This window comes from Aethalodelphis obliquidens, unplaced genomic scaffold (assembly GCF_003676395.1).
Source record: "Aethalodelphis obliquidens isolate GAN/ISIS:26980383/991018 unplaced genomic scaffold, ASM367639v1 scaffold70, whole genome shotgun sequence".
NCBI classification, from domain to species: domain Eukaryota; kingdom Metazoa; phylum Chordata; class Mammalia; order Artiodactyla; family Delphinidae; genus Aethalodelphis; species Aethalodelphis obliquidens.
In genome coordinates, this window is record NW_020838014.1 from 5,978,162 (window position 1) to 6,116,792 (window position 138,631).

The window sequence follows — 138,631 nt, forward strand, 5'->3', positions numbered from 1 at the left end:
TATGGAAGAATTTGGCTTACAATGTAAACCAAACTGTAAAATGCTATGTTTAGCAGGTACTCCTTGAACCTTAAAAAGGGCATATTTAGGGAAAAAGTAGATGATTTTCTATCACAGACCAAAAATAAAAAGTAAGAGACAGCATAGGCTGGAACTAGCTTCAGAAGAAGTTCAGGGACGTTCAGAGGTGGCTTTTAATGACAGGCAGGAACTGGTAGAGAACTCACTGATGAAACACACTGAATATTTTCGATTCTGCTAAAGTGATGTGAAATGCACCTTTCTTCTGATTCCTAGCCTGACAAGAGCCACATGCTGATGTGGTGCCCAGGTCTGTGCAGGTGTTTTACCTGAGAGTAGCTTCTTGGGGAGACAGTGAGCATTCATCAGTGCTCACTCTCTCTCTCTGTGTGTAGAGGCCCATCTGTCAGGAAGGGCAGGACCAGCTCTGGCCATGTAGGCTTCATGGCTCATTTTAGTTATTCTAGGTGACTCAGTCTCCCCCCATCACAGAAGACTCACCAAACTCCTCGGCAAGACTGCCTCATCACCTCAGAGCCTTCTCTCAGGCTTCCTTGCCTTGTTGGCTTAGCTGCTACCTTCAGGTCTAGTATTTGGTCACTAATGAGGCAACTTGGGACCTGAAACCCAATCCTCACTTATATTCACCTTTCCTGGAAAAAAGCAAATTATTAAAAGAGTTAATGTTGTGAAGCAAGGCTGCTCACCGAAGGAAAGATCATTTGGCTGTTCACAAAAAAGCTTTATATAGGGATCCACTTGACTCATGTCCTTCCTTCTCCTATGACTCATCAAATCATTCCCAAATCCTGACTGAACAAGATGTAAAGTGGTTTATGCATGTGAAAACTGAGGGTTAGAAGAGCGAAGTGGCTCTAAACCCAGAACCGCACTGCTCGTGAGCATCAGTCAGGATTTGAATCCAGCCTTTTGACACCGATTCCACTGCCCTCTCAATTACTCCTTAGTTGCCACTCCTGGCTGGTGGCTTCTGTGGGTACTAATTTATTCAATGAATATCTGTTGAGACACTGTTCTACCACTGAGTGCAACATGAAGTGTCTTGGAGAACACACTGCAGTAAGACCCAGACACAGGAGGGAGGCTGGAGGAGACTGGGAAGGGGGAATGACAGTGAATGGGTATAGGGTTTCCTGTTAGGATGTTGAAGATGTTCTAAAAAGTAGGTAATGGTGATGGTTGTGCAACTCTGAATGTACTAAAAACCACTAACTGTACACTTTAAATAGCTGAATTTTATGATACGTGAATTATATCATTAAAGCTACTAAAAGAAGGAAAGAGAAAATAAACATACCAAAAAAGGATATACTCCATAAGATTAGAATAGAAATAGAAGTCTTTATATATTCAAAAAGAATATAATGTAGGATTATATTATAATTAGATTTTGGTACATGTTACAATAAATCATAAACATAAAAATAAAATTAAAAAACCCTAGATGCAGAGTGGTCTTACACTGTGTCACTTCACTACTGTGACTAAAATATGGGATTTTTGCCTCTTCCCTGCTTCTTGTGCAATTCCAATGGGGGTTAGGTAAGGTTCAAAACTGGATTTGCTAAGACAGCACACCAACAAGATGGATTTAGCAAGAAAGTGTTAGCAGCTCTTAGTTCTGGCCTGTACTAAGTGCTGTACAAAGAAAACAACATGCAGCATTTTGGACTTCACTTGTCAAATGTTAAGGTTGATTTCTCTATGAATTGGAAATCCAGGTCTAAATGTCGAGAGGCATATACAAATTTAGACTTAGATATTTCTATTTGAGAAAATGTGAGTGGTTCTTGGGTTGCTCCTTTCCTTGAGTGAAAGCCATAATAACTAAAGTCTTTCAATTTAGTTTCCAATTCTGAAGAATTTGATGAGCTAAAGTAAGCCACCCATAACATCAGTAAACATACCTTAATTAAACTGAAATTTTAAAATTGTAATTTAAGAGAAAGAGGAAAAAGTCAAATAAGGTGATATTAGGAACTGACTTTAAAAGATGCTTTTAAGTCCCAGATTGTCTTCTTATGGCGGTATATATTCAGCCCTATCTCTGATAACTTTCTATGCTAATCATGTATGATTAAGAGAAACAGTATTAAAAAGATAAACCCAAGGCATGAAAGATCTAGATATGCTTTCTAAATCATTACATAAGGCAAAACTTAACTTTAATGTGCACATATTATACTTACTAAATGAGGCACAAAGATTATACTACCAAAACACATTTCCAAAAGGTTGAAAACCAAGTTATTTTCTGGTTGAACAAAATTATTTGATATACAAATACTTGTGTTTCCTATTTCAATTAATCTAAGGTTACTATAAATGTTATGACTGAAGTCCCTTAGGAATTTAGTATCTCTCAAGGTTTGGCATATTAGTAGATCATTTCTGTGTATACTTTAAAGTTTATACCTTGATAATTCATTGATTGAAATCATGGCTGCTGTCTATGTTAGGACTTACTAGGCCAAACACCATTTGCTGACTCTGGAAATTTTTTTTTTTTTCTGTGCTTACTCATTTCTAAGGAACACTAAACCATATGAATAAGAAACTATTTCAAAGGGCTTAAGTCCTTAGTGTGACATCAATAAGGGTTGAAAGAGGATGAGTTCAAATCGTTCCAGTTTAAAGAGCTGTCTCCCCTTTATTTTAAAAAATACTTAGCGTAAGAAAATAGCCAATGCTTGCTGTCAGGTGTTACTTAACATTTGTGTACATTATCTCTAGAGAGTACCCCGATATCCAAGAAGTGAAGGGACAGAGAGATTGAGCAATCTGGCTAAGTCATACTAGTAAGTGCCGGAGCCAGGATTACAACAGTGTCTCTCAAAATTAACATAGATGCCAATCACCTGGGGGAACCTTGATAAAATGTACAGTCTGATTCCATAGTTCTGGGGTGAGGCCTGAGAGTCTGCATTTCTAACAGGTCAATACTCTTGATCCACAGATTTGAAGTAGTAAGATATTAGTACAAGATTCAGTAAAGGGCATCTGGATCCCCCCATTCTGTCTGCTCTAGAGCATATGCACATTTGGTGATAGAGGTTCTGGATACTAGGAGCTTCAGTTTACAGATATGTTCTAAGCTATGCCATGGGATTTTGTTCCAGGCAAAGTCGTGATCATGTGCCAATGCCCTTCTCTAACATTTGACATATCTCTAGTGGAGCATTTCTTTCATCACAGAGTAACTGACTTCTATTTGGCTGGAATATATATATATATATATATATATTTAAATTGGAGTATAGTTGCTTTACAATGTTGTGTTAGTTTCTGCTGTACAACGAAGCTAATCAGCTATATGTATACATATATCCCCTCCCTCGTGAGCCTCCCTCCTCCCCCCCGCCCATTCCCACCCATCTAGCATGTAGTAGACTGCCTGGATTATTGCCAAAAGCTGGGCACCAAATTCCTATCCTTCTCTTCCTGGGCGCACAGTTAGTCTACATTCCCTACCTCCTGACCTTGCAGTCAGGTGTAGCTGATGACTGAGTTCTAAATAGTGGAATATGAATGGAAGTGATATGTGTCACCTCCAGGTCTGGCATAAAAAAATCTTGTGGGCAAGTCCTCTGGGTTCTTTCCCATCTGCCAGCTTGAAGTGGAAAAGCGTGTATCCTTCACATGTTGAAGATGATGGAGCCGTCTCTGAACCAGGACTTGGAGAAGAGTGCTCGCTCACCAGTAATATCTGTTCAGGCTTCAGGTGAGAATTAAATTTCTATTGTGTTTAAGCCATTATGCATGTTCAGTGTATTTGTTACAGCAGCTAGCACTGCTTTAACATACAGATCCTTAGTAACTGTTTACTAAGTGAGTGGAAGAAGTATAGTATTTCTCTGTATTGTGGTCTTGCTCATTGATTCAGGAACAAATAAAGGAGAGGATTTCTATGCTATAAAACTAAATGTCAGAAAATGGGTTCATAGATAAGACTTTCTCCCGCAAGAGCCTCTGTAATTTTAACGTAGAGCTTATCTTGGCATGCTTTTGGCACTTGATACGGTAGCAATGCCAAAGTCTGTGCAGTTTTCCAGGTGGTGTAAGATCATCATATTCAGATCAGCATTTTCTCAGTGTGATTTGATTTCCAAAGAGGTGGTTTTAAATGCTGCTTTCTTGTTCAACTTTGCTGGAAGGAGGAATTTTTATTCAAGAGGTGGATAGTGAATGGGAGTGAATGGATGGTTGGGTAAAAACTAAAACCTCACACCTGTAACTTCAAATGAACATTTACCTCCCACCCCCAAATATTTTCACAGTCCCTGATGATGACTGGTAACCTCTGCTGTTAATTCCTGAACTTGGTCCTCCCCTGGAACTTGGCTAAGCCAAGTGCAACACAAATAAAAAATAAATGATGAAAAAAATAAACCCTACTTTGGAAGACATAAGAGGGAATGTGAAAGTTGAGCAACTGTGCAAACGTAATTAAACCAAAGGGCTCTAGCTACAGATGGCAAGGTCATCCTCAAAGTACCTACAATCCCCATGATCTGGCTATGAGTCCAAGCTGTCTTAACCTGCCTGGGCCTCCATTTCTTCATCAGTAAAATGACAGGGTTCAGTGGTTCTCCACTGTTGGGGAACCAATGCCCCCTTTCATAATAAATTTTAACACCTACTTTACTATAAGAAATAAAATTCATAGAAAACATAACCCACCTTATTTAAAAAAAAATGATGTTATAATTAATAATTAGCATTTCAAAATGAAAATGCCAGACACATCTGAACTAGAAGACATAATTAAACAGTCAAATTCTTTATATACCTACTTATAAAGAATAAATTTGGATTTTAAAGAAGCAAAAAAACAGAGGGCATTATATCCAAATAATAAAAGAAAAGTTAACCAGTCTTAAAATGAATAAGAGAAAGAGGAAAATAACTTGAACTGAAGTAGGGCTCACAACCCAAATCAAATAACAGACTGCTACAATGGAGAAAGTCAGGTAGAACTGGGCCGTATCTATTCTGTGAAGCCAGAAAAATTTTCTTACGCTGTGATATGGGATGGGCAGTGAAGTAACACAGAAAACATATCTTTTATCTTGATAACTCACATGTATGGAGAGCCATGCATTCATTGAACTTTAAAGATCTTGCTGGGGCTTCCCTGGTGGCACAGTAGTTAAGAATCAGCTTGCCAATGCAGGGGACATGGGTTCGAGCCCTTGTCCGGGAAGATCCCACATGCCACAGAGCAACTAAGCCTGAGCGCCACAACTACTGAGCTTGCACTCTGGAGCCTGTGAGCCACAACTACTGAAGCCTGCACGTTTAGAGCTCACGCTCTGCAACAAGAGAAGCCACCGCAATGAGAAGCCCGTGGACCAAAATGAAGAGTAGCCCCCGCTCACCGCAACTAGAGAAAGCCCATGTGCTGCAACAAAGACCCAACGCAGCCAAAAATAAATAAATACAATAAATAAATTTATTGCTGATGGCAGAAAGAGGCTCGAGTGGAAAAAGAATCAATAATTTCCACAACATAGATTATCATCATGCTTCTATATAAGATGGCATAAAGGGAAGTATTTTTACAACAGATTTTAATAAAATTCAATGACAGCCTCACATTTCATGTGTCTCCACTAGTCTAACAATTTCTGCAAATATTTTAGTAAGTAGGGAAAGAATTTTAATTTGCTACATACTATCTTTGTTAATAAATGAGTTCCTCTTACAACTCCCTCCTGGTATTTTCTCCCAACACCTAATTAGAAAAAAGCTAAACAATAAAATAAAAATTTAAAAAACCCAGCCAACATGTATGCATGTTCATTTTTCAAGTCCAGATTTTTTTTTTAACAGGAAACTAGGAAATGATAGACTTACTAGAAACTATTTTAAAGGACAGTTAGAACAATTTTTAAAAATGTTTCACATGTGAAAATTAAGTTGCATATTATTTCTCAGACTATCAAGGAATACCAGGATAATACTGGTGGGGGGAAAATTATTTTTCTGCAAAAAAGCTATACTGAGATTCAGTGAGAATCTCATGCTACCATTAGTTATAGATCTTAAATGTGCAAGAGAACAATAATGCACAAGTGGAGCCTAATGGTCCTAGTATCTCTTCACTGGACCGCAACCTAGCATGACAGCCTTTAAAAGAAATCTACATTTATTCTGTGTCAATTGATTATCAGCACCTCACACAATCGTTAAAAGGAAACTTAGTCATTTCCCCTCCAGGGAAACATCATTAATTTTATAACAAAAAGTTTGAGAAAATACAATTTAACATTAAATAACTTTTAAAATAAGCAACTTAAGTTGATGTTCTATATTAGATTTTTTTTTAAGGGCATGAGCTTTGGAGTCAGACTTGGATTTGAACCCCAATCCTATAACTCAATATATAAGATAACATATATAAAGAGTTTAGCAAAGTTGAAGGCATAGAGTAAGTCCTCAAACGGTAGTTATTATTATTTCTAATCAAAGCTATGGTAGCTACCATTTATAAACACTTACTATGCATGCTTTACTAACATGACTGCATTTATTTCTCTTAACTATTCAATGAGTATTATTATCCTTGAATAATACCTGAAAACAGTGAGGTTCAGAAAATGTTGAGGAACATGCCTGAACCCAGGTGTGTCAGAAGCCAAAGGACCAATGCTATTAAACACCATGAAAAATCCTTGTTGGGAGGGAGAGAGAGAGAGAGAAGGAGAAAGGGGAATTAAGAGCCTGTGTATGCGTTTGCGGGCTGGGAGATCCATGAGTTTACTATGAGAATTAGACATTTTTCATGTTGATGAAAATTCTAAAAAATTAATATTCACGTTCTGAATTATCTGGATAACTACCTTAAAACCAAATATTGCCAGAATGTTTCAGTGACTAGGTTTGCATTTGTCTTTACTTGAAAGTTAAAGCTGGGTTCTGCTTTAGTTGTGGAAAGCTTATGGAGAACAGAGGATAACTTAATATGAGGGAAATGATGCATTCAAGCTAGATGAAGACCAAATAACATCACTATGTGCTAAATGAATGGAAGTAATAGTTTGAACAGAGAAAAAGAGTGGGAGAACTGAGTCACCACATAGCACATGGTAGTAGTTGCATGCTAAACACAGAAGAACCTGTATTACAGTACTCAGTACCATAATCATGTTGCTGCTTCGTTTTGGCAAAACATCATCATCCATCATACTTAGTTACTGTTATTCTAAACTGTATTAGTTTTATAGTTTTGCTTGTGTCTGATCTGTAAACTTCTTTCGGTTTTATAGTTGTGCGAGAGCTATAAGCATAAGGCATTTACATGTAGCTTTATGTTCACATATAGTTAGGTAACATTATAATGAACAAAACCCGAGGAGCTAAGAGAATTTTTCCATATTAAAAGGGGATGTGCATTATTCAAGTCTGAGAAACACTGGTCTATACCGCACCGCTTGTATGTTTGGGCTTCAGCAGCACTTAACCTCTATCACCACCTATCTCACAGCATTTCTAAGAGGATTAAATGAGATGAGGTATGTGTGAGTGCTTGGCCCACAGAAGGAATTACACAGAGAGTTCTGTCTGCTTTACTGGAAACAAGGAAAATATGGAAGCTAAATATGGTCTAGGCTCTTTTACTCTAAGTGTGGTCTTGGAACCAAGAGTATTGATACTACCTAAGAGCTTGTTAGAAATGGAGAATTGGGGACTTCCCTGGAAGTCCAGTGCTTAAGACTCCACGCTTCCAATGCAGGGGGAGTGGGTTCGATCCCTGGTCAGGGAACTAAGGTCCCACATGCCTTGCAGCATGGCCCCCACCCCCGCAACAGAAAAGAAAGAAACAGAGTCCCAGGCTCCACCCCAACCTACTGTATCAGAATCTGCATTTTAACATATTCCCAGCTGATTTAATATATGCACATTAAAGTTTAAGAAGCACTAGTCTAGGTCTCCATAGAGATAGATGGTTGACAATAAAATTCACTGCATTTTGAACTGCTCTGTAGGCTGATTTTGGTGATTAGAGAAATGCCGGGTATAAATAGCCAAAAAAGACTGTCCTATCCTGGGGTTCAGTATAAACATTACCATTTTACTAACTTTTTTTTTTTTTTTTTCGGTATGCGGGCCTCTCACTGTTGTGGCCTCTCCCGTTGCGGAGCACAGGCTCCGGACGCACAGGCTCAGCGGCCATGGCTCACGGGCCCAGCCGCTCCGTGGCATGTGGGATCTACCCGGACCTGCGCACAAACCCGTGTCCCCTGCATCGGCAGGCGGACTCTCAACCACTGCGCCACCAGGGAAGCCCTTTAACCGGTTCTTAATGGCCGTATGTGTAATCGGGTGGGACTCTCTTTAAAAGGGATCTAACTTCTAATTCAGAAAGAACAAAGTATATTTTTAAGTGCAAAATATTCATAAAAACTTTCTGAATTTTGAATAAACAAGTTTTAAGATCACATCAATCAAAACTCTGTTAGGTCTCCTTTGCCCAATAGCAATTAAAATAATTTACATATGTTAAGCTCTTATTTAAATATTTTGGCCCACAACATCTGGTTTGCCAAAGTCTTGGCTCAGTTTATGACGATTGTGTGCTTACACTAACAAAACACATTACCAAAAAAAAAGTATGACTGTGTATACAAAATGTATTAATGTTAACTGTTCAACAAAAATAGTAGATCACATTCACCACTCATGATTTTGTCAGTGTAATTCCCCTAGAGAATATCTCTGCTTTTCTTCTTGAACTCAGAGGCCCTAAACATTTAAGTCATGTTGCATTTACTTACAAAGATTTAAAGATACTGTTCGTGGGAGCACAGAAAACAAAGTTAACAACTAATATCCAAGAGAGCCACTAATATTTAAAATGACCTTGATATCATCTGTTCAAGGGTGATTTTGGTAGAATCAAAGCTTAAACTAGGCTATTTATTGTTTTATGTTCTCTATTTATGGGCCATTTAAACCACATTCAAAGAATGTAAAGCAAAGCAGATTATTGTGTATAAATATAAATATGTATGTAAATATGTACACATATACGTATATATGGTTAGACCTACTAGGCAATCCTAGGCAATCTGGGTTTATCATACGATTTAGATTACAGGTAGAACTCTCCTCTACCCTTCACGGTCTCAGGAAATAGCAAACCAAGAGTCCATCCCATAGCATGAAGTATATTAGCGCCAGTACCGGTGAAACACTCTAGTGCATGTTGATTATGGTGACCATAACTTAAGAGAACCACAATCTGAAACTCACTGGCTAACTCCAATTTTAGAGGTCTACATGCTATCTTGCAGTCCTTTCGGTCCTTATTATAGTCAATCCCTGTTCCTAGATCCATACAATTCTTCTCTTTCCAGTACTTCAAATACCAATCATTTCTGTTCATATATTAAGCAATTTAAACTCTATATACATACATACACAATGTACCAGGGGAAACACAAAGAGTGATTTTTAGCTCCTAACTACACTTTCTTGCTTTCCTATGAACTGCAAAGAAAAGGTTAAACCATTACCTACAGTTTGAATTTATTAAACAGTATCTAGGCAAACAGAAGACAGGCAGAAATAGGCAAGCCACGTTTTTCTAATACAGTGATTACGCTCATCTCTCTCTAGAAATGGGAGATATTTTAATCATTTTAAATTTCAGATATTTGATCAAAAATCTACATCTATTTATGCTACCAAAAATACTTTAAAAATCCTGTTAATCAGTCTCAAACTACGGCAGATGGATTACTTTGCAAAAAATAAATATAATAGAGCACCAGCCGATGAAATAAGATATATATTAAAGAAAAGAAAATCTTTAAAATATGAACCTCTTGGTCTCTAAGGTTTAAGAGTCTAATAAATACTGAGTTTTTTTCAAGAGGTCATTTTTGCTATCAAGAAATAATGAAATAAATATAGATTAATTAAGAATCCAAATATATGCTGAAGCAAGAAACATACTTGTTTTATAATTCATATTATGTCTTGCAAGAACTAATTAATGAATTAAATCAATATTTTGTAAGTAGTTTCTTCCTCAATTCAACTAGCATTTGGCATGACCAAAGTTTAACTAAATTAAGGACTTGAGGGTGCTTTGAATTAACATCGGATGCTAGTGGTCATCTCCACCCCTTTATCCTCCCTCTAATGTGTCCTTGAGGGTGGCATGTGTTACCCAGGCTATCCAACCTTCTGACAAAGGCATATATATAGTGAACATTACTTTATCATTTCAATATCAAGGTCACTATGTTCCCCTCCTAGGATTTAGTACGTTGAAAGACCTTCATTACATAACACTTCAGACAGCTATAAAAGCATGAACTTGGTACCATACCAAATTCAGTTTCACTGAGCAGAGCAACCTTATCTTTAGTCACCATTAAATTATAAAATGCAGTTGATATGTACATAGTCCCATACTACCTTTACACCCTAGGACAGCAATTGAACATTCTTGCTTGTGTTACTAATCATTAATATACTGCTGTGAGTATACCAAAGGGACATCCTTTCAAAATTATTGCCTATAAGAAATTGTAAAATTTGCTCCCTTTCAAATAGTAAAGTAGCTTGCACCCTCTATTATCTATAGAGGAAATGATTCAGGCCAGATGCCAACGTGAGGTAGCCAAGTCCAGCTTTAACAGAGAAAAGATGGCATATTTCTACAACTGCTCCTAGTGAAATGACACCTCATATATGATCTAACAATGGACTGGAGAAGATGAAGCTAATTTTTCAGATTTCTAAAGGCCAAGGCTCAAGGGATGAAAGGAGTACTGTTTGAGATGAAGCTTAATACCAGACATTTGACTGGCTGTCTAGACCTGATGACCTAGGGAACATAACAGGAAGTCCTTAACAAGTAAGTGTATGTAAGGAACAAGTGGTTCTGATTTCTGGCACAAAGTAAAGCAAATGTGCCCATTACATGCAAAAGATAAGACTGCTTATCTGAGAAATGTAAAGCCCCTTCTTGTTTATACGGGAAGATAGAGGATGGGGTTAACACAACTATGGGGGGGTTCTCTGGCATAAATGAAGAAATATATTTCTTTTATCTCCACTGAAGAATTAATCTGGACATAGGGGAGTGGGACCCTTGGAAGCACCAATCCTGAGCACATTAGAACAGAAGAGTTCTACTTTTTCTTCTCCGAACTGCCAGTGTACATGATGGGGTGAGGGAGATGGGGAGTGAATGTAGGAATCAAAAGGAATATGAAGAAACCCTGATGGAAATGATAATGGTTTGACCTTAATTCAAGAAGTAATGTTTTCAGGCTCTGGACACGCAGGCTCAGCGGCCATGGCTCACGGGCCCAGCCGCTCCGCGGCACGTGGGAGCTTCCCGGACCAGGGCACGAACCCGTGTCCCCTGCATCGGCAGGGACTCTCAACCACTGCGCCACCAGGGAAGCCCAAGAAGTAATATTTAAAATGGCTAACATATGTCTCTTGTTGAAGTGTAGCACTTGAAGAGAAGTAGGACAGAAGACATTCTGGACAAAGTAGGAAGGAGGTCCTCAGGGTTGGCATTTTGCACTAACAGCTGTTGTCCCAAGAAAAGGGAAATCACTCAAAAGGTGCCAAAGACAAGAGGAGTGCCTTGTTGCACTCCCTCAAGGATATCTGTTATCATTTAAAAACTAACTAAAGACACCCCACCACACAAACTCTCCTAGCATTTTTCATCCAAAGACGTCAAAAGCCCTTTCTAAATGTTACCTCATGATACCTCTGTGAGGTAGGCAGCATAATTCTAATTTTTATTCAAGCTAAGGCACAAATAGAGCCTGAGTTGCAAAAGTGGCCTGGAATTTTGTTCACTGCAACACACTTCCTTCATTTTGATGTAGGCAACTCAAGACACACTGCTAGGAAATGTCCTTAGAGAAAGTAGACCTAAGAGCCAAACAAAATCATTCATGACTCTGGGAAAGCGGCACTCTAACACTCACTGATGGTGTCTTAGGAGATGCCCTGCACTTAAGAGTACTAATATGTGCAGTCCTGTTGAATATGGAGACCAAACCATCTATGATGATAGGAAAAAGGCTGAAGAAACAGTCTTCTTGTTTTCCCCCACTGTTGAGACCAGAACAGTGACAATCTTAAAACATACCATCTAAGGAACTTTAGTCCTTAAGTCTCGGTCTTCACTGGTGCGGTAAAATTCTAAGACTTATATTTTGCTGATGATTTTGATGTTTTTTATCAGATACATTTCTACGTCCTTGATCCCAGACAATTCTCTTTTAGCATAACTGAATTATCTGTATAAAACGTAATGCCAGGGTCTGAAGCAAACAATACATCCAGTCAGCATACATTGGTTCTATATATTTTGAGAAACACTTGAGTACACAAAGAAAGCGTGCAATGTTAAAGAGATGATGTGAACAATATTGTGGCTTGTCTAATGGAGAATCCAGTGTCCTTTCAGGAAACTGAAGATACTCAAAAGTTGCTCCCCAATTTCTATTAACAACCCTCGAAAAGTGAACATTTTCATTTGATACAAATATACAAATTTAAAATAAGTGCACAGTTCAGAATGGCCTACCATTTTCAGATTGCTTATGTGTCAGAAAATATACAGTCGATAAAAAAATACCAGAGAGGTGGGGACAAAAGGCTCTCTGGAGCTGTACAGCAAAAATGAATATCACTTCAGTAGGTAGTGATCTCTGGAGAAAGTGGTGTCCTTAGAAACCAGTAGCACTGAAAGATAGCAGGTCACAAATCTGGTGATGGGGGATAAGACGTATAATAAGGCCCATTTTCCTGCAGAAAGAAAAAAAGACAAGAACATTAAATAATAAGATCAATGTAATTGGGAATGTAAAAGAAAGGGATTTAGAGCCAATGATCTAACGTATAGAAAATGTCTAGCACATGCCTGGCCCTGAGCAGGCCCTCAAGCCAACAGAGCCATTCCACTGGAGTCAGTCAGAGTTGGTATAATGTAGGCAGAGGTAATCAGGATGATGAGATTTAAAAATATTACCATTTATTGAACATTCTATATGCCAGACACTTAACCAGCACTTTTCTTTCATTATCCTTTTATAACCTCACAACATAATGCCATAAAGTAGGTAACATCCTCATTTTACAGAACAGGAAACTAAGGATCACACAGATGGCATCACTCACCTTAGGTCACCAAGCCGGCAACCAGGAGAGCCTGAATTTTAAATCCATGTCTATCCAAATCTAAAGCCCAGATTCTTTTTTTTTTTTTAAACATCTTTATTGGAGTGTAATTGCTTTACAATGGTGCGTTAGTTTCTGCTTTATAACAAAGTGAATTTTTTGTTAGGCTGTGTTGTCTTGCTGTGTGCCGAATCTTTGAGTTATGAAACAAAAATCATCATCAAGGAATTTAATAACTACAACTGTGTTGGCAGAAATGAGTCTCTCCATGACATGCCTGAGTGGCGAGGCTTTTAACAATGACAGTTTTTAGGGCGTTCAAGATCAAGGTGGAGAATTGAATGCTAGAACTTTAATGTCAAACGTAGAAAGCAATAAATCAGTGTAAGGAAATTTTTTGACCTTATTTTGGCTAACTTTATCTTATAAAAATCAAGACAGTTAGCTTTATGGTAGATAGACCAAAATTACATTTATGAGACTTAAGATTCATTTCTTATTATTTAGGAAAGTATTTCTTTGACAAGTAACTTATTTTCCAGTAAACCATAAACAAAAAATGCTTAACATTAATGTAAGATAATAGTTAGATATGGAGAATGAAAGGTGGGAAGAAAACAGCATTGCTTTATGGCATATTTACATTATAGTTATGGAGCATTAAATCCATCCAGTCTTGAACATAATAGGCAGTTAAATGTTATTTGAGTGACTAAGTGAATCAAAAGCTCTGCCATTCTTCAGAGCAGATGCTCTGGAGGAGAAATTGATCCTGGGACCATAACCAGGAAAACAAGAGAATATCTAGGAAAACTTACTTTCTTCTATTTTTCTTTTCTTTCTTTTTTTTTTTTTTTTAACTTTCTGATTATACATCTGACCAGGTTAAAAAAAATTCAGTAGAAACAAATCTAAAGATTGGCTACATTTTAGGATACTTCACTAAAATTAATGAAAAATTTTGTTTTGTATTTTAGAATTTCCTACCAGGATCCGTTAAACTAATCACTCCAGTATCCTCAACAGGCATAGAAGCCATGCTTAAGAAACATGCCTGAAGACAGAAATCTATCCTGCAGTTCAACTGAAAAGAAATGGTTCACGATCCATCTTTAAGATTTCTCCATTCCATTCCACTACGGTATTTTTCTAGGCTTCCTGTATCTACATTAAATTGTGATAAAGTAAGAAGGGAAAATCTAATTCTTAATGCTATGAAATAAAGCTTTTATATTAGTCTCACACTGTGGAAGAGACTGCCGAGCAGTCGAATACTTTCTCTATTTCTGGAAACAATCACAGAATTTTGAAGAATCGTTACCAGTAAATCTCTACACTCTCTTCTTTGACTATAAGAGTGCTGACTAGCTCCCTTTCTGAAATGGTCTCAGTACCATTTTGATCCAGATAGACAAAAATTACCTTCTAATTACCGCCAAAGGTTCCTTTTAATCCTATAAAATTTATGTCACTAAGTCACAAAAGACCCAGAAAAATAGAAGCTCACTGCCGACAACCAACCACGTCATACCTTCACCAAGTAAAGGACTATGGGCAAAGCACACTTGAATACGATAATAAAACTGAACGACTCTACACTCGTTTCCTTTTCTCTAATCATATTTTTAATTCTTTCTAGCAAAGGAAAACTTCTTTACAAGGTACTATCCAACCACCTTCTAGCCTTTCACCTCAGTGTCCCGTGGGGCACCTCAAACCTAGTGTGTCACAAACTGAACAGACCACCTGTCTGTTTTCTCCAAGCACCCCCAGTGCTCTTCCTCTAAATTGCCTCTCTGGGATGGTGGCGACACCATTCTCCAAGTCTCCCAAAGCAGAAACTTTGTTAGTCACCTCAGGCTTCTTTCCTCCTTCATTCCTCCCAATGGCTGGCTGCTCAGTCACCATAATGCTGTGGATTCTAGTCCCTAAAACGTCTACTTCTAACTATCTCTAAGATCTTCAAACCCTTGCCATTACCACTACCACTGCCTGGCTCTGGTCTCTCATTTCTCCTTTGGCTTCCTCTGACAGCCTCTTATTTGTCTCCTTGCCTCCAGTTTTACCCGTCTGGTCCCTCTCTACACTGTGTCTTTAGCCATCTTTCTAAACAGGAACACAATGGCAGTTCTCCCTTGCTCAACACTCCCCACCAACTACGAAGGAGCCAAAGTACCGCAGCATAATGTGCAAAGCTGCAGTGTATTTAGGGATCTGCCCTCTGCCTGCCCCTTCCACATCATCTCCTGACTCCTTCTTCTGTTTCTTTCCTCTTTTTATTCCTCTCTTTGGCCTTTATATATAGATGGCCTGATATCTCAGTTTTAGAAAGCTCCAAGACAGGTACAGAAAGATGATCCAGTGGCCTAAGTGTTAGATTGTAGGTTATTTTATTTCATTTTGATTAATCACATTATTAATTAGGCCTGTATTTAATATATAAAATATTAAAAAAAACACTAAAAACACACACACACAGAACAAAAAAACAAAACCAAGCTTGAGTGCGGTGTTGATATTTAATGAAAGCCTGCTTTGTAGGCCCTTAAGTATATAGAAAACGTGTTGGCTTAAAAACTGCTCTTTTGGGGCTTCCCTGGTGGCGCAGTGGTTGAGAGTCCGCCTGCCGATGCAGGGGATACGGGTTCGTGCCCCGGTCCGGAAAGATCCCACATGCCGCGGAGCGGCTGGGCCCGTGAGCCATGGCCGCTGAGCCTGTGCAGCCTGTGCTCCGCCAACGGGAGCCTGTGCTCCGCAACGGGAAAGGCCACAACAGTGAGAGGCCCGAGTACCGCAAAAAAAAAAACAACAAAGAAAACCCACAAAAAAACCTGCTCTTTTGGATTGTCTAACCAATACATCCTAACTTACATATTTCTACACCAGAAAATAAATGGTAAATCTGGACATTAGCTTTGAATCATCATTCCAAATTTTTGGTAGCAAAATGTCTTTCAGTGCCTTTCACATTTCCAGCTATCCATTTTTGTTTAAATATTAAGAAGAGTGATATATAGTTCAAAAAAATAATAAGGCAATTTTCTGCTCTAGCAACCTGCAAGAAATAAAACTGGACGCTCTTTTTTCTGCCTCCCATATATTCAACAAACTTTGTATTTATGATCCAGCGACTCCAATTACAAATCCTCTTTGTGCAAAAGCAAAACATGACATTTTGTTAGCCATTAGAACACATTAAATACTTTGCTCTTCACATAAGAAATCATAACTGTAGCAGAAATCATAACTGAAGTTGTAAAAACGTTAGAGAGAAAATGTCTTGTAGGATATTTACTGTACATACGTTGTACAATAATTAAGAATAATTCATTTTAAGCTTAATATAACCTGCAAATATATTCTCTGATTCATGCATAAAAATATGCAATCAGCAATAATTAAATAAGGCAATTGATAACCTTTGGGCCAAGTGTGTTACTTACTTCTCCGTTTTTAACTACTAAAGTGATAGCGTGAATAAGTACAATGGAATAGAGCTTTGATGAAATTCTAGAGTAGTCCTTTCTTAGTGTTTGATAGATTCATAAATGTATCTGTAAGAAATAATGTATTGGTTGTCACTTATACAAACTTTTAGCAAAATGAAACTTCTCATAGGGTAAAGACTAGGATAGGCGACCCGGCTTACAATTAACGCTGAAAATGTCGGACACCAACAGATTCTTCTGGCTCTATTTATGTAGATGAAAAGCCATTCAGTCTTAACAAAATTAGGGAGAGGTGTGTCTCAAAGGTGATGGAAAACTGACAGTACAAGCAAGGATTGGCTATAAACCTACAGCAGAAATATTTCCCATTGAAAAGTTTACTGGGGGAAAGGCGCCCCCCTTAGAACCAAGCATTTTCCTAAAGTTACCATAGGAAAAGAATGTCAAACGATACTATCAAGTTTATTCAAACACATTAATTGCATTATCATCTTACAATGAAAAGATGATGTGCTCAGACGCACTTGCACTATAAAATAGTTAAGATAATACACCAGGTAAGGGAGAATTCCTGGTACTTCTTACCCTGGCATCATATTCAAGGACAAAAGGAGGAAAGTCGATCTGTTCTGGGGAGATGGCAGAAAACAGCTGGTGGAGGCTGTCCACATGGTGGATTTTGTCCTTCAGTCCTGAGACAGAAAAGGTGGTAAAAAACCATGTTGATACCTGATTAATAGAAGAAAAAAAAAATTTAAGCCGGTGGCCTGAATTGGAAATATACACGATTTTGAAAATTTATGCTAGATAAAAACTATTTTGAAATTGAAATTGATATCAAAAAAATCTTGTAATAAGCAGTGTTTTTCAAGGTGCAGGTTGTAGTGCATCAGTGGATTATGCAATCAGTTTAGTGGATTGTGAACAGTATTAAAAACAACGAACAGAAACATGCTAGAGCAACAATGACTAGGGAATGTGGCAAGATGAGCTTTGTCTCATGAAGCTTCAGTTTCTCTTACATGTCTATGTGCTCCAGTGCATGTCATGTGTTGGGATGTAACATAATATGCTTCTTACTGTGGGCTGTGGTCAAAACCACTGCATTATCTGATGGAAGAACTGATTCACTGGTACTCTGAAAATGGTTAACATCTCCAAATCTCATCAACTCTTTTCATTACTTCAAATGAGACTGAAAATTTTTGCCAAGTTTTGAGACATTTATTTTTCTGTTGACACTTGGCATGCAGTCTCTTTCTCAGTCAAAGTGAATCTTCTGTAGACGTGGAGCCACCTTTGCTCATTTCACTTCATGACACTGCAATCTTTCTATAAAAGCTAGTCTGCAAAATTTGTTGGTTCCAAAAAAAGAGAATTCTTGATAGCAAACTATACTGGCATTCTAGCTAAACAATAGCTAGAATTTACAAATTCTTGTTCATCTATCCAAACTGGCAATCATAATTAGTCATGTTTACCAACGGCTTATACAACAGTTCTATGAGGTAGGTACAATGTTACTGCTATCCTCATTTTATTTACAGAAGAAGGTAACATATGCATGTGAATTCTCAGTGCACGGGCATAGTACATTCCAGTATATAACTGGGTACATTATAAATACAGTACATGCCACTTTGGGCACTTGCCAATTGTTTTTTAAATTTCTCTTTGACACCCTATCACGTTTTCCAGTGGTTGCTCCAAACCTTTCACATATTCCTGGTCCCTAATACAACATACTGTCTTCATACCTACTTATGAGAAAAGGCATGGAATAACAGAGACAACACTACACTTATCTCCATCAGAATCTTATCCAAATTTCCAAGACTCGGTAGAGACTCATCTCTACCATTATTTCTCCCTTACAGCTCCAAACAGATTATCCCCTCTACTGAATTCACATAACCTTATGTTTAAATCTCATTTATAGCACTTATCTTACTTCATAGGAATATAAGTAGTTTCTTATATTCACTTCTATAATTTCCCTAGTACTTGGCAGACATTCATAGAATGGTCTAAAGTTTTAGAAGGTACAGACAGACCATGCATTCTCAAGTATTTGAAAAAGAATGAATGAATGAAGATAAGGCCTATTTCATACTGAGTTTCATGGCCTGGCTCACTAATCTATTTCGGCTATACTACCAATGACAGTTATAAGGCCTCAGATATTAACACTACCCTCTGTAACCTCTCATCTTACCAAGCTTATTTGGAGGGTGGTGGAGGGGGCGGGAGGTACTCGGCCTTTCTAGAACCAAGTGAGTTAATTTAAATCAGATTAGATTGTCAGTTACACTCCAATCCCCAGTTTTTTACATCAGTTTTTTTTTGTTTTGTTTTCAAAGCACATGCTGTTATATACCTAATTGATACAAACTTCTGCAAACTAGATTAGGGGCTCTACAACCAGTTAGCTGATAAACTAGTAAGAGCTACGGAGAGACCATGGAGATTTTAGAGATTCTAGGAAGAGGTTAAGAAAATAGATTGTAGAGTCAGAACGGAGAAGAACCTTGCGGATGTGTCAGGAGATACTGTGCAAGGAGTTACACATTGACTGGGAATCTACTATGTGCTAAGCATTGGACACGGCTGTAGGTGATACAGGGTAACAGTGACCTGGCCATTCCTCTAATGGGGGCTTAGACTCTAGAAAAGGAGCCAGCTTATAAGTATAACAACTTCCTAAGGCAAAAAGTACTAAATCAATGAATGGCCCAAAGAAACACATGAATACCTATCACAGGCAAGGAGCTGTGCTACGTGGAAAAAGGTATAAAATTACGGAACTAGAAGGGACTACACAGGGTATCTGTGTTCCACTGTCTCTTACCTCAGGACCTTTTTACATGCTGCTCGTTTAGTCCTGAAACCCTTTTCCTCAATTCTTTGCCTGGCTAAGAACTGTCCTTCAGAGTTCAGGTCAGAACTCACCTCTGTGAGGAAGCTTTCACTGAGTACCTACACTCCAGCCAAAGCTGGAGAAGCAGCTTCCCTCTAAGTGTTCCAACAACACCGTGCTTACTCATATTACTACATAACTGACACTCTTTGTGGCAGTAGCTGATTCTCTCAATAGACTAAATTCCCCCGTCTGGGGATTCTCTTCAATACCATATTTATAGGGATTTATAGGGTCTAAGTAATGCTCAACATGAAAAGTAAGCAATTCAATATGTGTTGAGAGAATTAACAAATACTTTCTGGACTTACTACTTTAGTACTATTTAGGGATGGTCGAATGTTCCTTCATTCTACAAAAACAAGTTGTACTTCAATCTGGGCCTCAGTCTCTTCATCTACAAAACGAGCAAGTTGGACTTCAATGATTTTTAAAGTCCCTCTTAGTTATACAGTTCTATGAAAGGACTCTTGACTATGCTGCATGTACTGACACGGTGAGCTGGTGGTGGTAAATTCAAAGAGAAGGCTGGGTTGGGGAAGAATGGGCAGTGATCTTAGGCACACACTCTTTGAAAGACAAACACATTTCTCTGTTGCATTTTCTCCCATTACCTCCTTTACATTCTTTAGGTATTAGCAAGAGAAAATTACTCAAAGTAGACAGAAGTGGAAACCCAGTTACAAGTTTTCCATTCAGGGAGACCCAAGAGCATTGTCTTCAGTTTTTTTCATTTTATTTTTATGTAGCTCAGCTTTTAATTTTCAATTATTTACAACATAAGTCATAGATATACATTTATTTAGGTAAACTTGCTTTACTCAGTATCTACTATTTTAAAAAACTGAATTAAAAATTTGAAAAAAAGGCTGCTATGATATTCTGTGAATGCTAGAAACTCTTTCATCCAATTATTCACAAATGCACAGCCAGGAACATGGGATCACAAGACAACGTAAACTAGGAAAAGATTGTTCACACATGTATGCACTTAAGTCATCTACTAGAGCCAGAATCAACAGTGGGTTTAAATACTATTAGTTCACGTTCTATTACTGAACTTCAAGAAAGAAAAAGAGTAGTGATTTATATGAGCAGTCAACTTACCACGTTGGGTGGAGTGCCCTGGAAAAGATCTGAGAAGTATGGAAATCAGGACAGTGATTCTATTGTTTTGTTATCCCTTGATTTCATCTCATTATTTTATAATTACAACCCCTCCATTTACAGTTTTCGATTTAGTATAAAATAATGGTGGATTTCATTACACGTGGGTTTTATTTTCTCAATCCTTCATCATTTTCTCCATCCCCAAATATTATGAAAGGTAACATAATGGCTTTCACTTCATACATCTGCTCTTCAGTCTCTGCCTACCCGCCATTTGCACTGACTTCTACCTGAAGCAATTCCAATGGTGTGGCAACCAACGCTAGTGGCTCTAACACTGAAATTTCTGGTAATGTCTATCCATTGGTGTCCAAGTGGGGGAAAGACAGCTATTCACTGACTCTTGTGTGGGCAAGGAGGGGTTAAAGTCAGATCTTAGCAAACAGTGGCTATGTATTCTCGTAAGTCTGGTACAGAGTAACACTCTTTGGATAAGTCTGAATTTGTGACAAAAGTTAAAGAAGTTTTTTTTCCATTAAAAAATTATGAAGATTCATAATTTGGATGAAAATTCCAACATTCACTAAAGTTGAAAGAATTTTACAGGGAACACTGGTACAGAAATCATTCAGACGATCATTAACATTTTCCTTAAGTTTTCTTCATCACACATCTATCTGTTCCTCTATGCATCTATTAACCCATCTTACTTTTTTGCTGCACCTCAAAGTAAACTGCAGACATCAGTAAACGTTCCCCAAATACAGCATTCATATCTTTAACTAGAGTTCAGTGTTCGTTCAGTTTGCTATAAAATTTACATTCGATGAAATACACAGATTTTAAGTGTACTTTTGCTGGTTAGACAGATGTACACACTTGTATTAGTAAAACTCCTATTGAGATACAAAACATTTTCATCACCCCAGAAAGTTCCCTCACGCCCCTCTTCCCAGAGGCAAACACTGTTTTGATTTTTTTTCTACCAAGCATTAGTTTTGCCTGCTCTAGAATCTCATATAAGTGGAATTATACAGTATGACTCTTTTATGTAAGGCTTCCTTCACTCAGCATTAACGTTTTTAAGATTCCTTCATGCTGTTGTGTATATCAGTAGTATCGATGTTCTCTTTTATTGCCAAGAAATATTCCATTACAAGTATACAGCAGAGTTTAATTATTCATAATCCTATTGATGGACACCTTGGCTGGCAGTCACTGGCTGCTATGATTAATGCTGCAGTGAACATTCCTGTAGAAGTCTTTCTATGCACATATATTTCATTTCACTTGGGTAAATACCTAGTATTGGAATTGCTCGGTCACAGACTAGGTATATATTGAGTTTATAAGAAACTGTCGTAACTTTTTTCAAAGTGGTCGCAGAAATTCACATTCTGACTTATACTGTAGGAGAATTCCAGTTACTCCACATCATTGGTAATATCTGGTATCGTCAGTTTTTTAAACTTTGGCCATTCTGGTGGCAGTGCAGTGACATCTCATGCAGTTTAAAAAAAAAGTTTTATTAAGATATACCCAACTTACAATAAACTGCACACATTTAAAGGATAAAATTTGTTAAGTTGTGACATTATGTATACACCCATTATACCATCATCACAATCAAGAAGATGAACACTGGGAGCTCCCCAGTGGCCCAGTGGTTCAGCTTCCGGGCTTTCACTGCTGTGGCCCGGATTCAACCCCTGCTTGGGGAACTGAGATCCCGCAAGCCACGCGGCGCAGCCAATGACAACAGCAACGACAAAAAGAAAAGAAAGAAAATGAACATACCCATCACTCCTACAGGTTCTCAGGGTCCTCTGTAACTCCTCCCTCCCGCCCCTCCTCTGTTACCACTGCTCTACTTTCTGTAGAAAAATTATACATTAGTTCATATTCCCTAGAATTTTATATGAAGGGAATTTCATAGTATGGACACTCGTCTGGTATGTACATGCTTCTTTTATTCAGCGTAAATATGTTGAGATTCATTTGTTTTGTTGCATATATCAACAGTTCATTCTTTTTTTTATTGCTGAGTAGTATTCTATTGTATGGATATACCACAGTTTGGTTATCAGTCCTCTCAGTGATGAGTATATGGGTTGTTTCTAATTTGGGGCTATAACAAAAGTGCTATGAGCATTTGTATACAGGCAATGGATATGCTTTCATTTGTTTTGGGTAAGTATCTATGAGTGGAATGGCTGGATCACACAGTAGGTGTATGTTTAACTCTTTAAATGAGCTGCTAAATTGTGTTCCAAACTTTCTATACCATTTAACGTTCTGATCAGCACTATTTGGGAGTTCCAGTTCTTCCACATTCTCACCAACATTTGATACACAGTCTTTTAAATTTTAGCCATTCTAATAGGAACGTAATATCTTGTTTTGGTTTCATTTGTACTTTCCTAATAAGTAATTGTGAACATCTTTTCATTTGCTTATTTATCATCGTATATTTTCTTTGGTGAAGTGTTTTGCACAAATCATTTTTTCCATTTCTAAATTGTTTCCTTATTATTAAGTTTTGAGATTTCTTTATATATTCTAAAGATAAGTCCTTTATCAGATAAATGTTTTATTTACAAAGATTTTCTCTCAGGCTGTGGTTGTGTGGTTGATCTTTTCATTCTCTTAGCTACCTTTAAAAGAGCAGAAGTTTTAAATTCTAATAAAGTTCAATTTCTTTTATGGATTGTGCTTTTGGTGTTGTATCTAAGAAATATTCGCTTTACACTCAAGGTCACACAAAGCTTTTTCACCTATACTTCCTTCTAGAAGTTTAAAAAGTTTTGTTTTACATTTGTGTGATACAAGATATAGATCAAAGTTCATTTTTTTTTGGCATATGGATATCTAATTGGTCCAATATTGTTTGTTGAACAGACTAACCTTTTTCCACTGATCTGACTTTGCACTTTTGTAAAAAAATCAGTCATCCATAAATACGTAAATCTATTTCTGGATTCTTAATTGTGCTCCATTGATGTCTTTGTCTATCTTCATGCCAATACCTCACTGTCTTGAGTACTGTAGCTTTAGAATAAGCATTGAAAGCAGGCAGTGTTGGTCCTCTAACTTTGTTCTTCTTTTCCAAAGTTGTTTTGGCTATTTTAGATTCTGTGCATTTTAATTGAATTTCTACAGAAAAAACCTTGTTGAAATTTTGACTGGGACTGAATTGAATCTATAGCTTTAGAAAGAATTGACAATTTAACAGTATTCAGTTTTCTAATCCATAAATACAGTATATGTCTTCATTTATTTAGGTCTCCTTTAATTTCTCTCATTAATGTTTTGCAGTATACATAACTTGTGCAGTGTATTATACAAGTTTTTCATATCTTTTGTCATATTTATCCCTAAGTACTTGGTATTTTTGATGCTAGTTAAAATTATATTGCTTTTTAAATCTCAATTTGTTTCTTGCTAATATATATAATAGATTTTTGAATATTGATCTTAAACCCTGAAACCGTGCTAAAAGTTACTCATCAGTTCTAGTAGCATTTCTGAGGATATCATAGGGTTTTCTATATAGATAATCATGTCATCTATTAATGACAATCAAGACAGCATTATTTACTCCTTTCTAAATCTATATGCATTTTGTTGCTTTTTCTTGCCATATTACACTAGCTAAAACCTCCAGTACAATACTGAATACAAGTGGGGATAGCAGACATTCTTGCAAAGACATACTAAAAACCGACATACTCTTCTGTTTGTCTCCATTAAAGAAAAAATTTCAGTAGCTACTGGATGAATACAAAAATAAATGGATGATGAGATTTTGGGAAATAGTCAAGCACTTCTTATGTGCTATAGAAAGAAAAAATTAGCCACCTGCTGAGCATAACAAAGTTAACTTTTCCAATAAGGAGAAAGGTTAGGAAGGTTAATAATATATTATCTGATAAGACCATGTAATCAGAACTCAACTGAAAGAAGAGTAGGAAAGACAAAGTGATTTAATTGACTGTTTACACATTTTACTTTTTTTTTTTAAGCCTTGCCAAGCAGTGTTCCCATAAGCATAGCACTTTCTACTGTGCTGTTCTAACACTGAGGGACCAAAAAGAAATTTGCAATTTTTAAAAGAATTATTAAAATACTTCATGCAAAACTTAAAGATGGTATTTCAATGACAGACAACAATTCTGTAAACAGTGACAAATCCCAAAGTGGAAAATATTCTCACTGAAGCCTTCACTCATCTTAGTTATGAAATTTAATAAGGACTTTTCACTACTTATCTTACTTAATTTCTCCATAGTGCTTTAAAATAACTATTTCTACCATCTCTGATGCTTTTCCCATCCACTGGCTTCCACAGCATTAGCCAATCTCAGTTCTCCTGCTGCTTTTTGATTATTTCTTCTTGATCTCCTTCCCTGATCCCAGGGGTCTTTCTTTAGCTGTCTAAGTCTATGATTTTATTCATTAACACTTTTAAAGAGTTAAAGCTCTATTTACTTGATGATGTTCTCAAATTTACATCCCAATCCATGGTCCCTACATCTGATGACACCTGGGAGTCATGGATGACACAGTCCTTTCTCTCACCCGTACTCATTTAATAAATCACTAAATCCTGGGATTTCACACCCAAATAATAAGTCATCTTTTCTCCAAACCACACTGATATATTCAGATTCTTATTTTTTTCTTTGCCTAGACCAGGGGTTGGCAAACTTTTGCAAAAGCCCCTATAGTAAATAGGAAATACTTTTGGCTTCTTATATTAATATTATAAGAAAATTTCACTAGGCAGGCCTGAAGGCACCTGGAACAGTGCTATACTGGAGGCAGGACAACGTGAATACTGATTAGGTTGTTGCTGCATCCTTTGAGGTAAGAGATGATGGTGGGATGAACTAAAGTAGAGGCAGTGGGACTAAAGACACAGGCATAGAATTGGACAATAGTAAGCACACAGAAGTGATGCAATATGATGAGAATGAGGTAAGGCAAGTACCCAAGGATGCCTCCCTTGTTTCTGACTTAGGCATCTGGGTAGACAGTGGTCTCATTTACAAAGATAGGGAATACAAAAAGCAGTTTGGGAGGGAGTGGGAGATGACGACATGAGTAGTTCTGTTTTCAGAAGGTTGAACTTCAGGGGCCTGTAAAACATCTAAGTGAAGATATTTGATCAGAAGTTCAACAAGCAGGTCTAAGCACAGGAATGATGATGATGGCTAACATTTACTGAGTGTTTATTGTATGCCAGATAATGTTTTAAGCGTTTTACATGTATTAACTAACTTCATCCTTCTGACAACTACACAAGGTAGGTACTACTATTATCCCCACTTTACAGAAGATGAAATTAAAGCACATAGAGGTTACATAACTTGCCTGAGAAAACAAGTTGGTAACTGGTAGAGCTGGGATTAGAACCTACATTACCTGAATCTCAAATCCATGCTTTCACAAACATTAGACTTTACTGCCTCTCCAGACATATACTTGGGAATTGCATATATTTTGGAGGGTTGTTGAAAACACAGGAATGAAAAAAAAGAAGTACAGAATGAAAGAAGTCAGAGGATTTGGGGACACTAACACTCAAACAATGAGCAGAGAAAGAGGGAACCGCAAAGGAGACTGAGAAGGAGTGGCTAGAAGTAGAAGAAAAACTAGGCAGGGTAAGTTTCAAAGAAGCCAAGACAAAGTGTTTCAAGGGAGAAGTGACAACTGTGCTTAAGCGTATAGGGAAAGAGAAATTACTGGTGTTTTTAGCCTGAGCAGCTTTAGTTGCCATAGTGGGATCTGAACCAGACTGGAGTAATTTCAGGTGTATGACAAATGGAGATGGTGAGCAGAGATTACACTAAAAAATTTTGGTTGTAAAGGGGAAGAGAGATAAGTGGAGGCTTTAGAATGTTTAAAAATTGATGAGTTAGATCCAGAAAAATGGGAGATAAGAAAGAGGATAATTGCTGAAGAGAGGTTCCTGAGGACAGGGAAAATATTCAATATATGTGTAGAGAAGAGTGTAGGCTCTGGAATTCAAATGCCTAGATTCAAATCCAGCCTTTGCTACTTTACAGTTGCTTAGTTTGCAAAAGTTACTTAATCTCTCTAAGCATCCATCATTTTCCTATCCAGTGGGAATAATACTACTATCTACTTCATAGATATAAGGCTTAAACAAGATAACTCATGAGAAGAACTGGCACACAGTAAGTGCTTAGTAAACATTAGCTATTATCACTATGGGATCCAGAGCACAGGTAGAGGGACTCCCCTTCATTAAGAAGGAACACACTTCTGTGACAGAATAAACAGTGGCAATGATAGGAGGAGACGGCACGTAAGTTTGGGGTGGGAGGGAGAAGACAGGGAGCTCCTCAGTGATGTGTTCTATGTTCTCAGTTAAGAATGAGGCAGGGCCATCTGTTGCAGTGAGGAGCTGCTGGTAGGACAGAGCTTGAGGGGAGCACACAGCCATGCTGGGACACTGTTCAGTGAAGCATCAAAGGACCACTAGCAGTGAATGCCCTGCGAGTCTGCTGAGAAGCCCAAATTCACATGGCTCTGTGATTTCTCCACCACTGCTCAGCAACCCAGATACGGGAGTGAAGAAAGCAGAATGATGGAATAGCTCAAGATCAGGTTTGGATGGGCAAGTGTGATGCAAGGCTAAGAGGTCACAGGTTATTTTAGACATAGGTTATTTATTGACAAGAGTGGCTGAAGTGATGGAACATGAGTTTTAGGCTGGATAGGGAAGAAAAATAAAGATTAAAAAAAAAAAAGAAGGTATTTTCAGAAAAAGTAAAAGGACCAAAGGACTAGATATCTTGATGAAATCAAGATGCAGGATTAGATATTAGGGATATAATTATGAGCTATATATGATATGAGCTATAAAAGACAGCTATATAATAACTCTCAGAGATCTGGCAGGCTAACACATAAGGTAGAAAATTAAACTAGTAATTAAAATTAAAAACAACAATGAAGGAAGACTAGAAAATCTTAAGGAAGTACAATGCAGGAGTACCTACTAGTGGCAGGATTGATCAGAGAGGTTTTTTTACAGAAAGTAATTGTTGACCTGAGCTCTGAAGGATAAATAGGAGTTAGCCAGGAGCAAGGGCAGAAAAAAGCCCAGATTAACAAAGAGCATGAAGAGGCAAGGACTGAGGGACTAAAGGCCTGTAAAGGTCGCCTACAAAGATACTGGAGTTACATGGGACCAAAATAGGACCACAACTCAAGATCACTTAAAAAGGAAGGGTAAACAAAGAAATTAGCAGTCACAACGGTGATAGCAAGAAGATGATGAAATATATCTTAATATGCATGTAGTGCACTTAAATTCAAGATTTAGCTAAAAAGAAAAATACCGTACCTTTGAACGAAATGTTGGATGAACAAAATAAACAGCCTTCAAATTCCTCTTGTACCTGATTCAAAATCAAAAAGAGAGTCAGTATAAGCCATGTCTAAAACCAGTCACCATTATGAACAATTAACTCTTTTTCCAGGTGTTTAAAAGCAGGAAAAAGTTTACATATGAATTTACTTTGATACAAAATAAACTGGAGTTAAGGAGGGCCTATTATTAAAATATCCAATCTAAGTAAAATAAAAATCTTAGTTACATGAACTATCCGTTCACAAAATACACAACGATGTTTGCTATTGCTTAATACTCGGAAAGAAAAAGGCTGCTTTCCCCCTTCATAATTTGAGAAGATAACTAACTTGACATCAACAACATCGTAGAGTTTCTTCAGGAAGTCAGAGTCCAGGTGATTGTATTCGCTGGTCAGCGTGTGAAAATATACTAATACGTATTCCTTCACAGCAATGTGATCCATTACATGGATAAAATATAAGAGAGCCTAGAAGAAAAATAAAGATAACAATCATTTTGTACAGTAGTCTATTTCACAGATGCCAAGAGAGAAAAAACCCAGAAGATTAATCTGCACCCCAGGCACTGCAGAGAGACATCTCAGACTAACGAGTACCTCTTTAAAAAGATCTTCAGGGGAAGTGTCTCACGCCAGTGTTTAGTAGTGCACATAATACTACAGTATGGTCCCTTTCTGTCTTGTTCTAAGTGGTGGAGGAGAATCACCAGTCTCCGTCCTTTCAAACAACTCTTCACATACTCAAAACAGCTCTTCAGTCAACTACCAGGTTTTCTCTCTCTGGAATAACGGTATCAAAACCATTAGAGGGAGAATTTCTAGACTTTTAATCATTCTTGAAGGTTCTACCTGCATTCAGTGAAAGTCTTTGCAGTCTCCACTGAGAAACGGACTAATGGCTCTCACGTAACCAAGAATTACTATAAAAGGACATTAGAAGTGATGCCTCACATGGCTCACTTTGAGGGCTAATTTTGTTAGCATCTTTGACGTTGAACTGAATGAGGAAAATGAGAACAGGTTTAGTGAGCAGACGGCAGTGGGCTGGGCAGCACTTCCCTGCTCTGCCTCAAACTTAATGTGACCTGAATCAGTTAGAGGAATATGCCATTACAAGAAGGATGAAATTTAAGAGAAACATTAAACACAAAGCAGAGACACGATATGGGCAGGGCCAGCATGACCCAGTGGTGTAGCTACAAACCATGACAAAGAGGAAGCTAAGAGGTAACAACTGAAGATTATTATCAAACAGGTTATTTCTCCATTCCTCCTCAGGGGAGTCCTTGGCATTAACTTGAATGGACTAACATGGATTAGTTAGCATGGGTCCAACTGCTACCAGAGCAGACAGAGGAGGGCACTAAGGAAACACAGTACCTTTCCAGTTGCTACCTGGTTTGGACTTCACAATATATACGAAATGATACACCACGAACATCCAGAACACCATGTTAAGTACACACCAGAATCAAAGGCAGGGGTTTACGCTTTTATTGGTATCAATCACATTATTAATGCTGAGAATGAATGTCATACTGATTATCAGTTGTTTTTTCCCCTGTGTGTATGTGTGTATTTTTATTATTATTTCTGCTCTTGCCTGACTGCTTCTGGTCCTCTTTCTATCCACTCACCACCTCAAGGCAAGGCAATCAAGATATCCATTTTCAGCTTCAAATTCCCCATCTTTAGCTTGAATCTTTTTCATTATAAAGAAGTACAGCCATATGACAGAAAAATGTAGAAAACAAATTCTCCCTAAAACTATGAAATCCATTTTGAGATACTGATATGCATAAACTCGCACCATGCCCCCCTCCCCCACAAAAAGGTCAATGTACATACAAGCTGTTGTTTCTTCTCCTACTGATATTATACCATAAACATTTCTCTATAGTACTTGCCTCTATAACCATAATTTTTCAGGGTCACAAAACATTCCATTTGTGGATGCATAATAATTACCTGTTAGGAATTTAAGTTATAATTTTGGGCCACAAATGAGCCTGTGAATAACATGCCCAATCCAGGGCTTCCACAGTTTTTTTTACCCAAACACCAGCGACCAGGAGTTTAAGGGCTTAGCCAGATAAAATTATCCCCTTTTGCACAACTGTGTTTTATCTTAAAATTGTATTTAATTTTTACACTTTTGAGTACATTTTTTTTTTTTACTATGGTTAAGAATTATTTATTAAAGCGATTCTCCTTCTTTGCAGTCTGTGTCTATTACAATTGTTCTAGGAAGATCTACATATTTATCCCATGGATTCAGTTGTCCCTTGCCCAAGTATTCCAATTTGGGCAATTTCTGGGCCTATAGCTACTTTCAAACCTAGGATTATTTCCTTAGTACAAATTCTCAGAAATGGGATTAATGGGTCAGTGGGTGTGACCACTTTGACAGTTTCAATTCATCTTTGGTAACAATGATTATTATTTAAAAGTAATGGCTAATTTTGATGACAGTCCCAGCTGGACCATGAAGGGACAAGAAAACTCCCCCGCCTGACATGGAGGAGGAAATGACAACAGAAGCGTGATGTCTACTCAGAATGAGGAAGAAGGTGGTCTTCTCCCCCTCACCACTTTTCCTTTGATTATAAAACTGTAGCCCACTAAGGTCTCGGGGTGCAGCACCTTCTCGCCCACCCGCCTGTAAGCCTCACAAGTGTCCTATTCTAATAAATCACTTCTTATCTATCAAAAAAAAAACAAAAAAAGTAAAAGTAATGGCTAGTTTTGAAGGTGAAAAAAGAGATCTCATTTTAATTCACTTTTTTTTTTTTTTTTTTACTACTAATCAGGTTGAACACTTTGTTTACCAGTAATACCATTTCTTCTGCTATGAATCATCTATTTCTGTCCTTTACCTCCAAAAGAAGGGATTACGAAATTATGACATCTTGGGTTAACTACTTCTTCTCTTCAGAGAGATAAAAGAGTTAATGTTTCTTGTTTCAAGAAAAGCAGAATTTGATTATTAGTACAGTTATAATACAGAATGAGTCCAACCAAAAACTTGCCAGTTACATCATATCCAAAACAAAGCAGCTGCATTTTTGGAGATCACAGTATGGCAATTCAGTATTTCCGTTTCTCCCAGAGCGCAAAACCAAACCCCTTACTGAAATGCTATGTGCCAACTTGCAGAATCAGGGCTGCTACTCTATCACAGATACACAATTCTGTCTCATATTCTAAGCCTTGATTCCAAATTCATGTCCTACTTATTTTTTAAATCAACATATTTATAAAACAAAGCTTTTTAATGGCTTACCTTGTCCATATCTATTAATGTTACAGGAATGTTTCTTCCAACTACCACCATTACTGTGCGACCACAGTTATCAACACCTACAAACAGGAAATGTAATCAGCACCCAGAAACTTTATTCCAAGAATATTATCTGTCCTGGGCTCTGACCTTATAAAAATATTCTACACAAATGTGAAAGACTGAAAACCAGGAACATAAGTTTTTCAGATTTCATCTTCAGATTTCTTTTAGTATGTGGAAAACATCACCTTTCTTTTCTTTTTTTTCCCAGCTTCATGAAGTTTTGATGACTGCCCTTACTTTTAAGATAAGCCCTCTTACAGGTTTTAAATCAGGGACAGCCAAAGGTAAGGTTGAGGGTAAAGATTTTTTTATAAATAGCTTTTTGTTTAAGCATACTACAACTTTTAATAACATCAGTGATCCAGGAAAAACTAAATGGAACTCAAATCTGAAAATTAACGAGTACTGCCTGGAAAAGAAATATAAAGGGGGAATCTGATAACTTTTACTGTCTCCGTTATTTATTTATGTAAGGTTTGAATTTTGTACAGCAGGATTATGGTACTTTTAAAAGTAGAAAAAAAATTAAAAGATAGGAAAAAGGACACTGAGAAGAAATGAAGTTGGCCAATGTAGAATTACTAGCTGAAAATCTTATAGGTTGAGATGCTATTTTGAAGATCTTGATGATGAGCAAAAACTATCTTCCATTGTACAAAAAAAATTTATTCAGAGATAAAATGGACAAAATCAGAGAAAAGTGAAGTCTCTAATAACATGCTAAGTAAGGTTCTTAATCAGTAAAAGAATAAGTTACCATATCCTTAAGCTCACCTGTTTGGTATAAGGCTTTTAGAGAAGCAATATCAGATAGATCCTCAGATCTTGCTTGACACAACCAGCGATTATAACTAGAGAAATAAAGGATATAATTATTGTAATAAACAGTTGTAAATTTATAAATGAGACCTGTTTTTATCTGTCTGTGTTCTTAAAGAATAATGTTTTATTATAATGAGAAAGGAGTTAAAGAGGCTGTTACACCATGCAGAATCTCTACTCTGTTATTGATTAAAAAAAAAAAAATGAGTTACTGAGAAAGGAAGGTATTCACACTAGATGATTTTTAAAAATCCTTTACGAGCAAATGAAGACTACTCATATAATTGGCTAAGATACCAAGTATTCTAACATTGTTTTTAAATACTATTATCTTCCCCTACTAAAAAAAAAAAAAAAAGCAAAGAAGGCCTAAAGCAATAGCAGTTCTCCGCAACAGATGTTCACTAATCCAACAAAGACTTATTGAGTGGTTACTACACAAGAGGTATTGAGAATTCTCTAGTGAACAGACGTGGTCAGACCCTCAAGAAGTTTACTTTTCAGAAGAAAACCAGGTAGTGTTGTACATGTTATGTTGGACTACAAAGAAAGTAGGTAATTTTTTCTGGGAAGTCCAGGCTTATTTAATGACTGGCTAATCAAAGTAGCTGTGCTGATACTCTATATACCAGATCATAAAGATGGCAGTTTGGCTTTGGCTAAGAGGATACTGAAACTGGAAGAAACGTAAAGATCTCCAAGAGTGGAAGCGATCTGAAAAAGGTCAAATTAATCTTAGAGTTACCAGTTAATGGTAGAGTTGAATTTGAAGTTGCACTCAAGTCTCCAGTTTGCTGGAAAGGTCAGTACTTTTTCTACTATTTCATACTTACTGTCTTAAAATTCAAAGTGCCACTTACTTAATTGTGAAAAAAGCTTTCAAGGTACCTAAATGCATGAAAAGCAACTCTGAAGCATCTAGGTCACATATGGCAACATCCCACAACATGAAAACAAACAAACAAACAAACTAAACTAAACCAGAAGAGAGGATACTTGGGTCCTCACGCTGTCACTTTCTATGCAATCTCAGTAAAGTAGTTTCACCCCTACGGACCACAGTTTCCTCATTTGCAAAACGGTGTTTATGTAGGATACCTTTCAGCTATGAAGTACAATCACACAACTAAGGATATTTAATAGGAAGTCTATTACATACGGATTGTAATCAACAAGTGATATGCCTGCTAGTTTCACAGAAATTGTTATTGTTTGTGAAAACAATACTTAGTATTGCATAGTTCTATAGTCTATGTTTTTAAATTTAGAAACATGCCCACCTGTGCAAATTGAATTCAAAGACAATAACTTTTAATTTTAGTTTAAGATATAATTTGCAAGTCAAGAAAGGATCTGTGTTTATTGTAGTTCTCCCTATTCATATGTACTATTCCATATTTTCATAAAGAGCTATTTCCGAGGTTATTTACACTAACTCCCCTATTGTCCTGCTTTCTAATTGTTTTATGATTAAGCCATCTCCACACATCAAGACTAAACAGAATAATATGTCTTAAAAGTCTTATGAGCACCACAGGTCATGGCACAGAACATGTAACAGGAATTCAGTAAATACCTGTTATTTTCTATACTCTCTGTGTATTCATTAGCTCATTTTCAAAGATTTATTGCATAAATGCAATGCCTGCATCATAGCAAGGACTCAAATCTTTGTTGAATAAAAATGAGTATTATTCAAGGTATTTTGGAGGCCTGAGAAGAATAATAAAAGGCCCTTGGCTTCAGAGTTGAGGTTGAATATATGAGATAGACATATTACAAAGACAACTAACATTGTAATAAGACCCAGTGAGATAAGCAATACAGCAGACATCTGAATACTGTATCAATCAAGTATGTACGCTGAGGTGGGGACTGGCAGGGGTAGGAGTGGGGGCTGGGGGTGGAGTGAGCGGAAGTGGAGGCAAGGTCCAGGCCTGTTATAGAACTAACTTCTCCCTTCTTTATATCACAAAGATCAGCACAAGGCTTTACCCACTCACTGCAATATTTGCTTCTACTCTGTTGGACCTCAAGATAGGGACTATGTCTTAGTTGTCTCTATATTTCTAGCAAATTTCTAGGGTAGTTCCTGACACTCAGTAACTATGTATTCAATGAACTGTGAAGAAAAAAAAAATTTTAAACTGGAACTCAGATGTACAAAATAGAATTAATTAACAGAAGCTTTTCCTGACTTGATGCAACTATCCCACACTGGACTTAGTTAAAATCCTTGTTATACGCTCTTATTGCACCCTGTAATTTAAATACATTTTTCATACAATAATTAGTTTAACATTTCTCTCCTTTGCAAGACCCTAGGCTCAATGAGGCCTGGGGCTGTATGTGCCTTGCGTGACACTTTATTATGTTTCTAGCTTGGCACGTTAGTAAGCGCTCAATAAATATTTAATAATGAATGAGATAAAGTTTTTACTGTGAGAAATGACATAAGAGTTATAGGCAACTGGATCTTAAGCCAACCAAGGAACACTAATGAAAAAGAAGAAAGTTCTTGTGAAATAATTTTAAGAGTGATATGCCCAAACTCTGTCACAACTGGATGGAAGACCTGGAAATATTAATCAAGACCTAGACAACATGTCTAATTATTTTAGATGTTCAAGCGAATTATTACACAGAGACAAGGCAATGCTATGAAAGGAATGATCTAACCCTACAGCCGATCCATGTGACCATTGGTTTTGTTACTGAAGGAAGAATTGAAGGCTTTCAAAAAGATAATTCTAACTAAAGATCTACTTACTTCCTAAGAGATTTAAAAAAATTTATCATTTGTTCAACTTGATCAACAAACATAACAGAAACCAAACTCAACCTGTGTAAATAAAATCCTGATTTAGAAAGAGTAAGAGAAATAAAAATTTTAAACTACAGTCTTAAACATGTAGCCATGGCAGAGTATGTAAACAGATGACCTACAGCTCAGTTATATAGTAAATTCCTAAACAATTAGTCATCAATTCTCAAACTTTTGAGTCTCAGGACCCTTTCATATTTATGTCAGTTACACCTACCAATATTTACCATTTTAGAAATAAAAAGAGAGATTTATAAAAAATATTTATTAATTCAAAAATAATAAAAACCTATTATGTGAACACAAATAACTTTTTATTTTTAAATAAGCTATATTTAGGGAGAAGAGTTACACTCTTACATTTTTGCAAATCTCTTTAATTTATGCTAGATTCTTACATCTGCTTCTGCATTTAACCTACTGCAATATCACACATTAAGCACTCTCTGGAAAACTCTATGGAACACTACAAGAATGAGAATGAAAAGAGCAAATAATTCTTAGTAAGATTATAAAAAGAGTTTTGCCCTCATGGGCTCCCTGAAAGGGTCTAGGTTTCCTGGGTCACACTTCTGAGCTGCTGACAAGACCTCATCTTGAATTATCACAGACATGGGGCACATGAATAGGAAATCTGAAAATCTTTTGACTCAGATGTAACTTATCACTCAAGGGAAGTGAGTGGCAGGGGTACCACGCCTTTGTTTCTTGGTTCAAGCTCTGGGAACCATAGGCTGTGCTCTTCCCCAAGCCTGTAGCTATGTGTTAATTGGATGTGCACAACAACCTCAGCGCCGCACAGAACACACCATGACATGTGAGGGTAGTGTGGCTCACTCATGAATTTCTAGACTAGAGAGACTACTTTCTTTATCTGTATATTTCAGTTCTAGAATATTATCTTGTACAGAGTAAATATCCAATGTTTCCTGAACCGACTGGAAACTGTCAACTATGTGACTAACTTGAATCTCAAGATCATGGCCTTCTACCAAAAAGAAGGACAATGCTTTACATGCTGTATTCATATTCCTTCCTAGAACCTACCCCTTTGCTGATGACCCCTTTCCAGAAAGCATGGACTCAGTAAATACAGATTCATTTTAAACTGGCTTGAACTAGTCATTATTAAGTGAAACAAATCTCATTAAATAGAGCAATACAGACAGGCAAGTATCCAGTCCAGACAAAAACAAATGCCACTTTATCTGTATCACTCATGCAAAAATTAAAAAGGTGTGTGTGTGTGTGTGTGTGTGTGTGTGTGTGTGTGAGAGAGAGAGAGAGAGAGACAGACAGACAGACAGACAGAGACACAGACAGAGAGAGACAGAGAGAGGGAAAAGAGAGAGGAGAGAATAGGGTAACTGATTTGAGAAAGGTGGTAACAAAGCAGTTCTCTGTATATGAAAACAAAGTGTGTCTGGTCCCTTCCCAGCTTCTCTGAAGCTGGTCTGTGTAGGTGCCTGGAGATGGTAGTAGAGAAGGGAGATGAGCTGCAGTTGCCATCTTGAAGGCTCATCTTCAATTAGCTGTAACTCTGGTCAAATCACTCTTGGTGATCAATTCACCCTTCTGTAAATTAGAGGGATCAGACCAGATCAGGTACAAAATCATCTAAGAAATCATCTAAGAAACCTTAGAAGGATGATTCCTGAGGCCTTCCCACAGAGGTTCTGATTCAGGAAGTTTGGTGTGGGGCCTATGAATTTTTAGCAAGCACCCCTGGTAATTCTAATGCTTATACACTTTATACTACATTTCAGAAAACTGCATCAGATAATTACCAAAACTCCTTTCAACTATAATGTACTGCTGAGAGACCACAGACCAGTGCTTCTCAAAGTGTGGTGCATAGTCCCAATACTTTTTCAAGGGGTTTTACAAGGTCAAAACTATTTTCATAATAACACCAAAACATTTGTTTTTTCACTGTGTTGACATCTGCACTGATGGTGCAAAAGCAACTGTTGGATAAAACTACTGCTGCTTTAGCATGAATTCAGGTGGAAGCACCAGATTGTACTAGTAGTCGTTGTGTTCTTAATTGCCAAAATACTCACAGGAAAAAAAAAGCCAGTTTCATTTAAGAATGTCTTTGATGAGGAAGAAAAAATTATTAATTTTATTCATTAACCCTTGGAAATACATCTTTTTAATATTAATGTGTCACAAAATGGGAAGAACACACAAAGCATTTCTGCAGACCAAAGCATGAGGTTGTCCTGAAGAAAAGATCTAGTTGTTTGACTTGCAAGCTGAACCAGTTGCTTTATTTCATGGAACACCATTTTTCTTCAACTAATGACTGGCAGACACACTGTGGTTATTTAACATGAGTATTTGGCAGATGTTTTGTCAAAAATGAATAAAGTGACCCTGCCATTTCAAGAAAAGAAACCAACAGTATTTGTTACCACTGATAAAATTCAAGCTTTAAAATACAAATATAATGTTAGAAAATTTGTATCCACCACCAGAAGCTAACAGTTTCTAATACTTAAGGACTTTTCTGATGAGCTCAGTGGTGATATTATCAAATATAAGTTTTTGATATTGTGTAATGTAATGTGTCAATATTTGGAACAACTGAATAATTACGTGAGTCAATATTTTCCAAAAGACCAACACATCACATTGTAAATTCATGCTCTAAATTCCTATTATAAAATCTACTCAAAGTGCAGGATAAAACAACACATTTTAAAACAAACAAAAATCCATAAATATGGTTTGAGATTCCATATTACAACATTATGAAACTACCATTTATTGAGTTATGGTGTACTATCAAAGAATATTCCCAACTATTTGAAAAGGCTATTAAAATACACCTTTTTCCAACTACGTATTTGAATGAGGTCAAATTTTCTTCATATACTTCACCCAAAACAAAGTATTGAATGCTGATATGAGAATCCAGCTGTCTTCTATTAAGTCAAACATTAAAATATCTGCAAAAACGTAAAACACTGCATTTCTCACTAACTTAAAAAATAGTTATTTTTCATAAAAACATAATGGGTTATTTTTAAATGAATTAACAAATAATTTATCATATGATAAATATTAGTGGGTATAAGCCAGGTAAAAACAAAAGCTCTTTGGGGTCCTCAATAATTTTTAAGCATGCAAAGGGGACCTGAGACCAAACAGTTTGAGAACCACTGCCCTAGTCCAAAAAACAGGTACCCAAATCTAGTTGTGCATGAATCATGATGTGAAAAAGTTTTAAAATATATATAGAGGCCAAATCCCAGTCATGTGAGGGAAAGCCCAGTCACTGTATTTAAAGAAAAATGTTTGCCAGATGATTCGTACACATGGCCAAGTTTAGAAACCACTGAAACTGTCGTTCGATTGTGCTTGCCTTTAGAAAAGCTGTTCGTTGGTGCCCCCTAGTGACTAATTAGCTTTTGTTCATGAAAATAAAAGGAGAACTGGACTTCCCTGGTGGTGCAGTGGTTAAAAACCCACCTGCCAACGCAAGGGACATGGGTTCGAGCCCTGGTCTGGGAAGATGCCCACGTGCCACAGAGCAACTAAGCCCGTGCACCACAACTACTGAGCCTGCGTTCTAGAGCCCGTGAGCCACAACTACTGAGCCCGTGTGACACAACTACTGAAGCCTACATGCCTAGAGCCTGTGCTCTGCAGCAAGAGAAACCACTGCAATGAGAAGCCTGTGCATTGCAACGAAGAGTAGCCCCTGCTTGCTGCAACTAGAGAAACGCCCGTGTGCAGCAACAAAGACCCAATGCAGCCAAAAATTAATAAATAAATTTATTTTTTTTTAAAAAAGGGAGAATAAAGTGAAGACCAGGAACTCAGGAAAAACAAAATTCTAATTCTATAAGGGACTCCGGAGATCGTCTAGTCTGACTCCCACTTTATACATGGAGACTAACAACAACCACACATCATTACAGTATAGTGTGATAAGTGCTAGGCTATCCTTTGTTTAAGTATAGGATGTAAAAAAAAAGGAAAAAAAAAAGCATACAGAGGAGGCATTGATTCCAGACTTCTATTCTGTCTATTCCAACTTATCTCCAGGGAGATAAGTTTCTAGAGGCAATCACTTCTGAGCTGAAACCTGGAGAATGAGCAGGAATTGAAGAACGAGAGTATTCCAGTCCAAAGGGATGGCAAGTACCAAAGCTCAAAGGTAAAATAGACCATAATTTGCTCAGTATTGAAGAGAACAGCAGTGACCAATTTTAAGAGCTTGCTAAGTACCAGGTACTGTGCTAAGCTCATTACATTATCTAATTTAACACTCACAACAACCCTATGAGATGTTATCTCCTCAACTAACCCTATAAGATAATGAATATTAATCAATTATGGTGTATGATTTTTCCTTTCCTTTAACATTTTTTGAAAAGCAGCTAGCTTTCCAAGGACTGTTTGTTAATCCTTGGACAAGCTTACCCAGAAGTACAAAAGCTGCTTTTCTTTATGTTTCAAAAAGGAGTTATTCAGAATTGCTTTAGAAAACACCTGAAAGAAATGGAATGGCTTTATAAGGTCCCTGGGATAAATCAGGGGGAAATAAAGCTCTTTTAACGTTAATACAACCATAGATTATGCTTTAATTATAAATATAGTAATGTTAAGTAAAAACTTTGTGACTTGGTTTTTCCCTTCCCCTATTTTCTGCTTTTAGAATATAATCTCACCCAAAGACACTACAATCGCAGGAGAAAGAGTAGGAGCTCTGAAATCAGAGATGCATCTGAACACTGACTTCATCACATACTAACAGTGTCCACTGATATTAACTTTGAATTTCTGCATCTACAAAGTGGGGACATATCTTTCTTAGTGGATTGCCATGAAGAATAAATGAGACCATGTTACGTGTAGATCATTTAGCAGAGGTAGGCCCTTTCTTGTTTCTCATGTCCTTATGTGTCTGTCAGTCCAAAGGGGTTTGCCTTACTTTCTTTGATGCTGCTTCTGCAGGGCTGCCTCTGATAACTGTCCTTGAAGGATCAGTCTTCTTTGCTTATCAATATCTCCTTCCATTCGAGCAAAAGCATGAGAGCCAATGAAAGAGAGATCAACTCCCAAGCCTTCATCCTCCTCTTCTTGGTTGTCTGCAACAAAAATACTATCAATAGAGATGGCAAAACTTGACAGTAAATGCTACAAACAGACTGTGAATGCTGCTACAGGGATGAGTGCACAGAAACTCAAAAAAACAGGGTTAAGGTTATTTTTTGAGAATGAAACTGAAATCAGATTCAGGCGTTTGAAGAACTGAAATAATGAAAGAAACCACCTGTCCATGTGGGATGGAAGTTTTAGGAACACATGAAATCAAATCAAGGGGACCTAGGTGTAACCTTAGGAAGAGAAGAGTAGAACGTAATAATAAACAAAAAGATAGAAGCAATTATACTGTATGTGGGTTTAAAGATGAACTGTAGCACAACACCTAACCAAAGGGAAATAGAAAGAAAAAGTGTTTGGGGTCATTTATCCAGAATTGTTTAAGAAGGGAGCACTTGACTGGCTGGTACATAATCTTCAGTCCTTTTGTCAGGGAACCCCTGAAGGAAGATGGATGGACCAGGATTTCAGGGTGTGATCCGCATTCACTAAGATATGTTTTGACTAGCGGTCTGATTTTCTACACTGGTCATGCCTACATAATCATTCTGGTACATACGAGTTACAGTTCTCACTACAAATTAATGTTACCTTTCTGATTTATCCATATGATCATTTTACGTTTGGCTAGCAGCCAGTCCCTTGGGAATGGATCATCTCTTAACGTGTTCCCCACTGCCTCACTAGATCTGTTTTAAAAAAATTCTTTTTTAAAGAAAGAAAAGCAAACAAACAAAATCCTTGGACCATGGCAGGGGAGCTTCCCAAGGCAATGCCACCACCTGAGGCCGTTCAGCTGGGACCTCCTCACGTCTATACCACTGCTCCTCAAACTGTGACAGGCAAGGGCTGAGTGTGCCTTTATTAAAAAAAATACCCATGAATGAATCTTCTCTCAATCCCTCAGGTAAGGCTGATTTTACATCTATTTTAACAGATTCTATATTCTAACTGAAAATAGTTATGAACACTAGAGCCTATGAGGTAACAATATTTTCTGAGATATGGATGCAAATCGAGCAGTCTTTGAGGATGGGGGACAGAAGGGAACCTTTTGGCTAATGACTGCCCGATTTTGCTTTTTATTACCCCTTGTCATATAAAACACATTTTACGCATTTAAGAAAAATTATATTCTATTGTGGTAGTCACAATTATGAGGATTTCCAAATGATGCTGGGCACATTTCAAGGCTGTACTCTATTGGTGGCTCCCTAAAAGTACATGAGTACCCCTCCAGGAAAGCTTGGTTCACAGACATTTTCTGATAAAAATACTGGTGATAAAAAAGACATGAGTAGCCTTCTATAGATTTTAACTTGATGCTCATTTAAAAGTGTTCACAGCAGGAATCTCACAGTAATTCTTAAACTGCTGAATTTTGAGATCAAGTTCCAGCCATGAAGCTTGTGAGGCATGTCTCCAATAACACGTATCCAAGAAGATCAGTACAAGCTGTCATACAGAACAGCTTCAGAGGAGCTCCCATCCTACCCTGCTCTACTATCACTTCAATCTACAGGGGTATGTAACCTAAAGAAACAAAACAAAACAGCATTCTTGTTTCAGTATTTAATGTTAGGTATGGCTTTCAGAGGACACAGTTGAAAATTTTAGATGATAATATACTTGACTGCTTCCTCAACAGTGTCCTGCATGAAACTATAAACTTCGTGAGGGTAAAAATGTTGTCATATCCACCTCTGAATCTCTACTGCCTAACACAGACTTGACATTATATATATATATATATAATACATATATATATTTTTTACATTTAAAGAGTAAACCTCAACAAGAATAAGACTCTAAAAACGCCTAAGTTGGTCTTGATCTTAGTGTCCCACTAATAGCCTCCCAAGGGTCAGGCTGAACTTCCTACTTCTTCGGTGGCTGATGTTTACCAGAGCCTTTGCTTCCTTAAGAGGGAAAGTAAGAAAAGGAGAACTCACCCTCCGGGGCACCAGGTTTTTCACTTATTCTTATCTGCCGTTCGGGTACCACAGGCTCCCCTTCTGCGTTTCCAATATCTGCAGGTAGGTATGGCAATGAGCAACTCTCCTCCTTTAATGACCTTGGGAAGTACAGAGGTAGCAGCTTTCGGTAAGTAGCCTGTGTGAGAAAAGCCAAACACTGTGTGAAAACTAACGAAGTAACGAAGCAGGCACCAGCAGTGCTTAGTGTTGTTCCTTACACCGTGAAGACAGCCTTCATCACGGAGAAAGGCCACACCACTTCTAAGCTCAGACTGTACGCTGCCTGGGACCCTCAATCAGTTCTTGTGTTAAGGATCAGGGTTTGTTAGTCACTCAAGTTGAGCATGATTCCCATCCTGGCAGTTCCAGGTCACTGAACCCGGAATGAAAAGTTCTGTGACCCCTGTCCCCAGCCCCTCCTTCACCTCACTAGTGTCTGATATTCAGCTCAGACACCACTTCCCTAATCCTCAGTGTGCCATCAGGGTCCACTGGACCCACGTTTAGTTTTTGAGATTTTTTTTTTTAACAGTTCTAACTCTTTGTGAAGGATTGCTATTTCATGACTTCCATTCTTTCTTAGCGATTTCTCAAAGAATAAAGATATATCTCACTTAAAAAAAGAGAATAAAACTCATTCTATCTTATAATTTCCATATGGGTTGGTCCATTGGACTCATTCCTAAATCCATGATACATTATAGATACTTAGTGCTCTTATTTTTCCTATATCTTGAAGCATTTTGCTTTTTCATCATCCTAGAATTATTTTATCATTATTCATCAATTATCCCCAACTATACCAGAAAAGACTACAATAGAATAATAAGAAACCAAAAGAACGATGGAATTGCCTAGAAGGGCAGAGAAATCATTATCTGTCAGTTTTCCCATTATGTCACCTGCAATACTTCATCATCTTTCATGTAAATAAGTATATTATATGAGGTACATAAGAAGACTGGATTGTAAGTCAACTGTACTCAATTAAAAAAAAAGACTAGACACAACATCTTTGCAGCCTTTTTAAAAAACAGATATAATTCACGTACCATAAAATTCACGTTTTAAAGTATACGATTCACTGGTTTTTAGTATATTCACGAAGTTGTGTAATCATCACCACTATCTAATTCCAGAACATTTCATCATCTCAAATAGAAAATCTAAGCTCATTAGCTGGGTCATTCTCCATCCCTCCTTCCCCAAGCCCCTGACAACCACTAACATTCCTGTCTGTATAGATTTACCTATTCCAGACATTTCATTAAAATGGAATACAGTATATGGTTCTTGTGTCTGGCTTTCTTCACCTAGCATAATGTTTCTAAGGTTCACCCATGCTACAGGATATATCAGTACTTCATTCTTTTTACAGGTTAATATTCCATTGTATGTATATACCATATTTTGTTTGTCCATCTATCAGTAAGTCAGACATTTAGGTTGTTTCCACATTTTGGCTGCTATGAATAATGCTGATATGAATATTTGTGTACAAGTTTTTGTGTGGACGTATGTTTTCAATTCTATTCTGCATATACCTAAGACTGGAATTTCTTTTTAACTTTTTTAGGAACTGCCAGGCTGTTTTCCAAAGCAGCTGCACAATTTTACGTTCTCACTAGCTATGTATGAGGGCTCCAATTTCTCCACATCCTAACTCTTGTTATTGTCTGCCTTTGTAATTAAAGTCACACTAGTGAGTGTGAAGTGGTACCTCACTGTGATTTTGATTTATATTCCCTTATTGGTTAATGTTATAGAACATCTTCCCATGTGCTTGTCTATTCAAAACTTTTGCCCATTTTTTAAGATTTTATTTTTTTCATAGCAGTTTAAGGCTCACAACAAAATTGGGAAGAAGGTAGAGAGATTTCCCATATCCCTTCAGCCCTCACACATACAGTCTCCCTCATTATCACCAACTCCCACCAGAGTGGTACATTTGTTATAACTGATGAACCTACACTAACACGTCTAATCACCCATAGTTTATATTAGGGTTCACTCTTGGTGTTGTACATTCTACAGGTTTGCACAAATGTATAATGACTTGTATCCATCATTATAGTACCATAAAGAGTATTTTCACTGCCCTAAAAATCCTCTGTGCTCTATTCATCCCTCCCCCATCCTCTGGCAACCACTGACCTTTTTACTGTCTTGGTAGTATTGCCTTTTCTGGAACATCAGATGGTTGGAATCATATAGTATGCAGCCTTTTCAGATAGGCATCTTTTTTTTTTTTTTTAATAAATTTATTTATTTATTTATTTTTGGCTGCATTGGGTCTTTGTTGCTACACGCGGGCTTCCTCTAGTTGTGGCGAGTGGGGACTACTCTTTGTTGCAGTGTGTGGGCTTCTCATTGCAGTGGTTTCTCTTGTTGTGGAGCACGGGCTTCTTGGCACGCGGGCTTCAGTAATTGTGGCATGTGGGCTCTAGGTGCGCGGGCTTCAGTAGTTGTGGCACACGGGCTTAGTTGCTCCGCGGCATGTGGGATCTTCCCAGACCAGGGCTCGAACCCGTGTCCCCTACATTGGTAGGTGGATTCTTAACCACTGCACCACCAGGGAAGTCCCAGCTAGGCTTCTTTCACTTAGTAATATGCACTTAAGGTCCCTCCATATCTTTTTATAGCTTGATAGTTCATTTCTTCTTAGTGTTGAATAATATTCCATTGTCTGGATGTATTACAGTTTATTTACCCATTCACCTACCAACATATTGGTGCTTACAAGTTTTGGCAAATATTAATAAAGTTGCTATAAACATCCTTTGTAGTTTTTTGTGAGGACATAAATTTTCAACTCCTTTGGGTAAATACCAACTTTTGTCCATTTTAAAATTGGGTGATTTGTCTTTTTACTGTTGAATTATAAGAGTGACCAATTTACCTATTTTTATTTTGGATGCTTGTGTCTTTGACATCACATCATATCTAAGAAACCACTGCCTAAGCCAAGGTCATGAAGATTTATACCTATGTTTTCTTCTAACAGTTTTATAGTTTTAGGTCTCATACTTAGTCCCTAGATACATTTTGAGCTAATTTCCTTTATATGGGTGAAGTAGGGGTTCAACTTCATTCTTTTGCATGTGGATAACCAGTTGCTCCAATACCATTTGTTTATCAGACTATTTATTCTTTCTTCATTGAATTGTCTTGGCAGCCATGTCAAAATTCTATTACACTGATCTATATGTTTATTCTTAGGTCAGTACAACATAGTCTTACTTACTGTGCTTGGAGTAAGTTTCAAAATAAGTTAAGTGTGAATCCTTCAACTTTGTTCTTTTTTTCCAAGGTTGTTTTGACTATCCTGGGTCCCTTGCATATCCATGTGAAATTCAGAATCAACTTGTCAATTTCTACAAAAAACTCAGTTGGGATTTTGATAGGGATTTTGCTGAATCTGTAGAACAATTTGGGGAATACTGCCATCTTAACAATATTGTCTTCCAATCCATAAACAGGATATCTTTCTATTTATTAAGGTCTTTTAAATTTTTCTTCAAATATATTTTGCAGTTTTCAATGTATAAGCCTTACACTTCTTTTGTTAAGTTTAGTCTTAAATATTTGATTCTTCTTAATGCTACTGTAAATGCAACTGTTTTCTTAATTTCATTTTTGGATTATTCTTTGCTAGTGTGTAGAAACACTATTTTTTATATTGATCTTATGTCCTGTAACCCTGCTGAGCTCCATTACTTCTAATAGCTTTTTTGTGGACGTCTTAGGATTTTTTTATATACAAAAACATAGCTAACATTCCTGGGATAAATTCCACTTGGTGATGTTATATTACATAATCCTTTTATATGTTGCTGGATTCAGTTGGCTAATATTTTGTTAAGAATTTTTTCACCTCTATTCTTATGTGTAGTCTGTAATCTGTTTTTAACTTTCATTGGAAAGATTTGAGAATTCAGACTTTTTCATTTTCAGCCCAAAATAGCAAAGAGAACTGAACAAAGATGACGTTTCAGAATTATTAAAGGAATCAAAGGTGAATGTAAAGACACAGACAGCAGCATTTCATTTAAAGATGAGGTTAAGATTGATCATATGAAGTGAATCTCAGACACTGAGTCTTCCGATGACAATATCCTAGATTAATCTTCTCAAATTCAAGAACCTATGAGTCAACAACATATTTCCATGGGCAAAGTAGAAATATGGCATTCTCATTCAGTGAGTCACTATAGGAAGAACTTGACCATACAGGATTTTGTGATAAGAACATTTTACTAGAAAGATGTGACAGTATTCTTTCATCTTTTACGATGTTTGTGCAACAAAATTTACTTGATATAAAAAGGTTGGTTACATTTCAATTCTTACTGAAATACCTTATCAAATTGTTTTTTATTATCCCTTTATTATTCAATAAATTATTCTTAAAACGACTTTTTAAAAAAAAGTCCATTGGACCTAGATGATAAACATTAATGACTATTTTTTTCAGGTATACTGCAGGTGAAGAATTTTTCTCTGTTCCCCTGGGTCTGGCTTAGGTGCCCTGATAGACTGCCACAGCACTGTGATGTACACTCCCAGCACAGCACTTGCCACACTTCAGGGTGGTCTTTGTTTATCTGGCTATCTAACTATTAGTCTACAAACTCCCTGAGAACAGGGTATCTTATCTTGGTCCCTTACTTGGTAACCTATTCTATGACATGGTCAAATCTCTAGCCCAGACTTCACTCCTCAGCTTCAGACTGACAAGCACAATGGCCTGCTGATCATCAGTTGAATACACTGACCCCCTAGGATTCAACATGTTCAAAATAGAACGTGTCTTCAATCCCTTCTCCTCTCTGAAACTTTCCCCCCTTTCTACCTGCTATCTCACTGGTGGCATCATTATCCAGTCATCCAAGCCAGAAACCTAGGAGTCATCCTTAACTTCCCTCTCTCTTTTCCCCTACATATGTGTGACCTCCAACTCCAGTTGAATTTGTTTAATATTTTTTTAAATTTCAACACCTCCAGTGCCCTTGTTCAGGCCTGATCATTTCTCACTTGGAATATTACAACTGCTTATTATCTCTTCTTGTCACTTGTCTTTCTCCTTCAAAATCATCCTCCACATAGCTAATACAGAAGTTAGACCACATCATTCGTCTGCTTGGAGCTCTTCTATGTTCTCCCATTGTATGACTGATAAAGTATGAGATACCAGGCCTTGAGTGATCTTGCACCTGCCTAACTTTCATTTTTGCCACTCCTAGCCTCACATTTTACGCAATACACTACACCCTTTCTGCTATTTCTTACTTATATGCCTGTGCTTATGCTTGTATGACTACTGTTATTTGCCCTTCCTTTGGAAAATTTTAGTTACCTTTTACAATGATTTCAACTTACATATCACCATCTATGGAAAGCATTTCCTAACCCCATGCCAGGCTGGAGCTGTGTGCTCCTGTCCTTCCCATACCTCCATTAATGCACTTACCACAATGACCATAACTTATCTGACTTGTCTGTCCCCACCAACAGACAGCGGGTTCCTTGAGGACAACGACCATGACTCATCCACTGGTGTATTCCCAGAACCCAGTGGAGTAAACCTGATATATCTTAGAATTCAATAATAGGTCACTGAGAGAATGAATGAATAGGTAAACCAGGTGAAACAAGAAGAGATAGCAAACATGGTAAATGTGTCTTACTTCAGCAAATTCAAAATGGTTTATATCTCATATATGTACCTACATATACTTTGAATGGCTATTTCACATGTATTAATTCATTTATCACAAAACTCCTGATATAAGTACTGTTAGTATTCATTTTTTATCAAAGCACAGAGAGGACACAAAACTTGCCCAAGGACACAAAACTCAGAAGTAATACAAGCTGAATGGGACAGAGCACACTAAAGCTAAATAAAGCTTAATAAGATTTAAAAAAGAACTTATTTCCTAAAATGGCTCTAAATTAAATTGTAACATACTAAACCTAACCACACATAACAAACCATAAACCTCACAACTTACTCAATACTAGCCACTAGGCTAGGCTGTCACCTGTTTCCAGGTCACAGAGATAACACGGCTTTTCCAGCAGTGGTGGTTTTCCAGTTATGCTGACCAGGCACCCAGTGCTTAGGTCATAAGGCGATGCCTTGAGCTGTCTTGAGAGCTAATATAGTGAGTAAATCAGAACAACTCCACCTTATAAGATTTTACTGCGTGATAACAGTTTACCAGTGAAAAACATGGATAAGATGCTCCTCTTGACTTGCTTTTAGTCTCCAGTATAGTCTTTTTCAACAAATGATGGTAAGCCCCACTACCGAACATGTGCACAGATAATTAGGATTTCCCTGCTGGCAATTCAGTTAACAGATAATGAAGAGACAGCGGCAAACACTTACAAGTGAAAATAAGATTTAAACAATGCAAGATAATTAGCAAAATACCTCTTCAAGTTCAGAGACAGCAAATACTACTTTTTCAATAGTCTCTCCGTGAATTTCGAGGAATCTCCTTACCGTGCCTAAGGAAAAGAATAGAAAGATTAATTCAATAAATAAGAAATTAATTGTGAAGAAAAATCAAACCCTTCAAAGTTTTATTTCTGTAAGGGATCACTCCTCGTGTCATTCAGGTCTGTGCTCAGTGACACCTTATCAGTAAAGCCTCCCCAGATCACCTTATTTAAAAACTCTTCCCTGATTTGCTTTCCTACAGAGCAACTATTCTGGACATTTCGTGGTTTCCTGTTTATTGTATATCCTCCCCACCCTCCCTGCCCCATCCATTAGACGAAAGCGCCACAACAGCAAGAGCTTTATTTTATTTACTGCTTTATTGCCAGTAAATAGTGCCTGGCGATAGAAGATGCTGACTCCAGACAATTCTCCCTTATCCAGTATATTCCTTTTATTCTCTGGGGCCTCACTCTCTGACCAGAATGGTCTAGCACAAGTGCCTTTCCATTAATCAGTTACAGTATGAGAAGTCCTCCTCAGCTCTTTATCCCTGTCAATATCCTATTGAACCAAAACTGAATTATTTTTTCTTAATTTCTATCTTATCCTTTCTCTATAAACTTCTTTTTTTTTTTTTTTTTTGCGGTACGCGGGCTTCTCGCTGTTGTGGCCTCTCCCGTTGCGGAGCACAGGCTCTGGATGCGCAGGCCTAGCGGCCATGGCTCACGGGCCCAGCCGCTCCGCGGCATGTGGGATCTTCCCGGACCAGGGCACGAACCTGTGTCCCCTGCATCGGCAGGCGGACTCTCAACCACTGCGTCACCAGGGAAGCCCTATAAACTTCTTAATAATGAGACCTAGTGGCCTTTTCTCAGTCCCTAATTTACCTGCAATCTCTCTCTAGATGCCCACACCCCACCTTTTAAAAATATTGTCCTCTCCAAGTTCTGTCCTCCATATTTTTAATTTTCTTGGTATATATATTTTCTTGAGCTCACTAATTTGATTGCTAGATAATACTCCACATGCTGATGGCTCCCAAATCTTTATACTCTGTTTTCTGAACAAAAGACCTGAAATTTCCTACAGCCTGCTGGGCATATCTGCCCAGATAACTGAGACCTCAAACTCAGCATGTCCAAACCTGATCCCAACAGGTCCAAACCTGACTTCCATCTCTCCTCAACACCTGCTCCTTTACCTGTACTCCTTATTTCAGTTACACAGCAACAACCAACCACTCACCTAAGCTAGAATCCTGAATTCTTCTGACACTTCTTCCTTCATCCTGCATTTTCAATGTGTTATCATGTGTTTTAAATTCTATTGCTAATATTTTTAACAGCCATTCCTTTTCTCTTCCAGCTGCTCTCAGGCTCTCAATGATAACAAAGACGTTGGCAATAAGTTTTCAACTGTTCTCTTGTTTCTCTTTCCAAGCCTACATATTCACTGTTGCCTGAGTTATCTTATGTTACCTTCCTTACTATTTCTGATGGCTGTGCACTGCTTATATGTTAAGATCCAAAGTCCCCATGGCATGGCTCTCCACACCCTGACAATTAACCACCCCTCCACCCCTGCCCTTTAGTCCTATTTCCAGCTATTTTTCCCACCTATCTTATGCTTTAGCCATTGGCTTCTTTGCTGTACTTCGAATATGCCACTTACCCTACCTCTGCCTGCATGGTTGCCTTTGACTAGAATACCTTTCATCCACCATGACCCTCTCTTAGTGAACTCCTACTCATTTTTCATGGCCCAGTCAAAAGCCATCTCCTTTGTATAGAACTCCATCCTTCTGTGCGCTCCTCCTGTAATCTTTTAAACAGCCCTCTATTTGTGAACTTTGCATAGCATTTTATATCTAGACTGTGAGCTTTCTGAAGGCCAAGTAAACTTAACATTAATACTGCTAGGGCCTTGGGACTGCCCTCGTGGTCCAATGGTTAGAATGTTGCCTTCCAACGCAGTGCAGGTTTGATCTCTGGTCGGGGAGCTAGGATCCCACATGCCTCAGGGCCAAAAAACCAAAACATAAAACAGAAGCAATACTGTAACAAATTCGATGAGGACTTTAAAAATGGTCCACATTAAAAAAAAAAAAATCTTTAAAATAAAATATATATATTACTAGGGCCTAGTACACCTTAGGAATATGGCAAGCAATCATTCAAAAGTAGTAACTGAATGAACATTTTATGACTCTGATTATCAACCTATTGCTTGCCTTGTTCACTACTGTGTCTTGAGAGCCTAAACAGAGGAGACCCATTTGTTGAAGGACTGAACAAATCTTCCTAATTCTCTTTCTGTCAGGTGACAAATTTTTTCATTTCTCCCTCTATTCTGCTTTAATAATTTTTAAAAAATGAAATAAAAAAAAACCGATTTTCTTCCATCTTATTTACTTTGACACCAAGTTTTAATGTTTACACAAAATAGTTTCCCAGCGTATAACTGGGGCATTTCCTTTGGAAGACAATGTACGATGCCAACTAGTAACCAAGCTGAATTCCCTCAGCAGCACAGTTCACTCAGAAAAGTAATTCTGCAAAAAGGAGAAAAAAAAAAAGTGATATCATGGCTATAAGGTTTTGGTACTGTGCACTATTCTTTGCAACCAACTAGGATGCCATGTGCCTAACTTGTAGTAAAAACTCTGTAACTGGTGAGAATGACATGTGTGACATTAAAATTTCCAAACTGAAAACACAATAAGAACACCACCATTGCCTTTTTTCTCACCACTGTATCCTCTTCTATACAGCATAGGACCTAGCATATAGTAGTCACTCAGAGTTCTGTTGAATGAATAAATAACATGATAAATTTATCTAAATGTAGATGTTTCTTTAAGTTTCTTCTGGAGAAGAACTGAACTGCACATGAACTAAGAAAAAAAAGATAAATAACTTAGTATATCTATCATGAAGATATTACTTAGATTTCAAATGAAATAAATTTCAATAATAGTTTAATAAGTAAGAAAGTTTTTGGAACTAAGGACTTAAGAGTTACAGCCTCAGATTTGTTCTTGGCCCATATATGCTACAAAAGCCTAAAAGCCATTTATTTCCCAGATGCTTAGAAAGTATGTGAGCAAAGGGCACAACTGTTTGTGTGTGTGTGTATTTTTTAACGAGATGTTATAGTTCTGCTATTAGATTTAAGGTGTAATAAGTCAAGCAGGTCTTATAACATACAAGTTAACCTGCTTATCTTAAAGCTTTACATTTCCTTTGTGCTAATTAAATTTCTAGAAATTGCTTCATCAAAGTCCCTTATACCTACTTTTTTTCTTTGTAATTTGAGGAGAATTTAATTGAGGGACCATTTACAAAAGCACATGCTGGGTTTCTGGTTGACAATTTCAAGGTAGGAAGAGTAGGCTGGCTTTCTACCCTGTGACAGGCAGAATTCTAAGATGACATCCAAAGAGTCACAACCTGGTTGAATCTCCTGCCCTTGAATGTGGCAGGACCCAGCAGAAGTGAAAAATGTCACTCCTGTGGTTGAGTTACATGGTGTGAGGCACTGGCTGGCTGATGGAAGAAGAGGTTCTCCTGCTGCCCTAGAGGAAGTGGGCTGCCCTGTTGGGAAAGGGTCACGTAGCAGGGAACTTCAGGTGGCCTCTAAGCGCTGTGAGTGGCCCTCAGCTGACAGGCAGCAAGAAAGCAGGGACCTCCAGTCCCACAACTGCAAGAAACTGAATTCTGCCAATAACAACATGAACTTAGAAGTACCCCCCAAGCTCCAGAGATGAACTGTCCGGCCCACACCTAAGTTGCTGCCATGGGAGACCCCGAGCAGAAGCGTCAGCCGAGCCAGACTCCTGACTCATAGGAACTATGGCCTTATACCTACTTTTGATCTTTATCTGCTGTTACAACAATTACTGCTCAAAGTTGACTCCTCTGTGGTACTGTATCAAGTGACTTATCTGAGGGCCACAGAGCCAGAGTTAGACTGGTAGAACTGGGACCAAAAACCAGTCTTCTTGACTACCTTTTCAGAGCCTTTGCTACAAAATGATGGTGTCTCTTTAAATTCTAATCCATATAATTACTTTAATAAAAAATGGAGACATAAAAGGCCTATCTCAAGCTATGAGATATGGGGCACAGGCTAAACGAAAACAGAGAAAGTTAAGACCTGCCAAGAGCCTTGCCAAGGAGAATTATATAAAGGTAGGAACTTTGCTTTGGTAAGGCACCATTCAGAATACATGCAGGCTAGCTGTAACAGTAGTTTCCCACCAAAGCAGTCCTAACTCAAGCATAATGAATTATCTAGTACAACACATAGGTTACTAGACTTGGGAGTCAGAAGGCCTGTATATATGTTCCAAGTCTGCATAACCCTAAGAAAATGATAAATTTCTGAGCCTCTTTATTTGTAAAACAAATACCTAAAACACTACACTACCTAAAACACAAGGTTGTTGAAGAAGTGAAATGGAATTTCTTTTATCCCTTTTTTAATACATATTTCTTCAGCAAGGACCATATGTAAAGCATTCCTGACATATGAAAGCGTTAGAAATACAGAGATGAAAAGATCTCTGGGACATCCCCGGTGGCGCAGTGGTTAAGAATCCACCTGCCAATGCAGGGGACACGGGTTCGAGCCCTGGTCCAGGAAGATCCCACATGCCGCGGAACAACTAAGCCCATGTGCCACAACTGCTGAGCCTGCGCTCTAGAGCCTGCAAGTCACAACAACTGAGCCTGCGTGCCACAACTACTGAAGCCTGCGCACCTGAAACCCATGCTCTGCAGCAAGAGAAGCCACCACAATAAGAAGCCCATGCACCACAACGAGGAGTGGTCCTTGCTTGCTGCAACTACAGAAAGTTTGCGCGCAGCAACGAAGACCCAACGCAGCCAAAAATAAATAATAAAATAAATAAATTAAAAACAAAACACCTTTCTATTTCAGATAGTCCTATCTCAAAGGGGAACAAATCTTCCTTGTCACTTGGACTTAGACCTGTCTTCTACAGTTGGAGATCTTGTTTACAATCCTTACAAGGATCTGTGAACTTCCTGAAATAGCATGTAAATTCCCTCTGTATGTGCATTCCTCTGGGAAAAGGGTCCACAGCTTTGTTTCATCAGATGCTCAGTGTAGTTTATGATGAATTCCAAAGAAGTCATAATAGTTAAGAACTACTGCTCTAAAAATACAGCATGGAATAAGTCCACATGAGACGACTCCATATATTTGGGCACCATATATGCTAAAAGCGTGTTCTTCTTTAGGAGAAACACCACTAATGTTTCAAACTGTTTGCCCTGCAGTTTGTCAGTCTCATGAGATATGACAGCCAGAACTAGATGCAAAATTCTAGGTGTGGTCTGAAGCTGTATACAATACAGTGAGATCAGGGACTCCCTCGAGCTAAGCATCATATTTTTATATTACATATACAACATTCTGGCTCATAATGATTGAGCCCAGTCTTTTAAAAATCTAAATGCAGGGTTTTATATTCAAATAGCACACATGAAAGCTACTGCTTAAACTGATAGTGCTGTATCAATCTGATATTACAAAATCTGTTTTGACTTCATTGTTGCTGCCTGCTAAGATTATTCTGAATTACGATTCAAATACCCAATGCATTGGCCATACTTCTCAGTGGTATAATTTTCAAACTTAATAGGCAAATTTTCTAAGCCTTTATTCAGATGGATAAAAATGTCAAACCTAGAAAGTAAACTGAGAGCTCTGCAACTTGTCAACACAAACTTCCCGCCAGAGTGCCACAATCAGTTAACCAACAAATCTTCTTTGGCTGCAACTATTTAACTAGTGATAAAAAACTTTTTTTAAATTTAATTTATGTACAGTACCCCCAACCTTACTTACGAAGTGCTATGTGTGTTGCATCCTCTAAAGGGTAACCTCGTTTTGCAGAATTGATGACACAGAATCCAACAGAAGACATGGACTGCTCTCTGCAATCAAACAGAAAACACAAAAACTATACTCTAAGCATTCATAATAAATAATAAAAAATGCAGCTTAACGTCTCCTTCCCTGTACCTTCAATGAATCTACTGTAATATTTAACCCAACTGCACTATGTAAAAATTATATTAATAAATAATTTAACTGCACCATTTGAGGGAAATATATTCCGAGTAAAATGGGAACTAAGTAAAATGGGAATGGGTTAAATTCTCAAGTCACCCAAATGTATTCCTCTTACTCTGCCACGTTTGAGAAGATTATTAATTCTATCTTCAGGGTCCTCTTAAATTATTTAAGTCCCTCAAAATTTGACTTTCATAGCTAGGTTTCATTTTAAAACCAGGGCCTTTACCAATGTATGGCATGCTATGTCTAGGAACTGAGTTAGCCATACTTTGCCAGCTGAAGTACGTTTCTGTAGCAGCTGTATAGGGAACTCTCAGCGGCTGTGCGATAGCGGCTCTTGTACTTAGGTCCCACTGTGTGAATGATGAACCGGGCAGCTAGATTAAATCCTTTTGTCAATTTTGCTTCACCTGTCCGGCAACCTGGGAACAAGGGAGAATATATAAGTCATGGAGTTGTTAGAAAAAAAAAACCCAGCAAACTAACAGAACAATGCATGAAACAGAGAAAGTATTACGAACTTTGAGAAATTCCAGTTAAAAATATGGCTTGAATACAAACATTTGTCTCTGATCCCAAAAAAGCAATACAACAGGTATAAAAAGAGAGACAAAGAGGATGGGAGAGAACATGAAGCAGAAAAGCATCATTAAAATTTTGGAAGGAATAAAGTCAGTGGACTAGAAGCAACTGATTTAGCAAAGCAGAGAAACATAATTGCTTGCAGAAATGGGGTGACCAACATGAAGCAAGCTGGTCTGTTCTGAAAGGCAGTGTTGGATTGAAGACAGACTGCTTTGATTCAAATCCTGAATCCACCATGTTCCTGCTGTGACCCTTTGGACAAGCGCTTGGCCTCTCCATGCCTCAATTTCCTATATAAGGGGGATACTAGTAGTACTTACTTCACAGGATTAAATGAGTTAATATATGCAAAGTGCATTCATGCATTAGCTATTATTGTTGTTGTTATTACTACAGACCACTAAAAAGGCTCAGAAACTGGAGGTCCTAAGAACTTCTGAAGGCTATGATGTGAAGTGGGACTAAAAAGAGGAGGCTGAGTTAAAAGTTTGCATAAAAACATTCAAATCTGCAACAACCCCTCCCCCAGCCAGCACAGCAAGGCGATGATTCCTTTATCACCACAGCAACAGGAAGGTTTATTCTTGGGAGATGCTGCACTAGAGCTTCTGGACTCTAAGAACCCCAGGCACAGCTGAAAGAGGGGATTTGATTAAACTGTTATACTCAACAGTAATGGCTCTAGATCTCTGCTCCTAACTGGCTTCCAAAACAGACATCCACGATTATACCCCTGGAAGATTCCCTTCCAGGAGACTAAGAGGCTCAAACCAAAGGACCTACAGATTCTGATAAATGAGGGATGTTCTCCCAATGAAACAGCAGGGCTCCTGCTCATCATCTGCTTCAAGATCCACCAAGCCCATGCACACAAAGCTTCCCAGTACCTTCTCAATTCCTCTCTCTTGAATATGCTAACACTCGAGGATCACCAGGAAGTGAGGAAAGCCTCTCAGAAATGGGGTGTGTGGGGGGGCACAAATGCTAAAAAAAAATAGGCAATTTAGGGAAGGAAACTTAAAAAACAAGCCAAAAAACTCCCAACACTATAATTAATACTCTCAGAGAGGTGAGAGAAGACATAGTATGTCTGAAACATAACCAGAATGTTATGAAAAACAGAATATTCAGAGAAGAGGAAAAAGCACTTATCTAATTATTATAGCCAAGTGAAAAATATGACAGCAGAAATAAAAAGTTCAATAGATGGGTTAAAGCTAAAGTTGAGGAAATCTTCCAGAAAATAAACAGATGGAAAATAAGAGGTAACAGATATAAAACCTGGAGGATGAAATGGGAGGTACAGCATCCAATAAAGTTTCTTCAAAGACAGAACAGAGAATACAGAGGGAAGGAAATTATTAAAAAAATAAAACAAGAAATTTCCCATAATGGAAAGATATGAGTTTCTAGACTCAAAGAGCCCATGGAATAACCAAACCAGACCAAGCCACATCACTTAAATTACTTAAATCACTTAAATTTCAATTAAAAAAAATCAGAAATAAAGATGAGATCATAAAGTTTCCAGAAAAGAAACCAGTAACATATGAAGAATCAGGAGTAATAACATGAGATTTTTCAAGAGCAATAATGAAAATAGAAAACAATGGAGCAATGCCTTCAAAAATCTGGAAAATAATTTCTAACGTAGAATTTTATTTCCACCCAAACTATAATTTAGGACTATAAATTGTTGCTAAAACCATTATGTGAATGTACAATGAGGAACTAGATACTCATAGAGCCTAAACACCATCTTACTGATTACCTTTCAGCCCCAAAGGATAAAATATAACTGTACAAATGGAAGGATCAAACTGTCATCACTCTAATCTGGAGAGCCTCTTAATAACGGTCCACTAACAGGTCAATCAGATTTCATGTATCTTCTAATATGAGACAATATTAAGTACACAACACAACATCACCTATGAAATATTTTAGCCAAACTTGATTCCATTAGATATAACTTCCAGTTTAGAGGAAATACAAGGGATAAAGCAATAAACTAAATGGTACCTCAGGTGAATCAGATATATCCAGAAGGTGGGATATCTTGAAAAACATCTTGGCCTAATTCACTCAAACAAGTCATATTTCCCTCAAATCTTCTTTTCTCTATGCTAATCCTAGCTCTTTTAACTATTCCTTCAAATAATATGGTTTCCACAATGTCTACTATGCTAATCATTTTCTTTTAGGTATATCCCAGTTTATCACTCTTAAAAAGTAATAACAAAAATAAGATGAAAACTATGCAGCATGGGGTCCTAACAGGACAGAATAAATAACAGCCTCTCTTGACTTTGATGCTGTACTTTTCCCCTCAGCTTTACTGAGGCATAATTGACATATAACATTGTGTAATTATTGTGGTAACCATTTCACAATATATACATATATCAAATGACCATGTTTAAGGTGTACAACATGGTCATTTGATATATATATGTACTGTGAAATGATTACCACAATAAGGTCAGTTAACGCATCTATCACCTCAAATAACTACTTTTCTTTACAGAGAGAACACTTCAGATCTACTCTCTTAACAACCTTCAAGTATGTAATAGTGTTATTAATTATAATCACCAAGCTGTACAACTTTAGTATTTATATTATAGCCTGAAGTTTGTTCCTTTGACCAACATCTCATTTCCCCCACCCCTGTCAACCACAATTCTATTCTCTGTTTCTATGACTTCAGCTTTTTCAGATTCCATATATAAATGAGATCATTCAATATGCCTTTATTTCACTTGGCATAATACCATCAAAGTCATGCATATTGTTGCAAATGGCAGGATTTCCTTTTTTATGGCTGAAAAATATTCCACTGTGTATACTATATATTATATAATATGTACACACACATAGTTTATACATACACACACCACCACCACTACAGTTTCTTTATTCACTCATCCATCAATGGACACTTAGGTTGTTTCCATGTCTTGGCTATCATAAATAATGCTGCAATGAACACTGGGGTGCAGATACCTCTTTGAGATAATGATTTCATTTTCTCTGGATTTACACCCAAAAGTGGAATTTCTGGACAATACAGTAATTCCATTTAAATTCTTTTGAGGAACCTCCATATTGTTTTCCATAACAGCTATCCCAATTCACATACTTACCATGAGTGCACAACGGTTCCCTTTTCTCCACATCCTTAACAGCATGTTATCTCATTTTTAAAATAATAGCCATTCTAACAGGTGTGTGGTGTATTTCACTGTGGTTTTTTTTTTTTTTTTTTTTTTTTTTTTGCAGTACGTGGGCCTCTCACTGTTGTGGCCTCTCCTGTTGCGGAGCACAGGCTCCGGACGTGCAGGCTCAGCAGCCATGGCTCATGGGCCGCTCTGCGGCATGTGGGATCTTCCCGGACTGGGGCACGAACCTGTGTCCCCTGCATCAGCAGGCGGATGCTCAACCACTGTGCTGCTAGGGAAGCCCTTCACTGTGGTTTTTATTGAGCACCTTTGTATGCACCTATTGGCCATCTGTGTCTTATTTGGGAAAATGCCTCTTCTTGTGCTGTACAGAAGCTTTTTAGTTTGATGTAGTCCCATTTGTTACTGTTCTGATTATTATAGCCTTGTAGTATAGTTGGAAATCAGGAAGTGTGTTGCTTCTGGCTTTGCTCCTCTTTCTCAAGATTGTTTTGCCTATTTGGGGTCTTCTGTGGTCCCATACAAATTTTAGGATTCTTTTATCTATTTCTGTGAAAAATACCATTGGAGTTTTGATAGGGATTGCACTGAATCTATAGATGGTTTTGAGTAGTACAGATATTTTAACAATATTAATTCTTTCAATCAATGAACACAGGCTATCTTTCCATTTATGTCTTATGTCTTCTTCAATTTCTTTCATCAATGTTTTATAGTTCTCAGTGTACCGATCTCTTACCTATTCACTAAATTTATTAGTAAGAATTTTATTCTTTTTGATGCTACTGTAAAATGGGATTTTTTTCAGAATTTCATTTTCAGGTGGTTCATTGTTACTGTATAGAAATGCAACTGATTTTTGCATGTTGATTTTGTATCCTGCAACTTTACTGGATTTACTAGTTCTAACAGTTGTTTTTTTTTTTTTTTGCAGTACGCAGGCCTCTCACTGCTGTGGCCTCTCCCATTGTGGAGCACAGGCTCCGGATGCACAGGCTCAGCGGCCATGGCTCACGGGCCTAGCCACTCCGCGCCATGTGGAATCCTCCCTGACCGGGGCATGAACCCATGTCCCCTGCATCGGCAGGCGGACTCTCAACCACTGCGCCACCAGGGAAGCCCCTTCTAACAGTTTTTTGGTGGAGTCTTTACAATTTTCTCTAAATAAGATCATGTTACCTTCAAACAGTAATAATTTTACTTCTTTTCTGATTTGGATGCCTTTTGTTTCATTTTCTTGCCTAATTGCTCTGGATATGTTGAAGTATGTTCCCTCTACATTGAACATGTTTAGAATTTTTATCAAGAAAAAGGTGATGAATTTTGTCAAACATTTTTTCTTCATCTATTGAGAGGATTATATAATTTTCACTCTTCATTCCATTAATGTGGTGTATCACATTTATTGATTTGTGTACGTTGAACCATCCTTTCATCCCAAGGATAAATCCCACTTGATCACAGTGTGTGATTCTTTTAAAGTGCTGCTGTATTGTTTGCTACTATTTCGTTGAGAATTTTTGCATCTATATTCATCAGAGATATAGGCCTGTAGTTTTCTTTTCTTGCAGTGTCCTTTTTTTTCTTAGAATTAGAAAAACTTTATTATGCAATCATACATCAATTTTTTTGTATTTAATGAACCAATAAAAATCCTCTGTAAAATTATAACTACTAATGATTCCTTTAATAGGAACGTTATTTTAGAATTAATTTTTATTTTTTTAATATCTTTATCGGAGTATAGTTGCTTTACAATGTTATGTTAGTTTCTGTTGCACAACAAAGTGAATCAGCTATAAGTATACATATATCCCCACATCCCCTCCCTCCTCAGCCTCCCTCCCACCCTCCCTATCCCACTCCTCTACGTCGTCACAAAGCATCGAACTGATCTCCCTGTGCTATGCAGCTGCTTCCCAACAGCCATCCATTTTACATTTGGTAGTGTATATATGTCAGTGCAACTCTCTCACTTCATCCCAGTTTCCCCTTACCCCCGTGTCCTCAAGTCCATTCTCTACGTCTGGTCCTTTATTCCTGTCCTGCCACTAGGTTCATCGGTACCGTTTTTTAGATTCCATATATGTGTGTTAGCATACACTATTTGTTTTTCTTTTTCTGAGTTACTTCACTCTGTATGACAGACTCTAGGTCCATCCACCTCACTACAAATAATTCAATTCATTCCTTTTTATGGCTGAGTAATATTCCATTGTATACATGTGACACATCTTCTTTATCCATTCATCTGTCGATGGACACAAAGGTTGCTTCCATGTCCTGGCTATTGTAAACAGAGCTGCAGTGAACATTGGGATACATGTCTCTTTTTGAATTATGGTTTTCTCAGGGTATATGCCCAATAGTGGGATTGCTGGGTCATATGGTAGTACTTATTTTAGTTTTTTAAGGAAAACTATACTCCATACTGTTCTCCATAGTGGCTGTATCAATTTACATTCCCGTCAACAGTGCAAGAGGGTTTCCTTTCTCCATACCTTCTCCAGCATTTATTGTTTGTAGATTTTTTGATGATGGCCATTGTGACGGGTGTGAGGTGATACCTCATTGTGGTTTTGATTTGCATTTCTCTAATGATTAGTGATGCTGCGCATCTTTTCATGTGTTCGTTGGTAATCTGTATGCCTTCTTTGGAGAAATGTCCATTTAGGTCTTCTGCCCATTTTTGGACTGGGTTGTTTGTTTTTTTGATATTGAGCTGCATGAGCCACTTCTATATTTTGGAGATTAACCCTTTGTCAGTTGATTCGTTTGCAAATATTTTCTTCCATTCTGAAGCCTGTCTTTTTGTCTTGTTTATGGTTTCCTTTGCTGTGCTAAAGCTTTTAAGTTTCCTTAGGTCCCATTTATTTGTTATTTTATTTCCATTACACTGGGGGAGGTCAAAAAAAAACCTTGCTGTGATTTATATCAAAGGGTGTTGTGCCTATGTTTTCCTCTAAGAGTTTTACAGTGCCTGGCCTTACACTTAGGTCTTCAATCCACTTTGAGTTTATTTTTGTGTATGGTGTTAGGAAGTGTTCTAATTTCATTCTTTTACATGTAGCTGTCCAGTTTTCTCAGCTCTACTTATTGAAGAGGCTGTCTTTTCTCCATCGTACATTCTTGCCTCCTTTGTCAATGATAAAGTGGCCAGATGTGCGTGGGTTTCTCTTTGGGCTTTCCAACCTGTTCCATTGATCTATATTTCTGTTTTTGTACCAGTACCCTACTGTCTTGATTAGAGTACCTTTTAGTATAGTCTGAAAACAGGGAGCCTGATTCCTCCAGCTCCATTTTTCTTCCTCAAGATTGCTTTGCCTATTCGGGGTCTTTCGTGTTTCTATACAAATTGTAAAACTTTTTGTTCTAGTTCTGTGAAAAATGCCATTAGTAATTTTATAGGGATTGCATTGAATCTGTAGGTTGCTTTGGGTAGTATAGTCATTTCCACAATGTTGATTCTTCCAGTCCAAGAACATGGTATACCTTTCCACCTGTTTGTATTGTCTTTGATTTCTTTCATCAGTGTCTTATAATTTTCTGCATACACATCTTCTGTCTCCTTAGGTAGGTTTATTCCTAGGTATTTTATTCTTTTTGCTGCAATAGTAAATGGGAGTGTTTCTTTGATTTCTCTTTCTGATATTTTTGTTGTTAGTGTATAGGAATGCAAGAGATTTCTTTTTTTTTTTTGTGGAGAAAGAATTTTTTTTTTGACAGTTTAAGGCCCCTCTTTAATTACACCTCTGTTCTTTTCATTTCACCAGATAAAAGAGTTTTTCAACCCCTCTCAGTAATAACCCAATGTTCAAGAAACATAAATACTAGGAAATTATTCCACATTTGCTCATTAATTCATGTGTTTTCATTCAACTAATGCAGCAAGAGTCTAGTGTGTGCAAATATCATGGGAACAACTTACTTGTCCTCTACTCACCATTCTGTATCGTAGGCCCCAATTTTCCTACTTTGTATTCAGTTAAATGGCAAACAGCCAACTGCCATCCTTAGGATAATAACCATATTGCTTTACACCATTAATATATTGTCTTCCTCCTTCTCATCTCTACTATCATGAACCTCAGTCTCTATAGTCTTCGGAATGCAAGAGATTTCTGTGCATTAATTTTGTATCCTGCTACTTTACCAAATTCATTGATTAGCTCTAGTAGTTACCTGGTAGCATCTTTAGGATTTTCTATGTATAGTATCATGTCAGCTGGAAAGAGTGACAGTTTTACTTCTTCTTTTCCAATTTGTATTCCTTTTATTTCTTTTTCTTCTCTGATTGCTCTAAAACTTCCAAAACTATGTTGAATAATAGTGGTGAGAGTGGGCAACCTTGTCTTGTTCCTGATCTAGAGGAAATGCTTTAAGTTTTTCACCATTGAGAATGATGTTGGCTGTGGGTTTGTCATATATGGCCTTTATTATGTTGAGGTAGGTTCCCTCTATGCCTACTTTCTGGAGAGTTTTATCATAAATGGGTGTTGAATTTTGTCAAAAGCTTTTTCTGCACCTAATGAGATTATCCTATGGTTTTTATCCTTCAGTTTTTTAATATAGTGTAGCACATTGATTGATTTGCATATACTGAAGAATCCTTCCATTCATGGGATAAACCCCACTTGATCATGGTGTATGATCCTTTTAATGTGCTGCGGGATTCTGTTTGCCATTATTTTGTTGAAGATTTTTGCATCTATGTTCATCAGTGATATTGGCCTGTAGTTTTTTTTGTGACATCTTTGTCTGGTTTTGGTATCAGGGTGATGGTAGCCTCATAGAATGAATTTGGGAGTGTTCCTCCCCCTGCTATATTTTGGAAGAGTTTAAGAAAGACAGATGTTAGCTCTCCTCAAAATGTTTGATAGAATTCACCTGTGAAACCATCTGGTCCTGGGCTTTTGTTTATTGGAAGATTTTTAATCACAGTTTCAATTTTAGTGCTTGTGATTGGTCTGTTCATGGTTTCTATTTCTTCCTGGATCAGTCTTGGAAGGCTATACTTTTCTAAGAATTTGTCCATTTCCTCCAGGTTGCCCATTTTATTGGCATATAGTTGATTGTAGTAGTCTCTCATGATCCTTTGTATTTCTGCAGTGTCACTATTACTTCTCCTTTTTCATTTCTAATTCTGTTGATTTGAGTCTTCTCCCTTTTTTCTCCTGATGAGTCTGGCTAATGGTTTATCAATTTTGTTTACCTTCTCAAAGAACAAGCTTTTAGTTTCATTGATCTTTGCTACTGTTTCCTTCATTTCTTTTTCATTTATTTCTGATCTGATCTGTATGATTTCTCTCCTTCTGCTAAATTTGGGGTTTTTTTGTTCTTCTTTCTCTAACTGCTTTAGGTTAAGTTATTTGAGATTTTTCTTGTTTTTTGAGGTAGGATTGTATTGCTGTAAACTTCGCTCTTAGAACTGCTTTTGCTGCATCCCATAGGTTTTGAGTCGTCGTGTTTTCATTGTCATTTGTTTCTAGGTATTTTTTAATTTCCTCTTTGACTTCTTCAGTGATCTCTTGGTTGTCTAGTAGCTTATTGTCTAGCCTCCATGTGTTTGTATTTTTTACAGTTTTTTTCCTGTAATTGATATCTAGTCTCACAGCATTGTGGTTGGAAAAGATGCTTGATATTTCAATATTCTTAAATTTACCAAGGCTTGATTTGTGACCAAAGATGTGATCTATCCTGGAGAATGCTCTGTGTCTACTTGAGAAGAAAGCATATTATATTGGTTTTGGATGGAATGTCCTATAAATATCAAATTAAGTCCATCTGGTCTAATGTGTCATTTAGAGCTTGCATTTCCTTACTTATTTTCTGTTTGGATGATGAGTCCATGGGTGTAAGTGGGGTGTTAAAGTCACCTACTATTATTGTGTTACTGCTGATTTCCCCTTTTATGGCTGTTAGCATTTGCCTTATGCATTGAGGTGCTCCTATGCTGGGTGCATAGATATTTACAATTGTTATATCTTCTTGGATTGATCCCTTGATCATTGTCCTTCCTGGTCTCTTGTAGTAGTCTTTATTTTAAAGTCTATTTTTTCTAATATGAGTATTATTATTCCAGCTCTCTTTTGACTTCCACTTGCACGGAATATCTTTTTCCATAACTTCACTTTCAGTCTTTATGTGTCCCTAGGTGTGAAGTGGGTCTCTTGTAGACAGCATATATATGGATCTTGTTTTTGTATCCATTCAGCCAGTCTGTGTCTTTTGTTTGGGGCATTTAATCCATTTACATTTAAGGTAATTATTGATATGTATGTTCCTATTTCCATTTTCTTAATTGTTTTGGGTTTGTTTGTGTTAAGACTTTTCCTTCTCTTGTATTTCCTGCCTAGAGAAGTTCCTTTAGCATTTGTTGTAAAGCTGGTTTGGTGATGCTGAATTCTTTTAACTTTTCCTTGTCTGTAAAGGTTTTAACTTATCTGTTCAATCTGAATGAGATCCTTGCTGGGTAATCTTAGCTGTAGGTTTTTCCCTTTCATTACTATAAATATATCTTGCCACTCCCTTCTGGTCTGTAGAGTTTCTGCTGAAAGATCAGCTGTTAACCTTATGGGGATTCCCGTGTATGTTATTTGCTGCTTTTCCCTTGATGCTTTTAATATTTTTTCTTTGGGTTTCCTCTTTGTTAGTTTGATTAATACGTGTCTTGACATGTTTCTCCTTTGGTTTATCCTGTATGGGACTCTCTGTGCTTCCTGGACTTGACTGACTACTTCTTTTCCTATGTTGGGGAAGTTTGCAACTCTAATCTCTTCAAATATTTTCTCAGACTCTTTCTTTTTTTTCCTACTGGGACACCTATAATTCGAATGTTGGTGTGCTTAATGTTGTCCCAGATGTCTCTGAGACTGTCCTCCATTTTCATTCTTTTTTCTTAATCTGCTCTGTGGCGGTTATCTCCACCATTCTATCTTCCAGCTCACTTATCTGTTCTTCTGCCTCATTTATTTTGCTATTGATTCCTTCTAGAGTATTTTTAATTTCAGTTATTGTGTTGTTCATTACTGTTTGTTTGCTCTTTAGTTCTTCTAGGTCCTTGTTAAATGTTTCTTGTATTTTCTCTATTCTATTTTCTAGATTGTGGATCATCTTTACTATCATTACTCTGAATCCTTTTTCAGGTAGTTTGCCTATTTCCTCTTTATTTATTTGGTCTTGTGGGCTTTTACCTTGCTTCTTTACCTGTAAGATATTTCTCTGTGTTCTCATTTTACCTAATTTACAGTGTTTGAGGTCTCCTTTCCCTAGGCTGCAGGATCATAGTTCCTCTTGCTTCTGTTCTCTAACCCCAGTGGTTAAGGTTGGTCCAGTGTCTTGTGTAGGCTTCCTGATAGGAGGGACTGATGCCTGCGCTCTGGTGGGTGGAGCTGAGTCTTTTTTCCACTGATGAGCAAGGCCAGGTCAGGTGGTGTGTTTTGGGGTGTCTGTGAGCTTAGTATGAGTTTAGGTAGTCTGTGTGCTGATGGGTGGGTTTGTGTTCCTGTCTTGTTTGTTGTTTGCTGTGAGCAGCTGGGAGCTGCTGGCAGTTGGGTGGAGATGGGTCTTGGATTCAGATGGAGGCTTCCGTGACATCTCTCAGTGATTAATCTTCCTTGGAGCTGGGAATTCTGTAGTGTTCCAGCACCCTGGACTCAGTGCTCCCACTCCAGAGCCTCTGGCCCAACTTCTGGTTGAGGGACCAAGACCCCACAAGTCGCTCATCCCGGCAATAAAGGGGATAAAAAAAAAAAACTAACAAAACCCCAGACAAATGCTATAAATTAAAATCAAACAATCAGAAACAGAAACAAGGAAGCACACACACACACAAAAGAAAGAAAAATAGAACCAAATAAATCAAATAGCAAGAGAACAACCAGACAAACAAAAGAACCCAAGAATGAAATGAAACAATTAAGAAGAAAGGTGACAAAAACCAAGAAACAAAACCAAAGCAGAGTGCCAACTGAAGAATGAAGCAAAGAAACAGAACAAACTGACAAAAATGATATAAAAAAAGAAAAAGAAAAAGAGAAAGGGGAAAGATGACAGAACAACAGAAAAGCAATGTAGAAACAAATATAAAAAAAATAGAAAGTATATTTTAGAAAAAAAAGACAAACAAAACCCTGGAGAAATGGTAAAAACAAAATCAAACAAAAAGAGAAACAAGGAACACAAACACACATAAAAGAAACAAAAACAGAACAACCAGACAAACAGAAGAACTCAAAAATGAAATCAAACAATTAGGATTAAAACTAACAAAAACACATAACCTAAAAACAAAACCAAAGCAGTGTGACCACTAAAGAATAAAGCAAGGAAACAGAACTTATAAAAATGATTAAAAAAATAACAATAAAATAAAAAAGGGAAAAAACGCAGACAACAGAAAAGCAAAGTAGAAACAGAAATACATACATTAAAAAAAGGAAAATTTATTAAAGAAAAAGGAAAAAAATTAGGGGAAAGAACACAGAAAAGTAAAAACAGAAATGTATAAAAAAAATAGAAAGTAAAAATATATTATAAAACATGGAGATCCCAAAAGAGTAAAAAACAAACAAAAAAAACTCTAAAACCAAAAAAAAACAAACAAAAAAGCTAGAACCAAGAACAGAATGAATCAAAACATAATGAAATTAATAGCAATAATTATGTGTCCCTGGCATCTCTGCTGTAAGTGTCCTTGCATATGCCGTGAGCTAGAGCCCACCTCCGCCTCCCCAAGAGGCTCTCCTCTGCCTCTGGGCTGGTCTCTAGACCTTCTGTGGGCCCTGTGGGCACCACTCAGACTCTGATCTGGCCCAATTCCTGCATGTGCTGCCCCCAACGTCCACAGCTGCCAGAGCTAGACCATTTTCATTTGTGGGAACACTCATTGTCTACTCAGATATTCCTTAGATGCAGGATCTACCTAGCTGATTGCAGAGATTTAGTCTACAGCTTGTACAGCTGATGGAAGGATTTTTGATCTTCCTTAGTCACCCCGTCCCGGGGGTTCAGCTCTGGTTTCATTCCCACCTCTGCGCGTGGTCCACCCACAGGAGTCTGGTCCTGAGGCTGCCTTGGAGCTCTAGGGTCTGCCCCCGTGACGACCAGGTGCAGAGGTGGTAAGACTGCTTGGATCATGGGAGCCCTTACAGCCCCAAATGCACAGGGAAGCTGCCAGCCACAGGCACAAGAGATATGGTCGTAGCGAGGGCCTTTTCTGGCACCTGGCATAAGGCACATGAGGGCCAGCCCTGGCCAGGGTTTTTCTGGCACCCGGCAGCAGGTGTGCAAGGGCCAGCCCTGAGAGGGTTTTTTTGCCCTGCAGCCAGCACGTGAGGGCCAGCCCTCATGGGGCTTTGTTTATTGCTCGGCAGCCAGCACACAGAGCCAGCCTTGAGTGGGCTTCTTTTACTGTCGTCAGCAGGCACTGGCATGTAGGGAGAGAGAGGTTACAATGGTGGCTCCTCCCCCTTCTTGTGACTCAGCAATAGCGCCCTGCTTCCATGGCAGTCCAGTCTTCCTCCACAGGCATTCCCTGCTGCAGATTTCCTCCCTCCTGTCCCCTCAGTCCATCTCCCCACAGCCCACAGCAGTTCTCACTCTGGGCCTGTTCTCCAATCCCCATGCACCAGCTCTCAGCCCCCTCGCACACCTGTGAATACACATCCCAGTCCAGGGCACATAGGGCTGAGGTATGGACCATCTGTGTACTTCTCACTCTGTCCCGTCTGCCACAGATTGGCCACTTCACCTTCTTCTGACAGCCTCAAATGCTGCCCTTCTGTCCTAATCGATTTCCCCGTTGGAGAGGGGGTTTCCCCAAATTCGGGCATCTCTCCTCTGCTTCAGCTCCCCCGACCCAGAGTGCAGGTCCTGTCCTACTTCCTCTCCTTCTCTTTCTCCCTTCTTTTTTCTGTCCTACGCAGTTATGCAGGGATCTTTAATAGTCCTTTCCAGTGTCCAAGGTCTTCTGCTAGTTTTCAGCCAGTGTTCTGTGAGAACTGTTGCATCTACAGATGTATTCCTGATGCATCTGTAGAGAGAGATGAACTCCATGTCCACTTACTCCTCTGCCATCTTGAATCTCTCTTCTTGTAGCATCCTTATCTGGCTTTGATATCGGGGTAGTGCTGTCCCTGTAAAATGAATTTGGAAGCGTTCACTCCTCTTCAACTTTTTCACAGAAGAAATTGAGAAGAATTGGTATTAATTCTTCTCTATATGTATATGTATGGTAGAATTCACCGGGGAAGCCATCAGGTTGTGGGCTTATTTTTGTTGGAAAGTTTTTGATTGTTGATTCAAGTCTCCTTACTCCTTTCGTCTGTTCAGATTTTCTGTTCCATCATGGTTCAGTCTTGTTAGGTTGCATGTTTGCTAGGAAGTTATCTGTTTCTTCTAGGTTATCCAATATGTTGGCAAATAATTGTTCATAGTAGGCTCTTATAATCTTTTGTCTTTCTATGGTGTTAGCTGTAATATCTCCACTTTCATTTAGAATTTTGAGTCCTTTATTTCCCCATCGTTAGTCTAGTTAAACATTTGTCTCTCTTCTTTAAAAGCCAACTCTTTTTGTTGCTTTTTTCCTATTGTCTTTCTAGTTTCTATTTCTTTTATTTCTGCTCTAATATTTACTATTTCCTTCCCTCTGCTAACTATAGGCTTAGATTGACCTTTTTTTTCTAACTCCTTGAGGTTTAAAATTAGGTTGTTTGAGCTGTTCTTTTCTTCTAATGTAGGCACTTAGTGATATAAATTTCTCTTAGAACTGGTTTAAAACATTTTTTTTTTTTTACATCCCATAAGTTTCGCATGTTGTATCTTCCTTTTCATTGTCTCAAGATAATTTCTGATTTCCCTTCTGATTTCTTCTTTGATCCAATGGTTTTTCAGGAGCATACTGTTAAATTTCCACATATTTGTGATTTTTTTCATTTTCTTTTTGTTATTGATTTCTAGTTTCACACAACTGTGGTTAGAAAAGATTCCTGACATGACCTCAGTCTTCTTAAATTTGATAAGATTTGCTTTCTGGCCCAATATGATTTATCATGGAGAATGTCCCATGTATACTTGAGAAGAATGTATATTCTGGCGCCGTTGGATGGAATATTCTGTATATGTCTTAGGTTCATTTGGACCATAGTGTTATTCAGGCCTTCTGTTTCCTTACTAATTTTCTGTCTGGATGATCTATCCAATATTTATAGTGGGGTATTGAGGTCCCTAATTATTACTGTATTTCCATCTATTTCTCCATTCAGTTCTATTAATATTTGCCTTAAATACTTAGGTGCTTCAATGTTGGTGCACATATATTTACAATTGTTATATTCTCTTGATGAATTGACCCCTGGACCATATAGTGACCTCTGTCTCTTGTGACCAATTCTGACCGAAAGTCTATTTTATCTGATGTAAGTATAGCCACTCTTACTCTCTTTTGGTTTCCATTTGCATGGAATATCTTTTTTTATCCATTCACTTCCAGCCTGTATGTGTCATTAAAGCTAAAGTGAGTCTCTTGTAGGCAGCATATTGTTGGATTCTTTTTCTTTTTTTTTTTTTTTATCCTTCATCCCCTCTGTGTCTTTTGGTTGGAGAATTTAGTCCTTTAGCATTTAAAATAATTATTAATAGGTAATTACTGTCATTTTGTTAATTGTTTTCTGAGTATTTTTTTAAGTCTCCTATCCTTTGTTCCTCTCTTGCTGTCTTACTTTAATTTTTTTTTTTAAACTGGTATGCTTTAACTCCTTTCTCTTTATCTTTTTTGTATCTATCATAGGTTTTATTCTTTGTGGTTACCATGAGGTTTACATTAAACATCTTATAAATATAACAGTTTATTTTAAGCTGATTACAAACCTTCACTTGTGATGTTGTGCAATGATGCCTCTGATACTGTTAGTGTTTTCAGTAAAAATGATGCATTATCATCTCGGAGTCTAGTCAGTTAAAATCCCAGGGGACTTCTATTCATTCATTTATCAGCTACTGAAAGGATGCCTTTACTATACTTGGTACTGGGAACATGGAGGCCAATAAGACATATGGTTCCTGTCCTCAAGGAGTTCAAAGTTTAATGGGGACATAATAATTATATAAACAATTTACAAAATTACAATTGTGCTAAGAGCACCAAAGAGAAGTACCACAGGTTGGGAGCATATACCATGAGCGATTCTGAAGTAAAAGGAAGTAGCGCTTTGAGGAAGAGATATAAGCAAAGACTTAAGATTAAGAGTTAAGAATTGAGAGAAAGAACAACAGCACATGCAAAATTGAAAAGGAGCTGGATGACAAGGCAATGGGAGATCAGTCTGGTTCAAGTACATTGAGGAAGGTAAAAGGGGACCTGGAAGTAAGTGAGTGAGATCTTGCAAGAACTTGGAGAACAGTTTAAGGAGTTAGGACTTAAAGTGTAATGAGAGGCCACTAAATGGTTTGAAGCAGGGGAGTAATGAGAAGGGATTTACAGTTTAAAAAGCAAATACTTACTACGTGTGGAAAACAGATTCAAGTAAAGAATGGTTGTAGGTGACCAATTGGGAGGGAGGCAATGGCTGTAGTCCAGGCAGGGGATGACGCAGCACAGGCTAGGCTGGAGGTGGTGGTAATACAGAGAGATTCAAGATCTATTTAGGGCTTGATGACAGACTTTATGTGGGGAATAAGGAAGAGGAAAGTGTTAATGCTAAAGTTTTTTTGCATGAAAAATGGAGGAGATGATAATGCCATTTTACTGAGAAAGCAAATTCTTATATAAAAAGTGTTGTCAGACTGGGCTTCCCCATCCTGAACTTGGGTAATTAATGTTTTCAACTTACTGCAAGACCTTTATATTCATCCTTGTTGATTTTTTCATTTCTTTGGCTCATACTTCCAGTCGGTTCGGATATTTCAAAATCTTTAGTCTATCATCCAATGTCTCCTATAAATCCTCCCAGCTTTTTATCATCTACAAATTTGGTAAGTCATACTTTGTAATCATTTACTAAGTTGTTGTTAAGCATGTAAAAAGAGGACAGAATTAAGTACTCAGCCCTTCAGTGCATCCTTAATAATCTCTCTTCAGGGTGGCACTGGTTCATTAAGCAATACAACTGAGGAGTGTAACCAGCACCAGCAATAACGCTGAACACTGAGGATGTGCCTAGCACTTAATGTCCATTATTTAATTTATTCTTCATGAAATTAATTTTTTCCATCCTCAAATACTCATGGAGCTCTTGTTATGTGTCAGGAACTAAGATAGGGACTATTATCATCCCCATTTTAGAGATAAGGAAACTCAGGCTCAGAGGTGAAGTAACTGGTCCTAAGTAACACAGTTAGTAAAGGACAGAGTTATAATATGAACCCCAGCTTGGAGACCCTCCAAACATATGCTGCTAAAAATTGAGGTTTTATTTTGTATACTTAAATTTTATATTTTTTTAATTCATAAGTCCAGCTCTAAGGTGTAAGTGAGCATGCGCGCTCATTAGGAATTTTTCCAGACCAGTTTCTCTGTTACTTATATCAAAGAACTTCTCAGTATTATCTCTAATACATATTATAATTTCTACATATTCTTCATGGCATCATGTTTTTAGTTAAACTGAGGGCTTCTTCCCACATCTACCCTCACAAAGTTCAGTTTCTTGATCAGACAAACAATTCTTCTCTCTTTATCTCTTCTTTCATGGTCAGCATTATAAATGATCCTGTTCAAATTCTAATATCTTTATTAGGTTAAAAACCAATTGTTTGTAGAAGTCTAAGAAACGAAGATTTTTTTATACAGGTGGGATTTGCTGTTTACATTTTAAGAAAAATTGCTGTATTTCAAAAATATTTTTTATAAAATGGGATAATTGAATTTCACAATATTCCCTTTACACACAAATAATAACAAAAAGTTGTGAGGTTGGTAAGTTAAGAAAATAAATGCAAATAAGGTAAACAAGATTCTGAACAAACAGGACTCCTCCTGTCTCCAATTCCAAAGAAATATTCCCAGAAGAAGAATGTACTGGTTTAAAAAAAAAAAAAAAAAAAGAAAGTACAGAATTAACCCAGAACACACTTGGTTTTTACCAGTAAGTCAATTTCATTTCAGAAGTGTGACACTCTATGTCCAGGAGGTATATAAAAAAATTCTGTCAATATCAAAACTCAATAAAAAATTTTCAGTTTAGATAAAGAATAGTTGTTTTATAAGGCTTATCGGTGCAAGACATTAGACAGCCAAGAAAATGTTACCAAAAATCTAACTGGCTATGATGACTGTCATTTTAAAATTCAGGTACACAACAGAGGGGTTTTACCAAGTAAAGTCTCAGCACTCAGCTTCTAACACATTATAGGTTTTTCAAAGGCTGTATTTATTTAGTTTTAACAACAACAAAAGAGCTACATCTACTTAGTTTCTCACTTACACGCAAAATATACTTCTTCAAACATCAAAATAAATGTTTCCTAAGCACTAACATACCTAAGAAAATTCACTCACCTCTAAGTTTCTGGAGGTCCTCCTTCAAATCAGGCCCTGCAAGCATGAAGATACTTTCTGACACAGGATTCTTATCAGTAAGACTTTCATTGCTGGTATTCACAATAGCTGTACAATTCAGTAATGCCACATCTCCTTTCCTAAGGAAAATAAATAAATAAGAGCAAGTGTGGGGAAGAGGAGGCAGATAAGAAAGCTAGTTTCTAATTGTTTCAAAACATTCTATCTTCACTCCCTTCACAACATTGGTTTTACCAGTTCACAAGCTTAAGCAATAGTAAAAAGTTGTTCCTGATTCAGAAAGGCTAATATGGCATCGCAGATAGATCTTGAACGCAATTGCTGTAACCCTGAAACCCACAAAACCATCATGTCATTCCTTTGCTTCTTACATAAGAGATGTGTGTGAGATGGGGAGTGACAGCTAATGGGAACAGGACTTTGGGGTGATGAAAATGTTCTAAAATTGACTCTGGTGACGGCTGCACAATTTTGTGAATATACTAAAAACCACTGACTTGTACAATGTAAACTAGTGCATTTGTATGGTATATGAATTACATCTCTAAAGCTTTTTTTAAAAACAGAAATGTACTACTACTACTACATGCAACAACATAGACGAACTTTCAAATAATTGTGTTGAATGAAAGAGGCCAGACTGAAAAAAGAGTACACGATTCCATTCATATAAAGCTCTAGAAAATGCATACTAATCTATAGTGACAGAAAGATGAATGATTGCTTGGGGATGTTGAGGCAGGGAGGGGCAGGAGAGAGGGATTACCAAGGGACACAAAAAAACTTCCGGGGTGATAAATATATTCACTATCTTGATTCTGGTGATGGGTTCATGGGTGTATACATGTCAAAATTTACCAAACTGTACACTTCAAATATATGTAGTTTATTGTAAGTTAATTAAGTCTCAATAAAGCTGTAAATGTGTATGCAAAGTAATATTTCAATAATGCAAGAGTTCACAAAAAAGAGTTTAGAAAAAAATATGAAAAAAAGAAATTAGAAGAAATTATGAGAAAGTATTATTATATCATGATATGATTTAACCAAGGAATTACCAGAGAACCACTTTTCCATTGATATCCTTATTGTAAAGAAAAGGTGATCTAATAGTCTCTTCCTGATATGTTTCAGCTGCAGTATCAGAAGTAGTTAATTGTTCTTCACAAGAATTGCCCCAGCTTGGTAGTGTATCCACATCCACAAACTGGGAAGGTGCACCCAAGGGATCCATGGAATGGGAACTTCAGCTTGTCTTTTCCCAAATTCCTCAGCAATTCAATATTCACTGTAGACTTTAGCTTAAGAGAAAAGAAAGAATCATTTTAATAGAGAAGCACAGGTATTACTTTACTTCTATTAGAGTAAAAAACAAAACTCTGCTGTGAAATGCTCCAATAGTACATTGTGTGATTATAGTCACTTAAACAGTCTATTAAAAAATCAAACGTACAATGAATTACTACGGCTTTTTTAAACAGGAAGAAAGAGGGATTATTTAAACACAAATTATTTTCAAAGAATTACAGTCATTTAAATAATCACACAGCCCATCAATTCTACTTTCCAGAAACACAGGACTATTCATTCAACATTCATTGAGTGTCTGCTATTGGCGGGGTAGGGGGAGTGTCAGGTGCTGCAAGAGATACAAAGATAATATGAACAACTTAAAAAGTTCAGTCTAATATGGAAGATGAGAAGCAGGGAGGTTACTGCAATCAGGTAGTAAGAGATAAAGGTCTGAACTATGTAGAGAAACAGAGGGAGAGGAAGGCATAGATTTGTGAGGCAACATACAAAGGAAAAATTAACAGGATTTGAAAATTTATAGAATACAGTATATGAGACACCGATGTGGTATAAGGTTGGTTGTACAGAAATGTAGAAATTAGAAGAGAAGGGTGATAGGAAGACACGTAGTGTTAAGTCACAGAAACTCATGGGAAATTTAACATGATACTTCATTTGGCAATAAGTCAGATAGCTATTTCAGTAAAATGGTAGATTCGTTCATTCAATAAATCTTTATAAGCAGCTATTACGTGTCAGGTATTGTTCTAGTTACTGGGGACACACAGTGAATAAGACAGAGCAAGTCCCTACCCTTAGAGAGCTGATGCTTCCTTGAAAGCAGATGAAAAACGATAAACAAGCAAGCAGGTATCTAATAGAACGACTGGAGGCAGTGAGTATTATAAGAAAAAGGTTCTATCTGAGCAGAAAGCTAAATAAAGTGAGAGAGCAAGCCATGTGAAGCTCTGGAGGGTGCGTCAGGCAGAGGGAATGGCAAGTACAAAGGCCAAAAGGGCAGGGAGGAGCTTGGTCTATTCCAGAAGAGCGTAGAGGCCGGTTTGGCTACAGTACAGTGAGCTAGGTAATGAGTAGCAGGTGATGAGGTTGGTGAGCCAAGGAAAGGCCAGATGATCTAGTTTGTAAGCCATGATAAGAAGTTTAGATCTTAATGTAAATGAGGGTAAGCTATTAGAGGGTCCCTATAAGGATAATGACTTAATATAAATATTTGAAAAGATTACTCTAGCTACAGTGAAACTGAGTGGAGGCAAGAGTAAACGCAGAGACCAGTAGAAAACGACTGGAGTAATCTAGGTGATGGTGATGAAGGTGGTGAGGAATGGTTAGAATTGGAATGAATTTTGAAGGTAGGGTCAACAAGACTTTCTAAATGCACCTGAGGGGGTGAGGGAAAAGAACAGAATCAAAGGTTACTCCTAGATTTCCTGCTTGAGCAATTAAATAGACGGTAATGCTACTTATAGAGAAGGAAAAGACTGGAGTAGGTTGCAGGTGGAGTAATAATCAAGGTATTTTTTTCCTTATGTTTTCCTTTTGTTAGTTTGAGATGCCCATTATATGCCCAAGTATGTATATCAAACATGCAATTGGCTGGCTACATGAGGCTAGAGCCCAGAGGAGAGGTCAGGCTAAAGATATAAATTTGGAAGTCTCAGCATATGGATGGTATTTAAGACCACCAAGAGAGAAAATGCAAATGGAGAATAGATCCAAGGACTCAGTCCTAAGGCCAAATCTAGAGGCTGGAAAGAGGAAAAGTTTAAAAAAGAGATAGAAAAGCATTGATAAGAATGGAAGATCTGGAAAGTGTGGTACCCTAAAAGCCAAGTGAAGAAAGTAACTTTAGACAGAATGCTCAAGAGGGATCATCTAGGGTTAAATGCTACCGAAAGGTTGAGTAAGAACTAAGAACTAATTAGTCGGTTTGGTAAATTGGAGATAGCTGGTAACACTGAACATACATAAGAGCAAAGAGATGATTAGGGAATGACAGCTGGTATGTGAACTTCCTGAGAAGCTTTTCTGTATGATCCTTATGTTTGTGAAGAGTCAAGGAGAAAAAGCATGCCCTTCTATATCTAATATCTTGCTGTTTCTTGCTGAGAGACATGGGATACTAATTGGAATGAACGATGGATTTGACACAATATTCTAATTCCTGCACCAACACTGTGTGGTAGGAAATGTGCTCATTTATATAACAATTTCAGAAAGGCCTTGTAGATCATACCAGGATAAAATTGTATCGGAGGATTATTCTTATTTGTTACTAAGTACTCCTTTGATATTATTTTGAAATAAATAAACTAATTTTATCTAGAAGTTGGTGTTTAGTCCATCCAATTGGCCTTTGAAACTAGAGGCAACCACAAGTCCTGTTGATCAGTTCACAAGTATTCAGCCTGGAACTGGACAAGCTGAACAGAGTACAAGTGAAGGCTACATTCACTGTCTATGGCTGAACTGCCTTGAGCTCAACAGAACGACACCCTGCAGAAATTCATAATTTCAAAAAATTATCCACAGGTTTTTGGTGACAACTCATGCTGAAATTTCTTAACCATGATATTAAAAAGTCCATTAAAAACAAACTTAGTTTTCATTTTGCAAACTTGAATGTCAAATTACAGGGCTAAATCACTTCTTTAAAATAACTTTTCTTTCCAATTCTAAGTAATACTCACTTACATAACATTTGAAAGATACCAAAAAGTAGTTCCTACCTTTTTCTGTGACAGGTAAAATCATAAGGTACGTACAATTTTGAATCCGGTTTCTTTAGTATTTTAAGGTAAATATTTCCATATGCAATTACACTTTGAGGCAGAAGCAGAATGGTAAAAGCTTGGGCTCCGTTATCAGAAGGCCTGAGTTTGGGTTGAGGACCTACCACCTAACAGTCATATTATCCTTGACTCTAAACCAGAGTTTTCTTATTTTTAAAATAGGAGTAATGTACTACTATGGTTATTGTGAGAATTAAATGATATAATCTGTATTAAAATTGCACAGCAGGGACTTCCCTGGTGATCCAGTGGTTAAGACTCTGCCTTCCAATGCAGGTTTGATCCCTGGTTGGGGAGTTAAGATCCCACATGCCTCTCGGCCAAAAAACCAAAAAAACCCCATAAAACAGAAGCAATATTGTAACAAATTCAATAAAGACTTTAAAAAATGGTCCATATCAGGGCTTCCCTGGTGGTGCAGTGGTTGAGAGTCCACCTGCCGATGCAGGGGACACGGGTTCGTGCCCCGGTCCGGGAAGATCCCACATGCCGTGGAGCGGCTGGGCCCGTGAGCCATGGCCGCTGAGCCTGCGCGTCCGGAGCCTGTGCTCCGCAACGGGAGAGGCCACAACAGTGAGAGGCCCACATACCGCAAAAAAAAAAAAAAAAAAATGGTCCATATCAAAAGAATCTTTAAAAAAAAACTGCATAGCACAGCACCTGGCATCAAGCAAGGCACAATAAAAGTTATAACTTTCTCAGAGCCAATGTGAAAGTCACCTGCACCACTGTTGAGATAAAGAGATGTTTTCATGTGTGGCAAAGACCAAGACACTCACTGTCAAAGACTCTCTAACGAGCATCAGATAAACCAAAAACAAATTGGTGAATTAAGATACACTCTTACTTATCTCAATGTCTGCTCTTGTAATGACTTGTTAATCCCTAACACCTAGATCAAGCCTACATCTGTTTTCTCTGATCTGCTCCTGCGCCAGTAGGGGAAAAAAAAAAATCAGAACTTATCCTCTCTGCTGTCAAAACAAATACATGGTTTCCTATGTTAGCTTGGCCCTCCATCAACACTAACAGAAAACTGTTTTGAGTCATTCTTGGATGACTCTATGCTATTCCACACAGGATCTGTGATAGACAGCCTCCAAGATGTCCTTCAATGATACCTGCCTCCTGATATTAATGCCGTTGTGTAGATGCCTCCCATAATGAATAAGGCTGGCCAGTGTATCCAACTGGATATTGCAGAAATGACAGTGTGTGACTTCCACGGACGGATCATAAAAGATATTGTGGCTTCTGCCATGCTCTCTTGGACTGCTTGTTCTGGGGAAGTGAGCGCTTGTGACATGGGGACACTCATGAAGCTCATGGAAAAGCCCCTGTGGGGAGAGACTGAGAGTTCCTGCCAACAACCAGCATGAACCGACAGACATGGGAATGAATCACCTTGGATCCTCCAGCCCCAGCTGACATCTTGACCACAACCTCATGAGAAACCCTGAGCCAGAACCACAAGACTAAGCAACTTTTGAATTCCTGACCCATAAAAACTGTGAGGTAATAAATGCTTATTTGCCTATTATGTCCCAGGCATCATTCATTCAAGCACTGTTAAGTGCTGAGTCTCTGTCTAATGGAAGAGATAGCTCCACAAAAATCACACAAAGATATAATCGTAGAAATACATACATAGTTAAAATCTGTGATAAGTGTCCTACAACAAAGAAGGGGGGAGCTACTTAAATTGAAGAGGCAGAGAATGTCTCTTCCAGATAGTGAGAGTTGAGACCAAAAGTAGAAGAGTTTTACAGGCTGCGGAAAGGTACATCTGGGCGCCTTAAGGCAGGAAAGAGCCTAAGACACTAAAGGAACAAAAGAAGGCCAACTGTGGAAGTTACAGTGAACCACAGGGTATTAGATATGTTACAAATATGCTTCTAATCCTTACAATAATCCTGCAAAGTAGGTATCAGAACACTTATTTTACAGTGAGGGCACCAAGACCCAGAGGTTCAATTATCAGCTCAAGGTAACAGAACTAGTAAGTGGTACCTTGAGATCCAAATCAAAGACCAGCTGGCACTAAAACCCGTGCCATTTCCATTACATCATATCACATTGCCTTCCTTCTTTTCCTGATGCTCTGAGAAAAGAGAAGTCATTGTTCAAATTATCTTAACTTCTCTCCAACTCAAAATGTCTCTATCTTCATTCACTCTTTCCAACTTCCAAGTGATTTTGGGGTATATTCCATACTTTTAAGCCTGCCAAATCACCTTCATTTAAGCATTTTACTGCACCTGACTAGCTTTCCTCTAAGAGAATGTAATAACATCAAGTATCCCTTCACTACACCTGATCTCTCCTTCCCCTGAGTCTCTTACTCTCAAATTTTTTCCCTACCCCATTTCTTCAGAATACCAACAAACTCCTCTTTTCACCATTTAACTTTAAGAGTAATCTGTTTCGCAGCTCTACTTCCTTTTCCTCCATTTATTCAACCCACTGCAGTTCTGCTTCCATCTCTATAACAATACTAAAACTGCTTTTTCAAGGTCAACAATAATTCTCCAAATGTCAAGTCCAAGAGCTAATCAAATTTTAGCTGCATCCACTATTGATTATTCCCTCCCTGAAACTCTATTATCTTCTTTGACAGTACACTCTGGTGGTTCTCCTATATGTCCAACCACATCTTGTCAGTATAGTTTGTTGGATCTTCTTCCAAGATCTTAAAAGTCATTGTGACACACAAGATACTGAGTGTTAAATGAGTAATAGGTAATGTTCAGAGCTCTTACTGTAGAGCAAATTTAATGGCATTATATGAAAGTGTCATGGCATTTAACAATGAATTCTTTTTCAGCTCCATCTCTAAACAGAAATGTATTTTTCTCATCAAAAAGAGATTTAAATCTCCCCTTCCCCCAACACACACACCTTGGCAATAAAGCAAATGGAGCAGCAAAGCCAAGCTAGGCAGGAAAATCTGATCCCTGATCCTTAAGGAGCAGTGGTTCTTAACATTCTTGGAGTCACAGACCCCTTGGAGAATTTACATGAAATATAAAGACCTTTTCATCACCCAAATTGTGACTACATGAGCTCATACAAGCACAGGTCTGGAAAAAAATCTGAGGGGTTTCCCAGACTCAAATTAGGAATCCCAGTGATAGAATACAGAGTGCTCGGGTAAGGAAAGGAGGAGGGGAAGGCTACAATAATCTACAGCTTTAGCCAGAATTTTGGATAACATTAAAGAGGAGCGGGACTTTCCACTGAAAATCAATTGATCAGTCCTGTATTTTGAACAGGTTCATAAGCAAACACAAAACCTTAGTAAAAATGCTCCTGAAGCAAGACATTTACGTCCCAGGATCTCAAAGTTTACATGTAACAAACAGATGATTGCAGAATCAGATCTATTTCCTTAGCCATACTATCTTAAGGGCTATCTTCAGTACCTCCCTAGATGAGGATAAAGAGAACCCACTATGTATCTTTTACAATTCAAATTAGTAATGAGTATATAACAGTTCTTATTACACTGTAGCTCATCTTTTTTTCCTCAAAATCTTGTCATCTTTTAGTTTAAGAAGTCCTCCAAATAGTGCTTTATATGATTAATTGGATTGGTTAGAGGGATTAGACTTTTATTGTTCAAGACAGGGCAGAATCAGGCAGAACGTCTTGGATCACTGTCTCAAAAAATTCTGATTTTTTTGTCTGAATAAAGAGAAAATGATATCATTTAAAAGACAAAAGAACTTTAAATCTGTTTTCTTATTCTTCAAAATGCTTACATTGATTAGATAGGCCTGGATAAAAGTACAAAGAGAGCTGGTCCATGCTTTTGACCTCCACTCATTACCAGCTCTATTTCATTGTTTTTGTATAAATTATAGGTTTACCATTCTTTATGTCTTTGTATTTCAATATTTTAAACTTCAAGGTACTTAGATATTTCCGCACAATACCTCTATCCCAACACCAAATCTATTATATTTAAGAATCATTCTATGCAAATAGAAAGAATGACTTTTTCTTTTTAGAAAGTTACTTAGATGGAAAAACAAATGGAAGCCGTCAAATATGTCAACAATAAATACAGTATAACAAAAAGATTTCTAAGTTGTGTTAATAGCCCAGGTCAAATTTAACACCATTATTCAAAACCAGCCAAACACATGCTCTCTCTAATGGTGAGTTAGTAGTACCACCTTCATATTAAAAGAACTTTACTATGTTTCATCTATCAATGTCTAAACTGAAGAAGATGATTCCTGTGTACTGGTTTACATGTGTGTGAGTGGCAGGTTCTGGGTCTGCTGTGCTGTGTCGTGACTGTCAGTGTTTCTCTAGTTTTGCAGTAACGCCGTGTTGTTATTTACGCTCTGACAGACTGTCACGTGGTAGGTTCTTTCTCAGGAACTCAATTTAACTATTATTTATTGATATATCATCACCTTTGAAACGCTTTTACTGGCACAACTTATTGTTAAAGTTTTGAATCCAAAAAGTAAAAAGAACTTTACTATGTTTCAATTATAAAATTAATACATTTAGCAATTCCGAAACTTAAGAAACTAAGGTTATGCTCTTGAAGTAGTGCATTGGGAAGTTATAAGATGCATTATCTTAGCACTCAATCGAAGATGCTTACAACAACTTTCATTAAAATTATTTTTTCTGGGAATTCCCTGGCAGTCCAGTGGTTAGGACTGGAGAGGGCGCAGGTTCGATCCCCGGTCAGGGAAATAAGATCCGGTAATCCGCGCGATGCGGCCAAAACATAATAATAATAAATAAAACAAAATTATTTTTTCCATTTGTGATTGTCCTTTCCCATAATATTTAATAATGTTAAATTAATTTTTTAAAGATAAAATCATGACTCATTCTAATACAGAAGTGAACATGGTTCAAGATTTTATTTAACTCACAAAGGAACCAGCCAGATGGTTGATAAAGGGAGTCCCAAAATTGGGCTCATTAATAGATCAGGAATACTGAAATGAATGTACGTGAGGCAAAACTTCCACTCAACCTCTAAAAGACATGTAGAATTTTCATGTCTACAAATAAAATGATTTAGTATTGACAGTAGTTATCTACAGTTTATACAGCTGTAAAATAACTTTCTTAGAATCAGGTAATACAAGGGGTGTCACCGAGATGGAATCTAGACTATGTACTAAAGCACGTTTTTTCCTCATATATATACACATTTTTTCGTATATTAGCCATACACGTTCACCTAAACGCTCCCTTCCCCATCAAACTTATCTGAAGTAAGTCTGTTGCCACAATTTCCTCCTTTCTCATTCATCCAACCCACCGGAGGCTTGGTTCAAACACCTACACTGTTACATCTATTTACAGCCTGATCATATCCATTCTCTACTCTTATCATTTTCTTGAATATGGCAGACTAGGTGAACATGTCTTAAAAACTCAAGAAACGCCTGAAGAAAATCAGGTAATATAGATAAAACTCTATTTTCTAAGCTGGCTGCAGCTATCTTGAAGGCACAGACTTATTTCTTTTATATACCTATATGTTAGCTTTAATCTTCCACAGCTACAGACATCAGAACTCCTTTCTAAACACTTTTATGCAGCCCAAGAATAAAATCGGACAAAACTGCAAGAAAGAAAAGCTAATTCCCACTTGGTGACAGAGCACCTAAAGCCTCAATTACCAAGCAAGGAGGAGTCAGCCCTGGTCACTTCCCCCTCCGGCGACCAAGGAGCGGAAACCAAAAGCCAGACCAATGTCACTCCAGGGACTGCGGAGATCCAGACAACTCAGCATCCTGGGCTCAGCGCCTACCCAGCCCTGATTCGAGCAGCTCTCGGTCCGTGAAACACCCAATCCACACGAGCGACCACACAAACTCGACTCCTGCACCCCAGGACGTGCGCCTCCCCAGGGGCTAGAGCACCACTGTCCCTTGTGCCTGGGTCTGCCTATCCTCTATCTTCTGGTGGGTAACTTCTCCCCGACAGCGCCTCGGGCGAGAGGAACCAGACCAACAGCGGAGGGGGGAGTGCCAGGCTCATTTTTGCGGAGAACTGACAAAACCAGCCCTCTATGCCCGCACCCCCAGCCCTGGCCGAGTCCCGTGCGCCCCCCGCCGCGCCCCCGGCCCGCTCCGCCCCGCCTTCCTTCCCGGCCTCTGTCCCGCCTCTCACAGCATTCCGGCGGTCCCATCCGGGAGGCAGGCACGGCGGGTTAAGTTCCTCGTGGAAAGCGGCCGAGCGGCATCCCCGGACAAGCCTTGCCAGGAGCTCGGCGGGTAAAGCAGCCAAAGTCGCAGGAGGCTGGAAGGACCAGCCGCAGGAGCCCGGGCAGGCGAAACACCGCCTTCCGCTCCCGGCCGGAGCTCACCAATCAGAGCCCAGCTCTTACGTCATTTCCCCCAGAAGGCAAAGGGAACGTCGGGCGGAAGCGGCTCCTCGAGCGGACCCGGAAGGGGTGGGTTCGACGGGCGGGTCCAATCAGCCCGGAGCCTCGTGGAGGCCCAGGTAGGTACCGTAGGCGCGCGGCGGCCGAACGCTTTTTGCTTCGCTCCTCGGGTTTGTTTGGTCCTGGCTGAGGCCTTCCTGGTGCCAGCAGCGGGCGAGGCAGGGGGATTTGGGGCCGGTCTCGAGGGTGGAGGGGCACCTGGGCCACTGCGGGAGCCCCACCGCCGTCCCTGGGAAGCCGGCCGCGGACACCCGAAGCTGGCGCGTGCCGTGTTGAGCTAGTTCACCCGGCGCCTGCAGGGCTCGCCTGAGGATGGTCTGGCAGCGTGGTGGGTGTGCGGAACCCCCACTTCACCCTCTCCTGACTGAAGAATTGGTTTAGGGACATCTGACAGGTCTGTTCCGGCGGTCCAGCCTTTCAGCGCATCATAGAAGCATGTTTTCGGGGGCTGTGGGTTAAGAAGCAGGGGCATAGAGGAAGGTTAGGGCGTGAGCTCTCTCCGAAAAGCGTCATATACACAACATGCATGTGAGACACAAGTGACCAGTACCAAGATGTATGGAAGATCATTGAAGTTCTGAGGCAATGGAAAAGGCTTCGAGAATTGGACTAGCCCCAAAGGAAGTGGGCCTCAGAGGGTAACACTTAGGTAGACGGGCGAATGCATGTTATTCTAAGTGGGAGGAACAGTTTGAAGAAGGCAGGTGACAGGACAAAGAGGGAAACCAGCTAGCCCGACAGAAAAGTTTATGCGAGAACTAAAGAGGAATAGATAGGTTGAGTGCTTGCGAACTGCACACTGTTTAGCTCTTAAAGGGTTTTGGGGTAGGATTAGTGCGTTTGAAAAGATTAGTCAGGTAGTATTAATGACTTTTAAAAGAAATGAATGAAAAACATGGAGGTGGAGGTGCTACATAGTGCAGGAACCCAGTGATAAAGAGCTGGAACAGAAAGTAGTGGAAAGAGAAAAGGATCCTCCTTCAGAGAAACAGGTAGAAGTTTCTGACAAAAGAGAAGACGGAGGCAAAGAAATAGTTTAGTGGTTAAAAGAGGAAATTTTGGTGTTTGGTTTGTAATCTGGCTTTGGCACTTAAAACCAGCTGAATGACTTTGAGCTAGCTATTTCATGTCCCTGTGTCTAGTTTCTTTGTCTGTAAAATAGGGATAAGAATACCAATCTTGCAAGGTAACTGTGAAGGATCCTTTTAAGCACTTTACATGTATTAACCCACTTAATTCAATTAATTATGATCAATCCAATTAATAAATATGAAATTAACTGCATATGTTTACTCAGTTATATATATTTTAATGTATCAGTTACCATATAGTAAGCACTCTTTCAGTATTGGCTGTTTAAATAATACTAATGAGCCAAAGGTTACTACAAGGTTTTGAGCCTGAATGGCTTGGAGAGCTGTGTGTTTTAGACTCAGAAAAAAATGAGTAGGGTTCAGGAAGCAAGGTAGGTTTGGTTTTATACACGTTAAATGTGATACTGCAAGGTGTTCGGATGGGGATGTCTAATAAGCTCTTGGAGCTATATAGTTAGTATTCAGGTATGTAAGGCCAGACTGGAAGTAGGGATGTGGTGGGTCCCTGGGCCTAGGCGTGCTGTATGAAGTCTCCAAGGAAAATACTGTGGTAGATGGCGGAAGACTACCATGAACAACAATTACAGTTAAGGGGCTGGGGCCAGAGGAGTAAGATGAATTGGTAAAGAATTGATCAAATGGCCCAGGTGAAGAGCGTTTTTGCCATGTTAATATTATCTTCCCTTCATTTTTAACTGGCTTTATGTTGGTTCCTAGGAGAAGAAAAATGAGGCCTGTAAGTGGTCATTAAAAGAAAGTATTAGTACAGGCATTGAATATTTTCCTGTTAAAGTAGACTAAAACATCAGGTTGTAATAGAGACCATGTAGCGTTAAACCAAACAAACTGAACCAACAACAACAACAAACAAAAACAGCTCCAGAAGAAGGCTGTAACTTCTGTTTAGTATTCTTGTGTTTTTTAAGTTGCACCGGTGTTTGGGGGAATACCTTTCACATTTCCATATTAAGAGCAGACAAGCTTAATTTATCTCCTTCACCAGTTGTCTCTTATGGTAACCAAGTGTTTCCAGTGAATTTGATTTAGTGCAGTTGTTAAAACCAAAGCTGGGCCCGCCCGCTGTGGGCAGTCAAGCCAGTCTACTGACACCGGGTTGTGGTGAAGGAAAGTGCACTAATGCTAAGTGCAGCTAATGCTGAGAAGACACCCCTCCCCCACACTGGCTTTCAGGGAAAGGTTTTTAAAGTCAAGGTGAGGGAGAGGGGGTGGGGCATGTGATCAGCTGGTGGGCATTTTTCTGATTGGTTGGTGGTGAGGTAATTGGGAGTCAACACCATCAACCTTCTAGTTCCAACTGGCCTGGAGTCTACCTGCTGGTGGTCAGCATTCAGTTAACTTCTTCCACCTGATTGGGGTTTCAGTATCTGCAAAACAGCTCAAGGATATGGTTCAAAATATTATCTCCATAGCCCTTGACGAGGAACCTAAAGATCCTTGATTTTGTTTAATGGCTAAAACTATTTTTATTTTGTCTTGCTTGATTCCTTTGTTTCTGCATTTTCTCACTTCTCTGATTACATTTGCTCTTTGGAACTCAGGGAAGGCTTAGGAGGCTAAAGGTTTTCTACTAACGGGAGGCAGGTGGAGGACATGGTGTGGCGGGGGCGGGGGGGCGAGGGCTGGGGGGCGGCGGTGGTGCCTGACCTGGGAAGGCCCTGTAGTGTCCTGCTCAGTTACACAAGAACTATGGCAACTTTGAAAAACAGTGTGCCAAGGGCAGGTGACTGCCCTGCTTTGGAAATCCAGGGCATACCTGCACGTATTAGTTACAGTAGTTCTCAAAGCGGGGAACCGCAGCAGCAGCATCACTTGAGAACTTGTTAGAAATGAAAAATCTTGCGTCCCACCCCAGACCTACTGAATCAGAAATAGGCCCTGGGGATGTGCGGTGAAGGTGGTTCCCAGCAATTTGTTTTCATAATCCCTTGGGTGATTTAGATACATTCTGGAGTTTGAGAGCCACTGTGCTCGAAGGTAAGTGCCACAAGATCAGGGATTTTGTTTTACTCAACACCATATCTCTGGCGTCTAGATCAGTGCCTGTCTCATTATTAGTAGGTTTACAACAAATGCTCACCAATAAATATTTTCAGTCTCAGGCTGTCCGTCTCCGTGTAAAAACTTTGATGGTAGTTGAATGGGCAGAAGCAAATTGTTAAGCTGCATTGGGGCTACATGTCAGAATTTGTGAGGTGGCCATGACAGTGTGATCAATCCGAAACTTGAGTGAGAGATTACACATTGAGTCAGCAGTGAATAAAAAAATGGAGATGTCTGGGTATTTTATGTCAGTAATATATTCAAAGTAAATGAAGGTTAAGCAACCACAGGTCATGTACTTTTAACTACATGATATGCAGTCGGTGTTTGCCAGCCTAGCAGAACCCAAGAACTCAGTTTTCTTTGTTTGCAGGTGCAGCTGCCTCACTTGTGGTATCAGATGTTAGAACATGGGGCTCACCAGGCAGTACCTACGCTATGTTGCCAGTGCAGTCTTTGGCCTTATTGGCAGCCAGAAGGGTAATATTGTCTTTGTGACACTTCGTGGTGAAAAAGGACGCTATGTGGCAGTACCAGCCTGTGAACATGTTTTCATCTGGGACTTAAGGAAAGGAGAGAAGGTATGCGAGAAATCACCTAGATTGATATTGATTTATGGGTATTTGAGGGTGGAGGCAGAAGTGGGAGAGCTCTGCTTTGTCATGCACAGACTTTGTCATGCACAGATTTTTTTTTTTTTATGTGTGTGCCTCTAGAAATTTTTCCTTTGGGTCTAGATAGCCAAGTATCACATTCTATTGTGCTCTTCTATACTGTATTCTGAAAACCACAACCAAAAGAGCTTACCTCTTGGGTATTTATTTGTAGTGATATTTACAGGTAATTATTTGTAATCATTATTCCCAACATGTTTGTTTTTCTCTACTTTACCAGTTCTCCATTTTTGAAGTTCTTCTACTTGCCCTCACAACTAGTTACAGAATATTAAGCATTTAAAAGGAATATTGCTATGTTGACTGAATCTTTTTCTTACTTATGCAGATGAGGCCCAACGGTTGTTAAACTAGCCTTTGATATCTTGTATGACTCTGAATTCCCAAGCCTACCGCTTCTGCCAAACAAAATACAGGCATTTTGATCTTGTCCACTCACTTTGTGACCTCCAAGAGGTTAATACTTTGATACTTAGTGTCCCCCAGCGTCCCTTGGGGATACATCACTGTAGCACTCCAGTGCCATGCAGGTTGGTTTCTGGGATGGGGCTCAGTTAAATCAAGGATGTGTTTATAACCCTTTATGGAAAATCGTTTGGTGTTGACATAGAATAAGGACTTAGTAATTTATTCCATTGCCTGGGAAATTTTGGCATGTATTATGCTAATGTAGAGCTTTGGAGAAACAGTATAGTATAGCTTTACCTTTTCTTGAATGTTTCATTACCCTGTACAAATAATAATTTCTATATTAAAGAACTTGAGATAGAGTCCGGAGACTCATTATTATTCATAAGAGTGATTTGGAATTATTGATGCTCTTAATTTTACTGTGCCTGATTATTCCCACACTTTTTCCTTGATGACATGCTTAACTCCTCTACATTGTTTTCAATTCTTATTATTTCAGATTCTCATCCTTCAGGGGCTTAAACACGAAGTCACTTTCTTGTGCCCCTCCCCAGATGGGCTGCACTTAGCTGTTGGTTATGAGGATGGGTCTATCCGAATCTTCAGTCTCCTGAGTGGGGAAGGAAATGTGACCTTCAATGGACACAAAGCAGCAATCACTTCCTTGAAGTATGATCAGCTAGGAGGCAGGCTGGCATCTGGGTCCAAGGTGAGACCTTGAATTAGGTGCCCAGACTTTAATCTAGAAAGGAGTGTAAGGCTACTGCTGAAGCAGGTTATTCACAAACATTGTTGCGTGAAACAGTGGGCACTCGGTGTACAAAATAGTATAGATGGTAGAATAGCGTGAGACGGATGGATATGAATTGGGTGGTTCATTTTGTTTCCTGTCAGATTCACTGATAAAAGACTATTAAATACAGGAACAAGATGAGGATGCCCATGATAGTTACTTTGTAACATCATTGTGGATATGCTACCCAAAACAGTACACAAGTTGGGGGGAACAAAACAAATTGGAAAAGGAGAGTCAAAATGATGATTCTTGGCCATTCGTTTTGGTAAAATCGGTAGCTTTCCTATATCTCAGTCATCAGAAAATAGAATAAATGATTCCATTTACAAAAGTATGTTAAGTAATGGACACAAAAATACTGTGAAACTTTACTAAAGAATGTAACAGAAGACTTGAGTGAATAGAGACACAAACCATGTTCTTGAATGGCAAGACACAGTATTGAAAAGACGCTCGAATGTTCTAATTAGTTTATACAGATAAAGCAATTTAAATATCCCAAAGGTCTTTTTGTTGTTTTTTTAGAATATGACCAAATGATTTAAAAGAACATATTGAAAAAACAAATGAATAATAAATAGCAGAATTTTGGGAAAAAATAAAAGGGTTTCAGATTTCTTTTTTCAGGGTTAGATTTAAGAAGTTTCAGATATTAAAATGCATTATGAAGTCATAACTTATAATGTGTTATATTAACCTGGCATTAATACAAAATAGTCAGATTACTGTAACCAAATGGGAATCCAAGAAACAAATACACTTGATATACCTAATTAGTATATTTTAAAGATGACATTTTTGATGAGTAGATAAATGATGGATTACTTATGAAACAGGACTTAAACAGTTGGCTAACTGTTTGAGGGGAAATTTAAAGTTAAAACTTTACCTCATGCTGTGTACCAAAGAGTCACAGATTAAAGACTTAAATATTAAACCATGATATTTTAAGTAAAGTAGAAGATATATAAATAAATATTTATTTGATATCAAGGTGGAAAAAGACTTCAAGCATATCAGCAAGGAAAGAAATTATAAAGGAAAAGACTGATAAATTTGAACGCTTGATATTTGAATATTTAAAACATTTGTGCATTTAAACACTATAAAGAAGTTGTCAAGAGTAAATCCTAAGAGTTCTCATCCCAAGGAGAAATTATTTTTCCTTTTTTTCTTTTTATTATATCTATATGAGGAGATGGGTGTTAGCTGAACCTATTATGGTAATCATTTCACAATATATGTAAATTAAACTGTCATGCCGTATGCCTTAAACTTATACAATGATGTACATCAATTATTTTTTCAATAAAACTGGAAAAAATAAAGTTAAAGGACAATGAAAAAGGGAAAGTATTTAATAGTTCCACTATGAAAGGGAAGGATTAATGTGTCTTAATAACCAAAAAACAAGTGAAAAATAAGACCCAAAGGAAGATGAAAGACATGACTTGGCAGTTCAAAGGAGGTGCAGAATGGCCAGTAATCACCATAGAGCATGTATAGAATTTCTCATTGGTATTCAGAAATGCAAATCAAATAAACATTGAGACAGCCTTTCAACTTTTGAAATTGGCACTGTTTTTTGAGCAACTGATAATATCCAGAGATGAAGGGATGGGAAAACTGGCATTGTCATACATATCCTTGGTGGACCTTTAGATTGGTGCAGCCTTTCTGGAGATCACCCTGAATTGCAGACTTAAGATAGAAATACCTTTTAACCCAAGAATTTCCCTTTTTAGTTTTTATTCTGGTCAGAGATATGTACAAAGATAGAGGTACAAGAATGTTCATTTCCACATATCTATGATAGCAGAAAATTGGAAACTGCCTAAATGGCTGAAATAGAAAAAATTTAAAGTAAATTATGGTATATCCTTAAGGTTGGTTATTATGTGACCATTAAAAATGAGAACAGTGTGGAAAGACATGGAAGTATATTAAATGAGGAAAAGGAGGAGAGTTATACAGTGATAGGAATAGCATGATCTCAGTTAACAACATGTATGTATACATAAAGACTAGAATAGTATACAACAAAATATCTGTGGTGGTTATATCTGGATGGTGAAATCAACTGGTGTTTGGTTCCTCTGTGCTTTTCTGTATGTTTTCCAAATTTTCTATAAGGACTACATATCAACTTTGTAATGAAAATATTGTTTGTCAAGTTAGGCCTTATGTGGTAAAGAAAATTCTTCTATATTTGATTCCTTTAGGACACAGATACTATCGTGTGGGATGTGATCAATGAAAGTGGCCTCTACCGTCTAAAGGGGCACAAGGACGCTGTTACACAAGCATTGTTTCTACGAGACAAGAATCTGCTAGTTACTAGGTAGAGAAATAATAAGTTTCGTTTCCATTTTTCTCTAGGTGAATTCATTGGAGAGGTTTTCAAAGAGGGAATTTGTTTCATTCCTTACTCGTATCTCCGCACTATACTCAAGCTCATGTGCTAGTTTCCTCTTCTCGCTGCTTTTCCTCTCTCTTCCCCTCCCTTCCCCTCCCCTCCCTTCCCAAACAGTGTCATAGATGCTGTCCAGAGTTATTTATAGCATTTTTTAATTCCCTTTTCTGATTTGTCATTATTTTCCCCTGATACCAGCTTTTCCATAATTCCTTAACTCTTCAACAGACCTTGTATAGGATGAGCTGTCTACTTTCTGGATCCCTAGAAAGTCAGAAAAGCCGAACATGGAGCAGTGGGCAGATGCGAATACCAAATGTTTGTCTTAGCCTGCCTCTTGAGAAGAGACATACTCCATACTTAGGCCTTCTGAACATCTCATAGGTTGAACCATTTGAAATTTCCATTTGTGTGGGTTAAAAATGATAGGTTAGATATCAGCAATTTCATATATCAGCAATTTCATATAGCTCAACCTAATATAATAGTTATCATTCCTAAGGAATGACCACCCAGGAAAGTTTGGGATCTTAAGTTTTGCCAGGCAGTAATTAGAAGAACCATAGTAATTAGAACCATAGAAGAACCAGAAGGCAGTGTAGAGGAGCAGCACGAAATGCTGTACCAGTGGTGGATTTGTTCCTGTGGGATAGGATGCAGGGACATTAGTGTGTCTTGTTCAGATAACACATTCTGTGAGGCAATGACTCTACTGCTCTACTAGAATATACATACACCTTATAGCTTAGGGAATGTAAGGGAAAGGAAATAACACCGTGAGGTGGGATTATATAGCAAAGACTTTGTAAATTGGGTTTTTGGTTTTTTCCAGTTTTGTCTTGAAGCAGGATTTATATTAGATTCACATTGGTGAAGAAGCAGGGAACAGGCATTTGAGGCAGGAATAGTAGAGCCCATTGGCAGGGAGATTAAGTGCCAGTTAATGGGAGGTTTTGGGAATGGTGCTGAAGAGCTTGATTTTGAATCCATAGAGAACCTTGAGTTAGTGCAAACTTAGAAGATTAAGATTATCTGACAGTAATGTATTGGATGTGGTGAGGGAACAGAATAGACAGAGACCAGATACGTTATTAAAATAATTCGGGCAGTAGGACCTAACTTCAGGTTTGTGTACAGAAATGGATTGGAAGGAATCGAGGCTTGGAGACTTACCAGAGGAGGCGTTTTCAGGACCTAGAGACTAGCTGGACATAGGAGACAAGGGAGCAGGAGAGGTCTAAGATGTTTGTGTGTTAGAATGAAGGAATGTTGATGCTGTGGCGATGGAAATGGTGGTCAACTGGTCAAGTTCTGCGTTCTGTAGCACTCTGAATTCAAGGTTATTTTTGTGCTTACAGATGGAACATTTTATTTTTCTACCTGAGAATAGACATATAAAGAGTTAGGATTCTTTACTTTTTAAAAGAAAGGTCAGGTAAATAGTAGCATTAGATATCATTGCTGTGTATTGTCTTTTTAAGGCAACAAATAAGTCCTTGATTTTCCTGTTAGTTCAGTGATTCTTCCTAATAAGATTTTTTTCCTATTTCTTCTTCTAGTGGGAAAGATACCATGGTGAAATGGTGGGACCTTGATACCCAGCACTGCTTCAAAACAGTGGTTGGCCACCGAACTGAGGTATATGTAGGGTCATGGGCCCAGGGAAAGAATAGCAAGGCAGAAAGGAAAAGATGGTTTCTTCCCTGGCCCTTTCATGACTTTGTTTTTACTGCTAACAGTAATCAACATGTACTGTCTTTAGAGAGAGAAGTTGGAGTGATGGACAAAGTGCCAACCGTCAGAGCAGATGCAGCTGCTCTGGCATTTAGTAGAAATTGGCCTCGGATAAGTTTTTAACCCATGAATATGGGTTTCATCACTTCTAAATTATAAGTATCCACCTTTATGATCATAGGGAAGTTTAATGATACTGTGTATACAGTGCCTGGCCCAGTGACGTGTAAATAGCAAATTGTAGCCATTATAATAATTACCTGAACATAGATCTGTTCAATAGAGATCAGGGAATACTTTACATCTTGGCATCCTCCTTTGTGCTTTGTTCATACCAGGCATAGGTGAAGGTGATTAAGGGGTACAAACTTCCAGCTATAAAATATGTAAGCCATGGGATGGAATCTACACATAGGGTATATAGTCAATAATATTTTAACAACTTTGTATGGCGATGGATGGTAACTGGTCTTATTTTGGTGATCATTTCATGATGTATAAAAATATTGAATCACTGTGTTATATGCCTTAAACTAATTTAACATTGTTAATTATAACTCAATTATATATATTTTTGTATATATATGCCCTAGAATATATGAGGAATATACACACCCTAGAATTAATGAGGAGGAAAAGCAGATTCTTTCTTGATTTGCAACAGTACTGTTGTTTTCATTGTTTAGTTAGTTCATGGATGTTTGAGGCTAAAAATTATGCTCTGATAGACGTTAATGGGGCACCTTTCATTTGCAAGGCACTGCTGAAATCAAAGAAGTGCCACGCTTGAAATCATTATTTTGAGTGGCTTCTAGTTAGGATTTATTCTGAACAGCCATTATCTAAATTTAAGGATAGGAAATTACAGAGAAACTGCTAGTTACCCCATAAACAACACTTCCACCACAGATCATTTTCTTTCTCAAAGTGAGCTTCCTTGTAGTGTATTTTGAAAGGGTTGTCTTAATATTAGACTTTGCAATGCCAAAGAGATTTCACTACAGTGTACTTAGACTTTTGGAATGTCATGTCATGCATCCTGGAGTCCCTTAATAACCATATTATTTGAATCTTTTTATACCCTGTAGGTGTGGGGGTTGGTTCTGGTCTCAGAAGAAAAGCGACTCATCACTGGGGCTTCTGACAGTGAGCTGAGGGCTTGGGACATAGCTTACCTGCAAGAGGTAATTGCTTTTTTTCTGATCATGGGCAGTGTCATGTTTTAGCGATTTCATAGGCTTGCTGAATTTAGAATCAGATGTAATTTTTGAGTACTTCACATACGATTGGAATTCTCTCTTACTGTGATTTCTAAACAATTTTTTTTCTTCATTCTGTGGTTCATTTGCACTTGGAAGGATAGCTTTAGGCTGACAGCTCTTGGTAATGTTAATGTTTTAGTCTGTAGGGCTCTTAGCTTGATATTCCTTGACCTTTGGGTGTCCACGGATGGACTTCCAAATATCTGTGACCCTCTTCCCTCAAACAAAAATCTATGTGAAATTTGTGTATGTTTATGTAAATATGTATATTCTGAGAAGATCTGTCACATTTTCTCAGATCATCAAAGATTTTGCGTGAAAAGGTGAAAGGTGTTATAGACCTTAGGGTTTAGCTGGAGTTAGGTGTGTGGTGTTGTGTCCAGTAGCCATTTTGATGGGTTCTTCATTAGTAGGCTAGGGTTTATCTTTTTTTTATTTAAGGAGAAAATGTAACCTCTCTTGCAATGTCTTTCAATTCGTAATGCCAATATGAATCTTTCCCTCTAGAATATGGTAGATCTTTCACCTAAGAAGGTTTTAAAATTAATGAGGTCATCATTTTTTCACCTTGTTATGAAACAATAGTCCTTAGACTGTGGAAAGTTATTGGAGCTGGTATAATGAATAATGTTTTGTTTGTATTCTTGATATGGTCAGTTTTTAACACATTCTGATGAATGTGCTGTCGTTGAAGAGGTTTGATCAGAGAGATCACTAAATGGAAGTTATCAGTGGCTATAAGGACAGGTTTCTAAGTCATTAGGGGGGAAAATCACCTGGAACAAATTATTTCAGCTTTTTTTTTTTTAAAATAAATGTATTTATTTATTTTTGGCTGTGTTGGGTCTTCATTGCTGCACATGGGCTTTCTCTAGTAGTGGCCAGCAGGGGCTACTCTTCATTGCGGTGCTCAAGCTTCTCATTGTGGTGGCTTCTCTTGTTGAGGAGCACGGGCTCTAGGCACGCGGGCTTCAGTAGTTGTGGCTTGCGGGCTCTAGAGCGCAGGCTCAGTAATTGTGGCGCATGGGCTTAGTTGCTCTGCGGCATGTGGGATCTCTCTGGACCAGGGCTTGAACCCATGTCCCCTGCATTAGCAGGCGGATTCTTAACCAGTGAGCCACCTGGCAAGCCCTATTTCAGCTTTTATTTTCCCATTTTTATAAAACAGATTGAAGACCCAGAAGAACCAGAGCCCAAGAAAGTCAAAGGGTCTTCCCCTGGAATACAGGACACACATGAAGCAGAGGATGGTACCCTTGAGATGGATGAAGCTCCTGAGGATGTAATTCATTTTTGTTTCTTACCTTCAGTTGAGTTGAGTGGTGGGAAAGTATTCATTTTAGGAAAGATCTTTGTCACCTGCATTTCTTGGGATCATGTCTTTTCAGGGGTCAACAGAACTATTAACCTTCATCTTTTCTCTTGCTTCCTCTGCAGCGCATCCTTACATGTAGAAAAGCTGGTTCCATAATGCGGGAAGGAAGGGACAGAGTTGTGAACCTTGCAGTCGACCGGACAGGCAGGATTCTTGCTTGCCATGTGAGTACCAGGCTTAGAAGAAAATAACAAGGACTTGGCTCTTCCTTTAGAGACTTGTTCTTCTTTCGTATTCAGTGTGGAGGTGAATTTTTCTTTGGTCCTGTTAAGATTTCCTTATATGGTATTGTGTGGACCTGTATTCCCTAACTTCTGTTAGCCCAACAACAGTAATTGCTCTTATTCTTCTTATTATTAGCAAACATTTATTAAATCCCTGCCTTTCTAAACAATTTAAAAGCATTAACTTCTTTTTTCTGTTTTTTTTTAAACATCTTTATTGGAGTATAATTGCTTTACATTGTTCTGTTAGTTGCTGCTGTATAACAAAGTGAATCAGCTATGCGTATACATATATCCCCATATCTCCTCCCTCTTGCGTCTCCCTCCCACCCTCCCTATCCCATCCCTCTAGGTGGAAACAAAGCACCGAGCTGATCTCCCTGTGCTATGCGGCTGCTTCCCACTAGCTATCTGTTTTACATTTGGTAGTGTATATACGTCCATGCCACTCTCGCACTTTGTCCCAGCTTACCCTTTCCCCTCCCCATGTCCTAAAGTCCATTCTCTATGTCTGCGTCTTTATTCCTGTCCTGCCCTTAGGTTTTTCAGAACCAATTTTTTTTTTTAAGATTCCATATATATGTGTTAGCATATGGTATTTGTTTTTCTCTTTCTGACTTACGTCACCCTGTAAAAAGCATTAACTTCTTATTTAGTCTCAGAGTAACATTGTAGAAAGTGGTGAATTCCCACTTTACAGATGAGACAGCAATCCCAACGAGATTAAGTTGTCCATGGTAATACAACTAGTAAGGGAAGAAAGAGAAATGTTCTTACAGAGAAAAAGCTAAATTACAAATTGCCTCTCCTGGACTCACATCAACCTTTTGCCTTTCTAGGGGACTGATTCTGTGCTAGAAGTGTTTCGTATCCTTTCCAAGGAGGAAATTCAGAAGAAAATAGACAAGAAGATGAAGAAAGCTAAAAAGAAAGCAAAGTGTGTTTTCTTAATATTTACTACTAGTCAACAAGTATCGTGGGTGGGCCACATAGTACTGAAGGAAAAACTATGGCTTCTTTAAAGGAGTATTTACTCTGTTTTCAATTACCATTAAATGCTAGGGAAGATTTTATGGAGTGCTGGTAGTCCAAGTTTTTAATTTCTAAATACAGCTTCATAACTATCATATTCCTAGGTCTTGCACTCAGAGCCACACAGAACGAGAAAGGCAGTACAGATATTCAAACATGGCTTCTAAATGATTTAATTCTGAGAGGCTAGCAGTGTGTCTTCGGTGACAACAGCCTATACAGAAGGAATCCAGGTTGCATAGTGCTGACCTTTGGGACTGTGAGAAGGAAGACTGGTTGGACAGTTACATAATTGGAGTTTGGGGGCAGTATAACCTTACAATAAATAGGTCATTATAGCCATAGAAATCAGTTTCTCAGTGGTTGAAATTTATCAAGTCTCAAAGAAATAAAAAGTCACCAGTTTTTAAAAATTTTTATTTGCCAAAGCAAATCTTTTGAGACCTCTGGGTTTTTTTGGCATGGTTGGGTTATAAGTGCAGAGTAATGGGTTTTCTAAAAAGTCCTGAAGTTAGAGAAGTTTACCAGAAACACTTCAGTGGGATAGTTTGAACTATAAAGACTTGTCCCCAGAAATTTTATGGGCTTTTGCATTCAGAATCCATTTATTGAGGGTACCCATAGGATAGAATAACACTTCATATTAATTGCGTTGTGGTTCACAAAGCGTTTTTACGTACACTACATTGTTTAATTCTCATGGTAATCCATGTGGTTAAGTGACTCTTCCGGGTTCAATAAAGGTTGTTGGTCTCAGACCAGAGCTTGACTCAAGTAATAGCAAAGCTTCTTCTAGAAAAGTGATAGCATGATAGTCTTTTTTTTTTCTCCTCTAGATTAAATTCTTGCAAAGAGGAGGAGGAAGACCTTGAAGTCAATGTTGAAATGACTCTGCAAGATGAAATCCAACGGGTGACTAATATCAAAACTTCTGCCAAAATCAAGTGAGTGAAAATGTAGTAGCTGAGGTATCTGAGAGAAGTATCTGAAGTGTTGCTACAAAATTGTATTGGCTTTTCCCACTATTTGTAAGCAGTCTCTGCAAATTACGTATCTGGAGATGGTGATCGTGGCCTCAGCTCCTGCCTCTCACCATGGGCCCACTTACTCATCATCTCATATTTGTTTTCTTATGATAGCGTTTTAGCTTTTTACTTACAGTTCTTTGCTGCCAGTTAAAAAGAAAAATGTATACCCCACATTCCAAAAGGATTTGCGGTCACTTATAAAAAAGAATACATGCACAGAAACAAGTCAGAGCCAGTATCTGAGCTCAGGTTTCTTGGACTTAAAAGCCTATACTAGACGACTGTCCAATACTCAGAGCACTCTTATTTGTAAAATCCTTTATACTTGTTCAAACTTTGTATAGATGGAGGGCATTGCAAAGCTTTTCTCCTAGAAAAAAATTAACCTTGTGAGCTAAGATGGTTGCTGGAACATTTATGAATATTTTCTCATGCAGATCCTTTGACTTGATTCATACTCCTCAAGGAGAGTTAAAGGCTGTCTTCCTTCTGCAAAACAACTTGGTGGAATTATATTCACTGAATCCATCCATGTCAGCTCCTCAGACTGTCAGGACAAACAGAATTACCATCGGGGGTCATCGCAGTGATGTGCGGACTTTGTCATTCAGCTCAGACAATATCGCTGTCCTTTCAGCAGCAGCTGATTCCGTTAAGATATGGAACAGGTTTGTGAAATGATGCTTTCTATAGCTTTATCCAATAGTGTTTTCTTCCCTTTGAGTTAGTTTTTAATACTCTTGATGGTTAGTTATTCTTACGGCCCTAAATACAGTTCCCTCAAAATGTATCTTCAGTGCATTTTGACTGTAGGCCTGTGGAGTTTAGAGTAGGAAAAATTGCCTTTTTAGATTTGGTATAAAAAATGTAAGTTTATTCCATGTCTGAAGCTTATTGCTGTACTTGGCTAGAGAAAAACACAAGCATACTTCCTACTCTAAATTCAAATAGGCTCTTAGTGCTTTACAGTAATTTTACCATGATTTCTCATTCCTCACTTTCCTAGATGACTATTTCACATGTTCTTACCGCTCCTCACACCTCACACCTGTAGCCCCTTTAAGCTGATGACCTTGCCTCCTAGTTCACTGAAGAAATGGAATCATCTAGAAAATGTTCATATGCTCCCACCTTAGCTGCATCTGTATCCACATAATCTTTCTTCCTATGACTGTTGGTGCTCCTAACCAAAAGGTAATCACAAGCTATATTTCTCCTTCTAGCAATTTTCCTTCCTCTCTTGCATCATTAATCTTCCCTCTCTGTTGGGTTGTTCGCATCAGCATACAGATACACTGTAATATCTCCCATCTTGAAGGAAATAATCCTGTTTCATCCTTATCTCTCTGTCCAATTATCTCCCCCCATCCTCTGACTCCTTTTCTCCATCAGACCTTTATCCCCACCATTTCACCAAAACAGCTCTTGTCATCTCATCAGTGGTGTTCATGTTTCAAAATCCAGTGACCAATAAGCTTCGTTTGACACTGTCTTTGAATTGATAACTTTTCTCCTCTTTGAAACAGTTTGAATTTCATTACTTCCTCTTTCTCTGCTGGCTGTTTTTTTCCTCAGTCTTGGCTAGACCCTTTTTATTTTGCTGACTTCTAACTGTTGGAATACTTCAGGGCGGAGTCTTTGAAACTTTTCTCTGTCTACACTCACTTTCTGTGATCTCTAGTCAGGTGGCTTTCTATAAGCTGGTGACACTTAAATTTCTATCTCTAGCCATAGCCTCTCCCTGAACTTCAGACTCATATGTCCAAAGCTTTTGTTTGTATCACCCTTGGATGTCTAATTAGGTATCTCAGATTTTTATATGTCCAAACCATACTTGTGATCTTCATTTCTTCAATAGTCTCCCCACCCTCTGTTCCTACAGACTTCCCTATATTAGTAAATAATTACTTCCTGTGGTTTTTCTAGCCCAAATCCTTGTAGCCATTCTTGATTCTCTCATGTCCAGTGCATTAGCAAATCCTATCAGCTCTACCTTCAAAACTTCCCTGGTGGTCCAGTGGTTAAGAATACACCTGCCAATGCAGAGGACTTGGGTTCGATCCCTGGTCCGGGAAGATCCCACATGCCATGGGGCAGCTAAGTCCGTGTGCCACAACTACTGAGCCTGTGCTCTAGAGCCTGTGAGCCGCAACTACTGAGCTTGCGTGCCACAACTACTGAAGCCCGCGCACTCTAGAGCCTGTGCGCTGCAACTCCTGAGCCCACACGCTGCAACTACTGAAGCCCACCTGCCCAGAGCCCGTGCTCTGCAACGAGGAGCCACCGCAATGAGAAGCCCGCACACCGCAATGAAGAGTAGCCCATGCTCACCACAACTAGAGAAAGCCAAGATGCAGCAATGAAGACCCAGTGCAGCCAAAAATAAATTAAAAAAAATGAGTGTTTAAAAAAAAAAATTCACCTGGAATTCAGCCACATCTCATCACCTGCGCTGCCGTGACCTGGTTCAGACCACCAACATCTCTTATCTGGATTGTAATAGCTTTCTGACCAGTCTTCCATGCTTCCTTACTTGCCCCTCTGTGGTCTATACTCAACACAGCAGCCAGTGTAATCTTTTTATAATGGAAGTTATATCACTTCCAGGAGCTCCATCTCACAAAGACTAACTACAAGCCACAGTCCTTACAGACATTGCCTCTTACCACTCTCCCCTTCTCCAGTGGAGCCACCCTGGCCTTTTCGTTATCCCTTACAGGCGACAGGAGTGTGCCTGTGTCATGGCTGTTGTGCTCCCTTTCTGCGTGGAACCATATTCCCCTTTTGGCTAAGGCTTTCTCCCTCTCTTCTCATCACATGGCCATCCTGCTATCCCCTTCCCACCCTTGTACTCTTGGTCCCCTTCCCCCAGGTGCTGTGTTTCTCCATAGCACCTGCTAGCACCTGATACACCAATATTTGTCTCATTTCCAGAGGATGTTAAGCTTTATGAGATTTGGGGCCTCTTCTGTTTAATTCATTGTTATATCTCCAGCACCTAGAACGGTACCTGGCATTCAGTAAATGTTGAAGGAAGTGGGCATTTGATATCTGTTTGTTGCATGGATGAATGTTTATGGTCCAGTAAAATGAACTTTACTTGTAAGGATACAGTATGCTAATTCGACTTGCAGTCCTCTGGCCTCACTTCTTTGTAGTGGCAGTCTGTTGAGCCCAGCAGATGCTTTTCTCAGCTCTTTCGTAGAATCTGTTCCTTAGGATTGGGAGCCGCCATGAAAGAAAACAAAGTTAGGTGCCGCTTACTAATTTCTCCTTTCACTGTAATAAGCCAGGGTTATTCAGACTTTATCCTTTCTCATATTGATCATTCTGTGTGGCTAAGTTTGTATGAAATGTACATGCTGACCTCTCAGATGGAGAAGCAGGTTCTCTTAACATACAAGTTCTTTATTCCTTCTTTCTCACAGGTCTACACTGCAGTGTATTCGCACGATGACCTGCGAATATGCACTTTGCTCATCCTTTGTACCTGGTGATCGGCAGGTGGTCATAGGAACAAAGGTAAACAGGCTTTTCCATGGATTTGGGGGACTTTTTCTACTCAGTTATTCTTAAAGTTGTTTGAGAAATATGCTTTCTATTTTAACATATGGGAAATGTATTAGGGCCAGATAGTATGAGAGGGTGTTAGTTCATTGCCCTTTTTTTTGAGGTTTTTATTTTTATTTAATTAATTTATTTTGGGCTGCATTGGGTTTCCGTTGCTGCGCACAGGCTTTCTCTAGTTGCGGCGCAAACGGGCCAATCTTCGTCACGGTGCATGGGCTTCTCATTGCAGTGGCTTCTCTCGGGCTCTAGATACACGGGCTTCAGTAGTTGTGGCTCACGGGCTCCTGAGCGCAGGCTCAGTAGTTGTGGCTCACGGGCTCCTGAGCGCAGGCTCAGTAGTTGCGGCTCACGGGCTCCTGAGCACAGGCTTAGTAGTTGTGGTTCACGGGCTCCTGAGCACAGGCTTAGTAGTTGCGGCTCACGGGCTCCTGAGCGCAGGCTAAGTAGTTGTAGTTTGCGGGCTCTAGAGGGCAGGCTCAGTAGTTGTGGCGCGTGGGCTTAGTTGCTCCGTGGCATGTGGGATCTTCCCGGACCAGGGATCGGACCCTTGTCCCCTGCATCAGCAGGTGGATTCTTAACCACTGCAACACCAGGGAAGCACGAGGTTTTTATTTTTAAGTTTTGTTTTCTTTGTGTTTTTTTTTTTAAACCAAATCTTATGTCACATTACAAAGAAAATTAAAATCATGACCTTGAGATAACTGTCACTAACATTTTGGAGATCAGCCTTTCATGCATCTTTTTATGAGCACACGTGTAATTGTGTTTTGAGAAGACTGATGATAAAAGACATTAAGTACCAGCATCATGCGTGGCAGATAGAAGCATTTGGTAAAGACAGCCTGACTGATGAAGTCCTCAGCTGCTAATCAGATTGGGAGATAACCATGAGGGAATAAGCAGACATGGATTTGGATTCAGGTTCTTCCCCTTACGAAATGGGTAATTTGGAGAAAGTCATATAACTTCTCTTAGTGTGTTTCATTATCTACACAATGGAATGGTGACACTTGCTTTTTTGCAGAGCCTTTTCTGCCAGATGGGCCTAGGTTAGAATCCCAGCTCTTCCACTTACTGGCTATAAGACCTTTTGGGCAAGTTACTCAACCCTGTGAGCCTTAGTTTTTTCATGTAAAATGATGTAAATAACCTGCCTCACAGTCTGCAAAGCACTTAGCACAGAGACTGGCTCCCAGCAAATAACTAATAAATAAGAACTAGTAGCAGAAGTAGCACGAATGGTAGTAGTAGGGGTGGTAGTGGAAATAAAGTGGAATAAGGTCTATGGAATATTTTGAAAAGTGCTTTGCAAGTATTTGTCATTATTATCCCCCTAAACTAATGCCATGTGCGCATGATTGTTTTATTAGAAAAACCTATGTTATCATAATGGATATTTTTGGTCCAGCAAAAAGTGTAAAATAAGCTGGAGAGATTTTAGGGTCAGTGTCAGTGAAAGAACATTAAATTTCAGTTAAAAGTTTTCCTCAGTTTTCATTCATTCTTTTAACAAATGTCCATTCACTATCTGCTATTGGGAAAACATTTTGCACATTGCTTCAAAGACTATTTGTATGACTCAGACAGAATCCCTAGCCTAGTCTCTGTGCCGTGCTGCTAACATACATGATCTCATTTCATCCCCACAACAGCTTAGAGGGGTTGGTGATATAAACTCCATTTTTCAGATGGAAAAACGGGCTCACGGAGATGAATTTACCCACAGTCAGAGTTAGAGAGAAGCAGCCCTGGGATTCAAGTCTTCCCCTTACGTTCTTTCCACCACGTGTGCACAGGCTTGTCATAGAGCAGGCTTTGCCACTGTGTGTGTTCCATGCTGGCACCATGACCACAGCATATACATGGTCTAAACAGGAAGCGTGGCTGATAGCTTTCTAAGCTACTGTGATTTTGTTTTTTTCAAGTTCATTGCCCTCCCTAGCATTGTAGGTAGTATTTCTCATTATCAGTGTATTCTAGAGGGGGAAATCAAGAGTTGGTTAAGCCAACTACCATAGAGGATAGTCCACTTAAAGGACTGATTAAGTTTTTTAAAGGTTTTTAAGTTCCCCATTTGCTCTTATGTTTATTCTGATATACCTGTGGCCATGATATTTACCTTTTGAAGTTGAGGAAACCAGTGGAAGTGACAGTAATCCTGTACTACAAGGTTGTACTGTTCCTTAGTTGTACAGTATAGCAACCCTGCCAGGATTAACCCAACATGTCCGTAGGGGATTTAACAACATTTATTCACAGAGGAAGTACAGAGCATGGACCGTGGAAGCCCGTTTCCTAAGCGGTTAGCTACATTGTTGCTGCTTGGTTATGAAACTGTGTAGGTTGTGTGTTCATTTTGTGTCTTCCAAAGACAGGAAAGCTGCAGCTTTATGACTTGGCCTCAGGAAATCTGCTGGAGACAATAGATGCACATGATGGAGCTTTATGGTCCTTGTCTCTCTCTCCAGATCAGGTAACTAAACCAGATGTTAAGATCCGGGCTTCAGTACTCTGGCTGTACTTCCCATTTCTTATATCAAGTTCTACTGCTGCCTAACAGGGATTTGTCTCAGGGTTTCTTTAAAGAAAGCCCACTTCTGTCTAATGTCTAGCTTTTATATATGATGCCATATCTTGTGCCTGATAATATGAATAGCTGTCATTATGATTTGAAATCTTGTTCAGCTGCTGTTCATCATCAGCTCCATGACATCAAATTGCTTACCCTCCTGACTTTGTACCAGTGGTTTGTGATACTTCTTAAGAGGAAATACTTCCTGGGGCAACACAATGTGGAGGATAGAGTAGACTTTTTTGCTTCCCTTTTAGTCCACATATCTATGACTATATAAATCTAGTGATTTTTTAGTAAATATGTGAACCTTTTCAAGTCAATAACGGTGTATTTCCCTTCAAAGGAGTCACCCTGGAGAACTGTGTACTTATTCCAGTAATGGTGCTGTTGCTCAGAACATTTTGAGATAGTTTTTGACAACACCTTAAGGGATTGTGGCCCATTTATTTGAATACTCCCAATGGTGGCAAACCTTCATTCATTGAAAGTAGATATTTTTGGAAAAAAAGGAACCTGGAATTTAGACTGGGTAATGCCATTTGGGGTCAGAAATGAAACAGCATTTAAAATTTAAATAGTAGCAACATCTAGCATTTGTGGAGTGTTCTCTTTTCCAAAGTGTTTTCACATCCATCATGTCATTATTGTTATTTTCACAATGATTTTATAAACTAGGTAGTCTTTACAACTGCACCAACACTGAGGGTCATTATAAGGTTATTTTCCCATGTTACAAATCTCTGAAATAGCAGACATTTGAGATGTAGTTTTCTGACTCTATAGTCCTTATAGCTTACACTAACACTAAAATGTGATAAAACCAATTGAATACTTCATAGCAAATTCTTTTGACTGTTGCCTTACTGTGTAGTGTTCATTGAGTCTTTCTTCCTGATGCTGAATGAAAGTATAACTAGAACTTTACACTAGTTATCATCTGACTACATTAGTCTCTGCTAGGAGTTCTCCAGTAGGATCTGTGGTGGCATCCCATAAAGAGCAATGAAGGGAGTTAAAGAAAAACCACATATCCTAATTCTTACCCCATGCCATTAAATAAAAATGGTCTTTTATACTATTTTGAGGTGTCTTATTAAAGTTTCTATACTAAGATATTTTTTTAACGGAAATGTCATTTGATTTTCAGCGTGGCTTTGTGACAGGTGGTGCAGATAAATCTGTCAAGTTCTGGGATTTTGAGTTGGTGAAAGATGAAAACAGTACCCAGAAGAGGTGAGTGGACATTTTTTATTTGTGTCCATTTTTGGGGAGCGAAAATCGGGAACCATTGAATGGGATTTTGACATGTATTGATATTTCTGTTGAGCTCCAGAGGGTTTTTGGAATTTTTTTGTGCCTTCGTACTCATTTTTCTTGATGCTTTCTGTAATGCTAGGCTTTCTGTGAAGCAAACCCGAACCTTGCAACTAGATGAAGAAGTTCTGTGTGTCAGTTACTCTCCCAATCAAAAGCTGTTGGCTGTGTCTTTGCTGGACTGTACTGTGAAAGTTTTCTATGTTGATACTTTAAAGGTACAATGGTTATGCCTATGGATATTTGCTTTCTTTCTGACTGACCTTGGGTTGAGACTATAAAGAAGTGTCCTTGAGTGTTCCCAGCAGTAGTATGTTTCTAAAAATTTGTGAATCAAAACATTGCAAGTACACTAGGAAGGCTAGGGTTTTAAAAGAATCCTTTGGTTCATAAATTTTGTTGAAAGCAAGTTGTATTTCATATGTTCAGAAAATCCTGTCGTAGCCAGTAGTTTTAAGAGCGATGCTAGGTCTTAGGCAGTGATTCCACACTTGGCTGTAAGTCAGGATCATTTGAGTTTCTTTTAAAAATATAGATTACTGGGCTCTATGCCCAGAGTCTCAGTGGGACTGGATTGGGCCTGGAAATATTGTTGTGAAACAAGTGCTCCAGAGACTTTTCAGCTAAGAGATCCAGAGAACGTCTCTGTTCCATATTCTGACTGAGGGAATAGGCTTCTGCAGCAGCCCTGGCTCCACTGTATTGCAGCATTCTTGGCAAGTGCACGCAGGGGTTGTATGCCGGATATGGGTACAAGTCACCTTCAGTGGTTTGACTGTCTTCTTTAAAACGACAGACATAAAGCAATCCAGAACAGTCTTAGCATTGTACTTAAAGTTATATTTTAGGTCTACAGGTAATAAATTATACCTGTGTTTTATAGACATGAGTTATTTATATTCTTTTTTTATTTTTAAATGTTTAGTTTTTTCTCTCACTGTATGGACACAAACTGCCTGTCATATGCATGGACATCTCTTATGTAAGTAAAATTTAAATATTGTCTCAGTAACAAGTTGTCTTTTCTAAAATGCTATCTTAGTTCTTGGCTTGATAGCTTCATTTTAGTATTTTTCAGTTTGTTGTATAACTGACTATCCTAAAAAAAATCATACTTTAGATATATATATTTCTTTAATGCTTTTAGAATATTTTCACGGATACCTGAATTAATCCTCATAACCAACTCCCTGTTTTGGATTCCCCAAATAGTATTTTCTTGTATAAAAATAATATAATTGGTAGAATACCCTAGAATATGAAGAACTTTCAAAAAGGCAGCCGCCTTTGTTCTGAAGTATAATGTTTGTAAGGAAAATGGAACTTTGCAATATCTACGGTATTTTGCGTTATGTATACTTCTAGTCTCTTGACCAAAGTCATATTTTTTGTAATGTCTAGTTATGATTAGGAGTGGCAATATATATTTAAAAACAATGTCTAGTCTGTGTAAAAGGAATTGGCCCCTGCTCTAGCTTGTCTGCACTCAGTGCATTAACAGAATAAATTGGTGTCAGAAAATATTTTCAGTTTTCTTGTTATGTTGACAGCAATTTGAACTAGGTGCTAAAACAGGAAAGGTAAGAAAATCAGTGATAGGAGACATGGCATAAAAAGGGCTAGGTCATAAACATTCTATATAGTAGATTCTTTCCCAGCCTTATTCTTCTCTTTCCCTCTTCTCTCCCACCAAACTCTATGACAGAGATTAGAGATTCTTTATTCTATCTGTTGGACAAAGTAAACATAACCTCCATCAAGGCATAACACTGTCCTGTAGCAGGACCAAAACATCTAAGCCACAGAGTTCTTGCTTACTTACAAGCTTTATAAGTAGATCTGTAGGTAAAAGAGAGGATGTAGGTGCTCTTGGTAAAGAGATGAAATTAATTTTTTGGCATTAATGTTTTTGAAAGAAATGGGATACATGTTCTGGTTAGCTTTTCTCCAATTAGAGTTTCAGATAATCAAGTAATGTTTTACTTCTCTTCCTCCTAGGATGGAGCACTGATAGCAACTGGCTCTGCTGACAGGAATGTGAAGATCTGGGGTCTGGACTTTGGGGACTGCCACAAGTCTCTGTTTGCACATGATGACAGGTAGGTGTCATCTTTTCAAAGACCTCCCATTGAGTCACCTGTAGGTATCATTTCCCGGCAGCATCTGTGTCTATTATTTAGTGTTCTCAGATAGTCAGAAATTAAAAATTCTAAAATATAGTCAGACACTCTAGAACTAGCTATTCAAAAGCTATTTATGTGTATAAGACTCTTTTTAATGATGAGGAATTTGATGACATTTGAGTACTTCTCTCACTTTTCAGTGTGATGTACCTAAAGTTTGTACCCAAGTCTCACCTCTTCTTCACTGCTGGGAAAGACCATAAGATTAAGCAGTGGGATGCAGACAAATTTGAACACATACAAACTCTGGAGGTAACCTCTTGCCTGCTTTGCTTGCTCAGTACTTAAGAACTTCTTTTAAGATCAAGTGTTGATTTCCCACTATTGTAAGCAGTTAGCAGTCTATGAATAAGGTATTCTTACTCAGGATTTTTGTTTTTTGTCCTTTCTCTCTGCAGGGGCATCACCAGGAAATATGGTGCTTGGCTGTAAGCCCCAGTGGGGACTATATTGTATCATCGTCCCATGACAAATCTCTGAGACTTTGGGAGAGAACAAGGGAGCCTCTTATTCTTGAGGAAGAAAGGGAGATGGTAAGGTGTTCAGCCTTGGTTACAAATGTGCTGGTGGGTGTCAGTATCTGACACGCTGTCTCAGCTCGAGTTTCCTGTCTAGTGCTGTCACACCTCAGTCAGTGCAAGTCCATTGAGCTCCAAAAGATGTTTCCAAGACTGCTGACACCACTTCGGCAGCCAAGCGGAGACAGAGATGCCATAAGGGGGTTGGATTGTGAAAGAAGCAGCTTCTCACTGTCTCATTTCACTTCACATAGGGGTCATGTTTTTTCTTTGAAATTAATTCATATCTATCTCTTGTCAGCAAAGGGAAGCAGAATATGAGGAGAGTGTGGCCAAAGAAGACCAACCAGTAGTAAGTAAATCTTTCGGGACCCTCAGACTGTGTCCTGTAATTATCTTATTGGAATTTACTGTAATTTCAAGAATTTCTAATGGGATTCGAATTGGGACTAGATGTCAAAGTCATCCACAGCTGATACGGGAAGGAATCTGTGTAGTCCTTCTTAATCCAGCTGTATATCCTGATTTTATGGGACAAATGATTGACCAGATTTGGTATTGAATGATTTTCGTTCTGGCTTTTTTAAGGAGGCTTCAGGCAGTTGTTTCACTGTAAATCAAAAATCAGAAAAAAATTGAGAAATTGGGCATTCTCTTTAAACGTGTTGTAGAGCAGGGTATTCTTTTGATAATGCATATAACACATTTAACATAGTGTCTGGCACTTACTAAGTACTCAGTTAATGGTAGCTGATAACACCATGTAACAGTCATCGTAACATAGTAATGTCTATTCTTTTCTGGATGTAAGATTAATTTATTGGCTCTTTAACACCTGTCAATGAAATTGTTAAAGGATCTCTTTGTTCCTGGCAGGTTCCGGGAGAGACTCAAGGTGACAATTACTTTACTGGAAAGAAAACTATTGAAACGGTCAAAGCAGTAAGTTGATACTAGAATGCAGTATCTCATTTTTAATTTTTTTTTATTTCCAAAAAGTATTTTATTAAAATCTAAAGAAAAACACAAAGGAAACAATTATAAGAAATAAAAACAGCATGAAATTGCCCTTTTTCTAGATTTGACCCTAAAATCACCAAATAAGTGTTAAGAGCTCCTATTCTAATTCCTTTACTTTATGGCAGTAGTTCTCAAAGTGGAGCCCCCAGACCAGAATCATCAGCATCCCCTGAGAACTTGTTAGAAAAGGAAATTCCCAGGCCCTAGCCCAAACCTACTGAATGTGGATCACAGGGGTGGGGTGAGCAATAAGTGGGGGTTTTTTTGTTTGTTTGTTTGCTTTTTTGATTATAGACTCTTTTTTTTAAATTGAAGTGTAGTTGATTTACAATGTTGTGTTAATTTTTGCTGTACAGCAAAGTAATTCAGTTATATATACATTCTTATAAATTCTTTTCCATTATGGTTTATCATAGGATACTGAATATAGTTCCCTGTGCTATACAGTAGGACCTTGATGTTTATCCATTCCATATATAATAGCTTACGTCTGCTAACCCCAGCCTCCTACTCCATCCCTCCCCCAAAGCAGCCACAAGTCTGTTCTCTATGTCCGTGAGTCTGTCTCTGTTTTGTAGATGGGTTCATTTGTGTCATGTTTTAGATTCTACATATAAGTGATATCATATGGTATTTGTGTCTCTTTCTGACTTAGTTCATTCAGTATGGTAATCTCTAGTTGCATCCATGTTGCTGTAAATGGCATATTTTGTTCTTTTTTATGGTTCAGTAGTATTCCATTGTACATTTGTACCACATCTTTTTTTTCTTAAACATCTTTATTGGAGTATAATTGCTTTACAATGTTGTGTTAGTTTCTGCTGTATAACAAAGTGAATCAGCTATATGTATACATATGTCCCCTCCCTCTTGCGTCTCCCTCCCACCCTCCCTATCCCACCCCTCTAGTGTACCACATCTTCTTTATCCATTCATCTATTGATGGACATTTAGGTTGTTTCCATGTCTTGGCTATTGTGAATAGTGCTGCTATGAACATAAGGGTGCACGTATCTTTTTGGATTAGAGTTTTGTCTGGATATATGCCCAGGAGTGGGATTGATGGATCATATGGTAATTCTATTTTTAGTTTCTTGAGGAACCTCCATACTGTTTTCCATAGTGGCTGTACCAACTTACATTTCCACCAACAGTGTAAGAGGGTTCCCTTTTCTTCACATCCTCTCCAACGTTTGTTATTTGTAGAGTTTTTAATGTGGCCATTCTGACCACTGTGAGGTAGTACCTCATTGTAGTTTTGATTTGTATTTCTCTAATAATTAGCAATGTTGAGCATCTTTCATGTGCCTACTGGCCATCTGTATTTCTTTGGAGAAATGTCTATTTAGGTCTTCTGCCCATTTTTCAATTGGGTTGTTTGTTTTTTTGTTATAGAGTTGTATGAGCTGTTTGTATGTTTTGGAAATTAAGTCCTTGTCAGTCACATCGTTCACAAATATTTTCTCCCATTCTGTAGGTTGTTTTTTCATTTTTTTTATGGTTTCCTTTGCTGTGCAGAAGCTTGTAAGTTTGATTATGTCCCATTTAATTATTTTTGTTTTTATTTCTACTGCCTTGGGAGACTGACCTAAGAAAATATTGGTACTATCTATGTCAGAGAATGTTTTGTCTATAATCTCTTCTGGGAGTTTTATGGTGTCATGCCTTATGTTTAAGTCTTTAAGCCATTTTGAGTTTATTTCTGTGTATGGTGAGAGGGTGTGTTCTAACTTCATCAATTTACATGCAGCTGTCCAGCTTTCCCAACACCACTTGCTGAAGAGACTGTCTTTTTCCCATTGTATGTTCTTGCCTCCTTTGTTGAAGGTTACTTGACAGTAGGTGTGTGGGTTTATTTCTGAGCTCTCTATTCTGTTCCGTTGATCCATATGTCTCTTTTTGTGCCAATACCATGCTGTTTTGATTACTGTAGCTTTGTAGTATTGTCTGAAGTCTGGGAGGGTTATGCCTCCCGCTTTGTTTGTTTTCTTCAGGATTGCTTTGGCAATTCTGGGTCTTTTATGGTTCCATATAAATTTTAGGATTATTTGTTCTAGTTCTGTGAAAAATGTCATGGGTAATTTGGTAGGGGTCACATTAAATCTGTAAATTGCCTTGGGTAGTATGCCCATTTTAACAGTATTCTTCCAGTCCAAGAACATGGGATATCTTTCCATTTCTTTTTTTAAAAAATAAATAAATTAATTTATTTATTTCTGCCTGCATTGGGTCTTCATTGCTGCATGCAGGCTTTCTCTAGTTGTGGCGAGTGGGGGCTACTCTTTGTTGCAGTACATGGGCTCTAGGTGTGCAGGCTGCAGTAGTTGTGGCACGTGGGCTCAGTAGTTGTGGCTTGCAGGCTCTAGAGCGTGGGCTCAGTAGTTGTGGCACATGGGCTTAGTTGCTCCACGGCATGTGGGATCTTCCTGGACCAGGGCTTGAACCCGTGTGCCCTGTGTTGGCAGACAGATTCTTAACCACTGTGCCACCAGGGAAGTCCCTATCTTTCCATTTTGTTGAATCATCTTCAATTTTCTTTATTAAGGTTTTATAGTTCTCAGTGTATAAGTCTTTCACTTTCTTGGTCAGGTCTATTGCTAAGTATTTTAGTTTTGGGTTGCAGTTTTGAAAGGTATTTTGGTTTTTTTCGATGTAATGTCCTGAAAATATCAATTAAGTCTAACTGTTCTATTGTGTCATTTAAGATCTCTGTTGCCTTGATTTTCTGTCTAGAAGATCAGTCCATTGATGTGAGTAGGGTTTTAAAGTCTCCTACTATTGTATTGTCAGTTTTTCCCTTTATGTATATTAGTATTTTCTTTTTTTTTTTTTTGTGGTACGCGGGCCTCTCACCGTTGTGGCCTCTCCCATTGCGGAGCACAGGCTCCGGATGCGCAGGTTCAGCGGCCATGGCTCACGGGCCCAGCCGCTCCGCGGCATGTGGGATCTTCTCAGACCGGGGCACGAACCCGTGTCCCCTGCATCGGCAGGCAGACTCTCAACCACTGCGCCACCGGGGAAGCCCTAGTATTTTCTTTTTATTTAAATTTATTTTTATTTTTGGCTGCGTTGGGCCTTCGTTGCTGCATGTGGGCTTTCTCTAGTGGCAGCAAGTGGGGGCTACTCTTTGTTGCGGTGCGTGGGCTTCTCATTGTGGTAGCTTCTCTTTGTTGTGGTGCACAGGCTTCAGTAGTTGTGGCACGTAGGCTCAGTAGTTGTGGTTCGTGGGCTCTAGAGCGCAGGCTCAGTAGTGGCACATGGTCTTAGTTGCTCCGTGACATGTGGGATCTTCCCGGACCAGGGCTCGAACTCGTGTCCCCTGCATTGGCAAGCGGACTCTTAACCACTGTGTTACCAGGGAAGTCCCTGTATATTAGTATTTGTTTTATGTATTTGGGTGCTCCTATATTGGGTGCATACATGTTGATGAGTGTAAACTCCTCTTCTTGTATTGATCCTTTTATTATTATATAGTGTCCTTCTTTATGGGCTTTGTTTTAAAGTCTGTTTTGTCCAATATGAGTATTGCAACCCCAGCTTGCTTGTCATTTCTGTTTGCATGAAATATCTTTTTACATTCCCTCCCTTTCAATATTTCATCTTTGTCCCTTTTTCTTTGTTTTTCCTTTTGTGGTTTGATGATTTTCTTTCATATTATGTTCTTTTCTTTTTGGTTTTTGTGACTCTATTGTATGTTTTTCATTTGTAGTTATCCTGTTTTTCAAGTATGTTAACCCCGTCCTATATCTACTTGCCTTAGACTGGTAGTCATATAGGCTCAAACACATTCTAGGAAATGAAAAAAAGAAAAATCTACCTTTTCTTACTCTCCTCACCCACATTTTATGATTTTGATGTCCTGTTTACATCTTCACGTTCATGCTTTTGCTATTCATTGTGGTATCATCACGTTCACAAAAATTTTATTTTATTTTTTATGTGTACTGGCTTATTTATGTGAGTTGCTTTCCAATTGTGAATTTTCTCTTCCCTATATATTCTTCCTACTTTTCTGCTTAGAGAGGACCTTTCAATATTTGCTTCAGGATAGGTTTAGTATTGCTATATTCTTTTAGTTTTTGCTTGTCTGAGAAATTCTTTATCCCTCCTTCTATTCTAAATGATAATCTTGCTGGCTAGAGTATCCTCGGATACACATTCTTCCCTTTCAGGACTTCGCATGTATCTTGCCACTCCCTTCTGGCCTGCAGTGTTTCTGTAGAGAAATCTGCTGATAGCCTTATGGGGGTTCCCTTATAATTAACTGTTTTTTTCTTGCTGCCTTGAGAATCCTCTTCATCTTTAACTTGTGCCTTTTTTATTATAATATGTCTTGGTGTAGGTTTGGGTTTACCTTGTTTGGGACCCTCTGTGCTTCCTGTACCTGCTCTATCTGTTTCCTTCTTTAGGTTTGGGAAGTTTTCAGCCATAATTTTTCAAATACATTTTCAGTCCCCTTTTCTCTTCCCCTTCTGGAATCCCGATTATGTGTAGATTGGTACACTTTATATTATCCCATAGGCCTCTTATATTGCTTTCATTCTTTTCTCATTTGGCTTTCTGTCTGCTGTCCTGATGGGTGATTTCCATCATTCTATCTTCCAGGTCACTTATTCGTTCTACATTATTTATTCTGCTGTTCATTGCCTGTAGTTCAGTTTTTGTCTCGACAAATGAGTTTTCTAATTTTTCTTGGTTCCTCTTTACTGTTTCTAGTTCCTTTTTCTAGTACTCTGCATTTCTGTTGATAGCCTTTCTTAATTCCTTCAGTATTTTCATTATCTCCTTTTTGAAATCAGTGTCTTATTAGACTGAAGAGGTCTATCTACTGTGGTCTTGGAGGGCTGTTTTTATGTGGGAGCATCCCTGTGTAGCCTGTGTGGGTTTAATATTTTTGGTGCAAGGGCTGATTTTCGTATGGATGCCTGTTGCCTCTTTTCTCATCGTGTGCTGGCCATTATCCCCTTAATAGAGGGTGTGCAGATGCAGTGGCTGGTGCCTGGTTGTGGGGTTCTCAGCGGCAGTGGTGGCTCATGTGTGCCCCCGGAGCACATGATGGGAGCAGAGGCAGCTCATGATCACTCTTGGAGCTCATGTAGGCAGTGTCCTGCCGCCTGAGAGCTCGCTCAGGGAAAACGGCTGCAGGGTGGCTCCCGCGCCTCCCCTCGCACACTGCCCGCACAACAGCACCTCTCCAAAGCCCAAGTTTCCACACCCAGCCCTTGCCCGTACTGGCAGACGTGCATCTCAGGCTGGGGAGTGTAGAGCGGGTGCACTGACCCCCTGTGCAGGTCTCTATTCTAGCTGCTGCAGATCGGTTGCTGTTTTCTCCTCCAAGGCTCTGAAGCTCTCCCTCTGTCCTGGCTGATCTCCCTGCCAGTGAGGGCACTTCCCAGGGTGCAGGAACCTTTCTTGTTTCACAGCTCCCTGCCTGGGGCGCAGGTCCCGACCCGATTACTTCCTTCCTTACTTTCTTTTTTTTTTTACTTTTGTCCTACCTGGTTACATGGAGATTTTCTTTGCCCTTTCAGGGGTCTGAGGTCTCCTGCCAGCATTCAGTAGACATTCTGTGAGAACTGTTCGACATGTAGATATGTTTTTGATGTAGTTGTGGGAGGAGGTGAGCTTCACATCCTTCTACTCTGCCATCTTGATCGCTCTCCTGTATCTCATTTTTATTTTTTAAAATTTATTTATTTATTTTGGGCTCTTTTGGGTCTTCGCTTCCGTGCGAGGGCCTTCTCCAGTTGCGGCAAGCGGGGGCCACCCTTCATCGCGGTGCGCGGGCCTCTCACTATCGCGGCCTCTCCCATTGCGGAGCACAGGTTCCAGACGCGCAGGCTCAGTAGTTGTGGCTCACGGGCCTAGCTGCTCCGCGGCATGTGGGATCCTCCCAGACCAGGGCTCGAACCCGTGTCCCTTGCATTAGCAGGCAGATTCTCAACCACTGTGCCACCAGGGAAGCCCCTGTATCTCATTTTTAAATAGGATCCCAACCAGATAGGCCTTTTGTGGCAAAAAGTTGATGAAATTTACAGATGAAGATCATAACCTCTGTTTTCCTCCCTTGTAACCAAGGACAGAAGTAGTGCTGAATCGGTTGGATCAGTGCCTGGTTTCTAGAAAGGAAAGTTTGATCTCCTGAAAGTGGCACCTCTCAGGTGTTCCTGGGAGTTGCCCTACTCAGTGTGTCCACTTGTAGTCTCACCTGAATCCATGACCCAGTCTCCTTGTAAATTAAAAAAGAAAAATCAGGGACTTCCCTCTGGCGCAGTGGTTAAGAATCCACTTGTCATAGTAGGGGACACGGGTTCAATCCCTGGTCTGGGAAGATCCCACATGCTATGGAGCAACTAAGCCCATGCACCACGACTACTGAGCCTGCACTCTAGAGCCCACGAACCACAACTACTGAACCCACGTGCTGCAACTACTGAAGCCTGCATGCTCTAGGGCCTGCATGCTGCAACTAAGCCCGCGTGCTGCGACTACTGAGCCCACATACCTAGAGCCTGTGCTCCACAACAAGAGAAGGCACCGCAATGAGAAGCCCGCGTACCACAACGAAGAGTAGTCCCCGCTCAGCACAACTTGAGAAAGCCTGTGTGCAGCAGCGAAGACCTAATGCAGCCAAAAATAAGTAAAATTTAAAAAAAAACAAAAAAAACCCCGAGGACATCTTTGAATGCTGTTTGGCACACTATTGGCACATCTTTATTAAACCGATTCAAGCAATTTCATTTGGTAACTTTTCGTCAGGCCTTCCATTTGCAGTGTTGTGGGATGGTGAGTTTGTTGTGATGACTTCTGTCCTTTGCCATCATCCGTGTAGGCTGAGAGGATCATGGAGGCTATTGAGCTATACAGAGAAGAAACTGCAAAAATGAGAGAACACAAAGCCATTTGTAAAGCTGCAGGGAAAGAGGTAAGACAGTCCATTAAGTTACGGTCTGAGAAACATTTATAAATGGAGACAATTCCTGAGGAAAAAAACATCATTTGGGGATTTATTAACTCAGATCAGGAAATGAGATAAATGTAGTAGAATCTTTTCTAATTCAAACATTAGAAGGAATTGAGAAGCTTTGTCTTAATAAAAAGCCAAGGATAGTTAATTTGAGATCATGGTGATTATTGTATTGAGTTAAAAACTCAGATTCCTCCTTTTGTTTGGGAGGCAGGGTAAACATTTCGGATTTCTAGATGAAATGTATTGCCCAGACTCATTCATAAATAAGCAGTATTGAAACTAAAAGCTATTATTAAATAATTTAATAATTCTTCAGGGTCAGTTTTTAGGGTCTCTCTTTTCAAAAGTGTAAAATATTGTTATGACCCTGCCTGTGATGTGATAAGCACTATCAAAGGCTTGTTTTTTAATGACTTGATTTAATAATTTCTTCATAGGTTCCTCTTCCCATCAACCCCATCCTGATGGCTTATGGCAGTATCTCTGTGAGTAGACTAATGGTTTCCCCTTGGTTATTCTAAGGTTACTTTCAGGCACAAGAGAGGAAGTGAAGAGGCATTATGATTTTAGAATAGACATATTGGGAAATACTTCGTCATTAAAAATCTCTTGAATGCTGGAATCCTCTAAGACATTTTGTATTTCAAAAGGACCATTTTAGTGTAACTTCAAGTCATCCTTTCTGGTTGGACTGGACTGGCATTGTTCTTTTAGTGCTTATTTATGTTTAGTATCCACAGCCCTCTGAAGATTCTGTTCATTGAAACTGAAGTTTTTGGAGGAAAAGTTGATATAAGTCAGATAAAAGAGGAGAGAGGGAGAATACTGGGACAACGTATGCTCTTAGTGATCTTTAATTACTCAATACTTGCATGTTTCATTCATCACAATAGTAATGTGAGTCAGTGTGTCTTCATTTTATAGATAGGAGACTGTTCTGACTTACAGATCGAAGGGAACATAGCTGATAAGTGGCAGAGCTGGATTGTGAACCCAGATCTGACTCAGTCTAAGCCCGTGCACGTAGTGCCCTTTTTAGAACAGTTTCTCATAAGAAGGAGAGATATCCCTGGTTTTTAGGAGATAGAAATTAGAGAGCTTCAGTTAAGAAATCAAGAGTATCACTAATGCTGTCACACTTCCTTTATAGCCTTCAGCTTATGTGTTGGAGATTTTTAAAGGAATCAAGTCAAGGTGAGTGCCAGTGCGCAGTTATTACAGCTAATACCATTTACCGAACATGAGATAAACAGACATTATAATTGATGGTTATCTTCTTTAGAGGTTTAACTATGTCAAAATTTTGATGGAAAATAATTCATTATAATGTTCTTTTTGAATTAGAACTAGAAGTTTCCTCCTAAAATATGAAGGGAGATATTGAATACTTTTAAAAAGCACAAATGAAGGGCAGTGCTACTTTATATCATAGGTAATGAAATCATCTATAATTCAGTCACAGGTACCAACTGCTAACATTTTTTGTTGTATATTTCCTTTGGCTTATTTTCTGTATACATACACAGTTGGAATCATATGTATACATTTTTATATCCTGTCCTTTTTCACAGAATATTTCCTGAGCACTTGCTCACTTTAGTAATATTCTTCAAAAACACGTCATTGAATTAGTTCAAAATATTCCATTGTATATATAGTTACTATTGGGTGGTGCATATGTGTTTGGCTGTTACCAATACTGCCTTAGTAAACACCTTTATATATAAATCTTTGTCATCATCATTGATTATTTTTCTTAAGGGTCCTAGCAGTCTATTAACTAATCAATGGACATGAACTTTTTAAAGGTTTATGTTGCTTAATTACTGTCAGAGTGCTTGTAATGACTTTTACCAGCTTTTAAAAAATTCTTTGCTGGTTGAGAGGCAAAAGGTGGTACTGCATTATTTTCCTTTTTAATTAACAAAGTTAAAATTTTATTATATCTCTTGGCCATTTTTATTTTTTCCTGTGAATTTTTACTTTCCCTTTCTTGTGCTTTATAGTTGTTTCTCTTACCGGTTTTTTAAGAATTTTTTTATATCTTTTGTCATTCATTTTTGAAATAATATTTGAGTTAGATCTACTGAGAGTTATCATTTTTTTAATAACAAATCACAATATCTGAGTATATCCCATACAAGAAACAAACAGGACCTATCTAAGATAATGAAACTTTGCTAGAGAAATGTAAAAGAAAATTTAGAGTAATGGAGGTACGATGCATTCCTAGATGGGAAGATTCTGTGTTTTAAAGATTTGGTTTTTCTTAAACTAGTCTATAGGTTTGTGATGCCAGTTGAAATTCTCTTGAGAGTTCTAGTTGGAATTGATGAAATGATAATAGAACTAGCTCAAGAAAAGTAAAACAAACCAGAAAAAGAACAAGAGGGAGCTGTTCTCCTAGATTAAAAAGCTGTAAAAATGCACCTGTATGGATTGTTGTCAGAATCAGTTATGAAAACAGACTCTAAAGCCCTAGAACACTCTATGATATAGAGGGACTCAATAAATGGTAAAAGAAGTATCATATAAAGATGGGATATACAACAAAAGGCTTTAAAGAAATTGGTTATCTGAAAGAAAAACAGTTAGATTCTCCTACCCTGCCATGGACCAGAATGCATCAAGTAGGTTAAAATACTAAATATAAAAAACCAAAACGTTGAAAAGAGAGAACCATTCATAATACAGATGTATGTTTAACTCTGGATGGGTAAGATCTACTCAAGTATAAAAGTAGAAGAAAAAAATAGGAGAGGAAAAGATTTTTAAATTGACTATGTTAAGAAACGTGGCATTTTTAATGTTTATTTTTTCCTCTTCAGTGAGCTGGAAGAATCTCTGCTTGTGCTGCCTTTCTCTTACGTCCCAGACATTCTTAAGCTCTTTAATGAATTCATCCAGCAGGGCTCTGATATTGAACTTCTATGTAGGTGCCTCTTCTTTCTCCTCAGGTAACGTCCTTTCCAAAAGAATATCATGTCTTATCCGCATAACTGCTCCAGTAGTGCCTCACCTGAAGCTGTCCATGCTTTGGGATTAAGAAATGTGATGTTTCCGTTTCAGAGACTGTTGGGAATTTCAGTGCTGCCTGACATAATTCTTATCCTTTGGAGTCAGTCTTGCTCGTAAAATGCAGTTAGTGATGACCCAACTCTAAGTAGCATGAGGTACTATGTTCCTAAGGATGCTCAGGCAGGCGGAGGTCTCCAGGTTACAGTCTAAGGTAGCAGTTCTGGTTCTAGTCAGTTTGCTGAAAGCCCATCTCTGAATGGCCAGTCTGCCTCAGTGTTTCTTTTTGACTATTGAGTTTAAACCAAATGGTTTTATTTTCATAATAGCATTTTAAGGAGTAGTCAGTTTATTTCCCAGGTCTCTACAAGTACAAATGGAAGGATAGGGGCATATTTGGAGGGAACTAAGAAACATAAAGAAAACGTTCATTAGATTATATTCTTAAATAGGAAGAATTCTTATTAATATGTAACAGAGGGAAAATATATTTACAAAGGCGTAATATATTCTTATCTTCCACTGTGTCCCCCAGTCTCAAGCTGTTATATCAGAGCACAGGAATAGAGGCAAATTTGAACATTCCTTAAAATGCTATTAGGAAATCAGAAACTGCTCAGCCAATACCAAATAGTTAAAAAGAAAACAGGTGTATTTGGTGAATTGGCCTTTTTTCATGATCATTAACCCTTCATTCCTTTATTTCTTTCAGGATAGTAGCAAATGAAGAACAATGATATGTTTATATTATTCTGTTGTCATATTTACAGTTTATTTTTTAATTGCTATGGCATATGTGCTATTGAATCGGGGTTACTGATTCTAAGAGAAACACAGTGAATATTTCTAGCATATTGGGGTGGTAGATGGGTGCTACCTCGCAGGTAGATATGGCAGGTCACAACTGAGGGTGAGGGTGAATGTGGAGGTTAAAGGAGCATGAATCATCAAGGGCATCTTGGTACTCTAGGTCAGAGTTTGATCATCTCTTTTTTTGGCTGAAATATTAATAAATCTTTGAGTTAGCAATTCTTAGAAGGCTCATTTTCCTCTGGTCTTTACATAGAATGCCGTTGTCAAAATCTGTGGCCACTGGGTAGATTGCAAAGAGTCAGCTTTGCAAATGAGTTGAATGTTAGGATAGTATTTTAAAAATTGTTATTGGGTAGAATTGAATAGTAGGAAGAAACTTCTTTAGTTTTTTTTCATAGAAGCATTTCTGTATTCCCATGATTGGCAAAATGATTTTTTTTTTGGACATTTTGTCTGTTTGCTAGTTCTAGAAGGGACAGGTATAGCTAGAACCACTATCCTTCTTTGTGACATGCCTGGTTTTATTTTTGTTAGGATTCACTTTGGCCAGATCACTAGCAACCAAATGCTTGTGCCAGTGATTGAAAAATTAAAGGAAACAACTATTTCAAAAGTCAGCCAAGTCCGGGTAAGTATCTTTGTAGAGACAGAACAAGGAGGGGAAAATTCTAGTGTGTATGTTACTTACAAGTAGCATAGTGTGCTGTGCCCTATCTTTGGTGATATTGACCTGACATGCATGTATATTTAAGATGAAGTTTTTGTTAGAGCTAGTAGACAAAAAAACAAACAAACAAGGAAAACCCTTAGGGAAGGATGAGTAACAACACATGAAGCTTTGGTTCCCCTGACTCACATATGCTGCGATATTGACTGAATTGAGAGGAAGTTTATTTAATCTCTCTTGTATTCTTTCTCAGGATGTTATCGGCTTCAACATGGCAGGTCTTGATTTTCTCAAGAGGGAATGTGAGGCAAAAAGTGAAGTTATGTTTTTTGCTGATGCTACCAGCCACTTGGAAGAAAAGAAGAGGAAAAAGAAAAAGAGGGAGAAGCTGATTTTAACATTGACTTAGAACTGAAATGTGGTGCCTTTTTCAACTTTGTCTTGAAAAGGACTTCCAAACTAAGCAGCAGAACCTATGAATGTGATCTTATTTGGAATTTGGGTCTTTACAAATATAATTAGTTAAGATTGGTCATTCTAGATAAGATTAAATCCAATGATTTGCTTTTATAAGAATGCCATGTGATGGACAGCTACATGTAAAAGAATGAAATTAGAACATTCTCTAACAAACACCATACCCCAAAATAAACTCAAAATGGATCAAAGACCTAAATGTAAGGCCAGACACTATAAAACTCTTCGGGGAAAATAAAGAACACCCTTTGACGTAAACCTCAGCAATATCTTTTTGGATCCACCTCATAGAGTAAGGAAAATAAAAACAAAAATAAACAAATGGGACCTAATTAAACTTAAAGCTTTTGCACAACAAAGGAAACCATAAACAAAATGAAGAGACAGCCCCCAGAATGGGAGAAAATATCTGCAAACAAAGCAACCAACAAGGGATTAATCTCTAAACTATACAAACAGCTCTACGTTAAAAAAAAAAAACAAGGCACATGAAAAGATGCTCAACATCACTAATTATCAGAGCAATGCAAATCAAAACTACAATGAGGTACTACCTCACATCGGTCAGAATGTCCATCATCAAAAAGTTTACACACAATAAATGATGGAGAGGGTGTGGAGAAAAGGGGACCCTCCTACACTGTTGGTACCACCACTATGGAGAACAGTATGGAGGTTCCTTAAAAAACTAAAAATAGAACTACCATATGATCCAGTAGTCCCACTCCCGGGCATATATCTGGAGAAAACCATAATTCAAAAAGATACATGCACCCCAGTGTTCACTGCAGCGCTATTTAGAATAGCCAAGACACGGAAGCAACGTAAATGTCCATTGACAGATGAATGGATAAAGAAGATGTGGTACATATATACAGTGGAATATTACTCAGCCGTAAAAAATAATGAAATAATGCCATTTGCAGCAACGTGGATGAACCGAGAGATTATCATCCTAAATGAAGTAAGTCAGACAGAGGAAGACAAATATCATACGATATCACTCATATGTGGAATTAATTAAAAAATGATACAAATGAACTTATTTACAAAACAGAAACAGACTTACAGATATCAAAACAAACTTATGGTTTCCAAAGGGGAAATGTGGCGGGGAGGGATAAATCAGGAGCTTGGGATAAACATACACTACTATATATAAGGTAGATGGCCAACAAGGACCTGCTGTATAGCACAGGGAACTCTATTCAATGTTGTGTGATGACCTATATGAGAAAAGAATCTAAAATAGAATAATATATGTATATGTATAACTTAATCACTTTTCTGTACACCTGAAACTAGCACAACATTGTACATCTATACTCCAGTAAAATTAAAATTAAAAAAAAAAAGAATGCCATGTGAGGACACACAGAGAGGGAGGCCACATGACAGCAGAGGCAGAGATTGGGATTGGAGTGACAGCAGCTACAACCCTAGGAACACCAAGGATCCTGTCTACCACCAGAAACTAGGAGAGAGGCATGGAACAAATTCCCTCAGTGCTTCCAGAAGGAACAAACTCTAATACCTTGGTTTCAGACCTCCTAAACTGCAAGAGAATAAATATCCATTGTTTTAAGCCACCCAGTATGGTCATTTGTCATGGCAGCCTCAGGAAACTGATAACAAATTTTGGTACCAGGAAGTGAGGTACTGCTATAGCAAATACCTAAAAATATGGAAGTGGCTTTGGAATCAAGTAATGGGTGAAACCGGGAAGAATTTTGAGCTACATGATAGAAGAAAGTCTAGATTACCTTGAAGAGACTGTTGTTGGTAGAAATAATGGACAGTAAAAGCACTTTTGGTGAGGGTTCAGAAGGAAGTGATGGGGAAAGTAAAGAACACTTTAAGCATCTTAGAGAATTCCTACATCATGAATAGAATGTTGGTATAAATATGAACATTAAAGGTGATTTTGCTAAGACCTCAGGTGGAAATGAAGAATACGTTATTGGACAGTGGAGGAAAAGTGATCCTTGTTACGAAGTGGCAGAAAACTTGGCTGAATTGTGTTCTGCTTTTGGGTAAAAAGTAGAACTTATAAACAATGAAATTGGATTTCCAGCTGACGTTTCCAAGCAAAACATGGAAGATGTGTCCTGGTTTCTTGCTGCTTATAGTAAACAAGAGGAAAGGGGTAAACTGAGGAAGGAAATGGTCAGCAAAAAGGAACCTGAACATGATTTGGAAAATTCACAGCCAGTCCATATTTCAGGAAATGCTAAGGCATGCTCTGGAGCGTTCATCAAGGGTGCAGCTGGAAAACCCAGTGGAGAAATTAGATTTGTGACCATGAGTATAATCAACCATCTCAGCAGAAGCTAGGAACAGAGGTGAGACTATCCAGGAAGGACCTGTGGAGAACCCTCACGTCTAATGGCGTGGATCTCCTTGATATCCATGAAGACTGATGATTTTTGAGAATGTTCTATCAGCAGAAACACTGCCTGTTTGGCCTGGCGGACAGAGACAAGAAATGAAGGAAGGCTGCCAGACTTCTGGGCTTCTATAAGCAGGAAATGGGGTGCCCAGAGGATAAGACTGTCCCAGGCTAACAACTGAGAGGGTGGGGCCCACAAGGCATCTGTGGGTCTAGAGGGGGGTGCTGGTGAAGCCTCTGGCCCAGAGGGCAGATCAAGACACAGATAATTATGCTCAGGCTTTGAAACCTTAGGAAATCTGCCCCGCTGCACTGCAAACACTTAAATCAGTGACTCCTTTATTCTTTCCATTCTCTCCTTTTAGAATGGGAATGTCTTATGCTACGTTGCAAGCTGACAACTTGTTTCTAGTTTCACAAGTCCATAGATGGAGAGGACACCATGATAGGTGAAGACTTTGGGAAATAATTGGGATGGAGTGAGTGCATTTTGCATGTGAGATGGGTATAAATTTTGGGGAACCAGAGGGTGGACTGTACTGAGTTTATCCCCACAAAACTCATGTCTACCAGGACTTATGAATGTGATCTTATTTGTAAATAGGGTCTTTACAGATGCAATCAAGTTAAGATGAGGTCATTCAAGATTAGAGTAGCCCCTAAAACCAAGGACTATTGTTCTTATAAGGAGAGACATATAGAAATACACAGGGAAGGATGCCATTGGGGACAGAGGCAGAAATCAGAGTGAGTTATAAGCTAAGGAACACCAAGGACTGCTGGCAACCACCAGAAGTTAGGAAAGAGGCATAGAACAAATTCTCCCTCAGAGCCTCCAGAAGGAACCAACCGTGCTGCCACCTTGATTTCAAATGTCTGGCCCCCCAAACTGTCAGAGAATAAATATCGTTTTAAGCCACCTGGTCTGCGGTACTTTGTTATGGCAGCCTCGAGACACAAATACAGATTTATTACAGCAGCCCTAGGAAACTAATGCAAGATGTTATTTGCCTTTTTCTCTCATGAGCGTACAGTGGAGTTTTCCAGAGACTATGTGATGTGTGATATGGTGACAGATTGAATACAGAGCAGATGTGAGAATCCAGCTATGTCCTATTAAGCCAGACATTGAAAAGATTTGCAAAAATGTAATACTCTTACTAATTTTTGTTTGGAAAAGTTATTTTTCATTAACAATTTATTTATGGTAATATACTGGGTTTATTTTTTAAATAAATTATAAGTTTTTCCAAGTTTTAATTCTAACTTGGTAAATATTGATAATATGACCCACATAAACAAAAGGTTTTTGGGGTCCTCAATAATTTTTAAGAATACATGAGGAGTCTTGAGTCCAAAAAATTTAAGAACCACTAGCCTAACTGTAAATTCTCAAGTCCAAAAGGGCATCCTGCTGTTTGTGTTTGTACCCTTGCTTTTTGGAGAGTCCGATCAACATCAAAAATAGCACTTGAAAGAATGAACTTTAGAATCACATTGAAGGAGGTTAGATTTTTACTTCTTCAGGATTCTCTGAGCCTCAGTTTCCTTATTTATAAAGTGGGAAAAATATCTATCTTGTAGATAGTATGAGGATTAGATAGTTTATGACTATGAAGGGGTAGTTATAATTATTAAAAACAAATATTTTCATTCCACCAGACTAAGTGGCTCATTGGTTGCTGGCTGTATGAAGATGGGAACAAATGCAAGGTCTAAGGCTTCAAGTTTGAATGGATGACAATCAAATTACAAATTTGTTACTTACCTGACACCTAATGAGAAGCTTTACGGGACATGAAGACTCCAAGTGCAGGGGAAGCAGCTGTAGAAATCTGGACCATAGGATTTTCTTTTCCCTGGGGAAAATCTTTTGGTCTCTTATCATAATTGCTGCTTGTTAAAACTGGTAAAGTACCCATTAAGGACGATTACGTTCATGAACAAATGATTTGTACATGCAAACTCATAACATTTTAGAATCTCCAGCACATTTAGCTCAATTTTAGGTATTTTCTGTCTAATGCAAATTCTGCACGCCAGGTTTAGGGGATGAAGGATGGCTATTGATCTTCTGTAATTTCTTCTGTTCACCCTAGAGTATGTTTTCTGCTAAGGGTGACTGGCCTTTCTGTAGGTGCCATCAGTCACCATAACCAGGTCCCGGACCACATCAGCATCCAGATTTCATGGTTTTTGGTGGGGAGGGGCAGGGGGACAGGCCTTGGGAAATGGACTATGAACTATCATTGTTGTCACTGGAAGTAGAGTAAGGATTTAATAAAACTCTTTTCCCCATCTCTCTGTGCCTGACAGATGGTCTCTATAAGCAAGGAAATAGAAACTTTATTAACATAAATGCAAAATTATTTAATTGCTGTGATCAGCCACAGGGATTCAGTTAGTCTGGATCAGCATCTAATAACTTGTGTGAAGAGGATGTAAGAGGACTTGATTTAATTCCCAGAGTGGGGAAAATTGTTCCCAGTGAGGTCTTTCGTGACCACCCTGCTATAAACTGCAATCCTTAACACTCCCTATACTTCCTTTCCTACTTTACATTTTCTCCCTTGTACTTATCACCATTGTAGTCCATGTTTCACTTATTTTGTCTATTGTCTGTCCTCCCACTGGAATGTAAGCTTACATAAAGGCAGAAATGTGTGTCTCTTGTTCATTGCTGTATCCCCAATGCCTAGCACATTAGAAAAACTTACGATCTTTGAAAGAATGAACAAATGAATCCAACTCCATTTCTATTGAAATCAAGGTCATCTGACACAAGTTCCCCTAAATTTCTTTCACCTCAGAATGTCTGGATCCTTAGCCATCTTTGTTCTCTCCCTTGCCAAGACTAACACTTCAGCTCTGTTCTTGATTATTCTCTTGCCCTCTTTTGGATACTGCTGGTTCAGTCCTCTCATTCATATTTCTAATGTTTCTCTTCTGATCCACTCTTTCCAGCCCACAAACACACTAAACTGAAAATCTCTCCTTTTCCCTGTTGCCTCCCTGAGGTACTCTCTCAGGTACCATATACTCTTGCTGTTTCCTTTAATACTAAATTGAAAATGTATCCATACTCAATAGTTCTGCTTTCTTAACACCCAGCCATTCTTCACGTTCTGCAGTTTGGTTTTTGTCCCAACCAAATCTAGTGGTCCTATTTAAATCCGCAGTCTCCTTGATATCTCCATAGCATCTGTCAACTGTGTCCATAGTTCCCTTGAAATTCTTTGAGATATTTCATGTTTTGCTAATTGCTTGTTCTGTCTCCACTGGTGCCTCTTTTTTCTCCTGCTCCCTAAACAGACTCCACATTTCTTCTCCTTCCACATACCTTCTATCATCACCTCTGTAGCTGACACTTAAAATTATTATATCTCCAGCCCTGACTGTTCAATTGAGATCCACTCCTGAGTCTCCATGTTTCATTATCTGAGCCCCAAACCTTGCAGGTGAACTCTTATGTCCTCTTACTTCCTTTTCTCAGTGGGTCCCTCCTTAGATTTTACAGTACCCCCTGCCAAATGTCTTTCATCCACGTCCCTCTTTCCCAACTATAGTTGCCACACTATAGTTCTTGTCCTTACACGTGGCCTGTTGATGTAGCCTTCCAATGGTTCTTTGCATATCCAGTAACTCTTCTCCTTCAGCATATCCTGTACAATAACACTGGATTCATTTTTATAAAGATAGGCTGATTATATCACCCATTGGATCAGAATTTCAATGATTCACTGTTGCTTATATAATAAAGTCAAGCCAAGGATTCAAAATCTCCCATAACTTGATTCCAACCAACTTTCCCACTATATTACTAATACTCTAATCTCTCAACAAATTGAACTCCCTGCTTCCCCTTCTGAACACCTGGAGATTTCCTATTGCTACACTTTTGTTCATTCTTCCTAGTTTAAGTCTCCTTTCATCAAAAGTTTTTGCATTCTATAAGACCCAGCTCAAATATCAAATAGATATAACTGTAACGCAAAGTAGCATATGATTCATGCTGTTGGAGTACAATATAGGAATCAAGTGTGAAAACTTTATTTCTGCTACCAGACTATGTAAGTCTTTTAGGATAGAGTCCAATTTTCATTTTTATATTTGATAAAATATTTCATACAGTACCTTGCATATAATAGGTTCTCGATATCTGTATATTCTATCTGCAAGAGACACCAGTATGAAGGAATGTATTGTAATTCAGTGTATGTCCATTCAACTTCTACAATAAGGTATCTCCTATCCCCCAACAAGATTACAAGTTGTTGTGTTCTTTTAATGACAAAGACTTGCTTTTTTAAAAAATTCTGATTGTCTGATACCCCATAGATGGCCAATAATATTGAGATTTATCCAACTTACAGTCACATGTACTATGTTAGGCACTTTGCTAGATGCTTTCAAAGATGAAAGAAGATACAAGTCTTTGTCCTAAGAAATTTAACTCTGATTTTAAAAATAGAATAAATGAAGCTACAGAGTGCAGATGTGAGGGGATTAGAAAATAGCATTTTGAATTCTCCTTGCTCAAATGTAATTTTTGCACTATATATGACTACTCAAATTGAACTTTAAAGGATATTTGCTTCCACAGGTAAGAACAGGACATCATGCTCAGTCATAATCTCTATATTGTGAAAGATGTGTGCTGATCCCTTGGCACCATCCTCTCCAAAAGCCATGGCAAATAACTCCACTTTCAGTTCTGCCTGCAAACCAGCAGCCACCTATAAGACACAATGTAGCCTTAGAATCAGACATGTATGAGTTCAAATCTTGATTTTTAACATGACTTTGGGCAAGTTACTCAAACTCTCTAATCTTGTTTCCTCATCTATAAATTTGGCACAAATGAATGATTGCTGTTCTAGCATTTAGAAGAATTACTTCATGGATTAGTTAGGTTGAATTCCATTGAGTAAGCGGGACCCAGGAAAAATTGCTGAAGGAGAACATCAAGTGCTATTTAGGAAAAAGCATAAGGAAACTAAATGCCAGGATGCTGGAGGGCAAACTTTCATGATGTCTGTAACTGTGCTATTTCTTGAATATCAGTAGCAAGTTTCTATTTATTGTCATCCTTGTAGATAAAGATAAATTTAATCTAAGAAAAATATGTTTCATCTTAAATTTAATCTAAGAGACTGGGTGAATCCCACAATTCCCCTGCCCTGCCCCTTGGTTTAGAGTATTCCTAATGTAGGACCTGCAATGTGGCAAAGCCAGTAGAGGGAGACAGAATTAGTTTAAATACCAAACTGCTTAGATCCGAAAGCTACATGGACGAGGTCTGTACCAACAAAAAAGAAACCTGATACATAAAGAAGAAGAAACACAGCAAGGAATAGGCTTCTTGCCTTGCTCCTTGAAAAGAACACTAGCCAGGAAAGAAAGAGCTGTTTATGTTTCTAAGCTGCCTCTCTAGGAGGTGGGTTAAAAAGCAGACTTGAGAACAGTTATCTGGAAAAAATAAATCAGAAGAAACTACCACATGGAAAGCAGTTAGGTACGAATGGAATTTTTTTCTTCAATAGAGTTTTATAAATAATAGAATTGAAAAATGTTTCGGTTTTTTCAGCAGTGTGCTTGTGAGCATCTATCTGCACACTGGAGAGTATCCAACAGCTCTGTTTTGAGACCCAAGCCCTTAGCCCTCCAAGCCCAGCAACCAGAGCAGGGCCGGGGAATGATGACATTCTGCACAAGGGCAGCTGGAGAACTGTTATCACACAGGTTTACCCAGGCTTGGAGTACATTCATTCACTGTTGGCAACGAACCAAGATGAACAGTGGTGAGATTTAGATATGGAGAAGTCTAGAGGTTACATTCTTTGCCAGAGCCAAAACCTACTATCAAAAAGAAAAAAAAATAATAACAAACAGTATAGAGTGAGCTTCAAAGAATACAAGCTGGGTTTTTAGTACATACAAACGTTCGTCCAGCAGTCGTTTGTTTGGCTTTTGGCTGATCCCTACTTTAAATGAAAAAGATTTGCTAACTTCCCAGAACAGTGGGAGAAAAGCTTGCTTTAACTGTTTTTGCGTTATGTTGTGAAGATTCTGAAACTTTGACACAGTACAATGATGCATTGTCTTGGAGAGGTACTCATGAATTAGTGGATCTAATCCCAAAATGTATTTCTGTTTGGAAATTGCAGCCTGCGTACTACAATTTTATATAGATCATAAGATACTGGAGCTGGAAGAGGGCTAAGAAGTGATCAGTCTAAGCTCCTTCTTTTATAGACGAGGAAAGCAAGGTCCAGAGGATTAATTAACCAAAAACATCACTGAGCTGCTTGGTAGCATAGCCAGGACAAGAAGCCAACTTTCTTTGCACTATAGCCAACCGATGCTTCTGTGTCAACGTATAACAACTGTGGCTTCCTCACATCATCTGTCACTCAATCACACATCTCTCGAGTGCCCACCATGTGTCCTGCTCTGTAAGCTCCTTATGTGTCTCACTCATCTTTAACATCCCCTGTACCCTGCACTATCACTGGCATATGGGAGGAACTCAGAGCTTGTTGACTGAAATGAAAGGCGTGTTAAAGCAGCAAGATGATATACTGACCAAGAAATAAAAGTTAAGATTGAAAGTGTGATTTTTGTTATCTTTTGAGACAACCTTTTGTTTATAACATACTACACTTCTGAAATTCTAATGTGAACTAAGTGGCAGTATACACATTTTATACTAAACACCTTATTTGGGGGAATGTATCAAATAAAATCAGAACAGATTGACATATTAAAATTTGTATTTTCAGAGATTTTCGGAGAAATGAGACAGATGGTGACTTTAAATATACTACTATTTCTTAATATGTTATTAAATAATATTCTCTGACAAATACCAAGAGGACAAACCAGATTTACATAAAATGTAAACAATGAAATATTTGTTTTTCAAGTGATTTTTCACTTTGCAGAAGGATTTGTCACAGGATATCTTTAGGTAATCAGTTTACCAAGTGCATGTTAAATCGTATTTAATGTTTTAAAAGGTATTTCCAGACAACAGTATAGAACTGCAGTATTGGGACAAGTGAAGTGAACTTCAGAAATGGTTCCATAGCTGGAAGTTTAACTCTATTTACACACAGATCTGCTCATGGTTGTTACATGAAGTAAGTGACATCAAGCCAGATGTTGAACCAATACCAGGAATCTTTTGTTTATGATACTAGAAAAAGTAGACTTAAACATGGTTTAAACTGAAACAGGTAGAACGACTTAAAAATCACTTGACTGGAAACATATACATATCTGTACGCACACACGTGGACACACACAACAGATAGCACATAGGACTTACAGGCCCAGGTTTGTAAGTCACTTTCAGTCCTGTGCTGGGTGGGGGCTGCTTCACCCTAAACCTACCAGGAAAAAAGATGGGAATAAATTGATGCCATAATGAAAAACATGAGCACGAATGAACTGGGAAGTAATAAAACCAGAAAGGTGTTAATATTCCCTACACAGGAGCAAGGGGTCCAGACTAGTAGAAAAACAACCCAATATCCAGTTGGAAAAAGAATCTGGGGCCTGTTTCACAACTGCCTTTCCAACAGTTTTCATCGGCGTCAAACTGACTCCAACCTGAGTTTCAACCCTTTGTTTTCGGATGCTGACGAGCAGCTCGGGTCTGGGCAGAAGGTGGCGAAGGTTTGGCTGGCGCGTGCACTGCAGTGTGGCTGCCAGCGTGAACACACATACTGACTGCCAGGTCATTAAGCTGAAGAATAAAGGCTCCTTTGGAAAGCAGCAGAGCATGGAAGCCAGTCTTTCTCTGCCATGGTATGGGGTTTGCAAGTTTGGGGAGAAGAGAAACAGAAAAGGCTCAGAAAATGTTGGTGAACTTGAAAAGCCCGGTGCTCACACGTGGTGCCTATTGATCTCTTCCTCTTCCTGTGGTTTGTGGGTTCTGCCCGAAGGTTAAAGACCTGGAGTAAATTAAAATGCCAAGGGAAGCCTACCTCCATCTACTCCACTCCCTCTACCAGCCACTTTGCTGTCTGCCCTGTGGTGGCTGAGTTGAACAAGCTGAGGACTGAAATCTATAAAACTAAAATTCTGTACTGGACACACAGGGTCTGCATGGGTGGTTTTAATTCGTTTGAGGTTGACTCTCCATTTCTCCCTACCCACTTTGTGGCAACAACCTAAATAAACAATGATGTCTGATCTGGCGGCTTGGGTCCCACATCAGGTTGTTTGTGAGGAAGTAAATGTGATTCCTGAAGTTGAGAATTCACCTCAATTAAAATGGGCCGGTGATCTTTTCAATCAGATGCTCCTGTAGCTTTGCTCCATCTGACTTCCAATCCTGAATTTAGAATCACAAACATTCTCAAACTTGCTACTGACCCTGAGAATAACTCCGCACTTGAAATAAACATGTATCCCATTTTTATGGGGGAAAAAACTCGACATAATCCTGAAGCTTAATTCAAAATAGTATAGAGGAGATTTTGTGATTGGGAGTTGTCTCGGCATAGATACATGGTATATTGACCCAGTGGGAAGGACTGATCTCCCACAAGAAGCAGTGACCACAGCGGTGTTGATAAAGCAAGGTGCTGGTACTCAGGAGATCTGAGATCTACCCTTGCTGCAGCCTACAAGACCTTAAAACAAGTTACTCAGTTTGTTCCTTTATGTAATAGTCTCTAAGGTTCTACACACTCTAAAATTCTATTGGTTTTGATCTGAAAATGAAGGGCTAAGGTGACTTTCTTGTCACTTAATGCCAGATACAGTATATTTTCTATTCGGAGTACAGGCTGTGAGTTAAGGTACTTGTTTATAATTCCAAGTCACATCATCAGAGTCAAAATGACCCTGATGATTAAGGGTTAACTTTTTTTCCTTTTTGCCTCAATTATGCAGAATTAATGTAATTAAAATCATGTTTAGATCACAAAGTGCCAACCAGTGTTAGCTGGTATTATAGTTGGTGGTAGATTTGAGAAATAGACTTTCAAGTTTTGTGCATTAGTTATTGTTTTGTGTATTAGTTATTGGAACACTTGTACAACTTCCCTTTCATTTTTTGCTAGTACAGATCAGGTCTTGAGGTGCTTCTAACCAAAGTACGGATAAAAATTAATGGAAAGGCAAAGAAATACCTACTCTATAGTTGAGGCTTGGTAAGTACTAATTTGTTGAATAATGAATGAATGGATGAATTGGTGAGTAAATGATTGAATGAATGATGTTAAGATTCAAGAGTTAGGGTGTAATTACAATTCAGTTCAATAAACATTCACTGATGTAGGCAACCAAAGAAAAGTCACAGAGTAGGGGAAGGTGATCTGAGCATACACTTGGAGCCTTGGCCTCACCTGCAGAAGTCCACTCCAACATTCTTGAGCTTTACAGTGGTTGCATAGGTGTGTCCTTCTTCGAGCACTCCAAACGTCACTGAGGGCGGGAGAAGATGGAATCCAAAGGGGGATGAATTTACATTATTAATGGCAGCAGATGCAATAGAGGATGTTTTCACTCTTCCTGCAACAGAATCTTGCACCTTGCATTGAGAAAAAAAGCAATAAAGCATAATAAAATGGTTCTATTTTGCATTCTCAAGATAATAAAAAGACTCTGACCCCACACATCCCCTGACTAGACCATGCAGCAAAGCATGCAAGAAGCTTACCCTGCCCTCCAGCCAGCCTACAGCCATTGCACAAGGCAAGGCCTTGCAGCCAACCAAGTCAAAGCCAGCTTTGCCCCCAGCATGCCCACAGTAGTAGGCCCTACCACAACAGAAAGGCACCTGCAGCCCACATAAGGGCATCCCTTGACTACACAGCTCTGGTGACCAGAGGGGAGCATGCTGCTGGGCCCATGGGACATCTTCTACACGAGGCTACTTCTCCAAGATTGGGCAATGTAACCAACATTAGAAATAAACACAGAGAATTGGGAAAAATGAGGAGACAGAAGAATATGTTCCAAACAAAGGAACAACACATAACCTCAGAAAAAGAACTAAACAAAGTGGAGGTAAGCAATCCGGCCAGTAAAGAGTCAAGATAATTATCATAAAGATGCTCACTAAACTCAGGAGAAAAATGAATGAATATGGTGAAAGTTTCAACAAAAAGTTAGAAAAATGAAAAACCAAACAGAGCTGAAGAATACAATAACTGAAATAAAAACTGCACTAGAAGGAATCAACAGCAGATTAGGTGATACAGAGGAATTGATCAGCAATGGATCAGAGGAATGGATGAGACAGTAGTAAAAAATCACCTAAGCTGAACAGAAAAAAGAAAAAACAATTTAAAAAAATGAAGACAGTTTAAGAGACCTCTGGGACAATATCAAGCATACTAACATTTGCAAATAGGGGACCCAGATGGAGAGAGAAAGGGGCAGAGAACTTACTTGAAGAAATAATAGCTGAAAACTTCCCTAACCTGGGAAAGAAAACAGACATTCAGGTCCAGGAATCACAGAGAGTCCCAAACAGGATTAACTCAAAAAGGTCCACACCATGACACATTAAATGAAATTAAAATGGCAATTAAAATGGAAAAATTAAAGATAAAGAGAGAATCTTAAAGAAGCAAGAGAATAGCAACTAGTTATGTACAAGGGAATACCATAAGACCATCAGCTGACTTTTCAGCAGAAATTGTGCAGACTAGAAGGGAGTGGCACGATATATTCAAAGTGATGAAAGGGAAAAACATACAACCAAGAATATTCTACCTGTTAAGGTTACCATTCATGTTTGAAAGAGAGATAAACAGTTTTACAGACAAGCAAAAGCTAAGAGTTCAACGCCACTAAACTGGCTTTACAAGAAATGCTAAAGGGACTTCCCTAAGCAGAAAAGAAAAGGCCACAACTAGACATACAAAAATTATGCAAGGAAAAATTTCACTAGTAAAGGCAAACATACAGTAAAGGTAGTAGATCAACCACTTATAAAGCCAGCAGGACAGAAGGTCAACAGACAAATGCATAAGATTATATATATCCACAATGAGTAGTTAAGGGATATTCAAAACAAAAAGATGTAAAATATGACATCAAAAACATTAAATGTGTGTGGGGGGAAGATGAAGAGTTGTTAGAATTTATTCAAACTTAGGACATTATCAACTTAAAATAATCATATATATTATTATATGTTGTTATATATGAACCTCATGATAGCCACAAACCAAAAACCTGTAATAGATACACACACAAAAAAGAGAAAGGAATCCAAACATAACACTAAAGATAGTAATCAAATCACAAGGGAAGAGTCTAAAAGAAGAAGGAACAAAAAAGAACTACAAAAACAACATGAAAACAATTAACAAAAGGTCTATAAGTACATACCTATCAATAATTACTTTAATGTAAATGGTCTAAATGCTCCAATCAAAAGACAGAGAGTGGCTTAATGGATAAAAATCAAGACCCATATATATGATGCTTACAAGAGACTCACTTCATATCTAAAGACACACACAGACTGAAAGTGAAGGGATGGGAAAAGGCATTCCATGTAACTGAAAACAAAAAGAAAGCCCAGGTAGCAATACTTATATCAGAAAAAGTAGATATTAAAACAAAGACTGTAACAAGAGACACAGAAGGACATTATATAATGATGAAGGGATCAATCCAACAAGAAGATATAACAATTGTAAATACATATGAACACAACATAGAAGCACCTAAATATATAAACAAATATTAACAGACATAAAGGGAGAAATTCACAGTTACATAATAATATATAATAATAGTAGGCAACTTTAATACCACTTACATCAATGGACAGATCATCCAGACAGAAAATCAATAAGGAAATACTGGCCTATATGACAAGTTATAGTGGATGGACTTAATAGATACATACAGAACATTTTATCCCTGAACAGTAGAATACACATTCTTTTCAAGTGTACATGGAACATTCTCCAGGATAGATCATATAATAGGCCACAAAACAAGTCTTAATGAAATTGAGAAGACTGAAATCATATCAAGCATCTTTTCCAACCACAACACTATGAGATTAGAAATCAACTACTAGGAAAAAACTGCAGAAAACACAAACATGTAGAGGCTAAACAACATGTTACTAAACAACCAATGGATCACTGCAGAAATCAAACAGGAAAAAATACCTAAAGACAGATAACAACCACACAATGATCCAAACCTATGGGACACAGCAAAAGCCGTTCTAAGAGGGAAGTTTATAGCCATACAAGCTTAACTCAGGAAATAAGAAAAATCTCAAATAAACAACCTAACCTTACATCTAAAGGAACTAGAAAGAGAAGAATAAACAAAACCCAAAGTTAGGAGAAGGAAAGAAATAATAAAGATGAGAATGGAAATAAGTGAAATATAGACCAAAAAACCAATACAAAGACCAATGAAACTAAGAGCTAGTTCTCTGAAAAGATAAACAAAACAAGCCTTTAGCCAGACTCATCAAGAAAAGAGAGAGAGAGCACCCAAATAAATAAAATCAGAAATGAAAGAGAAGTTACAATCAACACCACAGAAATAAAAAGGACCATGAGAGATTACTACAAACAATTATATGCCAATAAAATGGACAACCTAGAAGAAATGGATAAATTTCTAAAAACATAATCTCCTAAAACTGAATTAAGAAGAAATAAAAAATATGAACAGATTGATTACCAGTAATGAAACTTAATCAGTAATTTAAAAAATTCCAACAAAAGTCCAGGACCAGATGGCTTCACAGGTGAATTCTACCACACATTTAAAGAAGAGGTAGCACCTACCATTCTCAAACTATTCCAAAAAATTGAAGCGTAAGGAATGCTTCTGAACTCATTCTATGAGGCTGTCATAAATCTGATGCCAAAACAAGACAAAGATACCACAAAAAGAAAATTATATATCAATATCATTGATAAACATAGATACAAAAATCTTCAATAAAGTATTGGGAAACTATATTCAGAAATACATTAAAACACTCAAACATCATGATCAAGTGGTATATCAAATTATATGATCATCTCAAAAGATGCAAAAAAGCTTTTGGCAAAATTCAATATCTACGTTTATGATAAAAAATCTTAACAGAGTGAGTATAGAGGGAGCATGCCTCAACATAATAAAGGCCATATATAACAAGCCCACAGTTAACATCATACTCAATGATAAAAAGCTGAAAGCATTTCCTCTAAGATCAGGAACAAGAAAAGGATGCCCACTCTTGCCACTTTGATTCAACATAGTACTGGAAGTTTTAGCCACAGCAATCAGACAAGAAAACAAAATAAAAGGACTCCAAATTGAAATGGAAGCAGTTAAACTGTCACTATTTGCAGACGACGTGATACTATATATAAAGAATCCTAAAGATGTTACCAAAAAACTATTAGAACTTGGTAATGATCCATATCTTAATAAGAATTTGAGTTACATGAGTATATGCATTTATCAAAACTCAGCAAATACATGCTTAAAATTTGTGCGTTTTATTGTATGTATGTATATTATAGATCAAAGGAAAAATATAAACAAATATTGAACTCTACTTAGTGATATGTATGTTAGAATATTTAGGGATAAATGTAGTAATCTCTGCAATTTACTTTGAAGTGCACCCAAAACAAGATGGATTAATGGATAGATATAAGGATAGATATGTGATAAAGCAAGTATAATAAAATGTTACTGGTAGAATCTAGAAAAAAATCACACACTATTAGGACTGATAACTTAATTCAGTGAAGTTGAATGTTATAAAATTAATATACAGATATCTGTATCTGTTGCATTTTTATACACTAATAATGAACTATCAGAAAGAGAAATTAAGTAAACAATCCCATTTACAATTGCATCAAAAAGAATAAAATACCTAGGAATAAATGTAAACAAAGAGGTAAAAGACTTGTACTCTGAAAACTATAAGACACTGATGAAAGAAATTGAAGATGACACAAATAAATGGAAATATATACTGTATTCATGGATTGAAAGAATATTGTTAAAATGACCATACTATCCAAGGCAATCTACAGATGTGATGCAATCCCAATCAAAATACCTAAGGCAATTTTCACAGAACCAGATCAAATATAACTAGATGATTTAATTCTAAAGTTTGTATGGAAACACAAAAGCATTTTTGAGAAAGAACAGAGCTGGAGGTATCATGCTCTCTGATTTCAAACTACACTACAGAGCTATGGTAATCAAAACAGTATGGTACTGGCATAAAAAAAGACACATAGATCAATGGAACAGAATAGAGAGCTCAGAAATAAACTCATGCTTTTATGGTTAGTCAATCTATGACAAAGGAGGCAAGAATTACAATGGGGAAAAGATAGCCTTTTCAATAAATGGTGTTGGGAAAACAGGACAGCTCCATGCAAAATAATCAAACTGGACTACTTTCTCACACCATATACAAAAATACTCAAAATGTATTCAATACTTAAATGTAAGACCTGAAACCATAAAACTAGAATAAAACATAAGCAGTATGCTCTTTGCCATCAATCTTAGTAACTTTTTTGGATCTGTTTCCTCACACAAGGGAAACAAAAGCAAACATAAACAAATGAGACTACATCAAGCTAAAAAACTTTTTGCACCATGAAGGAAACTATCAACAAAATGAAAAGGCAGACTACTGAATGGGAAAAGATATTTGCAAACAATATATCTGATAAGGGGTTAATAACCAAAATATACAAAAAACTCAAACAGCTTAACATCAAAAAACCAAACAACCCAATTAAAAAATGGTCAGAGGACGTGAGTAAGATTTTTATCAAAGACATAAAGATGGCCAACAGACAACATGAACAGATGCTTAGCATAAAAACATACAAAAAACTCAAACAACGCAACATCAAAAAGCCAAACGACCCAATTAAAAACTGGCCAGAGGACCTCAATAGATTTTTTTCAAAGAAGACATACAGATGGCCAACAGACACATGAAAAGATGCTCAGCAGTAACTAATCAGCAGGTAAATGCCAATCAAAACCACAGTGAGGGGCTTCCCTGGTGGCACAGTGGTTGAGAGTCCGCCTGCCGATGCAGGGGACACGGGTTCGTGCCCCGGTCCGGGAGGATCCCACATGCCGCGGAGCGGCTGGGCCAGTGGGCAATGGTCGCTGAGCCTGTGCGTCTGGAGCCTGTGCTCCGCAACGGGGGAGGCCACAACAGTGAGAGGCCTGCGTACCGCAAAAAAAAAAAAAAAAAAAAAAAAAAAAAAGAATATAAGGATATAAGGAGCAAAATCTGGAGAGTTCCCAAAGAGAAATGGTGAGAATCACTAGAAGCCTTAAAAAATTCATTTAGGGGGCTTCCCTGGTGGCGCAGTGGTTGAGAGTCTGCCTGCCGATGCAGGGGTCACGGATTCGCGCCCTCGTCTGGGATGATCCCACATGCCGCGGAGCGGCTGGGCCAGTGAGCCATGGCCGCTGAGCCTGCGCGTC

At 38.3% G+C, this 138,631-nt stretch overlaps 3 protein-coding genes across 6 annotated transcripts in view; 1 reads left to right on the plus strand and 2 right to left on the minus strand.

Annotated features, from left to right (window-relative positions):
• Positions 1-12,269: 12,269 nt before the first annotated feature.
• On the minus strand, positions 12,270-83,437 carry GDAP2 (ganglioside induced differentiation associated protein 2). 3 transcript variants are annotated; one of them, XM_027091144.1, is made up of 15 exons: positions 83,269-83,427; positions 74,071-74,313; positions 72,992-73,131; positions 54,996-55,149; positions 54,497-54,585; positions 48,611-48,687; positions 42,148-42,307; positions 40,023-40,179; positions 32,206-32,282; positions 31,369-31,445; positions 28,414-28,553; positions 28,058-28,112; positions 20,680-20,708; positions 17,241-17,347; positions 12,370-12,834 (listed from the first exon to the last, which is right to left on the minus strand). In XM_027091144.1, the coding sequence occupies exons 2-14, from the start codon at positions 74,244-74,246 to the stop codon at positions 17,254-17,256; spliced, it is 1,425 nt and encodes a 474-aa protein (XP_026946945.1). In that variant the 5' UTR covers positions 74,247-74,313; positions 83,269-83,427; the 3' UTR covers positions 12,370-12,834; positions 17,241-17,253. The 3 variants fall into 3 exon arrangements, with proteins under 3 accessions (XP_026946944.1, XP_026946945.1, XP_026946946.1); XM_027091143.1 differs by lacking the exon at positions 20,680-20,708 and having other exon boundaries at positions 12,270-12,834; positions 17,241-17,384; positions 83,269-83,437; XM_027091145.1 differs by lacking the exons at positions 12,370-12,834; positions 20,680-20,708 and having other exon boundaries at positions 17,240-17,347.
• A 105-nt stretch (positions 83,438-83,542) lies between these two features.
• WDR3 (WD repeat domain 3) lies at positions 83,543-121,026 on the plus strand. Of its 2 annotated transcripts, none has more exons than XM_027091142.1 (27): positions 83,543-83,601; positions 87,071-87,278; positions 88,282-88,491; positions 90,801-90,919; positions 92,551-92,629; positions 93,814-93,909; positions 95,156-95,269; positions 95,425-95,526; positions 96,426-96,523; positions 97,455-97,562; positions 98,084-98,314; positions 101,075-101,168; positions 103,588-103,689; positions 104,939-105,024; positions 105,188-105,323; positions 106,031-106,087; positions 107,104-107,204; positions 107,429-107,540; positions 107,687-107,821; positions 108,108-108,158; positions 108,683-108,748; positions 115,659-115,751; positions 116,234-116,281; positions 116,947-116,990; positions 118,625-118,753; positions 120,159-120,252; positions 120,545-121,026. In XM_027091142.1, the coding sequence occupies exons 2-27, from the start codon at positions 87,108-87,110 to the stop codon at positions 120,698-120,700; spliced, it is 2,832 nt and encodes a 943-aa protein (XP_026946943.1). In that variant the 5' UTR covers positions 83,543-83,601; positions 87,071-87,107; the 3' UTR covers positions 120,701-121,026. The 2 variants fall into 2 exon arrangements, with proteins under 2 accessions (XP_026946943.1, XP_026946942.1); XM_027091141.1 differs by lacking the exon at positions 83,543-83,601 and adding an exon at positions 83,687-83,936.
• Positions 121,027-124,932: 3,906 nt separating this feature from the next.
• Positions 124,933-138,631, minus strand: part of SPAG17 (sperm associated antigen 17) — a 218,300-nt gene continuing 204,601 nt past the window's right edge. The window contains 4 exon segments of the mRNA XM_027091011.1: positions 124,933-125,066; positions 127,749-127,893; positions 130,488-130,548; positions 132,517-132,701. Coding sequence (XP_026946812.1) covers positions 124,933-125,066; positions 127,749-127,893; positions 130,488-130,548; positions 132,517-132,701 — 525 coding nt within the window.

Bases quoted from the DNA above. Each gene is read 5' to 3' on its own strand.
- GDAP2 (XM_027091143.1), bottom strand. From the start codon at position 74,246: ATGGATCCCTTGGGTGCACCTTCCCAGTTTGTGGATGTGGATACACTA. The intron at 73,132-74,070 runs GTAATTCCTTGG...TATTTTCCTTAG, and splicing joins AATGGAAAAGTGGTTCTCTG to GAAAGGAGATGTGGCATTAC. The intron at 54,586-54,995 runs GTATGGCTAACT...GTTTGATTGCAG, and splicing joins AACGTACTTCAGCTGGCAAA to AGAGCAGTCCATGTCTTCTG.
- WDR3 (XM_027091142.1), top strand. From the start codon at position 87,108: ATGGGGCTCACCAGGCAGTACCTACGCTATGTTGCCAGTGCAGTCTTT. The intron at 92,630-93,813 runs GTATATGTAGGG...TATACCCTGTAG, and splicing joins TGGTTGGCCACCGAACTGAG to GTGTGGGGGTTGGTTCTGGT. The intron at 98,315-101,074 runs GTTTGTGAAATG...TCTTTCTCACAG, and splicing joins TCCGTTAAGATATGGAACAG to GTCTACACTGCAGTGTATTC.